We start from the raw sequence: 144,179 nt of genomic DNA, 5'->3' as shown, positions 1-144,179 counted from the left end.
GCTTATTTTTGTTATACAGGCAAAGTGTATTTCTTTTATGCCCAACTGGATCATATCAGCTCTACTTAAAAATTAGCTTTGTATCCACCACTGCTAGGCTCATAACTAGAGCTAGGAATGGGAGGACTGAGACATGGCTCACAGAGCTGAGTGTGCTCGGGAGAGCCAGATGCATCGGCATGTGGAATAAGAAAAAACAGTCTTTAGGGATGATCAATTCATTCACTCACCTTTCTCAGCTTTAGTCAAATATAGGACAGAAAGGGAGAATATTTTGGCTTGAGTAATTTATTTTTTGTCATATATTCTGGAGTTTCACACTGTTTAAAATACATTTAAATTTTATAATAGAATCTGATACTGACATGCATGGAATTAGCTAACACTCCATGGAGTTATAATTTACATATTTTTGGTGGAGTTCTAGTTCATGGAAATTACTGGTGACCTTAATTATCAATGATTTTTATCTCTAAATTCATAGATTAAGTCAAAATATTAATAACCAAATAAGCAATATTTTGTTAATATTTTGATTAAGCTGTCTTTGGTGAGCATAAAAGAATACCTTATGGCACATTTCTAAATATTGGTTAAGATTTTATTTTCATTAGAAAAATAAGAAAAGGACACATTTCAGAATCACTACATGTTTGAATTATGACCCTTCCAAATAGACAAAGACACAGAGCAAAGCTTTGGATTTGACTGAATAATGAAACACCAACCCTCTTGTAGATAAAGAATAATTAAATGTGCTGATGGGAAATTTTTCATTGAAGGCCATTCCTTGTTCTTTAAAAATGAGACTCGGGGATCGCCGTTTGGGGTTGTCAGTATTTGAACTCATCTGAGATTGACAGAGATTTTCCCCTTGACCAAATTTTACTCAGGCTCCTCTGAACTCTCTTCTCAACTGTTTTGGGCCTCTCTGTTTATGCATTGTCCAATTTTAGAAAGAATCCTGTTAATTTAGTATACCAAGAATCTCCAACCTTGACACGTGATCCCCCTCGATATATGATCAGGGGCTTCATCTTGGTTCTTCACCTTCCCCTGGGTGATGTGTGATCACCAGGCCTCCTTTCACCAAAAATTCCTGTTAGGTCAGTTTGGCCAGAATCCCCCTGTGTTCCTGACTTTTCTTATTAGTAATTTTCCACCCACTGGCTTCCACTCTGCTTCTTGACTGTAAATTCCCAATTCTTACTGTAGTCAGAGTTTAGCCTCAGCTCTCTCCCCTACTGCGAAGCCCCACTGCAGTGGTCCTGACTCCCACCCGGATAGTCTCCCTGAGTAACCCCTACCTCACTTTACTTTAAGAAGTGTCATGAATATTTTTTCCTTTAACAATTAAAATACTTGATCTTTAATCAGAGGACAAACAGCTACTTTTATTATTTGGTATATTGGTAGCAAACCTTAAATCCTTAAGTTCAGTCAGAAGAGAGACTGAGTGAGGAAGGCACGGGCTTTTTTGTGAGGCTGGTGAAAAGTGGGGGATCAGTTAACAGCGAGCATAAAGTGTCAGAGTAAATATTTAGACCATGGGAGAGGAAGATACTCCTTTCTACCCTTTAAGCTTCTTTAGGCTACTCCAATAATTAAATCTACATGAGACAGATTAACAAGAAAAAATAACTAAATTTAATTACATATGTATGTGTGTCAGAGACCCAACATGTATGTGAGGCTCAGAGACAGAAAATCAAAATGAGGAATCTTTGACATTTTGCACTAAGGATGAGGTAAGGCACCTTGGGGCTTCAGAGGGTCATTGCAGGAGAATAAGAACAGATGTTTGGAGTTAGCAGTTCGTCCTGCCCCATACGTAGGTCATAAAAGGTTATTTCCAGTGATAAGTCTTATTATAGGCAAGGGCCCTCGTTTAAATTATTTAAGGGAGAGATAAAAGTTCTAGTGAGAATGCAGGGTCTTGATTACCTTCAGCTCAAAACATTTCACTTGCCAAAGTGGCACATATTGGGGAGGGCTGCTCTGAACCCCTACAGACTTTAGTTTGCAATAAGGAGTTATTGAAGTCTTGCTCAGAATGTTTGCAAAGATCAGGCACTGTGTGTAAAATAGAAGGTGAAGGGGAAAACAGAGAGGGAAGGAGATAATGTGGAGACTACATCAGTGGTGCACATGAGAAATCACAAGGACTTTACGTGCGGCCGTGAGGGTGAGAAAAAAGACAAAACGGTTGTTGTAGCTCTTATGGAGGCAGGATGGATATCGACTACCGGTCGGCAATGAAAGAAAAGTGAAGTGTTAATGGTGTGAAAACGTTTTCAGCCTAGAGACTCAAGGGACTGGTGTCAGTAGAAGGAGGAAGTATACTGAGTTAAGTTAAAAATGTGGGATTGCAGTTTAAAATGTAGGGCTGACCTTGGCATACAAATAAGAGCTATAAATAAATATGTATAAATTATAAACATCCAGGCAGTGTTTGAAGTCATGAATAATGTACCTGGATAAAACTGACAAGGGAGAAAACATTGAAAGAAGAAAATAGATTTATGCATTAATCCTTGGGAGACATTTATATTAGGTTGATGCCAGGAGACAGGGAAGCCACAGAAAGAGAAGAGAGAGAAGGTACTGGAGCAGAAGAGTCCTTAGTGAAGCAGATGGAGACTTTCTATACAAGAAGGCTGTTGACACGATTGAGTGCTGCAGAGAACGATGAAAGTGGGAAAAAGCCAGTAATTTGATGGCTAGGAGGTTTTTGACCACCTTGGGAAAGCAGATGAAGTAGAACAGATGAGAATGTACACTGCATTTCAGTAACTGGGGGGAAATCTTGGGAAGTCATTGGTGTGTTTGTAAAGTTTGGCAGAGAAGGAAAGGAAACAGATAGATATCGTAGTTGGTGAGGAATGGCAAAGAACAGTTGTTATTTAAGAAGAGGACATGCATGTGTACATGTGTATGTATTTACAAGCTGAGGGGAAGAATTTTATGAGGACATACGATTTCAGAAGAAGTGAGACATGGGGAGCAAATTCACAGGCAAGTTCTCAGAGAAGGTGGGGTCAGGTTGCATTCAGGGAACATTTGAAGGTAATTGAGAAGACCACTTAGGTGAAGAAAGGTGGGATTGTTCTAATGATCTCAATGATCTGAAACTTCACAGTGAAGTGTAGGATAAATTGAAAATGGATTTCATGAATTCTGATTTTATCCTTTATAAATATTACTTCATCTACTAAGTAAAGTACTATTACTAGAATGAATTAATAGTTCATTTAATTGCACAGATTAATCTTAGTTATTAGTTAGAGAGTAAAAGATATTCTTAAAATCAACAAGTATATATGTTCTTTAAAATGTATACATCAGGAAAAATGAGTAGTATAATATGAAATGAATGAATGTAGATCACCTTTATTCTCAGTTGTTTTGTTATTTCAAGATAATGAATTTGAGTCATAAGCTATGATTATAATTGAAGCACAATTAGATTTGGATGTTTTCTTGGTTCCCTTGACCTGTCGTCATTTGCTAGAACTATTCCCACCACTGTCTCCTTGACATTTCCCTTTAAATATCTCAAAGGCCCCTCAGAGTTATCCTGTCCTTCGCTGAGCTCAGAGTTTGCCCCCTGCGTGGGCCAGCCTTCCACCTAGCCTCTGACGATCTCTACTTCCTGGCATATACCCACTTTTGTAGTCTCCTCCCACATTGTCCCAGGGTTGGTCCATGTGACCAATGCCATATGGCAGAAATAAGATATGTGACTTCAGATATTGGCTTTAAAAACCCTGCAGCTTCCATCTTGGAGACTCTCTCCTGCTGGCACTATATCCCTTTTTGATATCTCACTGAGGGAAGGGTGGGAGGGATGAGGCAGCAAGCCACCATGTTGTTGTGAGCCAGCCTGTGGAAAGGGTTAATAACTAAGGAGGAATTGAGACCTGCTAACAACCACATGAGTAAGATTCAAAGGGGATTCTTCAATAGAATCTTGAGATGACTGCAGCCCTGGCTTGTAGCTTGTTTGCAACTTCATGGAGAGGAGAACCCGTGTCAGAACCATCTAACTAATCTGCTTCCATAGTTCCAAATTTCAGAAACTCCGAACTTGCTGTTTTATGTGGCTATCTTTTGGGGTAATTTGCTATGCAGAGGACTAATACACCCCTGACTAGGCCCTCTGCTTGGATTCCCAGTAGTAGTGGATGGCAAATCACCACTGGCTCACTTTCACAGGCTAATATCCTGAGGGTCAACCAGGATACTGCTTTCTCCCTCACTCTGCCAATCAATTATAAAGTTCTGTTAAACACCCACTTTTCACTGGGGATTAATTTAGTTACTGGAGTACAACAACAAAAACATTTTTAAAAGTTTTCTCCTTGCCTGAAATTTACATTTTAGTGGAGGGACCAGACAATACACAGTGAATAACAGACTTGTCTGATGGTGGTGACAGGTGTAGGGTGAAGAATAAGAAGTGTTGCAGGGGGCGAAGGCTAGTTTCTATAGGAGGGTCACAGAAGGCATCTCCAGTAAAGTATCATTTAAAATGAAATCTGGCCCTGGCTCGCGTAGCTCAGTGGATTGAGCGCAGGCCTACAAACCAAAGGATCATGGTTCGATTCCCAGTCAGGGCACATGCCTGGGTTGCAGGCCAGTTCCCAGCAGGGGACCCACAAGAGGCAACCATACGCTGACATTTCTCTCCCTCTCTCTTTCCCTTCCCCTTTAAAGATAAATAAATAAATCTTAAAAAAATAAGAATAAAATAAAATCTGAAGGAAATGTCTGTGTGGGTGCCATGCAGAAGACTGGTCCAGGTAGCACGTAGCAGAAGTGCAAACGCGTTGAGACCGGGGTGTGCTTGATGTGCTGGAGGAAGAGCAAGGAAACGTGTGGCTGCCTCAGAGAGAGTGAGGAGAAGTGTCATAGGGAATGGTATCTGAGAGCTAGCGGGTGACCTTGTAGGCCACAGCAAAGATTTTGGATTTTACTCTTAGTAAAATTACTTGGGAAGCCACTGGAATGTTTTGAGTACAGGAGTAACAAGATCAGGCTTAGTTTTCAACAGAATCACTATGGCTGAGTGTTGGGAACAGATATTGTAGGAGGGCTGGGAGAAGGGAGAACAACAATGAGTGATGGTGATGTAGATATGAGTGGTGGAGTTAGAGGTGGTCTGACATGTTCAGGGATATTTTGAAAATAACATTGACAATTAGGTGATAGATAGGATGTGACTGAGCAAGAAAGCTAGGAATCAAAGATGTCTCCAGATAATGTTCAGATGCTCTGGTGAACCTGAAAAAAGGGTGAGTCAGTCTACTGTGGTCCTCCCAATTCTTGGTCTCCACTCCATTATCCTTTCCTGCAATCCACCATTTCACTCCTTCCTTGCCCCACTTAGTTCCTCAGAGCTCCTGGACAAATTAAAAAACTACTGTTTTGGTCATAGTGACTGGAAATTCCTCCAATATTGGTCTTTGAGGTTATGTTTAACTTACTTGTATTCCAAGTTATATTGGACACTATATTCTTTATAACATACTATTGAATGTATTTAATGTTTAAATAATAAGAGTTATGGCAGCTCATGTATATTGAGCACTTTTCATATATTATTCCTTGACTCCTTGAAACAACCCTACTGAGTAGGTACTGTTTTTATGACAATTTTATGGTCAAGAAGATTGAGGGTTTGAAAAGTTATTGGAACTTTTCCACCCTCACTCAGATAGGAAGTGGTGGGCACAGAAATTGTATGCAATTCTGTATGATTCCAAAGCCCCTGTCTGGGAGAACTACATTCCAATGAACTGCCTCTGTAACGTGAGTCAATTCTTTTAGCATGCTCTGATATACTGATAGTGAAATTATATCTGCCTCATTTTTAAACGGCTCCACTAAAGTGTTACACCTGAGGATCACATACCTATTAGCTGACAAGGATTAGTGATAATGTGCTAAGGAAGCCTCAGACAGGTGACATCATTTCTATACATACACTAAAATGACTACAACGTGTATAGTGATGGACCATCAGCAGACTAATAAGAACTAATAAATATTCCTCTACAGTTTAAGCGTTTATTCCCAAATAACCTAATTTGTATGGAGAACTGCTATTAGACTTGTCATAAATGCCAATATTAAAAAGGCTGTTCCACTTGTGAGTCATGAACATTGGGTAACTTGAAGGGCAGGTTAATGCAACATTTTCTTTTTGACTGCTCATTTTCTAAATTGTTACATTGTCTTAGGCTCATGCTGGTGCAATTTATATTATAAACTATCAGAACTCAATTACCCAGGTATTTTTAGAGAGAAAATAAAGTTCAGATGTCAAAATTAGAGAAATGCCTATGCATTCTTGTTTTTCTTAGGTGTTTGATTTTCTCAGCCATTTTAAAATTCACTACAGGTGCTATTACGTTATCCAAATAATGATAGTAGTGCCAGTAGTCCAATAGTCCATTTGCTTTATCTTACTATAAAATGATATTTAACAAGTACTTTAAACTCTTTGGAAGAAAATCACTGTTATTATGATGATGAAGATTGCTATTATTTGGGGTCATTTTTTATGATACAAAGAATATGTCTGGGAAAGTGGAAATGTCCATACTATTTCTCATATAAAATCAGTGAGAACTGCTGTTACTTTTTAAAGATCCATTGACAGAATATTTGAAATTATTTTCTGCTTCTAAAGGAATTAGGGACTTTCAGCAATAAGACTCTAGTCACCTTCTTACTTTAGCAAACTGGTTTGCTAAATGTAATCCTGACATTTTTCTAATGCAGTTAAGTATAATTAAATCCACACAGAAGCTATATTTTAACAATCAACTTGGACATGGAATTATAATAGTCTCATTCTGGGTGTGAGTCCTTATTCCTTCACTAAGAAAAGAGGGCAGAGTAGGCACAGTAATGGCCTTAGGGGCCCTATCTCAGTATTGGAGATTTTCCTTCCTCTGATTCCTCTCCACTTTTGCAGAGATGGTAAGATTTCATTTAGTTGTGTCCAGGTGCTTTCTATTACTCTCTTCTCAGGGGTCTTTTTTTCTTGTTTCCTGAACCTCTTTCTAAGAATGAGTTTTACCAGTGAATTTTAGGCACTTTATCCTCTCCACAAGTTCCTGAAGAAACTGGTATATAGACCTACCTTTCTCTTCCCTTGAATTACCCAAAGAGGGAATGACTTAGGAAGGGATGGGTGCTGAGTTGTACTAGAAGAAGATTTCAATGGAACGAGGGTAAAGAAAAAAAGGATGCAAAATATGGGGACTTTTATTATATTTCTTTTTGTTATACTTATGTTATAAAATTAATATTTGGGAGATAAGACTTTTTCAAACTCAAAAATGACTCTGGAGTCCCACGTTATTGTATACATCTCTATAGCTCACACATAACATTTACTATGTGCCAGGTATTATTCTAGTTGTTCTACATGTACTGTCTTATTTAATTTTAATACCAATCCCATGAATAGAGACCAATTTTATCTCCAGGGCAGGAAGCTGAGCCAGGACTTGCTTAATGGTCCTGTAATCTGCGTGATTGCATAGGGCCTCAGAGGGGTCCTGCATTTGGTTTAATGCTATATTGTCACCATCTTGAAATTCTTAATAATTTTTGGGCAAGAAACACTGAATTTTTATTTCACACTAGACTCTGCAAATATGTAGCTGAGTGAGGCTGGGAGAAGTTAAGTAATTTTCCCATGGTCACACAGCAAGTGGTCTGACCTCCAGATTGTGTGACCTTAACCCTAACCTACTGTGATAAGACTGATAATTCATATTCTACAACCATCTACTGAATGTAAACTGAATGTGTTCTCATTGAATCCACACAATTATTCTTTTAAGCAGAATTATTAGCTCCATTAAACAAAAGAGAAAACTGAGCAGCTAAGAGGTTAAAGAACTCCTTGAAGGCCAGCCACCAGTCCAAGACTAATAACTCTAAGGAAACTTCCTTTCTTATTGAGCTCTTGTTTTCTTGGAAAACCCTGTTAAACCTGAATGTTGTTACATGAGATTAACAGAAAAAGTTAAGATAAAAAATTGTCTTTTGCTTTGGGCAATTAAGTTTTTTATAGGAGGACTGTTTTTTAATCATTTATTTTTGTAGTTGTGTTTTGAGCTGATGAGGTCAGAATGATTTTGCAAGGCACAGTTTTAAGCCGAGAAAGCCTTGTTGTAGTGGGCTGTACCAGAATTCCAGATGGAAGCACTGGACACTTTAAAACATGCCTACTGATTTTTGGCCCATCTTCTGAGTTCTTTAAATGGTACCATGAACAGCAGCTTCGAAAGACTAGAAATTATTTGGGTCTCATTGAGTGATTGGACCTACAGATTGGACTCATCCTGGATAGTTGATAATTTGTCTTTTGTAAGCCAAAAAGCACTTTCTAAAAAAAGTGAACAGTGTTTTTAAAAGTGTCAACGTAGCTGCATTTCCAGGTGCACAGTAATGATTTTTGTTTTTTGTTTTTTGTGATTCCAGAAGAATGCAGTAGCTTTTCTATCCTTAACAAAATAACCATTTCTACTTTAGGTTTGGTCATTTTAATCCAATTGAACAGATTTATATTACTCTCCTGTGGCTTTATGCCAGGAGTTACAGAGCCAGAGATTGGTTAGACACAGGCTCTGATTTTAAGGAGTTTGTAGGAAGACTGCCAAGTAAACAAAGAGGAGGGAGTGACCTGATTGGGGGGTCGCGGAGACTCTCAGGAATTGAAAAGAACTATTCTGAATGTGGATGTTTGGTTTTCGGGGGAATGTGAAGGATGGGTAGGCAAGGCACAGGAAAAGCCTGTACAGACCAGGCAGTGGGAAGCAGTGCAAGCACTTCCTGCTAAAATACCATGTTGTGAGGGTTTGACAAGAGAAGAGAGAGAGAGAGAGAGGCTGCAAATAAATGCAGCCTAGAGTTAAAATTTCCCTTTGTAGGTGATGGTGGGGCCATCAGTTGAATTGTGGCAACAGACATATGCAAATAGGCTTTCAATGCTTTCCATACTGACAGACTGTAAGCTACAGATTCACAGTGAACTTCCAACAAAGCAGGTAGTGGCCATTTTACTGAATCCAGAAATTATACAAGAAGCACACGAATAAAAAACCCAACAGTTGCTATATCCTTGGTTGGAATCATTCGTCTGAATGTGAAGTACATAGAGGGAGACCACCAAGGCTCTATATTATTTTGCTGTGCACTCAGTCTATTAGAATCCAGACCAGAGAAAAACAAGTTAACAAATGAAATATAACAAAAAAGTGTTAGAAATAAAATCATTTTCCCATGAAGTCATATTTATTTGATCTCAGAGGATTAATTTAATAGTGTGTTCTCATGGACCGAGACAACCGGCTTCACCTAGGTGATCTTGTGCAACACCAGGTCTTTCTCATTCCATATCTGCACAAAGAACTTCCAGATGCCCTGAGTCGGAGATCTGAACATCAAATATCTCTCTTCTGATTGCTGTCAGTGGCTGATGGAAGCAAATCCAAAACTGAGTCCTTGATCATCTCCTGAAATTCTTCTTCCTCTGATCTGTCCATTTTAGAACATGGCAGCCTCGGTCATCTTTGTATTTCCTCACGTGAATGATGTATCTTTGTCACTCACTTCTCTGGAACTCCTTGCATCCATTACCATTTCTTTGACTCTGTGCTTCAGATCCGTCCATATTTTCACACTTCTATTGCCATTATTCCCAATCATGCCTCCGTCATTTCTCACTTGAACTATTGCACTAGTTTCCTTAATGGTTTCTCTGCCCCTTTTCTTGCCCCCTCTTCAATTCTTCTCAATGTTGTAGCCAGAGAATCTTATGAAGACCAAAACTGGCCCATGCCTGATTAAAGCCCTCCAGGGGTTTCCCAGTTTTCTTAGAGTAAAACCCAAATTCCTGTAGCAGGCTGAAGGAGTCTGTCCCCAGCCTGTTATTGTCCTTGTCTTACATCTCCTGTCAGCTCCCCAAGAAAAGAGACACATTTTCCTTGTTACAGTTCTAGGAATGTTCTAGATTCTGCCCTGCCTTGGGCCTGGGTACAGGCTGAGCTCTCTCCCTGGATACAGTTCTTTATAGATCAACTAACTCCTATACATTGTTCAGAGCCCTGAAAGATATCACTTCTTCATCTTTGATCTAAAATGGATTTCCTTGCTATCCTATATGCACAGGCTTTGTGAATTTCAGTTATTGTTTATTTGTTTAAAGTCTGCCTCTTATGATAGACTGGAAATTTCATGAGGACCAGGCCACATTTCCCCTTCACCTCCACCCCCAAGGCCTAGCACAATGCCTGCTGCTAAGTGTTTAATAAATATTTACTAAGTGAATAAACAGGGATTTAATGTTTTTTACCTCGTGTGCTTTGTGTATTTTGTACTCTGAAGCTTGTCTTTGGTGGACTCACCTGAACATCTGCATCTTCCTTTAGATTTTTTTCTTTTTTGCTCTCTCCTCTCCTGGTGCTACCCCCGCAGTGTTCCATACTTAGTACTGCTATTCTTCCCTGATGAACTATTCACTGCTCAGGGCCTGAGGCAGTGTTTCCACTGAAGTACCACCCACTGAGGTGTGGGGGTGGAAGGGGAAGGGTGTGTGGGTAGGAGCTCTGGGGACATGCCCCCCGATGCTTACCACCAACATGAGGTTTCTTTGAATCTCTTATCTTACTGTGAAGTAAACTTGCATCCTACTTTATAATTATGTCATAGTTGTTTTTCTATAAAATGTAGATGTTTGGTGTCACTTCTGTGGCATGTACCTATATACCAGGAGCTCTGATTTAGATATGTTTAGGCCAGCTCAGTTTCCTAAACAGCCATTCCCACTTGTAGCAGAAACCTGCTGAGCAGTGTAAAAGGTGCCCAAGTCCTGCCCCCACTTCTCTGATTTGCTTGTATTTGTTTCTTTTATCCTTTTCACAGCAATTCTGCTTTCAGTAATTTTGATGAATTACTATTTTTATTTTGGGTGGAACAATTCTTTATTGTGCTAGATTGTCCTATAATTGTCTCCACTTGTCTCCATATTGCAGCGCTTAGCATAACTGGGCCCCACCCACCGGCTGTCTGTCTATAGCCCTCAAAGCCATTTTGACAAGCCAACCCCCTACCCACATGTTTCCAAACACCCATAAGTAGGTTGTCCTTCCAGCTACAAACCACTTATTCAAAATCCAGAACCTTCTGCTTGATAAAGTAAACAATTCTTTTATTCATTTAAAACTCAGACAACTATTTATTAAATGCGTATTGTGAGTCAAGCACTGTTCTAGGCCCATGGTACTATTGACCTCCCTCCCCACTGGGTTTTATTGTGTGATTCTTTCTATTTTCCAACTCACTTATTTTTTATGCTTGTTTCCAAACTAGGTTGTTCTCTAATGTATCATTGAATAATTTTCAATTTATGTTCTTTTTTCTTAAAAGATTTTATTTATTTATCTTTAGAGGGGAAGGAGAGAGGGAGAGAAACATCAATGTATGGTTGCCTTTTGTGCATCCCCTGCTGGGAGCTGGACTGCAGGGAACCGGCCTGCAACCCAGGCATGTGCCCTGACTGGGAATTGAATCGCGATCTCAATTTATGTTCTAATGATTTTTTTGCTTAGAAGTTATAAGGACATTGATATTAAGGATTGATGAAAACATTGACCAAAATAATAAAAAAATTTTAAAAATCCACAAAATATGAGTGTCCAGAGCCTCATTGGTAAAGCATTAACAGAATATTAATATTTTAAACATACTGAATTAAAAAATATTTTAGCATTAAATAATGTAATTTTTATAAGAATTCCTGCTTCCATTTTCCTGCTTTTTTTCTTAACGTAAGTGGTTTATTGTGGCAGTAAAAACTTTATTTGCTATATGCAATTATTTAACTTCTCTGGGTTTACTTGCATTGCTGTGTCATTCTAATATTTATGTATTCATTCATGCATGGCTATATAATATTTCAAAAAGCTGCTGACTGTTATCAGAAGAAACCTGTCAAAGGCAGCAGCCTGGCAGGATGAGGAGAGGAGGGGTGCTGGGCTGGTGTGAGGCATGGGTATGGAAGGAAAAAGATGGGCATCCTCCCAAGTAAAGCAACGTGACACAGGAAAAGTAAGTATCCTCAGGAGGTGACAAAACAGGTACCATTTATTCTCCTACCTGCTAACATTACTTGCAGATTTTCAGAACATGCTGTGACTTGATGATACAATGATAACTCTTTTACCAGTACATCACTTTTTTCTATGTGTCAGGCATCATTATAAATACTGTATATGTGTTACCGTGTTTAATCTTCACAGCTGTCTTGTGAGGTAGGTTAATCATCCCCACTGTTGCCACCACCACCATCATTGTTGTTGTTATCATCTTATTTCCAAATTAAGACATTGAAGCACCTGGAGATTGAGTGACAGTTGATGAGTATGGCTCTAAGGTTTTGGTGCTCAACTCCTAAACTGTACCACCTCTGGAAGGATAAACAATCTTGAGAGTTAAGTAATATGATGCCCTCTTAATGTCAGCCTTGGTAAAGCTGTGTGGGGAGCCATTTTTTTACACTGGAATTTAATCTTTTTTAAAATTTAATTTTAATTAACTTAATTTTAATTTTAACTTCTTTTTTGCACATAAATGAGATGAGTCTTCAGTTTTGTTACAATTAAACATTTTACTCCTTTTTAAAAAACATTGTTTTATAGAAAAAATTTTATGGCATGATATAATAATAATTAATTACATTTTATTTGTCTTAATTTTACTTTCTCGGAAAAGAAAGTAAAATTTTTTTATTTGTATGTGTAGAATTGTACATGTAGTTGGAAAAAAGCACTATTAATTTCAAAAGGAAGTTATTAAATAAGATAGATTAAATATCATTTATTAGCTATTATCTATATAAAGACTACCAAAATGTGTATACCTGTATGTTTCTTTTTTCTTCTCTACTTGTTTCATTTTGTTTTTTACTTTCAAATTTTAAAGGATAATATTTTTCAGGTCTTTTTCTTTTTGTAGTTTCACAAACTCTTAGCCAAACTGACAATCATCTCTAGGGATAAAATGGGATAATACCGCAGAAGCCATGATAAAGATATTGCCCAAGGGCCCCAATTGACTTGCCTAATGCAATAAAGTGTTTTTCTAGTGATACAGTTAGACAGTCAGGATGGAATGAATACTCTGGAATTGAATACCTATGGAGCTGCTCTTAATTAGTTTATATACTTATTATTTGCCAAATACAAAACATCAATTGTTAGACATTAAGTACATTGTTCTTTCTGTTAATCAGAAGCAGAAGCTTCATCCTTCCTTCATTCATTTCTTCCCTTTAATGTCTAAGTCTATTCTGGCCACCCCCACTGCTCTGTGCCCAGACCCCCACCCGCACCTCTATGGACACCCTTGTCTGCTACTCATCTCTCGTGAGATCCCTATACCTTCACAGCTTAACTTTGATCTTTGCTAAAATCGTGTTTTCAATAAATGATAATCATTAATGATCAGATCCAGTGATCTTTCCCCTGTTCTTTGCCTTTTTTTCGCTACATGATATAAAATTTACCATTGTAACCATTTTTTGGTGTAAAGTTTAGTGGCATTAAGTACATTCTCATTGTTGTGCAACTGTTACCGCCATCCATCTCCAGGACATTTTCATCTTTCCAAACTGAAACTCTGTCCCCATTAACAATAACTCCCAACTCCCCCTCCTCCTAGACCACAGGTGGCAAACACAGACTCACGGGCTGAATCCGACCCTCCACCTTGTTTTATCCAGCCCGTTTCCTTGTTTCTACCTGGCAACAGTGCTGAGCTCTCACTTAACTGTTAAGGAGTAGTTACAGTTATGCAGTCCTAAAATTACATTTGGCCCTTCGAGGGCAACCTGGAGGCTGATGTGGCCCCCAGTGAAAATGACTTTGAAAGCTCTGTCTAGACCTGGGGAGCCATATCATTCTTTCTGTTTCCATGAATTTGACTATTCTAACTATTACATATTGGTAGGGAAACTCAAGGGTGAAAGATTTTAGCTTTAGTCATAGTTGATAGCCTTAAGTGATTAATGCATGTGGAAATCTGTTGTTCCAGGAACTGGAATGCATGCCTTAAATCTCTCCAGGAGGTCAACCAGCAGTTCATCCTTGTGCCCCAGGGGGTCTGCAAGTGATCAAAATGGTGTCTGAGCTGTTGATCAACAGATAATGAAATATAAGAAAAATCAGCCCTGGACTGCAACTCTTACCTGATCGACCTTTTCCCCAAACTGCTTACCTACCCTTCCTTCTCTTTATAAAAAGGTCTGCTTGAGATGAGATGCGAAGACAGTTTTCAGGCTACATAACTTACCGTCTTCTCAGATCACTTGCATCTGAATAGTGCTCCGATGAAGAGTCAATCCTTGTCTCTATTTGTGGGTTCTGGGGGTGACAGCAGCATAGATGCCAACTTTTTCGGTTTCAATATTAGTGGGGTCATACACTATTTAACCTTTTGTTACTAGCTTACTTCACTCAACATAAGGGTTGAGAAAAATAAACTGTCATTTTATCCTTGTAAATTTCTCTGACTGGACTAATGATCAGATTAACACGAGCCAGATTAGTAGGAGACAATAACCAACTTTATTATGTGCATATGGGGGTTTTATAAGAATATGGACCTGAGGATGGATTGGGCAGTTAAGACTTATTTATTACATGCCATCTTGAGCTAAGGGGGAGTCAGGGTTGTGGTTTGGGACTTCACAGGGCAGGAGAGCAATTCACAAGAAGATGGAAAAGCAAATGTTTGGTAAGTAAATGTTTGCTGGCCATCTTAATGATGGGACGCATAGGAACCTAGACCCGCTAGGTTCCTCCCAATGACAAACTAATTCATATTGAACCATGGTTATCTATGGTGATAGCTCCCCTCATGGAGCAAGCCCTCTATTTAAGTTATTTTAGGCAGGTAGGGGGAAGGTCAAATGTTCTTCCCAAGTCTTTTGTTTTTAAAAATAATCAGCTTTAAAATAATCAGTATCTTCAAAGGTATATTTTGGGGTGACAAACTCTGCTACAGCTTAATGTCTTGAAGGTTCATCTATGTGTCAATTGATGTAGGAAACATCCAAATCTGTGGAGAATTTTTATGAATCATTTCACCTAAACTGGTGATAATTGTTGGGAAGCAAAATCTTAATGGATTGAGAAGTGCAGCTTTACAGCTTATTTTATACATTAGGGTCCAAAGAGGAGATGTAAGGATGGGATTACATGAAATTTGTTGGTGGTAGATTAGGGAGAGGGGAGAAAGCAAATTGGGGAAATCTCTGAGAATGGATGAAGAGTAAAACAGAGAGCCACATCCTTCTTTGACATTGGCTAGAGCAGGAGAGTTATAGCACATAGATGGTATTTGGGGAACTAGATAACAATGAAGAGCTCTGTGGTCTGGTGCTCTAGTTCAAGGTTGTACCAGAGGGCTCCAGAAAAAGGCAGTTACTCTGATGTTCCGAGGGTAGGTTATCCCAGATGCAAAAAGACAATAGATACTTAAGAGAAAGATTGACCTTTGCCGAGGAAACTAAAGGCCCAGGACATGACTACCCATCATGAACCAGTTTTAATCAGGATTTTTATGTTCAGATCGTCCTGTGTGGTTTACTTTCAGTCTCTGAGTTTGTAGAGCCTGCTGTGTAGGCCTCCTCTGAGTTTGTTAGGTGTGATATGTGGTCCCTTTTTCATCCACAAATGTTATGGCATTTGTCAAAATTTTCTTCTTTTTTAAGGCCAAATAATATATCAGGGTGTGTGTATGTGCACACACACACACACACACACACGCAGTTTGTTTACCCATTCATCTGTCTGTGGACATTTGGGTTGCCTCTACCTTTTGACTGTTTTGAATGATACTACTATGGAATGTGTTCCTACTTTCAATTCTTTAGTGTATATTTCCAGAAAAGCAAATAAGTGGGTCCTAGAGCAAATTAAGACTGAAATGTCACTGGAGACAAAAACGACAAAACTAAGGTTGTCTTTTTTGGGGCATGTCATGAGAAGGCAGGGTTCTTTGGTAAAGACAATAATATGCCTTCCATAACAGAGTCCTTAAAAGAAGCCATAGGCATGATTGTACAGGAGATGAACAGGGCTGTTGAGGACAGGACATTGTGGACATCACTGGTTTATATGACTGTCAGGAGTTTGAACAACTCAAGGTCACATAACACTAATGTGCGACGTCCTAAGGTGGAATTGCTAGATCCTATGGTGATTCTTGAGGAACTGACATATTGTGTTACACAGTTGCACCATTTTGTGTTTCCACTAGCACTGCACAGATGTTCTCATTTCCCCTCCACCTTGTTCTTTCTTTTATTAAATATTAACCATCATCCTAAAGGGTGTGAAGTGGTATCTCTTTGTGGTTTTGATTGACATTTCCCTAATGATTAGTGACCTCAAACATCTTTTCATGTGCTTATTGCCCATTACGTGCTGATTTTTTAGGGAACTCCAGAAATCAGAACTTTTATCATTCTGGCCTTTCCAAATTCAGTGTGTTCAACTTGTTCTTGTATTTCTTGAGCATCTTTAGCATCTCCCCACTCGCCCTTTTTAAAACTAGCTCATCGTGATTAGTTACTGTTATTGTCAGTAACCAACATTTCTGATTCTCCTTTCCTCGGGAACTCTGTGCCCCTCCTTTCCTCCACTGATGCTGCAATGAACTGTGGTGTTTGATTCACACTGCTACCTTTGTCAATCTTTTCTGTTACAAACTTATCATTCTTTGCTTATTTTTAATAGAGAAAACTTGTTAGCTATAGCAAAGAACAATCCTAAGTATATTTTTTACTTGAGTGTAATAAATATAGGAGCAGTACATTTAAGAGTGTACTTTCCTCTCCACGGGAGTCTCTAAACTATATGCTAACTATTGCCCCTTAAACTCCTGCTTTTTCTTATGCTGGGGTGTCAGGGAAGTAGTAGTTTGTGCTACAACAGCTGGTCAAGAAAATCTCTTAAGGTAAAAAAACAGCAAGCTCTGTGTGTGTCTCTGTGTATATCGATGAGTGGGAAATTGGGGGATGGCATGGGGGTAGACTTGCCTTTAGTCTCCTCAGCTGCACTAATGTCAATCCCAGCATTCCTGTTTCAGGATCTCATAGGCAGAGTGAGATGTAAATGACATAATCTATGTATAGTACTTTACCAGTGCTTGGCATTTAATAGGAGATTGGTAAAGGTTAGCTATCTCCCTCCAACAAAGGATATGTTAATATCAAAATTTTAAAATTCTCTTCATTCTAGGATGACTTACTCCTAGCTGGTATTTAGAGAACATGAAATATAGACATTTTATTTCTTTTTAAGTTAATGTCTGGCATTTAATGTTACGAGATGGCTTTCTAATTGTACAGTGATTAAACTTAAGCAAATGTTAAAATGGGAAAGAGGCATTGACCGTGCCATCATTTAAATGGGGAATGAGGATAAGATCAATGCCTTGGTTTTTCAGTATCATTATAAGGGTCACGCAAAATGCCATTTTCTCTAATGGGGGCTCCATTTTCATTCCACCATTAAGACTTCTGAAGTAATGAAGAGGAAAAGAAAAATAAAGTTATAATGTATTTCACCGACAGCTTAGAAGATTTGAATTAATATTTTTTTAAGGATCTATAGAGTTTTACCAAATAATGGCTCAGCTCAAATTAAAATGGAAATTGCAGTAATATTTTTTCTCTGAGAAAGAACTCCTTTGTCTGATCTGTCACAGTATCATCATCTATTCTTCTGTTATTAGAATGATCATTCAATCATATTTTCTTATTTTAGGGTTAATTACAAGCTTAAAGACTTACCATCAGCTCTCTCCCCAGTGTCATGACTATATCCTAGAACGTATCATCAGGATTCTGACAAAGCAGGATCTTGGACCTGCATTTATCTTTTCTGTTTTTTGGAAAGGAAGTGACTTAAAGTAACTGTAATTTGTCACTGGTAAGAAATCATCATACTTGGTCTTTTTAAGATTTGTAGGTTTTTTTTGGTAAGGAATTTTACTTTATATTTTTCCAGAACCACCAGCATGGATCTGGAAAAACTGTGGGTTTACCCTCAGTCAACGGAAGTGACAGGGTTCAACCCTAGTATTGTGTGGTACTTAGAAACTCTTCCAGATATGATTACAGTTTCTGTTTATAGCCATGCAGTTTCTTGAACCGTAGCTAGTTTCTGCCATCTTTCTGAAAAAAGTTTGCGTTCCTTATTCCTTTAACTCAAGGGTCAGACTTCCATGAGAAGATAGTGATTCTTTAAGGCTTCGATGTCCTTGTTTCTCCTGACCCCTGGCACATCAAAGTGTTCTGTGGGGTGGGGTGGGGGGGTGCCCCGGACTGACCCCAGGCAACTGCATCTGCACTGTGACACAATTCCAGTTCATGCTTTGAGACTTTGATGTGGTGTTTTCATTTGCCTCACTAGCAAATGGATTTTTTTTTCTGGTGTGCAATGTGTAGTCTTCTCAGCTGTAAGAAAGTCTCTGTAGGTATCTTTGATCATGGAAATGATATTTTAAAGTCAGCAATGTGGCTTCACATAGAGCATAGGATAGACTTTGTCTTCACTTCAAAGAAATGACTCTTGAATATCAACAGAAAAACAACAGAAGCTTAATGATACAGGATGCTACAAGGTGTTAGGCTAGTATTGTATCATACGGAAACCAGCCATGAAATAAAAAAGAAACAATACCATTCTTGAAACTGCACCAGTTTGCCTCAGGGTTCGTTTCTGTCACGGGCTATCAGCTTCATCATTTCCTAACAGTTTCACTTTACGTCACAAAAAACTGTGCCTATGAGTAAATGCTCTCAGAACAGACTGATGCCTTATTCCTGTCAGCCTCTCCAGCATGCTCTGCAGTACCTGACCCTTAGTGGAACTCACTAAATAACAGCTAAACGAAAGAAGCAGGATTTGTTCCTTTGTTATGCTTTTCTACAGCTTGAAGTTGTGACATCTATGCTTGATCTAGAGGAACAAGATGGCTCCTTTTCTGGAGTAAAAATTGCTATTTAAGAAGATTTGTGGGGTCTGTTTTTAAACTCTTTATGATCTTTGAAGATCTCTCAGGCTGTAGAAGCATCTGTTCTCACACAGTTTTAACTGGTTGGCTACTCCACCTGCATGTCCCATGAACCTAAAACTCATTATGTCCCATGTTGAGCTCATCTTTTTTTCTTTTAACTGATTCCCTCTGGCTGTTTCTGCTACAATCACCACACTTACTCCAATTACTTCTTCCAGCAATTTGGCATTGTGCGTGACTTCTGCCCTCTCCTACACGTAACTTCTGATCTGCTGCCAGATACTTACAATTCTACCTCCCATTGTCATGTGTGTCTATCTCCCTTTCTGCACACCCAGCTGTCACTTGCTTCATTACATCTTGCATGCTTTTCTTTCTTCTTCCTTCTGCTCTTGTTCCCCGCTTTTAAGTCAAGATTAATCACCTTGAAGCACGTATCTAATTATGTCGCCTAGTCATTCACTCTTTGTCCTAAGGCCTCAACTACTGAGTGAAGTACAAACATTCCAGCTATTACTCTGCAGCAGCATTTGCCAATAGAATACAATTTGCACCATCTCTATAATTTAAAGTTTTATCATAGTCATATGAAAAAGTAAAAATAGAAGGATATATTGTTAACCCAATATATTAAAGTATCATTTTAATATGTCATCATATAAGAATTATCATTTTATAATATTTTGCCTAATTACTTAAAATATTAAGTAAGTGCAGCTGTAAAATGGCCACTGCCTTTTGCAAGCCTGTTTCTTCAGTTTTCTTTCCTCTATGTATTCCATGCTCCAGCCAAATTGAACACTGTGCTCATAGCTATAAATCATCCAAGTCATTTTGCCACCATGTCTTTGTGCTGTTTTGGACTCATGGAATACTCTTGTCCCTCCATGATTCCAAATTCGCTCTACGCTCTAAGACTTTGTGCAAACACTACCTGACCCATAAGCACTTACTTCCCTCTCATGAAATAACCTTTTTCCTCTCTGACTTTCCCTAGCTTATTTTTTGTCATGATACTTATCAATCTTATTTTTTCTACACACCCATCATACCTCTTTTTTTAGATCACACATTTCTTGAGAGCAAAGACTGCTTCTTCGTGTGACACATGGTGCTTAGCTCTGTGCTTTGTTCATAAAAGTTTTTCCCGAATGTTTAATGAGTCATAAGTTAAACTTCATCCAAAGGTGATTTTACTAACTGAACTTAGAGAAGATTGCATGTTCACTTTGCCCGCAAAGTCCCCCCATCTGCCATGGATGAAAGTGAAACTACCATGACATGATCTGCTTGGGGAGGAAAGGTGGCCGATCCCTCAAAGGAGAAGGGCCAAGAGCCCCTTCCTCAAGGGGCTTTTATTGGGTTCATTTGCACAAAAATACAGGTAAGGATCAAACAATAGACAGCATTCAGAGAACTACGAGGGCTTATTCTCAGTCAGGATCAGATAGCTAAAGAGCCATAAAACTTTGAGGAACAAACTTTTTGCTTGGACCCTTATCATTTAGATGAGAGCATTCTAAACAAAGCAGGCTTCACAGGATTGTTAGGAATTCTTTCTTAGGCCCGATCACTCTGGATCCCCCTCTAGCCGGCAAAGAGCTGCATTACCTTCCTCTTCATAGGTTTTCAGGCTTAAGTGAACTAGAGCCAGGAAGTGCTTCTTCCAGATGGAAATGGGGACTCCAGCTATGTCAGAATAGCTGAGGAACAAGGGTCCATCACTCCCTCTTTGTTGCAGCCCCCTCCCCGAGGAGTCCTTCCATGATGGCCTTTCAAGTGATTGTGTCTGGCTTAGGTTGCCCCCCTCTGAGGGGTCGTACTCGTCATAGACTAACTGACCATCCATTGGGGACAGGATATGAAGCAGAGACCAGCTTTGTCTCCTTAGCAACTTGCATTCCAGTGGTCATTTACTCATCCTTAGCCATGGAGGGCAGTTACAACTCCTGAAACCAGGCAGAGTGGTTCCTAACAATTGCAAATAGTCAGAAATGAAAAAAAAAATGTACTTGTATACAGTTGTCATTATTTTTGGATTTATGTGACACTTAAAACAGTGCTCTTAAGTTCGCAGAAAATGTATAGCCTTACCAACAACATGGTTATAAAGCTCATGTAAAGAGTTTACAAGGACGTATTTTCCCATAGTAAGTGCCAAGAGAATATTTTCATAGATTTCTTTACAATCACCTTGATTAGCCCTTATTTAAAAGAGGATTCAGCCAGAGGTTGCATTTATTTTACTTATCAGTTCCTTGCTAACAACCACATCTGGGAGAATCTCTGCCTCTCCAAACCTCTCCCAGACACATATAACTATACTTTCCTTTTGTCAGGTTTGTATGCTCATTGCCCTCAGAGTGACTGAGTCAGGTAACTGACTGTCTCCTGGAAGCTTGATATTGGTCAGGCTTAGGTGCAGTTTTTAAATGATGGTATATCTCCTTAAATTTGCCTTGTACTGATTCTTACTGTTGTAAGATAGATTCTTCTAATATGAAAGCCTAAAATTGGTTAATTTATGCACCAGAATACATATATATATATACATACAAAGTTTCCATAGTTTAGCCCAATTTCTTTCTTTTTTCTTGGACATAATGAAATTTCTCTTTAGTTTTTTAGTGCAATAGAGGCTGTCAATTCTTCACTCATATGCACTGGGATTCTTTTCCTCTCATGGCAGCCTACTTCCAACATCCGGCTGAAAATGCCTGAGAACTTGAGTACCTCTGGGAGCAGCCCCTAACAATTACTGAGGGGTGTGGGGGTAAATCACTCCAGCTCCCTCTGCCCTCAGCTTAAACTCACTGTTGCCAAGGGCTTCCTTTCACTCACATCGTTCCAACACCCTCAGTGCTTGCTGCCTTAATGACATAAACATTTGAATTAAGAACCCTTATTATTTCATGCCTGGGCTGTTGCAATAGTTTTTAATGGTATTTGCCTCTAAAATTACTCAACTTTACTCCATCACAATCACAGGTAGTTCCCAGATCACTCTTCCTAAAATGACTCATACTGTGTCTGTGCTTTGCTAGAAAACATCAGTGATTTCCAAGTGTCTATAGGTAAGGTGAGACTGCTTCATTTGGCCATGGTCTCCCACAATGAGTCCAAACATTTATCTTTTTTTCTAGAGCTTTACCGATGTAGATTTATTTAATCCTTTTTATTATCTGTATAGTATTTCACTATAAAACTATATTCATATACATTTATTTTATCTCAATTTTTATTTGCTAGGCAAAAAAAGTTTGAGAAATTGTCCTGGTACATGTATGTATCCTTTGGTGTAGCTTCTGAAAGTCTTTCTTTTTTTCTTCTTTCTTCATTTTAATGTTATTGCTTGGCAGACAAAGCTTCTAAATTTTCTTTTAAAAATTGTGATATAATTGACATATAACTATACAGTTTCAGGTATATGACATAATGATTTGATATTTGTATATATTGCATAATAATCATAATAATAACATTCATCACCAATATAGTTAGAAAAAATTTTTATGTTGAGAACTTTTAAAGTTTGCTCTCTTACAAGTTTCAAATATACAGTGTGTGCTGTATATTACATCCCCATCAATTACTTATTTTATAACTAGAAGTTTGTACCTTTGGCTACCTTAAATCATTTTGTTAACTTCCCTACCTCTCCATTTCTGGCAAACACCAATCTGTTATCTTTATCTGTCAGGTTTGTTCCTTTATTTTATTTTGTTAGATTCCACATATAAGATCATATGGCATTTCTCTGTCTCTGTTTGACTTACTTCACTCAGCATAATACTCTCAGGGTCCATTCATATTGTAACAAGTGGCAAGATTTCCTTCTTATTTTTTCTTCTAGGAATTATATGGTTTCTGGTCTTATGTTCAAGTCTTTACTCCATTTTGACTTACTGTTTTGTTTATGGTGTAAGATAGTTGTGCAGTTTCATTCTTTTGCATTTGCCTATTCTTTTTTCCCAACACTATTTAGTGAAGAGACTATCTTTACCCTTTGTGTAGCCTTGGCTCCTTTGTTATAAATGACTTAACTATATGTGGGTGGGTTTATTTCTGGACTCTTATTTTGTTCCATTGATCTATAAGTCTATTTTTATGTTAATACCATAATGTTTTGATTAATACCACTTTGTAGTGTAGTTTGAAATCAGGAAGCAGGATGCCTCCAGCTTTGTTCTTTCTAAAGATTGCTTTGGCTATATAGGGTCTTAATTTGTGGTTCCATACAAATTTTAAGATGTTTTGTTATATTTCTATGAAATATGTCATTGGTATTTCAATTGCAAATGCATTATATCTGTAGATTGCTTTGGGTATAATGGACATTTTAACAATATTAATTTTTCCAATTCATGAGTGTAGAATATCTTTTTATTAACTTGTGTTTTCTTCAGTTTCTTTTATTAGCATCTTATAGTGTTCAGAGTACAGGTCTTTCACCTCTTTAGTTAAATTTATTCCTTATTATTTTATATTCTTTGATGCAGTTGTAAATGCAATTGCTATTGTAATTTTTCCTTTTTAGTAGTTTGTTATTCATGTATTGAATAGGAACAGATTTTTGTTGATTTTGTACCCTGTAAATTTTCTGACTTTGTTTATTAGTTCTAAGAGATTTTTGGTGGAGTCATGTCACCTGCAAGGAGTGACTATTTTTCCTTTCTATTTTGGGTGATTTTTATTTTTCTTGCTTAACCACTCTTGTTAGAAATTTCAATAGAATGTTGAATAAAAGTGGCATCTTGTCTCTTTCCTGATCTTAAAGGAAAAGCTTTTAGCTTTTCATTGTTGAATGTGATATTAGCTGTGGGCTTGTCATATATGGCCTCTTTTATTTCCCTTTCTACCCCTTTTGTTGAGACTGTTTATTATTAATTTATGTTGAATTTTGTCAAATGGTTTGAAGTAACATTTTCAGTAAAATAAATTTTGATTGCTGTTTCCTAAGATTATAGTGCTAATACTGTAGTATTTTCTCATTTTCATGAATGTAGAAGACAATATTTCTCACTTTTATCATGTCTTTCGGTGGTAATTTACATTTGCCTAGGCTAAATTTTGTTGTTGTTAAATTGTATAAATGCTTGGAACTAAATGGATGCATTGCACTATTCTGCTTTTAGAACTATTAGTAGGCTTTTAAAATAGGTGAATTAGGAAAATTCCAGTCTATGGTATTCTTTCACTTCCAGATCAGGCACAATAATGTTTAATGAATTAGGAATTTATTAGCACCAGTGCTTCCTTGTTAAACCTCAGGAGAGCTACCTTGACGGATATGGCTACCCTGTGAATTGCTAACTCGTATTCCATTGTTTATGTGGTTAGAATGTGTGAATAATCTTGACCATTATTTTCTTACATACATCTACAACGTGTAAGATATCTTCTTTGTTTCTTTATTCATCATTGTTATAACTTTACTGAAAAGCTATCAACTTGCTTCCATTTTTGCCCTCAAAGCTCTTGCTGCTTTTGCTAATGATTCATGTGCTTTCTATTTAATTTGTAAATGCTTATTTCATTATTTTTACTTAAATTGAAAAGGGGCTCTTAAAATATAATTTTCAGTCTCATTCTAAGTATTTGGAAGATCTGTGCCAATTTCCCTTTTAACCTTCCAGTTTCTGAAACAGTAGCGAATGATTCATATGCATGTGTGTGCTCTGTGAGCTCCATTACAAGTTAGTCTTCAGGGGTGCACGAGACTTCCAATTTTTCTTTTGAGCCAAATGAAATATAGAGTAGAAGTAAGATGTCTGAAGTGAACTTAATGGTGTTAGGGGTAGATGTATGTTAAGTGAACATTTTTTGTCATTACTGACTTACTGAGCAGAACATTAGGACCTCTCAATTCTATGTATTTGTTACTAGACCTTGGTGCTCAGTGACACTTGCCATTGTTTGCTCTAAGTTTCTCTGATGGTTTTAAAGAAAAAAGAAAGACTATCTAAAACATATAATACTCTTTTCCCTTCAATGCAACACGACTGACTTAAAAATGAGTAAGAGACATATTGTGAATTATGCACTGTTACTCAGATGGAGAATGTCATGTAACACCTAGGAGTTGCCCATACCACATGACAGGCACTCGTGATGTATATTTGACAAGGTGGTTTTCTAAGGATGGCATGTAATGTAAAGTAATATGATGGAAAGCCTAAACCACAGATGGCACTGGAATCAATTAGATGTTGGTTCTTGAATTAGAATTTCTGTCCAAAATTATTTAAGAGGAAAAAACGAGACTTCTAAGCATCCAGAGGCAGACACCAGGCTTTTCAGTGTCCTCACAGCATTAATTTAATTTGACTGAACAGGATGCAGTGCATTTGTATGTTTGTTAATTTAGTCGAGATTCCAGAAGTCTGTGACAGAAGTATTTAAGTCACTGACAGGGTAAAAATAGTTTGTAAAAGAAACAAAATTTTGTATTTGAAAAGACACAATGACTTGAATTATTTGCTAGAGCCATTGCTTTTCATTGAGGAAATTCTTGAAAAACTAATTACTTGGCTTTGGGCCAGGTAACAAGTTAGCTTTTGGGAGTCTTTAGGAGGCATCCTATAGGTTGATGATAGCCCAAGCTGAACTATCAGATCATATCTTAGGGCAGCCACATACTTCATCATTTCCCGTGTCTACATTACAGCTGGTGTTTACTGTTAAATCAAGAACCTGCATGTAAAGCCAATTATGTGAAAACCACTGTGAAGTGCTCTCTGCAAGTGCACTTTGCAGTCACTGATCAATGGTTAAGCAGTCTGCAGAAATGCTTTGGAGCTGTGGTGTACGTGCTGCAGTAAGGCCTTTAGTAGAAACTCTGCTTCAGAGGACAAGTGGAATTGTTGGAATGTATACTGCTATACTTAGTCACAACGTATAAAAAGTCAAATGGCAGTGTAGCGCTCATTGGACTTAACTGATGTTGGAGGACGGAGTCAGTAGTTATCTGGCATGGGGCAATAGTGCATCAACCTACCCAGTAGTTCTAAAGCCAGACTACTCCATGTGCCCATTTTCTTATTTAATGTAGCGACAGCAAGCCCAGCTTCTGTCTTATAGTCATATGAATCAAATATAAAAGTGATGGTGTACATTCAACATCAGATATTTACTGCCATTACTAGTCTGTGAAGAAAAAGGTTTTGTCTCAATTGTTCTATAAAACAATTGTAAAATTCAAAGAATATTTTACATTTTTTATATACTTTAAAATTTTTTCTGGTATGATTGATATTTTAGAAATATTTAGAATTAGCCTTTTTGCCATACCTAGTATTTAAAATGGAAACTAGGGAAGAAATTTTCTGTTAGTCCTGACCATGAAGGGTTTTGGATTTATACGTTTGCATGGGGCATTGCAATCCAAGAAGCTGGAGCCTACTGTCTCTCAAGCATTGCTTCTTTATCAAACAGTGATAACACATTATTTTAGAGAGCTTGAGTCCTTTTGCAACATAGCTTCATGCTTTTTTTCTAACAATTTATTATTTTAGGGGTGATAATACATTCGTTCTATAGCATGTGTGTAATGGTGAAGTATAATTTGTGCCTCTATTAAGGAACATGCTTGACTTTTCTCTAATTGGTAGGCAGTTTACACAAATAGAATGCATCATCCTTAAATCCAAATGTTAATATTCAAGAGTTTTAGAAGCAAACATTTAAATCTAAATATATAATTTTATTATTTTAATATCACAAAATATTTGTTTAAATGAAAATAAAGAAAATTAGATCAACTTCAGATGTGCTTAATTTCTGTTGAATGTTTTCTACTTGGTATAATGTTTGGCTTCATCTGAACTGCAATGGTAGCAGAGATAATGGGAAATATGAAGAGGTTCAGTCCAGAAGTACTTAGGAGATAGAAAGGCTAGGGGTCAGTGATGGATTGGAAATAACAGGATGGGGAGAGGGAAGATTTAAGAAGGATGCCTTGTTTCTGACTTGAGTAAGTGAAAGGGAGAAAGCAGATTTGAGGGTAAAATGAGTTTGGTTTTAGATGAGTAGAATTTGAGCTAAGGATACAGAGCACCAAAGTCTTTACTAGATTATACACTTTGTGTGTAGATTTGGGCTACAAATTTGGAAGTTGTTGTCATAGTAGTAATAATGGAATAAGACGAGATAGACTGCTTCTCTCCTTTCTCTACATACTCTTCCCTGGCAAAAAGTAGAACTCTGAGGGGCATCAACATAGGGGTTGGATTGAGAAGAGGAAACCACAAAGATGATGCAGAAAAACCAGCCAGAGGAGGAAGAAGATCAAGAAGTCATGGTGTCAGAGAAGCCTGGGGACTAAAGTGTTTCAAGAAAGTAGAGGTTAGCAGTGATACTGAATGCTATAGTGAGGACAAATAAGACATAAGCTGAAACGTATCCACTGAATATATCATTAAAGGAATTGGTCCTGGAAAGGACAACTCAGAGAGGTAAGGATGGAATTGAAGCAATTTCCAGTGTTGGGGTGTGGTCATGGTCAAGGTGACTGCAGTATGGGAATGAAGGAGAATAAATAATTTAAAGTTAGATTGTTGTATGGGTTATTGCATTAGTTTGTGTTTTCCAGAGGAACGGAATCAATAGGGGATGTGTGTGTGTGTGTGTGTGTGTGTGTGTGTGTGTGTGAATAGAGAGATTTATTATGGAAATTGGTTCACATGATTATGGAGCTGAGCAGTCCCAGTGCAAGCTGGGTAACCAGGAAAGCTGGTTATATAATTCATTCTGAGTATAAAGGCTGGAGGATAGGAGGGGAAAGTGAGAGTGGAGGTGAGTGCTGGCATAATTCCCAGAGTTCTAAGGTCCAAGAATCAGGAACTCTTATGGTTGACATCAGAAGAAGATGGATCTCCCAGTGCAAGTACAGAAAGGGGGTGGGAGGAGAGGGAGCAGAGAGAGAGAGATATAGATAGATAGATATAGAGAGAGAGAGAGAGAGAGAGAGAGAGAGAGAGCACGCAGCTATCCTTCCTTTGCTGCTGCCCTCAGTGGATTGGATGATGCCCACCCACATTGATGAAGGTGGATCTTCAAATACTAATCTCTCCTGGAAGCACCCTCTCAGATACATGGAGAAATAATGTTTTGTCAGCTATCTGGGCAACCTTTAACTCAGTCAAGTTGACATACAAAATTTACTATCACAGTTATCAGCATAGATATTGAAGTTTCCTAGATGGTGGCAGGTGACATCTAGCTGGTATGTCCGTCTCTGTGCACAAGCAGAGTGATCAGGATTTTAGAAGAAATCAGTGTTGCGGACAGATAGTGACTAGTGAAGCTCAAAATAGGCAGGATTTTTATGAATATAGGAGGTAATGGTCTGTACTACCGTTAGGTCTCATCTAAACAAACAAACAAACAAACAAACAAATGAAACAGTTTAAAATAGTTTGATAAAATCAAGATAATAGAAAAAATTAGCCATGGGGGAATATAAATAGATTCTCGGGAGCTGAATTTGTGTCAATCTTTCCAAGAATGTATTAAAGCTCCCTCACATTTTTTGTGTATCCTTTCTCTCTTTTCTCTCTGGTTTTCCTCATTTAATCATTAGTTGCACATAACATACAGTGTCAACCCCACCCTTGAATTTTAGGACTTCTCATGTCAAGTTCCCACCGCTAACTCAAGAGCCTCAAGTGTATTTCAGTTCAAATGGATGCTGGGTGAGGAAGACACTGAAATCTGCCTTGTATAGTTAAATATTCAAATGAAAGTCCATGTCCTCCTCAGTTCCTAGCTTTGAAGGACCTGGAAGAATAATGAGCCACCAGTTCGGAGGTTTAAGATTAGCTTGAAGTACATGAGTGCAGAATGTGATGAGAGAGAAAGTGTGCTAACCATGGAAAGGGTGTTTCATAATGGATTGATAGGGTGGGGAGCAGGGCAAGGTTGTGTGGGGATGAAGGAAGCGCATAACCAAATATCTTTGGTTGTTTTACTGTTTCTCTTTAATTATATGTTCCCTTAAAACATTTCACATCCTTAATTATATTGTGATGTCTTAGAGAACTTAGTACTATATTGTACATTTCTTTTGTACCTGGCATTCTCTTCCCCAAACATCCAGCAAAGTGCCCAATAAATTTTAGAACTTCTTTGAATTGTATTTAATAATGTATATGTCCTATCAGTTAAACAAGTTTCATAGGGCACTCATCTTTGTGTCTGCCACATCTTAGAATAAAACTTCTTCATCACTTTGAAAGGTGTCACTTTCATGTGATATTTAAAAACCCCTTTCCATTAATGGTATGTAGCTGTCCTGTTTTCTCTACATTGTTTGACTTATTTTTAGCAGACTATCTGTGTTTAGAAACCCACCATACAGAAATAAGGGTGGAAATGGTAACAAAACAAGTAACTTTGAAGCTGAAGTAACTTTGTCTCAAAATGTAAAGACAGGAGGAGAAATATTATGGCTGGTGGGAATATTTCAAAATAAAAATGAAAGAATATTTTATGCAGATGATGTGATATTAAGCAACCATCAACTAAATGGATCTGGTGGTGTTGCTCTGGATGTCTTCTGGGTAGGGTGTCAAGGCCACCTCTCAACAGTGCTGGGCACCTCTTCCCAGTGAGGGGACAATTTCTCTTCAGGGCTATTAGTTAACCTTCCCTTACCTGAACGGTGAGGGGCTGGAGTGTCAGAGGGCGTGGAGTGTAAAGAGTCGGAGATGGAATCAGGCGATATCTCTAGGGTAATTCTAGAAAGAGACCTATTATTTCTTTCGGTATCAAATGGATTAACACCCAAAGTTTAGAAATGTGATTGAGGTTTACTTCTTAAAATTGCCAGTATTTAAAGCTTTCTACTTTCTCCCTCCCGATATGAGTCATTGTATATGGCATAGGTTTTAGGAGATTTATTTCATAATATGTAACTCATGTCATTTTCTTCTTTATTTGCTATATTCCTCATTCTTAGAGTCAAAGCTACAGGCTGCATTATCACCTTGTATAATTTCAACATGGTATTAAATAATTACTCCAAATAATGAGTACTTTGAAGCTCAGCTATGATCTGTGACTTGTCAGTTTTGGTAGTTACACTCTTTCCTATGTGGCCTGAGAGTTCATTATCAGGTGGGACAGTCAACAGTCCACAGGCTGTATCAACACCCAGCACTTCCTTACAGCTCTCCGGCCACAAGTAGGACCAATGTTCATATTCTGCTGGTGGTGATGTGTCAACAGCATAATCCTTGAAGATGAGTTATTCCTTCAATTGGTTTCGTCATTAAATATTGATTTAATCAGCATTTCAATCTCACCTTAGAATTTTTTATTTCTGCTTCAAAGGCATAGGAACTCCACAGATTTTCTTATAACAGAAATACCTAGATTCCATCATCAAACATAGTATCCTCTCATACTGCAATGATAGTAAGTATTGGATGAAAATTATGTGGTGTGTTCCTACAAATACAGAATTTGCTACTCAGCTAACTTAGTTATTTGATGTGTTCCCTAACATGTTACTAGAAGGGTTTCTAAAGTCAAGAAAATGAAGAGAAGAGAAATTTTTAAACCTTCTTTCCAGGATTTATTTAAGAGTGAAACAAATATAATTGTTTATTCAAATGGACATAACAGAATTGTAGGAAGAATTCCAAAAATAAAAGCACAGCAAAGTTTAATTATAATATTTTCTGAGCTTTTTTTATACTTTGCATCTAAATATTTTAATTCCTAGACCAGTGAATTTTAAAAAGTAAATTCTCCAGGTAATTTCTTTGTGTGAATCATTGCAAATAAACAGTTTCTAGAATGCATTGGAAAATTTATAACATCGAATCTGTAGTTTTTCTTACCATGAATGCACTTTTGAGAGAGTTAGTGTCATATAAATCACATAAAACTTTCAATAAAAAGAATAGGCCTTGACAACCCTTGGGTAACTTCCACTTTTGAAAGCCCATTCTTACCCACCTGGGACTTTGAAAAGGATGTGCTTCCTAGTATTTCAGACCCAGCCCTTTGCCAGCTGGCAGAATTCACCCACCAATGTGCTGACTTCAGTTCTTCTAAGGGACATGCTGGAGACAGCTTTATCAAAATGGGGCAGCTGCAATGTTACAGTGAATCCTTTCAAAGAGCAGTTCTCAAATCTTGATGCCTGACAGAAAGCCCTATTATGTCCAAGGGGAGCCACAGCATCTTATTGCTCTTCTCACCAGCCTTCTGTAAGCTTGCACGGTGATCCACTGTAATCACTATGGTACCTGGTCTCCCCAAGGATCCTTACTGCCTGCTTCCTTAATTGTATCAGGCTGCTTACTTTGCCAGAGTGGGTAATCAATTACTTGTATATTTTTCTGTTTCTGCCCATTCCTAGATGTCTCCATATATCTTCTTATATTTTTTATCATCAGAGATCCATCACCTTTCCCCTAAAAGCTTTATCTTCTTCATTGCCTTCCAAGTTTTTTTTTAAATCACATATACTATATGAGGTCTATTTGGAAAAAGCCTAACCATTGTTAACACAACAAGAATGGTTTGTGAAATGTTTATGTAAATTGAGAACCAGGTAGAGTGGACTGGAATGTGCATGAATGAATAATGACAACTTCACTATACTAGTTAGTAGGGATGAAAGACTCTGTTAAGTGAACATGTGTACTGAGTGTTTGTCGCATTCAGAATAACTGAGCAGAGCGATGAGTCTGCATCAAATTTTGTGTTAAGTTTGAAAATTCCTCCATGGAAACTATTCGGGTGTTTCAGAAGGCTTCAACTGTGGGTAACTGGTGATTAGCTGCTTCATTACAACAGTACCTGCTTGTGCATCATGCTTCGTGCAGAGTTTTTTGGTGAAACATCAAATCACCCAGGTGACTCAGACCCCCTGCAGCTCAGATTTGGTGCCCTGAGACTTCTGGCTTTTCCTAAACTAAAGTTACCTTTGAAAGGGAAGAGAAAGGGAAGACTGTTAATGAGATTCAGGAAAATCTGACAGGGCAGCTGATGGCAACTGGGAGAACTGTGTGAGGTCCTAAGGGGTCTACTTTGAATAATATGTGAATGATGAGACTAATACAATCTTACATGAAAAAAATTTTAAAACTGCAATTGAACTTTCTCCAATACATGTTCATTTTCTGTAAACAAAAAAAAAAAAACAAAAAAACCCTGAGGCATCATTGTCCTATATACAATGATTCTTGTATCTTCTTCAATAAGTGTCTGTATTTTTCATATTACATGGATAGATACTTTCTGGACATACCTTGTAGTTCAATAAATAATATTAAGTTAAAAGAGATTATAGCTAGTATTGTGAGCTACAAATCACCTTTTAAAAGTAGCGTTATCATTTTTTTCTACCAACTTAAAGAAATATTCCACACATGCCTGTAGCAGAATGATAGACCCATTATTTAAGAGAGATGGGAGAGCTTATATATAATACAAAAGGCAGATAATAATTTAATGATGGCCTTTTGATTGATTATCCAAATATACATCTCTTGCCACCAAGGAGAATGATAAATTCCTCTGTACTTAGAGTTGGCAGGGACAAGGACACAAATGATCTTACTGTATGAAAAAAGTAGTAATTTTTCAGCATTATCAACTATCTGTTGCACAGGTTGTTTTACATACATTATTACATTCAGTCCTGATGATGAATCTTGAATTTTTGTTTCAGAAAGCGAGAGTCCAGAGAAGTTCAGGACCTTGTTCTAAGTGATGCTTCCAAGGTTGTTGCTGGCAATGATTTGACTCAAAATCAAGTCTATTTTCCTCTAAAGTTTACAGTTTTCATTATATCAGTTTTTCCCAGAGAGTGCTATAAGGAATACAGTGCCAGTAAGAGATTTGCCCCATATAAAGGGTTCTCTGTTTAATTAATATTGAGAACTTCTACAGTAAAAAAATGGTTTAATTTTTAAAAATGCAAATGGCCCAAACATTTTACTATGGTGACTTTTTTGTGATAAATATTCTGTGGAGTTAAGGTTTTTCTTCATGAACCTTCTTGGTTCATCAGAGCCTCGTTGTGTTACATTTTCTCTGAGTTCACTGGGGCACTGCTTTTGTATCATTACTCCAGTCAATAAATCCCAAGCAACTAGGAGTCGTGTTGTAGTAGATTAATAATATGGTCACAAAGTCTTTGAAGCTCCTTTATCATGAGGACAAAACTATTTTCTCATCCTTTGAATCTGGGCTGACTTTGTGCTTTGACTAACAACATGGCTAAAGTGACCCGGTGTGAGGCCTTCCTCCCTCTCAGCCCGCTTCTGCTTATGGAAACCTATCTGGCCTCTTTGTGAGTAAGTGGTCATGTGAGGGAAAACTGAGATACTCAATTGCTTGAAACTTCCAGCAGAATCAGACCTCCAGAAAATGCAGCCCGGTGAGTGAACCAAGTAAAACCTGCAGAAGAATCATTTAGCCATCCTAGGGACTTGTGAGGAATAATAAACTATTACGTTTAACCACTAAGTTTGGGGCTGAATTTTTACTTAGAAAGAGTTAACTGATATGCATGTGAAAATTATAACTGGTAATTCATGAATGCTGACACTCTAGCACAGAGTATTGCCTAGTTATAAGAACTATGTGCATTTCCGATAGTAGACTTAATCTTGTTATAATTAATATTTTATGTATTGCATGTGCTCTCTGCTAGGAGAGAATTTGTCATAAGTCTCTTATGTTTCTACATGTCTTATGAGCAGAAACATTGACAACTTTTGTTTTCTGCTAACTTTTCAAAGATTTTTGTATTATAGCATACAGCCTTGGAAGATAGAGATAGTATCTACCTGTGGGCAGAAGACAGATTTGTTTTTGTCCAACACAGTAAGTATAATGTCTACCTCTGAAGCAAAAACTCTGAGCTTGGTTTGCCCAAGCTCAGAGTTTTTCAGCTGTGACTCAATCCCCTGGTAGCATCCACTTGGATCCTTCCATGTTGCTGTGTCGGGAGGTAGAGGTTGAAGAAAACCAATGCAAACTCGGAGCTCATACAGCCTGATGTACCATGAGCAACAAAGTCTTTTATCTGTGACCTGGGCATCGCATATCTCCCACCATAACTAAAGTCCCAACAGGCTAACTTTTTAGCGTACAACCTGGGAAACCCTGATACTCTTCATGGTTCTTGACATTCTAGTTTGAACTTAATGCAGAACCTAAGATATTTTATGAATGTTGTATGAGTTTCTGACTTTTTTTCAGAGACAAAATTATGAGGGAATGTGCTTATTTCTTCTGAAATGCTTAATTATTCATAAGCAGCTATATGTTGGTCTCCCATGACTTTAATTATTAGATTCATTAGGAATTGTATCTAAGAAGAATAAATTTTTAAATTACCATCATAATTATACATTTGAATATAACAATATTTCATTAATGACTATTAAGTTCTGCCCAAATAGCATACATTATACTAGATATAGTTTGTTTTTTAATAAGTATTTATTTTCCTGTCTGTACTTTTTTCTTATTATATTTTGTACCTTCCATTTTGTGGCTTATTTTAGTTTATTATTTTATTTGAAAAAGCCAACAATTGTATTTATTTATTAGTTTTACTTATTTTCTAATTTATAATTCATAAACCTCTGACTTTTAAAAATCAATTTCTTCTGCTTTCTAATCTTTTTTGTTCTTTTTTCTAGCTTCTTGAGATGAAATGCTTAATTCACTTATTTTTACTCTTATTTGATACATAGCATTACACATTTTGCTGTGTTCTATAGACTAATGTGGCATTTTTATTATTTTTATTTTTTAGTTCTGGTTATAATTTTTCTTAAAGAGTTAAGAAGGTAGACCTTTCACTTTATTTGATAGTATTTTTTTTCTTCTCTATTTCTGGAATTAAGTTAGTGCATTGTGACCAGGGAATAGAATTTGTTTGGTTATGATATTTGGAATTTTTTAGGGTATTTTTGGTGTATAACATATGATTAATTTTTGGCACTATTCTTTTAAGTGGGTATTTTCTCTGTTTCTGATGTGAAGTTTCTCAAGACAGGGTTTCATGTAGACTAGGACTTGATTATAGGGAGAAAAGATAAAAAAATATGAAGAATGCCCACTAGGGTTTTTGTTTTCAAATAAGTGATTTTAGAGAGAGAGGAAGGGAGAGAGAGACATCAGTTTGTTCCTCCACTTATTTATTATGTGTTCATTAGTTGGTTCTTGTATGTGCTCTGACCAGGGATTGAACCCTCAGCCTTGTTGTACTGCGTTGGTGCTCCCACCACCTGAGCAACCCGGCCAGGGCAAGGATGCCACATAGGATTTTGACTTGTGCAAAATGTTGAGATGTACAAAGTGGCAAGGATGATCTGTGAAGTTTTCCATTAGTAATTCAGATGTTGGACAACTTTAACATCATTTGCTGAAAAATCTTAATCCATAAAAGTCTTAGGTTGGTGGTAACGTGTCCATTTGGAATACAAAGTTAGGTGAGAAAAATGTTTAAAATGTGTAGTTTCTTCTAGGGGCATAAGAAGACTTTGCCATTTTTTACCTCACTTAGTTGCCAGCATCTAATTGTTTTCTGTGGTCATAACTACATATTACCAACATATGATAAAACATCATATTATCATCATCAGTTCATCATCAGGACCTGTAATCCATCAACATTTTCTACCATTTGGGCTATTATAGGACTGGGAGCTGGGGTAAATCTCAGAAAAAGAATCATTCTGATTTTTATGATTTGTACTGCTTCTAACTGGCCCAATACCAACCTGCACTGATTGAATAGAATGCTCTTTGGAGCTGGAGAGATCTAGGTTTGAATTTCAGCTTTATCCTCTATTACCTGTGCATCCTTGGATAAACAGCATAACTTAACAGAGCCTTTTTTCTCTTATAAAAATTTAGATAACAAAATTCACCCTACATGTCACTTTGAAGATTAAATGATACGCATGTATAAAAGCTGGGGCATTCCTTACACAATTTTATTCCTTCTTTGAATTTAGGCCTTTGGAATATATGTTCTAGGGAATGGGAACTCAATCTTGGCAATGTCACTTAATAAAGAATCAAATTTCATCCTAAATTCTTAGCTTTGGGTTTACCATTTTCATCACTGCATGGGAACCCTGGTGTCCTCAATCAGTGGGAGCACACTGTATCGCGGTTCCATGTAGGGATGTGGAGATGGACTCCCAGGCCCAGGGCCCAAATCCCTGCTTCATCTTTCTAGCTGTGTGACATTGACCTGAGTAATTAATCTCCTTAAGCCTCAGTTCTCTCCTCCTTTAAAGCTGGAGTAACAGTGGTACCTGCAAAGGTAGTGGTGCAGGATAAGTTCAATGGAACACGGGGAGCAGTTAGCACCAGGAGCACGTGCAGCGTCACCGCCTCGCAGACGTGCCACATGCAACCTTCTCCGGGGACACTTATTACTGAAAGTTAAAAATGGTCCAAGTTAGACTTTAGTAAGGGTACAGGAGGATTTGGCAACTGTTTTTCCTTTTATTTTCAAATTTTGATGATTAATATTTAAGGTAAAGGATATTGAAATATAGAAATAAAAGAGTTGATTAAATCATCACCTCAGGTTTACCAAGGAGTGTGACACCGAGGTGTTCACATAGGAATGGTGGTTGCCCCAGAATTAAAAAAATACAATTCTACAAGAATCTATGTATTTATAGGACAGGGTAAAAATAGGGCAGGAAAATATTAGGAGACTGCAGAGAAAAATTGGCAACTCAGCTGTAGTTGGTTTGTGACAATAACTGACATAGCAGGACATTATTTCTAGCGTTGCAGGGCCATGCCGGGTCATTTTTCAGCAAACCCCCAGGAACTTCAGCCTTGAACTCGAGTGTGTAAACGCAGCAGTGGAGCTTTCCCTCAAAGGGCCCAGCTGTCGTAAACTCTGGATACCTCAGGCTATCTGAATGACACATCACAGGGGCCATTTCTCTTCCTAAAGATTATATTTAAAAACTTATTTCTTTAAATAAAAGTAGCAGGTGTGTGTGAAGCCATTTATCAAAGCCTTGGTGAGCCAATGAACACCAGAGCGGCCCAGTGTCACCACTGTGAAACAGACTTGTGAATACTGGAGGATGGAATTCCCTTTCTGGATGAAACTCCCCCTTCCCAGTGAGACTTCTCAGCAAGACCCAAATTCTGGTGTTCTGTTCTTCCTTATGGATTAGATGAGAAAAACACAACTAAAGGAAGAGGTGATGCAAGACGTCACACCAGCATACAGAACGCCCCACATTTTATCACTCCAAAGGAGACAGTTGTTTCTTGAAAATGAAATTCCTAAGCTCGAGGGAGGCAGCTGGGAACGTAGCACCCCATTTTGGAGGGGTGGAAGGTGGGGATTTTGGTGTCAGTCTTGTAATTGGATTCGTTTTTTAAAATTTTGAGTGTTGACAGAAAACAGGGCAGAAGTTAATCATTATAAAAACAAATCTACTTTCATAGCCTGTATTTTTTGGTTAATTGCAAATATGAAACCTTTCCTAATACAACTTTATTCTCATTGAACCTATCACTAAATTCCCAGGCTGCAAACTTTCTTGATTTAGGCTATATTTGTTGATGTCCTGCAAGAGGGCTATTATTACACTGATGTATCAGGAACTTAATTTCCAAAGATGTGCTTTTTATCTAGCCTGGCAGGTAGTAGGGGAGAAGCAAGCACACAAACCCTGGACCATGGCTGCAGGGACTTGCTGTGTAACTTCACTGGCAGTAAGTAATTTTGGCTCCTTCGGGAATGTGACGAAAGTTATCACCTCTAGTTCAAAATGAGTATCTAGTTCAACCTTTGCAACAGTGTACCTATGTGTACTTCCTGCTTCTCTCTCATAACGTTAGTTCTTTTCTCCCATTATAATCCTCAGCAGAATATAAAGGCCCTACAGTGGAGGGTTCTGGTCCTGGAACATAGATGTGGCCCCTCAAGAAACTTAGAAAACAGTTTTGTTGAGGAAGAAGCCCCGAAGAGATTAAAATGGGTAAGTGCTCACAACCACAAACTCTGTGTCTTGAAGGAAACAGGACTCAGGAGCAGCGGGGTTGCTGGGGAGGTCACATACTGTGCGGGTCTGGCCTGCGGACACATGGGCAGTTATGTCTGCGGGCCAGAATCTCACCTGAGCAATAAAGTTAATTTTCTGTAACTGATATTTATATTTTGAGTGTGTGTTCTTCTGATTAGTGGATGTTTAATCTCAATCAAATGAGGTTTGCTTCCCTTCTCCACCAGTTGGTGCCTACAGAGTGGGAAGGATGTGGGTGGGTATGAGAGGAGTACCTTTTCTGAGGTGTTAGTCCCTGCATGGGAATGGGGGGAATGGGTGGGGAGGAGCCAATGAACAGAGTGAAGCTTTTCCAATAGAAATTGCCAAGAATGCAAACATGTATATTAATTTTCAAAGTATTATCTTACTATATATAAAACATTTAAAATCATTTACGCATGAAGAGTTTTCATGTAAAAATCCAGATTTCTGACTTACTTTGAAAATCAAAGGGCAGTACTCATCCCAAATTCCTGCAATACTCATTTATTTCTGAATCTACCCGTCTAAGTTAACAACTAGGCTGTGAGATTTGATTTTTGCAGTCCCTGATGTAAAAAAGGCTTGGATTGAGTCTTGAGGGAAAGGTAGGTTATTTAGACGATAGTGAAAAAGCATAAAAACATCAAGCAAGGCCAGGGAGAGCCTCCAAGGCCCAGCACAGCTCACTTCTGTTTCTGTGACTTCCTTGCCTGCATCTGGGCTGCTCAGCCTAGTTCACTCCTGTTGCTGTGATCTTGCCTCTTCTAACTCAAACCCTTCCTTTGTTTCACTCTCCCCAGCATTAACAAGCATACTCTCAACATCACTTACACTTGTGCCAGAAACTCTTTCCTGCGTGAAGTGAAGACCCCACACATTCCAGACAATGTTGGAGCAGACCCACTTTGGTTATGGCCCCTTTCTGGTGACACTATGAACTATGAAAAATCATTAATGAATTTACATCTTTAAAATTTGATTTTAGAGAAAGAGAAGAAGGGGGAGAGATAAAGGGAGAGAGAGAGAAACATTATTTTTTGTTACACTTTTTATGCATTCATTGGTTGTTTCTTGTATGTGTCTTGACTGGGGATCAAACCTGCAACCTTGGTGAATTGGGAAAATGCTTTAACTAACTTGGCTGCCCACCTGGGACACACTGATGAATTTTAATGCTTATGTTAACTAATGTTTTGATGAGCTTGTCATAGAGATGGTGTGCAGAATAGGTCACAATAGAGAGATAAAATGTTGAAAAAAGGGGAGTCAAAATTGATTTAGACAAATCTGCTCTTTTGAATATTTAGCAGCTTTTGTGAGCAGCTAGTGAGGTGTCTCAGTGTCTAAATTTTTGATTGCTAGAGAATTTTAAATTAGGTGTCATACTTTTTCATCTGTATTCATTAGGCAGCTGGTCAATATTTGCCACCAACCCTTGAATACATTATTTGGTTCTGATTTTTTTAAATGTTGCATTTCATGTTGTTAAATGCACAAGGCTTGAGTTAGTAACTGTTTAATAAAAAGAGCAGAGTAGACTGTAAGAGGCGGTGAAGCCCTGCAATTGCTGTCAAGGTCAGCTCTCAAATAGCATGACCCACAGAACAGAGTGGAGGTCCACTGAGCACAAATGGTCTTGAACCCATCTCTGAATTGATCCATTATATTCTGTTGATGTGAAATTGACTACTGTGGAGTTGCCACTTGAGCAACTCAGAAACAGCATGTTTTTTAGATTTTTTTTTTTACTACTTGCTGCGCATGCAGGTATAGACCTGAGTTAACTCCAAATAGTTTTTTCCCCATCAGAACTGCATGAAGTGTCATTTAACAATGGTACTATTTTTGTTAAGCCAACATTTTATTCACTTTACTCACTTACCAATTGTTTGGTGCACCTAATCACTGTTAGACAAGATCTTAAGGGTTTATTATTAAGTCAATATAAATTATAAAGCACTGAAATTAATGACAATGGCTATGATTTACTGAGCAATGTAATAGGTGCCAGAGAGTGAGCTATAAATTTGATCTTGATATGTAAAAAACGTAAAAGCAACACTATAAGAAATGTATTCTTATTCTAAATTTACAAATGAGAAAACTAAAGTCTAGAGAGATTGAGAAACTTGTTCAAGACAACACAGTAGAGAGTAGACATGCTTAACATCATTTTATATTCTAAGTAGAGTCGCAGACACGAAGGCAATCTGAGATTACGTGTATGTGATAAAATGAAAACTACAGTGACAATGACCTGTCCTTAAGTTAATGGCAAATGAAGCTCAAGTGTTCCATAGACAGTATGCAATCTTACTCTGGCCAAGTATCTTACAAGGTTAAGATTAGCAGTATTTGATGTTTTATGGGATGATGATGCTACCAACAGAGTATTATAGGGAAGGCACAAATAGAGTTACTTTTCTCAAGTAGCGGTAGATTTGTGCTGATTCAACCACGCTCTCTCTTCTCATTCACTTTGCAACAGATGGATGCGCATGTGCAAGGCGGCTGCCCTCATGGAGGACTGTGCATTGCAGAGAACTGCCATTACTGTATTAGCTGGAAAAAAATCATCATTCTAGTTACTGAGCCTTAAAATCTACAGAATTTTCCTTTACTCATTTATTTTAAACTCTTGCAAACTTTGCTAAGACAAATGCTATGGTTTTATATTATTAACCATTAGTGATTAGGAGGAAGATTGTTCTCCTCAGGAGTTCAGAAAATATTTTTGTCTGATAGTTTGTGAGCTCTCATAAGTGTCTGGAGGTTAGAAGGGATTTTATCATTCAGGAACTTGATGGTAAGTTTTAACCAATATTTATAAAATCAATAGTGTCTTAATGTAACCATGCAGCATGGGGTTCAGCAACTTGTCACACTTAATACACATGACCCAAAGATTTATGTTGAAGGAAACAGTTTTTTATTAGCAGGGTTCCAATTTTGGAGAGGCTGAGAGCATGCCTGCTCTGAGCCTTTTTCTCCCAGGAGACCCGGAACTTCTCTTGCTTCTCAAAAGACTACAAGCCAAACAATGCCCAGAAATTCCCCATTTCTTATCTGTCCTTTGGAGCTTAGGCTGGCCATGCAAACAGATTTCCATCCTCTCTGGAAAGTACACCTGTGGGTTTCAGAATTGCCCATCCTCTTGCAGCAGCTCTCTCTCCGAATCTGAGGTGCTCTGCTCTCAGTCTCCATGTATCAGTCCGGGACCCATGTGCCGTGCTGCACTGGACCATAGTGTCCCAGAGGCTGGAGCCCGGCAAGGCATGTGTCCCAGCGTGGGACCCTACATCCAGCCTCGGGCTTCCAACTGTGTGTAGCCTAAGCATCTCCTGGTCCCGTGAGTGCTCCCATCCANTCCTTTGGAGCTTAGGCTGGCCATGCAAACAGATTTCCATCCTCTCTGGAAAGTACACCTGTGTGTTTCAGAATTGCCCATCCTCTTGCAGCAGCTCTCTCTCCGAATCTGAGGTGCTCTACTCTCAGTCTCCATGTATCAGTCCGGGACCCATGTGCCGTGCTGCACTGGACCATAGTGTCCCAGAGGCTGGAGCCCGGCAAGGCATGTGTCCCAGCGTGGGACCCTACATCCAGCCTCGGGCTTCCAACTGTGTGTAGCCTAAGCATCTCCTGGTCCCGTGAGTGCTCCCATCCACGTGGGGAGAAAGGGTCAGAGACCCAGAGCATCCTAGTCCACCTTCAACCAAAAGTCCTAAGCCAAAGCTCCATAAGCCAAGAGGGCCAAGACTCTGTACCTAGTGCTAACATAAAAGAGCAAGCTTCTCTTCACCTCCTGTTTAAAAGCTCTTTCCCCCAGAATCCCAAGTGCTCTGGGAGCTGAGGGTGTGTCCAGCTTTCCAACCAGTGAGGGCTATTGTTCGCAATATTTGCCTTTGCCCTACCTTTGGCCCAGGAAGAGGTAACATTTTCTCCCACAGCCCCTCCCTGCTGAGAAGGCTCCGGGCTACCTGGTTGTGTGGGTTACCCATGAGTTAATAGCTGCCCTTGCTATGCAATGTACCTTCAGCAACGTGTCTTCTGCCCCATGCTCCTCAGTGCTGGATTTGGGCATCCCCTGCTTCTCAGGGATCTTCGTCCAACCTGCCCTGTCACATTAATTTGGGACACTTTGAATAATTTCGGTAGACTACTTAAGATTTCCTTTTTAAAGTTTTATGAAAAGGCCTGGCTGGTGTAGCTCAGTGGATTGAGTGCAGGCCTGCGAACCACACGATCGTGATTCGATTCCCAGTCAGGCCACATGCCCGGGCTGCAGGCCAGTTCCCGGCAGGGGATGCATAAGAAGCAACCGTACATTGATGTTTCTCTCCTCTCCTTCCCTTCCTACCTAAAGATAAATAAATAAAATCTTTAAAAAAATGTTTTATGAAAAAAACTGATAAAAGATAAGAAAACATTTTCTTTACAGTGTAAGCTTTCCATGTGACAGAGACCCAATAAATGATACTAGAAATGTGAGGAATTGAATGCAATTATTTTATTTTATGAAATGAGAGAGTACAGCTTCTGTGTAATGAGACATTTAAGACTTTGCTAGGCTGTTGGTTTTATACATTTAACAAAAAAGTGTTAAATAACTATCCTGCGATATGTGAATATGTTAGAAGCAATGCAATGTCTTAAATTATTGAATTATAATGTGTTACTCTGAAAATGTGAGGTGATTTGTCTCTAATATCAGCAACATTATCAGACATGTTTGTTACCTTCTTGAGTCTTGGTCTATTATATGCTCAAACATTTGTTCTTACAAAAATGTTAGCAATAAACTTTTCAAGTAATGTGATTAGAATATACTTCATTACTTCATAAAATTTCTAGTTTGACACTTTGGATGCTGTGATGTGATTTGAAAACCTTCCTCTAACACACTTTATATCCAAACTCAATTTGGTAGCAGTAATAGTACACAAAGATTTGAATGAAGGAAGCACATCATTTATTGCATGTATTAAATTATAACAACTGCACCCTCAGTTATACAGTGGCTTTTGTAAAAACCTGGCTCATACACTTCTATTTGTTCTTATATTAATGAGGGTTTTTTTTGGTAGACAAACTGGAAAAACAGTGAGTTGTTTGTAGGTGTATAATTTGGTGCTAATTTCTGAAAATTTTTTTGCACATGTAATAAAAATCCAAAAAGCTGTTGTAGTCTTTGACACAGTAATTTCATTACTATGTATTTAGGCTAAGGAAATAGAGAATATGTGAACTGATGGTCATCTGAGGATTTTTATCAACCTTTATACTACTAAAAAATGTGGAAATAAATATTCAATAATTAGAGATGAGTTAATTATGTCGTCTAAATAATACAATTCTATGGAGTCATTAAAATTATGTGTAGTACTAATATTAATGAGTATTTATTGAATATTCAGTATGTTCCACTAAATACACTTATATACATTTCAACTGTTAATCCTCATACCCACCTAATGTCTTGGAGATTTTATACAACACCTGAAAACCACACATCTATTTAATGACTGAAATTGGACTTAGACGCAGGTGATTGTTTTAAGGCTCAAGCCTATCAGACTTTACAGACATTTCATTACACAGAGAAATGCACATGATTTATTGCTGAGGGCAGGGATAGAAAGTGCTATATGTAATATTGTCACATTTAAGTAATTGTTTAGTGCATAAAGAAAAAACCTGGCAGTCCTAAACACAATTTTCTTGTTTTATTATTTGGTTTTACACATTTTGTGCAGTGGGTATGTGCTGATTTTGTAATTGGAAAAACAAGTAGTTTTTTCTCTTCTAAATTTCCCTGACCCAAGATGTTAATTGCAGCACTATTTATAATATAATTTGGAACAATTTAAATGTCCAGCAATAGAAGAATTGTTTAATGAAATATTGTTCACCAACTCAATGGAGTAATATAAAATAAAATGCTTTCTACTAGAATAGGCAACAAGATGGGGTAATGTTTATTCGGTAATGTTCTGTGAAACCAGGGTGAACAGAAAATATTACTTATTCTAAAATTACTATTATTTACACTATGATATGATATAAATTCTTTATGCACATGGCAAAAGATGAGAATGTATAGAATGATAAAAATTATTGTAATATCAGAGAAGCTAGGAAATAGTACAAGTGTTTTCTCTAATGTTCCAATTATGAATAATAATGTAAAAATAAGAGAATCTTTGCAACTTGGTTAACAGGGAGTATAAAAGAAAAGACTTCTGAACAAAATGCTTGGTCTATTTTGCTACCGTACAAAATAAATTTACTTTTCAGGAGGTAATACAATTAGACACATACAGTTTGACTTCAAAATGTTAATTCTTTTAATATAATTCAGCATCACTAGAAGTAATATGGCTACAAAGGGAGACCAGCCCTTGGCTTCTTCTCCACTCTTGCCGGCGGGGCTATTTCTGCAGATTGTTGCCATCCCAAAATAGAAAGCAACCTGAATAAAAAAAGTCCCCCAGACGGGCTGTCTCTGCTGCTTTGACAAATGCTGATATTTTATCCCTGAGGTCATGGCAAATGACAGGATGCAAAAAGTGAATAGAAAATGCCCCTCCAGCACTCTCTCATCTCCGGTTTGCTGAGTAAGATGGGCAGTGCAAAAAGCTAGCAGCTTCAAACTCCACACTTCTGGAGAGGGCATCCACAAAGACGGAAATTTCTCTCCCACCTGGAAGTGGATGTGTGATCTTAGCGTGTATCTTGTCTCTGGAGTATTGAAACGGAAGCTGGCAGGTTGTCCTGTTTTCTTTTCAAACCCAGGCACAGAAGTAGCCAAATATCAAGCTACCTGTTTATGCACCAAGTGATTTACCTGTGTCCCTTTCCTCTTCTAGACTGACTGTTAGACAAAGGTTGTCACGGGTAGGTAAAAATGCATTATTCCAGTTACTACGTTGATTGCCAGAGACAGTGGGCTTAGCTGTAATGAGTCAATGTCAGCCAGCACTGCAAAATTTAGTTACTTAAAAAAGCAATTTAGTATACTATTGATTTTCCATGAATTGTAATAGTGTCATAGGAGTACAGACTTTTTAAGCTGCTGTGACAGGTCAGGGATTGATTTTTGATAATTCATGGGATCTCCTGGAGAAAGAAAGAAACTGACGTGCTGCAGAAGCCGGTGTTGCTTATTAGAACATGAAAATCCATAAATTCAAGACATTTTTAGAGATAGAAGTTGCCCAAATGATCATGATTTTCAACGTGCTCAACTTAGGATATTTGAACTGGAAATATGATTTTCACAATAATTTCAAACTCCATCCTTAGCACTGGAAACATCTTGAGGAATTCTGATCTAAAGAATAATCAAAGGGTGGGTTACCTAGGGAAGAGGTACGGTTGATGAATTTGTGTGTGACACTCTCGGTATGCCTACCAGCAATTTTTAATGTCATCAATCCAGAGTCAGATGGAAACATTAGTGTTTGGGTTTTTTTGCTGATATGTAATGGTAAGCAGATGAAAATTTGAGAAGGATAATAAATTAGGAATTATGAATGGATTTCCATCACTAAGAAATCACTTAATCCTCTTTAAATGGTGTGTTAGTAATAGTCTTTAATGGACTGCATAACCACTGAAAAAAGAGGGTTGCTGCAATTACCAGAAAATCCAAACCAATCCATAATGGGCTTTTATTGTGCGCCTCCTTATACCTACATCCTTGCTTTCTACCAACAGTGTCCTGCCTTCCTAAGGTGTTTCTTTCTGTGGGACTACTTTCTTTCATTCTCAGTCATGTTTATTTAAGGGGTGGGATTTACTTATTCTAGCTTCAAGGTTGAGTTCTGATCATCTTAAATCAAGCCATCCTATTTTTTAAGTTATAGTGCCTGGTTGAGAGATGCATACATAAACCAACCAAATGCATTAAGATATGAAGAGATATTTGCTAAGGTTTCTGGAAAAAAGAAACTTTCACTTTCATCTGCAACAGCTACTGGAAGATGCATGTGAGTCTCTTGGATTTATATTGGTTCATAACTATGGCACCCATTTGGCTAAGACTACAGATTCAGTCTGGTGTAGTGTGCATGCATGTGTGCGTGTGTGTGTGCATCGGTGGGAAGGGTGGCTGGCACTGTGTAGAGACTGTAGAGGAAACTGACCCTGTATGTAGAAGGCATCGTAGGGAAACAAAGATAAATTGGGCTCTGAGCACTGTTTCTTTCTTTTTTTAACTGCCTGAACTAAGGACTAGACTACTTCCAGTCACAAATTATTAAGCTTCTTTGATTTGTGATCTTTTGCAAAATATACTGTCCTAACTGTTACAGAATTCCAAGATTTGTGTAACAGGAAGTTCAGCCATATGTTCACAGAGGTCATAATTAATATCCTTATCAAGGACAATCTGATATATAATGGTAAGCACATGAAAATTGTTTGTTAGAGAATGGCACACAATTAAATCATATATTCATCTTAACTCACTATATTCAGGAGAGCAGTATTGCAAGGCACAAATTCAGGGTCAAATTCCCAGGTTTCCCTGTGCTGTGGTACCAGCTGTTCAACATTGGCTCATACTTCCTCATTTATCATGATGTGAAAGTAGAGGATTGGGGTCATTTAACTCAGATCTACAAATATCTATTAAGTGCCTCATGAAGTGGACTTTTTGTGTTCATTTTGATAGTCCAGAATTCAAATTTCCTTCCCATGTTTAGAAATGTCTGAAAATGTGTTAGGTTTTTGCTTTCTCAGTTTCCTTTCCAGCTAGAGCATGAGCATACGATGTAGGCTCTGCCAATCATCACACCTGCCCTGGAACTTCAAGTAACAATCTAGCGATGTTATGAAAGAGAGCCTGTGCAGAAAGTATCTTGGTTGTAGTGAAAGAGGCACCAATGCTAATCAAATCTATCACTTGGGTATCAAAGGGGCTGTCGCTTTCTGGGTAGTCCCCTCTGTCAGTCTTGTCAGAAGTATAAGATGTTGAGTTTATTGTCTAGAACAGTTATTTTCTAGACAGTAATAACTGTTGTACCAGTTATTATTATTTCTAGACAATAAAGAACAGTTTTAAATAACTGTTCTTTATTGTCTAGAACAGTTATTTAAAAGGCACATGAATGGTTGACTTACACACAATATGCCTGCTTCTGTTAACCTACAGCTTTGGCTGCGCAGTCAGGTGGACTGAGGCTGACCCAGCCCAGGAGCACTGGCAAATCATTGCAGTCCTCTTGGCTGTGGTCTGCAGGACAGTACAAAATAGAAATATTCCTAACATGTAAAATCTCAAACTGTGTTTATATTTTCTAGAAAGAGACATACTTGAAGGCATGAGTCTAGTCTATCTCAGTTCATAGGGTGTGGCAATTAGTTTGGCTAGATGGTCAGAAACTTAAAAGACAAAATTGAAGAGAGAAATAGGGTGGTTTAGAGAAGAATTATGTGATGAACCTGTCAAAATGGGCCCAGAGCATGAGAATATTATATCCCTTATGAGTGCTAACCCAAAGGCTGTCCCTTCAACAAACTCACTTGGCTGGCCAAATGAAACAAAAGATGATGTCCAAGTGGAGAATAAACATAAGAAAATGTGCCCAACCTCATTAGTTAGCAGGAAAATGCAAATGGTCGCTCCAGTAAAGTCCCACTGTATACCTAACAGAATGGCTAAAATTTAAAAGATTTAAAATACTGTCAAAGTACCAAGTGTCACTCACATACTGGCACATACCTGAGGTAACCAGGACTCTCTGACCCTGCTACGAGAGTGCACATTNTAATCAAATCTATCACCTGGGTATCAAAGGGGCTGTCGCTTTCTGGGTAGTGCCCTCTGTCAGTCTTGTCAGAAGTATAAGATGTTGAGTTTATTGTCTAGAACAGTTATTTAAAAGGCACACGAATGGTTGACTTATACACAATATGCCTGCTTCTGTTAACCTACAGCTTTGGCTGCGCAATCAGGTGGACTGAGGCTGACCCAGCCCAGGAGCACTGGCAAATCATTGCAGTCCTCTTGGCTGTGGTCTGCAGGACAGTACAAAAGAGAAATATTCCTAACATGTAAAATCTCAAACTGTGTTTATATTTTCTAGAAAGAGACATACTTGAAGGCATGAGTCTAGTCTATCTCAGTTCATAGAATGTGGCAATTAGTTTGGCTAGATGGTCAGAAACTTAAAAGACAAAATTGAAGAGAGAAATAGGGTGGTTTAGAGAAGAATTATGTGATGAACCTGTCAAAATGGGCCCAGAGCATGAGAATATTATATCCCTTATGAGTGCTAACTCAAAGGCTGTCCCTTCAACAAACTCACTTGGCTGGCCAAATGGAACAAAAGATGATGTCCAAGTGGAGAATAAACATAAGAAAATGTGCCCAACCTCATTAGTTAGCAGGAAAATGCAAATGGTCGCTCCAGTAAAGTCCCACTGTATACCTAACAGAATGGCTAAAATTTAAAAGATTTAAAATACTGTCAAAGTACCAAGTGTCACTCACATACTGGCACATACCTGAGGTAACCAGGACTCTCTGACCCTGCTACGAGAGTGCACATTATAAATTTACATTTTGGAAAACTGTTTGATAATATCTACTAAAATTTAACATTCTTTGACTAAGTAATTTCATTCCTGGTTACATACCCACTATAACTGAAAAGATACCTAAAAGACTACTTGTAGATGCTAAAAAAAATTTCATGAGAGCTAAAGTCTGGAAACAACAAAAATATCCTCTAATTAGAATGGATAATTAAGTTGTTGTATGTTCAGACGACTGAATATTATATAGCAATAAGAATGAACAGACTACTGTTACATTTAACAACAGGGAAAGACCTTACAAACATAATGCTGAATGAATAAAGCCAGATCATATATAGTGAATATATTCAAAAACAGGAAAAACTAACATGGTGATAGGATTTAAGATGAAGCGACTTAGTAACTGGAGGGTAACTTCTGGGGTTGCTGGTAGCATTGTACTTCCTGATCTGGTTGAGTTTATTTGGAGTGTTGTAATCAAACTGCATTCTTTGGTGCACTTTTCTGTGTGATGTTATATTCCAATAAAAATAGTACACGATGTAGGCTGGATATAATCACAGACTACGTGATAGCATTTTAAATTGAAAAAAGCATGAATGACTGCAATAGACTGAAAAATATCAAATATATAAAATTCTTGAGTTCAAATGATAAAACAAAGCCAACAATTATTACTAGAGCATCAGCGTAATTTAATGGTTTGGGTTAAATGAGCCAAGCTTTCCATCACTTGAGACTGTGATACCAGTGACAGGATCAGGTTAGGTTCAGGAGGTTCTCAAAAAAGAAAGTCTGCAACCTTCTTAAGTCAGCTGAGCTGAGCAGCCTACACGGCACCTCACTTTGGTGTCTAGATTTCTTGAGGGCTATGCCTTTTGGCTGGCTACTTTACCTCTTTATCTCTTCATATAGGATTTCTGGACAATTACCCTTTTCTAATCTAATTGCAGCCAGAAAAGTTGGCCATTCACTGGACACATGAAATTTCTTATCACCTTTGAACATCCAACCACAGATGTTCAATTTTGGGTATTCCAGAAACTCCTAATCACCACTAGAGATGAAAGGCTTCCAGGGCAGCAAGACAGTTAGCAATAGGGTTGTCCATGGCAGGCAGAGTGGGTGCCCCTTTCACCCATTGTTCTAACTCCCAGTAAGGGATATAAAGAAAGCAATAGAAGAACAAGGTTTGAAGAAGTGTGAAAATTCTTCAAATGATTCATTTTTAGGAGCTTTCCCAGGAGGTTGATACCTACCAATCTGTATTCCACTTGTTTTTCAAAGGTAGAAGCTTATTGGATTTCATTAGTCTTTTCAAATGCCCTCCCCACAACAGTTTAAAATTCTACAGTTTATATAGTGGCCCAAAGTCCTGTCAAGTGATAGGACCATGGGTTCAAAAATCGTTGACTAACTTCTGTGACATTGGATAAGTTTATGCTATCTCTGCTTTTTTCACACATAGATTGGTATAGTAATACCCTAACTGTGTTTTAAATAACATACAAAATTATCTTGCTTGAAAAAAATCTTTTTAAACTCCTTGGGGGAGTAACTGTGAACAAAGAGACGTTTCAAATGTCTTCACACCCTTAGAATTTTTCAGACGAAAGACTCTCCAACTCCAAACACAATAGTTAGTGTTATTCTCACATGAAGAGTACCTGATGCTTCTACTTTTTGTGCAGTGACATTCATCTTAAGCCCACACAGAATTAAAGCTATTTTAATTAAGCATATAACTTGGTGCTTTCTAACCTTAAATTTGAAGAAAATAATGCATTTTACAATAGTCAATGAAATAAGCACTCCTGGGATTTTTATAGATATGATTAGGGAGGGTAAGTCTCCAATTTTTCCAGACACAGAGCTGAAAAACCTACAGAAGCCAACCGAAAAGTCCAGCCTTTATAAGGGTTTCTTTCTAGAAATGAGTGTTTGGAAAGTTGCTGAGCCAAGGAGAATAACTTATAACATTGTAGTGGAAGTATGTATTTAATCATTCACTCACCAAACATTTATTGTGCACCTACTCTGTGCATTTTTTTCTAGGCATGGAAATATAGCAGTGACACAGTCGTTGTTCTTACTGATCACACGTTCCAGGGCAGGAGAGAGAACAAGTAGGCAGTGTTTGAAGAAAGACGAATATTTCAAATAAAATATTCCATTGAGTTTAGCTAAAAAGATCTGGACACAGAAGAACCTGCTTGGAGGTATCAGGGTGCTAACAACAGAGTAAAGAATTGTGCAGCTAGCTGAAGGAGATGGGCTCTGGGCAGTGAGCCAGATGTTCGACTTTGGTCCCCTCAGCCATTCCCCCTAGGGGTGAGGACATTTATCAACTGGATGGTGGCAGACAGTGCAACTTTGAAGTCTCACAAGCTAGGGGCATGGTGATTGGATAGAGGAGACTTGAACACCATTAACTAATTTGACCTAATAAACATATTTATAGCAATGTGCCTCTCAAATGCAGAATATACATTCTTTTCAAGTACATGTGGAACATTTACAAAAGTTGGTAATATGTTGGGCCATAAAGCAACAATACATTTCGAGAGTATTGAAACACTACAGAGTATGTTTTTCCATAATGCAATTATGTTAAAAATCAATAGCAAAAAGATATCTAAAATATCAATTTATGCTTTGAAATAAAGAGGTATCTGTACAAATAAGTCATGGATCAAAGAAAAAACACAGCAGGAATTCGAAGATACTTTGCATTGAATGATAATGCAAATACTATCATTATCAAAAAGTGTGGCTATTGTAAATAACACTGCAATAAGGCAGTTCCATTGTTAATTTTTTGAGGAACTTCCTTACTCTTTTCCCCAGTGGCTGCACCAGTCTGCCTTCCCACCAACAGTGCACAAGGGTTCCCTTTCCTCTGACAGCATGGAGAGACCCAGAGGGTATTATGCTGAGTGAAATTAGTCAGACAGAGAAAGACAAACACCACATGATTTCACTTAAGTTTGAACTCTAAGGAACAGAATAAATGAACAAAAAAACCCAGAAACAGACTTGTAGATACAGAAAACAGGCTGACAGTTGCCAGAAGGGAGGGTGTTTGGAGGGGTACATGAAAAAAATGAACGGATTAAGAACTAAAAATTGGTGGTTTCAAAAAATCATAGAGATGTAAAGTACAGCATAGGGAATATAGTCAATAATCCTTTAATAACCATGTATGGTGCCAGGTGGGTACTTGAAATATTGGGGGACCACTTTGTAAAGTATATGATTGTCTAACTACTATGCTGTACACCTGAAACTAATACAAAAGAATGTTAAATGTAAACTGTAATTGAAAAAAAGTGTAGGATGCCAGTAAAACTATACTTAGAAAGAAATTTATAGCCTTAAGTGCATATATTGAAATGAAAAAGAATCCTGAAAAAAATCAATGAGCACAACATCTATGCCGGGTAATTGGGAAAGAATATCCAATGAAACTCAAAGAAGATAGGAAGAAGGAAATCACATTAAGAACACTAATTATGGAAATAAAAAACATGTACATAATATAGACAGCAACAATAATCAATTAGCTCTTGGTGAGACTGATCATAAAAAAATAAAGAATGCACAAACAACCGATTTTAGGAACCTGAAAGAACTCACCACTAAAGGTCCTACAGACGAGATAGGAGGATGCTCCGAACAGCCTCATGCCAATGCAGCTGAACGTTTTGATGAAATGAATAACCTAGAAAAATACAGTTTACCAAAACTGATTATGAGAAATAGAAAAGCTGCATATTCCATATTTATTAAAATAATCAAATTTGTAATTTTATAGCTGTCTCCTCAACATGAAAAACAGAACAGAATGAAACAAAACCAAACCCTAGGCCACCAACAAGATGTTCTTCTACTTGAGCAAGCTTTAGTCAGGCCCCTCTTCTCATCTAGGACCTTTACACTTCTTTGCTCTGTGTCTTTGCCTTTGCATCACTCAGTGTTTGCAAAAATCTTTCAGTCACTTAGGTGAGAATCCCCACCCTTGATGTCTGGTTGATTTCTCATCCCTCACCCTCGGTGTCTGATCACCCTGACTTGCCTTCAACATGAATCCTGTTAAGTCTTTCTAGTGAAAATTCCCCTGATCTTTGATGCTTCCTCTTAGTAATTTTGTATCCATTGACCCCCTCCCCACCACCCCTGTCCTTGTGTATAAATCCTCAATTGTCATGTTGTATTTGGCATTGAGTCAAATTACATGAGTACACTGTGCTCTCTTTTCCCCTATTGCCATAGTTCCTGAGCTACATCTGCTTTCACCATTTTAATGTCTGGCTGGCTCTGGTGTTCTTTAACACCAGCATCAGCTGGCTTTTATGAGACCCTCCTTCTTTTGCTTTTGTTCTGCTGCACCTCAAATCTTTATAAATGCCAATAATAACCTATATAAAACAGTTTCAAGAAAATGGGATGACATCCTTTTAGTGGTGATTAGAAAAGTAAAAATCTCACTGCTGATTTTCCTGGTCTTGATAGAAGCTCCCAAGCACAAAAAATACCTTTTTCATTTTCTATCATTTTTGTTAATTTACCCATAACTGTTTGATCTAATCCTCACCCCAACCTCATAAAATAAGTATTGCTATCTCTTAAAATTTAAATATTTTATTGTTTGTGCTATTAGAATTGCTCCAATTTTCCCCCTTTGCCTGCTCCACCCAGCCTGCCCCCCACTCCCACAGTTAATCCCCACATTGTTGCCGATATCCATGGGTCGTGCATGTATGTTCTTTGTTTAATGCCTTCACCTTCTTTCAATCAGTCCCCACCTCCTTTCTCCCCTCTTACAGCTGTCATCCTGTTCCATATTTCTATGCTTTTGGTTCTATTTTGTTTGTTAGTTTATTCTGTTTATTAGATTCCACTTATAAGTGAGGTAATGTGGTATTTGTCTTTAAAAGACTGGCTTATTTCACTTAGCATAATAGTCTTCAGTTCCATCCATGCTGTTGCAAAATGTAAGAATTCCCTCTTTTCACTATTGTGTAGTATTCCATTATGTAAATGTACGGAAGTTTTTTTATCCACTCATCTACTGAGGGGCATCTATGATGTTTCCAAATCTTGCCTATTGTACATAGCTCTTTTCTATGAACATAGGGGTGCATATATTCTTCTGAATTGGTATATGTGCTGCCGAAGCGAGCACTATTCTTTTGAATTGGCATTTTAGGATTCTTAGGGTATATTTCCAGCAGGGGAATTGCTGGGTCAAAAGGTGGTTCCATTTTTAATTTTTTCAGAAACTTCCATATTGTTTTCCACAGTGCCTGCATCAGTCTGCATTCCCAGCAACAGTGCACTAGGGTTCCCTTTTCTCCACACCCTCACCAGCATTTGTTTTTTGATTTGTTAATGACAGCCATTTGTGAGGTGATATCTAACAATCCAATTAAAAATGGACAAAGGACCCTAATAGGCACTTCCCTAAGCGGGATATACAGATGGCCCATAAACATGAAAAAAATACTCAACATCATTAGCCATTAGAGTGATATACATTAACTTAACAATAACCCACAACCTTCTGATCAACTAGAGTGATATATATTAAAACCCCAGTGAGATACCACCTCACACCTGCTAAAAATGGTATCTATCTTTTAAAGCGTATTTTTTAATAAAGTGTAACTCTCTTTTTTTTACCCCAGCCATCCCTACCTCCCACCTCCCACGTTACTATCTTTTTAAAATTAAATAAGGAAACAATGGCTAAGAAAGACTAAATAATTGTTTTAACACAGAATTATTTAAGCCATCTGGAAAAATATAGGTCTGTTTGAAAAAATTCAACTTTTCCGCACTGTGTCATGTTGCTTCTTTAGCATTTTGTAAGTTAAGTTTGAATGATACCAACAGGAAAATCAAAAGGAAAGTCATAAAGACCCTGGAGTCTTGTGCTTCACTGGGAGAGAGGTAGGGAGGAAGGGGAGGAAAAAGGGGAAGAGAGAGAGAGAGGGAGAGAGAGAGAGAGAGATGGATAGACAGACGTGGATGGACTTAGAGTTGGAAAACCTTGAGTTCTTCCACTCGTCAGATAAGACCTTGATAAACTCAGTTAACTTCTTTGTGCCTTATGTTTTTAAATCTGTTGAAATGCTTATTATAAACTTACCACATAAGTTTTTGGTAAGGATTAAATTAAATTATGTATGTGAAGAGTTTTTGATTATCACCTGGCACTTAATAGAGGAATAAAATGACTATACATAGTATGTAGATCTCGGCTTTAAACATCTATGATTTTATCTACTTTAAAAAAAGGTCTGAGTGGTATTTCAGAAAGTATTGGTGTTTCCTGATCTTTTAAAATGATCTTTTAAATCCGATATGACTCCCAAGAGAGAAAAGCTCATCTTCTTTTTAATCCTGACATTTTTATGTGCACCCAGATGCTAATGTGATAGGTGCCTCTGAAATGAATACTTAAAATAGAATTTTACTGTTTAAATAAACTGTTTTCTTGCTTCTCTGCTTCCTCATTTTCATGAGCAAGGCAAGAAAACAACTAGAAGGGGTTGTCAAGTTTCATCTATCAAAAAAAATGAAGTTAGATATCTGAATAAAAATTTCTAGGCACTTCCAATAAGTCAGTTTTTTCAAAAATATTACCTTTGTGTTATTTCTGTTTTTTCAAAAATATTACCTTTGTGTCAGCTTTTTCAAAAATATTACCTTTGTGTTATTCCCTTTTCTAAGATCTCCCAAATTTGATGCAGACATACTCCAAAAAATGAAAATAGTTAAGTTTATTAAGTTCAGGATTTGACCTCTCAGATTGTTATGTTCTTGCTCAATTGTATTCAAAGCATTAATGAATACAAAGAAGACGGTAGCAATGAAATAGCTCTGCAGAAGGCAATTAAATGAGTGAGGAAGTCTTCAGCGAAGTTTTAAGTGTAAAATAATGAAAATCTAGTTTTCAAACAGTTTTTGTGTCCTCATAAAACCTTTTTCTGAATATGATGGTACTTTCTTAGTCTTGAATAATAGTTTAAAGTCAGCAATAATTCAGGTTTATTGCTTTTCCTGTATGTACATGAGAGAGGTAGCTGTAAGTTGGCTAAGACAATATGAAGTATTGGTTAAAGAAATTGTGTCGAGCCATCCCTCCTCTATGTGCCTACAATTTAAGCACACTAAACTTCATTTTCTCATCTGTTCTACTGTTGGAAAACTAGATTAATCTATAGTGCTAAAGTAATTGATCTGAAGAATCAATGCAATTGTAACAAAAATCCCAACAGGTACTATGGCGGAATTTGGTTAGCTAGACCACAATATAGGAATCCAAATTCCCCAAGGAGCCAAAACACCCTCTAAGAAGTACAGCATGGAAATACTTGCCTCACCAGATAAAAGAAAATGCATAGTAAGTTGGATAATGTGGTATAGTGGTAGATGGAAAGAGCAATGAAATTTATTGCAATGTCTTCAAAAAGATACACACACATATAGAAACTTAATTTTGGTCAAAGCCAGCACAATACCTAAGTGGGGAGAAAGGGAGGATTAAAAAAAAACTGAAAAAACCCAGAATATTATTCAGCATTTATCTTATTTTTAAAACGATTTTGTTTATTTATTTTTAGAGAGGGGGAAGGGAGGAAGAAAGAGAAGTAGAGAGACAGTGATGTGCGACTGGTCACCTCTCACACGCCCCTGGCCAGGGACCTGGCCTGCAACCCAGGCATGTGCACTGACTGGGAATTGAAGCAGTGACCTTTCGATTCACAGGTCGGAGCTCAATTTGCTGAGCCACACCAGCCAGGGCCTAGGATTTTTAAAATGTCGAAACAAATCCCTGGCTGGTATAGCTCAGTAGATTGAGCATGGGCCTATGAACCAGAGGATTGCAGTTCAATTCCCAGTCAGGACACATGCTTGGGTTGCAGGCCAGTTCCTGGTAAGGGATACATGATACATTGTGTGTCCTCGGCAGAGGCAACCATACATTGATATTTCTCTCCCTCTCTCCTTCCCTTCCCCTCTAAAGATAAATAAATAAAATACTAAAAAAAATAAAATGTTGAAACAACTGGAAACATATGAAAGTTTAAAGATTTATATGTGACGGGCAAAACTATAAAACTTTTACAAGGAAACATAAGAGGATATATTTCTAACTCCTCCTGTGGTGAAAATTTCTTAAACAAGTTACAACAGGATAAATTATAAAGGAAATGATAGAGGAATTTCACTAAATTAGAAATAATAACCTCTGTTCATCAAAAGATGCTTTAAAACAAAGAGAAATATAATCCATGAAAAGAAGAAAATATCTGCAACAGACAAAGCCAATGAAGGATTACAATTCAACCGAACATTCTAAATAATGAAAAGGCAACCCAATAGAAAAATGGGTCAACGGCGTGCATAAACACTTCACAAATGAAGATTCATGAATGGCTCAGAAGTATATTGAAATGTGCTCAGCCCCATCAGTAATCATGGAAATGCAGGTTAAGTCATAGGGAGATACCATTTTACATGCGCTTATAACTTTAAGGCGAGCATGTGGAGTGGTGTAGATTCCCAGGGACACTTCGTGAGAGAGTGTTTGGGAGAGACTCGAGTGGCTTTTGCAAGAGATGTGGCCACAAATACTCCAGGCAGAAAATGGAGGCAGCGTCGAAGTCTACCACCAGTAGAACAAGTGATTAAATGGTGGTACACTCACACACTGGAATATTAGAGAATCATACATAGTGACTTAGAGCTTTAAGTTGTGAAATTGATGATTCTCAGCAGGGACATAATGTTGTGAGGAAAAGCAAGTCAATAGAAAATACATTCAAAGTGACTATACAATGTTCAAAACCATGTAAAGCAAATGATATTCTTTTAGGGATATAGAACACACATAGCAAAACTTTGGAGAAGAGCAGTAAATAATGCACTTGGAAGGTTGCGGTTACCTCTGAGCAGAGAGAAACTTGGATTGGGGTGGGACATGTGGGGCCCTCCAATGTGACAGTGTTATCCTTTCACTGAAACCAGGTAGAGGGTGCACACGTATTTGCATCACTTTTCTTCATAATTCCCATGTTTCTTATAAATACTCTTTTGTATCTAGTCAATATTTAATAAAAACATTGGGAGCAAATCAAAACTGAAGCAGAAGCACAGTGTTTCAATGATTGAACAAGTGTTAATTGTCACTTAGGATGGATGTCCACAGATGCAGTCTTCCCAGAGCCTGGCTCACGGACCCGCGGCGGCGTTCTGAGTGGCTGCTGACTGCCAGGCCCCTGATCAGCCGGCCAGCCTTCAGCAGGTGGTGGTGCTTCAGACTCCTGGCTGAAGTGTCTCTGAGGGTTCTTAATTTCAAATTCTGTTATGAGATGGTGTTTGGCACACTAGTTAGCAAGAAGGTGACACTACACTGTCCTTTCTATATGGGCCCTGAGGAAGAGCCACTTTGCACAGGATCTGTGTCCAAGTGTGTTGCTTTGAAATCTTCATGTCTTCCAGGTGTGGGACATTCACTCTGTCCTGGAGCTGCCCGCCACTGACCCTGTGTCTTTCTGTCTTTGGGGTGGCCAGGACTCTCATCTTTCTAGTCAAGCATCTACAGTAACTTCAAGGGAAGGTTCTCTCTTTCTTTTCTGATTTCATTTGTCTTTTAGTCTAGAAATAGTAAAACAACAAACAAATAGTGAAAACATCAACAAAAAGCTAGAGAACAAGGATTAAATAAAACAAACAAGTGTTAAGCATCAAAAGGGCAAAGTCAGCCTCTAATAATTTCACATGAGGTATATTAAGAGGATTTGTCTCTGTGGCAGTGTTGTGTTCTGGTTTCACCTTTGACGCTAATTTTCAAGTATTAGTTGTCTAATAGTGTCTGAACTTCAGACTCTCCAACTTAAAATTTTGTGGTCTTTTTGAGCATTTATTATCAAGCAGGCATTTGAAAATAATGAATTTCTAATCCTTAAAACAACCCTGTAATGCAGGAATTAGTACTGCTGCCTTACAGATGAGGCAGCTGAGGCTCAGGTTAATTGCGTTTCAAGGTCAAGTAGCTTTAAATAGTAAAGACAGAACTTGAGTCCATTCCCCCAGCTCCAAAATCAGGTTCTTTCTATTTTATTCTCCTTCCTGAGAGCAACAAAAGCGAGGACTTTGGGATAAATCATCACCCCCCATGGTTCCGTGCAGCTCTAAGTATTTACATTGCTTCCTACCACCCTCAGCTGACACTGTCTAATTAACACCAATGTAGTAAGTTGTCTCCGCCACGTGGTACAGGGAGGAGGGACTCAGAGAGGCCCAGAGGAGCTCATCCACTCGCTGTGCAGCTCGGCTTCCACGCTGAGCTCTCAACAAGACGCTTTGCAGTTTTCAGCTGCCACTTAAAGAAGGTTAGAACATATTTTTCACCTTTCTAATTATTTCGAATTTAAGGAACCCAGAAGAAAGTCTTGTATTTCCAAGTTAAAGAGGATTTTACGCTGTGTTTTGGGGTGAAAGATACTATTTTTTGATCACAAAAGAGTTGATATCCCTGGGACATTTCAATGTTTAATTGAGAAAAGTCGAAACAACATCTGAAATTAACATTTTATTGTTGCAAATTTTATTTGGGCATCTTTTGCTTTTGAAAGTTAAGGTTTGCAAGGGAGTGGGGAGAATTTTTGACTGCTAATGGAAGGTAGAGAAGCCCCCTTTCAGAGTTTCTTTTTTTTTGTATTGTCTTAGAACAGCAACTTGGTGATGTGAAATGCACTACAGTAAAATTCTATGCATTCTCTCTGTTTAAATTTTAGGAGGCAGTGTATGCTCAGAAATGCTCTAATTTAGATTCTGCTGGATGGAAAATAGGGAAACTCTTCATCTATCTCAAAGGCTTAAGGAAAGAATAATTTTAAAAATATCATTCTTAAAAATGTATCCATTTCCATTGAAACACAGATGTTTATACTTCTATCAGAGGAAGTAACAATTTGAATGAATAGCGTGGTTTGGCATCAAAGAGTCTAGACTCATACTCCGGATCTGTGACTGCGTGGGTCACCCCAACTCTCTGAGGCTGTTTGCATTCGTACCATGAATATGCATATGTATACCTGTTAGGGCTTTTTCCAATGTTAGATATAGAAAATTTCGCAATGTGCTTGGCATGTGAAACTATTATTGTTGCATTGTTATTTTTGAAATGCATCCCTTCTCTCAGGGATGGTTTGTATGTTTCAGTATGAACCCTAGGGAAGCATTGATCATATGGCTTGCAAAAAATGCCTCCGGTTTAATTTTTGAGAACTGGTTTAGACATTTTTGAGAAAGGGGTCTAGGCTATTTTTGAGCTGGTCTTATACAGAAAATGTCAAGACTATCAGAAATCCATGATTCAACCCCTCCTCCATGCTCCCACTGTGTGCTTTAATATTGGCTTTTGCATTAATTCAAAAGAGGCGTCTGCAAGGTGTTTTCTGCTGACTTCATTATAGTAGTTGGGTGAAGCCCCTTTTTCTAGTCTGTGTGATCTAAAGTCATTATTTCTTTTGAATTAGACTAAAGCAGTAAAAGATCATTATTATATGAACTTCAGATTATGTCTGTAACTTACTCTGTCATTGTACTTTCTCCAAATAATTTTTTTCTGTGACAAGATGGACTGATTTTTAATAATGTTCTCCATAAAAATAGAAAGTGGACATATTTAAAGGAGAAGTAGAGAAAATTTTGATGAACTATATATATTTATACCATAAGTACATGAAATATTTTTCATTTAATTTTTAACTTTAAAAAAAATTTCAATTATAGTTTACATACAAAGATTCAGTATTGTTTTGTGTTAATTTCAGGTATATGGTATAGTGGTTAGACAATCACCTACTGGGTGTTTTCCAAAGTGTTCCTCCTGATAGTCCGAGCACTCGACTGGAATCATACATACTTGTAACAATATTATTGAGTATAATTCCTATGATGTGTAAAATACTTTTTGATGTCTTAAATATCATGAAGAACAATCATTTAAAAAAGAATGCTCACTTTTTAAATGACATGTACTATAAAAGAAGGAAAAATATTTACCAACAACTGCCTTTCAGGAGTAAGCAAATCATGGTGGTAGAAATGGGTGCAACTGTAAGAGGAAAAAACAAAATAAAATCTCATTTTATTCAACAAATATTTTCTTTTCTTTTTTTAAAAAAAACAGTAGAAGGAACAATATTCACTCAGTGCCTGTTTTCAGCCATCACCTGGCTGGGTGCCTGGATGCAACGATGATGATAAAACAGATGTGGCCACTGTCTCCCTAGAGCTCAGCATCTAGTACAGGGGTCGGACATCAAACAAACAAACCACAAATGTGAAAGTATCATGTTCAATGACAACATATAACCTTATCTACACTAAAGGCAAAAGACAGTGCCTCTGAAGAAGAGATTTTTTTTAAATTTAAATTATTTTTCAATTTTTCAATTACAGTTGACATACAATATTATATTAGTTTCAGATGTACACCCCAGTGATTAGACATTGTATAACTAAGTGATCATTTCGATAAATCTAGTAACCATCTGACACTATATATAATTATTAGCTTATTATTCACTTCATTAACTATTCTGTACTTCACATCCCCATGACTAGTCTGGAACTACCAGTTTGTACTTCTTAATCCCTTCACCTTTTGCCCTTGGCCCCCAACCCCCTTGCCCTTTGACAACCATCAAAATGTTCTGTATCTATGAGTCCGTTCCTGTTCTGCTTCTTTGTTTATTTTGTTTTCTTTGTAAGATTCATTTGTTGATAGATATGTATTTACTGCCATTTCATTATCCACATTTTTATCTTTTTTCTTCTTCTTCTTAAAGAAGACCCTTTAACATGTTATGTGATACTGGTTTAGTGGTGATACACTCCTTTAACTTTTTCTTGTCTGAGGATCTCTTTATACATATATGCTAGAATCGAAGGGCGTACAAGACAAGAAGCATTTTCTAAGTGGCTACAGGGGATATGTCTATTCAATACTTGCTTTTCAGGTGATTCTAGCCCAAAAGAGGGAACAAGATTGTAAACCAGTAAGTTAAAATATGGTAATGTCAATAAAGAAAGACTTCTAATGTTGCCCTCATCACAAGATAAGAAGAAATTAGAGCACAGGAAGGAAGTGGTATACTCTACAGTGTGATGGGGGAAAGAAGAGGCTGGACTTTGTAGAAGTCGGGTATTGACTGGAATAGTACAGGGAACACTGACACATCTTAAGAAAAACTTTCTAGGTTTCAACTCAGTCATCTACAAAATAGAGTTTGAGTGATATCTAAGGTCACTTACAGCTTTAAAATATTGTTCTGTGAACAATAGCCAAGAGTTGGAAGCAACCTAGGTGCCCGTCAGTAAATGAATGGATCAAAAGCTATGGTACATATACATAATTCTATGCAGTAGAAAGAAAGAAGGAGCTCCTGCCCTTTGCAACAGCATGGGTGGAACTGGAAAGCATTATGCTGAGTGAAATAAGCCAGGTGTTGAAGGACAAATACAATATGATCTCACCTTTACCAGGAAGCTAAACAACAAAACAAACAAGCAAGCAAAATATAACCAAAGACACTGAAATAGAGAACAGGCTGACGGTGACCAGAGAGGAGAGGGGAGGGAATTTCAGGGGAAATAGGGGAGGGATTTAGAGGAACAAATATAAAGGATACATGGACAACAACTGAGAAAGGTGGAAATGGGAGGGAGAGGGGAGCACGGGGGGTAGGATGGGATGGGAATAAGAGACAGAAAACTGTACTTGAAAAATAATTAAATAAATTAAAAAGAAAATAAAATATTGTTCTGTGAAATAGAAGAGGTAAGGTGAACAGGTGGTGGCTGATATAATTCTCTTTGAGAGTTTATTAATTCAGTTTAAGTCTCTATTTCTTAGAATTCCAATGTGAATTTCTTAGCCCTTGTCTTATTAATTTATATGTGAATATCAAAGACAAAACTAAGATTGAAAGCATTTTAATTCAAAGTCTTTATAGTGGAATTCATGTGGGATAATGAAACAGCATGATTTGAAGTCAGGCAACCCTAGGTTTAATTTCTAGCTCTCCCTTTTATGAGGGCGAAATAAGTGGGTTTTGATATTGGATCCCTGAACCTGCAACATAACCAAGAAGCTTAATCATACAACTTCTCAGGGCCTGGCAGGAACTTTGTGAATCAGAAACAGGACAGAATGCAGCAGTCTATTTTCCAACAAGCTCTTCGTATAATGTCAAGTGCTTCTTAGAGTAGGAGAACTGCAGGTGTGTGATATGGGACTGATAACATCCCTTTTTATGTAAGAATAAAAATAACACAATTTATATAGTGGTTTTCAGGCTTTAATCACATTGTATTTATCATTTGGTACATTATAGGTCCTCAGTAGATGATAACTATTCTTTTTACTATCTCACTAACATTACAATAACCAGTACTATTTTTAAGATGATTGAAGACAATACCCACGGTTAATATTCCTTTGTACTGCATACAAACTTAAATCTAAGTTTGTTAGACCCATTATATTTCTTTGAATAAAAACCTCACATTTGGTGAATGAAATGAAATTACCTGGAAGTGCTTTCTAGAAGAAGCAATATATTAGGTGATGGCTTTCATTTTACTCGTGTGGAGTATTGCACATTCATGGCACTTATAACTCCCTTTGTTCCATCACCCTTTGCTGCAGTGCAGAAAAAAAACATGTAGATAAAGTGGGCTCTGGGGACAGGATTCAGTTTCATTAATTACTAACTACGACTTCAAGCAAATCCTGAGCCTGCAGTGAATCTCAGTTTACTCTGGAGTCATGGTATTTCCCCACTCACTAGGTATTTGTGACAACTAGTGAGATACATGTTGGTTAATACTATTTGTAAAACACACGTCAGCTGGCATATCCAAATTCAATTTCAACAGAGTTGTATCATTTATTCATTGCATTTGTCAAATACTTATCGAACTTACAACATGATAAACATTGTGTCGAAAACTATTGCACAGATAGAATTTGCCTTTGGGTTGAATGATGGCATAAATGTTTGTGGCTTCTTCATTCATGAAGCTAGTGAACACTCTGCAGAAAATTGATTTGCTCCAAGAATTCTTTACCTCTTGGGAAAGCTTAATTGTAAAAGGCTCCAAATTTATTGAGGGTGACATGAAGTGACAATTCATGAATATAACTTGATGCAAGTTTACAGAAAAGCAGTTTATCAATATGTATAATGAATCATTTAGATTATATATACCCTTTGACCTATTAATTTCACATCTATAACTTTCACAAGTTGTCCTAAGAAAATAATTAGGGATATAACAAGATTTATATAAAAATACTTCTCATTCGATTTGCAATGGTGCAACACTGAAAATAATGTCTAACAACAAGGGAATGATTGAGTTAACGTGCATGGTGCAATATCACGTATGTTTAATATTTAATAGTGTTAGACCCCACAATAAAATATTATCTATAAGTAGAATTATAATAGAGGTAGTCAGAATTATTTTGATAAAAGAATATATATTCAAAGAATAAAGACTTTAAGGAACTGGATCAATGTAAGTCCTTGGAACATGGCAAAAATGGACCAAAATAGGTTCGCCGATGAGTTATTTTGTACTTTACTGAATTTTATAAATTTTCTAAAATGAATCTATTTTTCTTTTACAGTAAAAAGTTCCCTACACCTACTCCCCTCTCACTGCATGTATGAGGGGAGCACTGTCTCTGGCCTTCCCTTGCTACCNTGATAAAAGAACGTATATTCAAAGAATAAAGACTTTAAGGAACTGGATCAATGTAAGTCCTTGGAACATGGCAAAAATGGACCAAAATAGGTTCGCCGATGAGTTATTTTGTACTTTACTGAATTTTATAAATTTTCTAAAATGAATCTATTTTTCTTTTACAGTAAAAAGTTCCCTACACCTACTCCCCTCTCACTGCATGTATGAGGGGAGCACTGTCTCTGGCCTTCCCTTGCTACCTCTGAAAGCTGTGATGAGGAACTGCCTAGGAGATGCGTATCTTTTGTGTGATATGCAAACGGGTTAAGTCTTCAGCGGTAATGTAAATGAGGGATATGTCCTTTCATTTAGCAACCGAGTCAGTAACCCAGAGCAGCAGTTGCCCATGTGGATGGATGTGATCTCTACATTGCAAAGACAGCAGGCCCCCTATCAGGTGAGCTTTGGCTCTTAGCTTGGGAATGAACATAACCAGTTTCTTCCCTTTACCCTCCAAATGACTTCCTGGTGTTGCAGTGTTATTGGGCAGGAAAGTTAATTAGTAGGGGTGTGTCTACTGTTCTCGGGCAATCCCTCAGGAGGGTTATTTAGCAGAAAAGGAGAGAATAATATCACATTGCTATACAGTGACTGAATTTATGCACATTAATTTAATGATCTGAAATTAATTTAAGGCATTGGGGGTAAAAGCTCACTTGCCAAGTGGTACTAGTTTCAAACATTAAAAAAATATGTATTTATACATACCAGTGACATTAATTAAAAACAATTTTACTTAGCAAATATCAATCCAGTAAACTGAACTTATTTTATCTGATGTTAATCTTGAAATGTATATTTTTAAGCAAAGGAACATAATGGAATAAGCATAGTGTTTTAAATCCTCACCTGAGGACATGTTTGTTGCATTGAGAGAGATACACAGAGAGAGGAGAGAGAGAGAGAGAGAGCAATTGGTTGCCTTGCCCACTTGGTCCCACCAGGGATCGAACCCGGAAACTTTTGGTGTATGAGACAATGATCCAACAAATGGAGCCACCTGGCCAGGGCAGTAACCATAGTTTCTGACTGAGGAAAGATAGTTTTGAATCCTTTCTCTTTCACTTAACATCTTTGACAAGTTACTTATTCTTCATCATGAATAAATGGGAATACTAATACCTATACCACAGGGTAAAACTGTCAAGAATATACGTGCCAAGTGCCTAACGCAGTATAGGACATACTAGTGACTGAACATGTTGTGGCCATTATTACTTTATTTTTATTGTAAGAAAAGTTCCCAGATGTGTTGCTTTTGTATTTTCCGGAGGTTGCTAAATACTTACCTCTTTATAATAACAGCCAAAACACCAACTCAGGCACAACTACTAAATAGAAAGGACTTCCTTTCTGCGTGCCATGTCTGGTCTGTGTCATTCTGAATAATTCATGTTGCTCTGTAAATTAGAAATGGCCACTTAATTTGTTCTCTACCCTGAAAAGCCTCTCTGTATATTCTTCAGTGAAGTTCAGGATTTTTATTGTCTTGTATCCTGTGGAAACTATTTACCAGAGGAAGGGAAAAAAATAAGACCATTAATAAACCTTTGGTACCTGGGACATGGGTTTTGAAAATGTCTCAGCAGCCTCTGCCTTTTCTGGCATCTCGCTATTCTTCCCCAGTACATCATTTATGAACACACACACACAGTATTTTCTGCCATCACTTAGGGGAGCATGAAGCTGGAAATGAGTTCCAGGCTGAATTTCAGTAAACAACTTGGCCACAGACTGTTCCAGGAACCAACTTGTCTCTTATTTGTAAACTCAAGAAATCTACATACAGCATCCTGGATGCATTTGAGAAGATGCATTTAAAGCACATACCCCTTGAAATAAAAAAAAGGCAGACAAATATATTAGTTTTTCAAATCCATTTTTATAGTTCTCTGACAAAGACCTGATGCAATCTTTTCCCTTGTACTTACAAACAGCCCTGCTCAGCTCGGAACTCTGCAGCGCGGAACTCCGGGTCTGCGGTGATGAGCACAGGAGCCACCTCTACGCAGACAGCGAGCACGTGGTTTGCACTGGCAGCCTTTGTTTTGGATCCCAGCTGTCTGTGAAAGTGACTCACGTGTTCACTCTGAAACAAAGCCTTGGCTAAAAACAGAAGCACCGGCCCTTTTGAACATGCACAGATGATAACCATTTCATATTTTATTCCTGTTTCTCAAAGGCCACAGTCATTCTGTGAGGGTGGCTGCTGGTTTTCTTTTTCTGCCTTCTTGGCCAGAAGTCAGAATACTTTATCACCAAATGGTTAGGACAGTAATGATGGTGGTAATATTCATAGAAAATTTTACATGTTCCAAAAATGCTTTTGCTGATGGCGTGTCATAGTCATTGCAATCATTTCCCTACAGTGCCCACTCAAGTGCATGGTGTGATTTGCATTTCAAATTTAATGAACTGTGAGGCCCCTAAAACAACAGAAAGGGGAGTTACTAGTCCAGAGAAGAACTGGCTTTTGTGATGGTGTTTTTTGTTGGTGTCGTTCAGAGGTAATTTGAATAAAGCTGCTTGGTACCTACCAACTTTCAGCTCTCAGGATTTAGGCTTGTGTGTAGACTTTCATAATTAAATCAGAAGTTGATCATTTTGCAGACTTCTTGTTGATGTGAAGTGCTATGCAGACTCCAAGCTGTGTCTTCATAGACTCATTCCTTTCCTGTGCTCCCTTTCTCCAGCAGGCTGTATCCCCTTCTCCTTTCATATGCCTGTTGAATCCTTCCCCTCTCCTTTGTTTTACTGCCATCTGCATAGCCCAAGCTGCTTCCTGTTGTGATTGCCCAGATGGCCTGAACTGGTGCATCAGACACACTTGCCCTTGGCTCTAGGAGGTAAGCTCTCCCTCGAAGCCAGGAAAATTTCTATTGTCCAGAATGAAAGGCCTAAACCTGCTATTAACTACAAAGTGGCCCATCTTTGAGCTATATTGAAACCTCTTAACATTTTTTAAATATGTCATCTTGCCTCCCCTCTCCCACTTGTCCTCCACTGCAGCACTGTTCTTAGCCAGCTGCCTGCTTCCTTGCCTGTTTGAGACCTGCTGCAGCTGATAGGGCCCCGGGCTGTTGCCTACATCCATCCCTATGGGCTTTGGACCTTTCTTCATTTCCAAGGTGTTGTCCAAATTTACAGAGGCGCTCCTTGGATCGTGCTGGTGAAAGATTTTACAACCTGCTCACTGCTTTCCACTGTTGTAGCTATCAGGGGTGTTTTGAGGAGGGGGCCTGTGAAATGAACAATAAGAATCAAGCTATTATTACAAAATATATTTTTTGAAGGTTTTTTCAGTGGTTTTGTTCAAACTGACACCTAATAACGAGAAAACAACATGTTGTGTGGGGTTTTTTTCCCTGTCTGGGCCAAATTTGCAGAGAGTCATACTGGAACTGTATAAAGAACCTTTGGAAACATGACTTTAGTTCTATTTCATTTAATTGCAATGAATCTATTTTGTCTCATAAAGCAGACTATTCATTTCTTTAGTTTCAACAGTCAAATTTGAGCAGTTAACATAATCTGGAAAGAGAATGAAATCATATCCCTTTGCTCGAACATCATGTTATAGTGTCCTGAAGCTGAGAGAAGTCCTGTGTTTAACAGGACTGAAACATTTGCATTGCAAGCAGAAGGCAACACCAGAATTTACCTTCTCAGCAGTTGTATTTAGAAGGCAGCCTATGGTATAGTTGTTTAGAAAGCTGGAGTTCAAAAGACAACACATGAGTCCCTGGCCAGAATATTACTCCTGCTTTGGGGCCTTTTTGATACTAAGCACAATAATAGATCACATTTGTGATATCTATTTTCCCTCAAAGAACAAATAAACTGCATCTGCTTTGGGTGAGGGGAATACTGGCTTCACTATTAACTCCAGTTCTGCAAGCCTTGTTAAGTAAAGGAACCTCTGAGTTTTATTTCCCTCACCGTGGAGGAGGCAGTGGTGGTATATAAACAAAGCCTGCCACAGATATTACTGTAGAATCTAATGAGAGTGTCAGAAAAACAAAACTCTATCCACGTTCTACATGTGATGTTATATATTAATGTAAACTCTCTAAATATATTCAGTTTTATTTTATAGTATTTCTCTTAATTTTAGTGTTTAGTTAGAAAGTAAAAACCATTTTATGGGCTTATAAGCTTTAGTGGATCTTTAGCTCTGCCCTTCACTGAATTTTTTTTTTTAAACCTGTAATTTATCTTGTGCAAGGTGCTGTGAACTGGCTGAGTGAGGCCAGGTGTACCAATAAGGCCATTCTTCATTGGAACTCTGTCTGCTGTAAGTAGTTGATTATTCTTTGTTCCTTGAGTCCTAGGCAGTGCACATGCTTTTCATTACTTGAAAATCATAAGAACCAGAGTTCAAAAGGAAAATGTATGCAGTCGGTATAATATAAGGTTATTCATGCATCGACTTCAACTCGCCTGTACAAACACAACCTGAGTATTTATTGTTCTCACACAGTATGACACCTTGTTGAATTAATTTTCAGACAGACTCAAGTCCATATGTTTTCTTGAGCTACATTACATATTTTCCTTCATTACCCACATTTCAAAATTATTTAGAATTATTCTACTTCTGGCTCTCAAAGGCACTGTTACAAGGAAAGAAAGGCAGGATTGTCGTAATACATATTTTCAGGAATCCCTTATGCTGGTAGTTGATAGTATGTATTATCCCTGCTGATGTTCATCTGGTAAGAATTTAGATAGCTGTGACTTAGATAAAGTATCATATCTTTATCACAAAAGTGCTTGAAATTCAAACATTGCGTACGTGCTCCTGGTAGCTCTGTAGTCATGAAGCGTCACTAGGGGTTCCCGTTTCTAAGCCAAGTAAGGAAATGATTGGGTATGTTTGGATCCCATGAAGTTTACAATGTGGCAAGCTACGACCAGAATAGCTAATATGACTGAGTCCACTCTACTATAGTAGAAGGGAAGCAGCCCCTTGTCATGTCTACTGTTTTTTAAGTGGTTCACAGTGGTCTCAAGTACCCTTATACATCCAGTGCCACAGGGGGAACAGAGCAGAGGCCTTGGACAGAGACAGACCTGGGCTGGAATTCCTGTACTGTCATACTGGGGTCCAGTTTCCTCATCTTTATAATGTAGCATTGTCCACTTTGAGTGAAATTTGTCTATGAAGTACCAATGCATATTGTCTGTTGAAAAAGGTGACACTAACAAATTGTAGAGTTTTCTTTCCTGAAAATTCTCCCCAAATTGTTATTGTTAGCTTTAGGGTGAAGATGAAAAAGCCATGTATATATGTGAAGGCACAGAATTTGTGAGCAGGAAGGAGAGTGAGTCTTAAATGGTGTTTGCTGACCTGGGTGACTGGCTGTTCTAGAAGATGCCATTCTCTCCCTTCCTCCAACCAGGTGTGAAAGTTACCTGTCTCTGCCCAGAGTACTACTGATGACAGTTATTAATAAATTCTATCTGGGTAACATGATAGTAGTCAACCTTCCCTTTTGTCAACTGGTAAAACCATTTGAGAATTGTTATTTCATGTCCATTTATGTTCAAACTACAGATGAAAGTAATGGAGAATAACAGCTCAGTTTGTGGAATTCACTGGGGTATGACTAGGATTTACGCACGTTAGTGGGAAATTGACCTGTCTCTCATTAGAACTAGTCTATCTGGACAGCTCTGCAAGTCGAAGTGTCATTAATGATCTTAGTGTTGAAAAGGAGTCCTGTAACTTTCAAAGAAAAAGAAAAACTTTTTGAAAGTTCTGAGTTTTATTTTCGGCCTGTAGAATCCTGGTTGAGCTCTTACCCTGATAGTTCTGAACTACAATTCTGAACTGAAGTAATGAAAAGTTCTTACTGTTTATTATTATGGAAAAGTGCATCCATAAAAGCAGGGTGATATGTTGTGGTGGGATGGCCCACATTGGGGTGGGTAAACCTTTATAGAAAGAGTTACGAAAGCACATTTTTAAAGTGTATTCATTGTATGAATCCAAGAGTTAGTTTTTTGAAAAGATAAACAAAATAGACAAGCCTTTAAGTAGGCTCATTAAGAAAAGAAGAGAGAGGAGCCAAATAAACACAATCAGAAATGAAAGAGGAGAGATTACAACTGATACCACAGAAATAGAAGGGATTGTAAGAAATTGCTATGAAGAACTGTATGCCAAGAAATTTGAAAACATAGGTGAAATGGACAAATTTCTAGAAAAATATAATCTTCCAAAACTCAATAAAAAAGAAGCAGAAAACCTGAACAGGCCAATAAGAGCAGATGAAATTGAAGAAGTAATCAAAAAACTCCCATCACACAAAAGCCCTGGACCAGATGGTTTCACAAGAGAATTCCACAAAGCTTTTAAGGAAGAGCTAACCCCTATTCTTCACAGACTATTCAAAAAAATCCAAAAGGAGGGAAAACTCCCAAACTCTTTTTATGAAATAAGCATCATCCTAATTCCAAAACCAGATAGAGACACAACAAAGAAAGAAAACTTCAGGCCAATATCGCTGATGAACATAGACACTAAAATCCTCAATAAAATATTGGCAAATCGCATCCAACAATACATCAAAAAGATCATACACCACGACCAAGTGGGATTCATCCCAGGGATGCAAAGATGGTTCAATATCCCTAAATCAGTAAATGTAATACATCACATAAACAAAAGCAAAGACAAAAACCACACAATCATATCAATAGATGCGGGAAAAGCTTTTGATAAGGTACAACACCCATTTATGATAAAGGTACTCAGAAAAATGGGAATAGAGGGAGCATTCCTCAATATAATAAAGGCCATATATGAAAGACCTGCAGCCAACATCATACTCAATGGGCAAAAACTAAAAGCTTCTCCACTAAGATCAGGAAAAAGACAAGGTTGCCCACTTTCACTTCTATTCAATATAGTATTGGAAGTNAACTCAGAAATAAACCTAACTCTCTATAGTCAATCAATATATGAAAAAGGGGGCAGTAACATAAAATGGGGTAAAGATAGCCTCTTCAACAAATGATGTTGGGAGAACTGGACAGCTACATGCAGAAAAATGAAACTCGAGCACCAACTTACACCATACACTAAAATTAATTCAAGGTGGATAAAAGACTTAAATATAAGCCATGACACCATTAAAGTCCTAGAGGAGAACATTGGCAGGAAAATCTCAGATATTTCATGCAGCAACATTTTTACTGATATGTCCCCTAAAGCAAGGAATATAAAGGAAAGAATAAACAAATGGGATCTCATCAACATTAAAAGCTTCTGCACGGCTAAAGAAAACAGCATTAAAATAAAAAGACAACCAACTGTATGGGAAAACATATTTGCCAATGATACCTCAGACAAAGGTTTAATCTCCAAAATATACAAAGAACTCATAGGACTTCACTCTGAGAAGACAACTAACCCAATTAAAAAATGGGGAAAGGACTTGAACAGACACTTCACCAAGGAGGACATACAGAGGATCCAGAGACACACGAAGAGATGCTCAATATTGCTTGCTATCAGAGAGATGCAAATTAAAACCACAATGAGATACCACTTTACACTGGTGAGAATGGCTATCATAAACAAAGCAATAAACAACAAATGTTGGAGAGGGTATGGGGAAAAGGGGACTCTGGTCCACTGTTGGTGGGACTGTAGACTGGTATAACCATTATGGAAAACAGTATGGAATTTTCTCAGAAAACTAAAATTGGACCTGCCCTTTGACCCAGCAATTCCACTGCTAGGATTGTATCCTAAGAACCCTAAAACACCAATCCCAAAGAACGTATGTACCCCAATGTTCATAGCACAATTTACAATAGCCAAGAGTTGGAAGCAACCTAGGTGCCCGTCAGTAAATGAATGGATCAAGAAACTATGGTACATATACACAGTGGAATTCTATGCAGCAGAAAGAAAGAAGGAGCTCCTACCTTTTGCAACAGCATGGATGGAACTGGAAAGCATTATGCTGAGTGAAATAAGCCAGGTGTTGAAGGACAAATACCATATGATCTCACCTTCAACAGGAAGGTAAACAACAAAACAAACAAGCAAGCAAAATATAACCAAGGACACTGAAATAGAGAACAGGCTGACAGTGACCAGAAGGGAGGGAATTTCAGGGGAAATAGGGGAGGGATTTAGAGGAACATGTATAAAGGATACATGAACAACAACTGAGAAGGGTGGAAATGGGAGGGAGGGGGGAGCAGAAGGGGGTAGGATGGGATGGGAGTAATAGACAAAATACTGTACTTAAAAAATAATTAAATTAAAAAAAATAAAGTGTATTCATTGTAAAAGGATACATACTTCCTATTTTAAATTAAAAGCACATTTTAGAATTTGTTCTGATGTAATGTAAAAGAGAATTTTATTTACTCTTTTTATGACCACTGATATTATATGTGATTTTAAAATTGAGTATTTTGGAATGATACGCTAAAATGATGAATTTTCTTCCATCATAGCATAAGACTTCTTTATATGCTCTCTTCAGTTTCAAAAACCAAGTGTTTTAAGACAACTATACACAGGATGACAATTCTGGACCTTTGTTTAACATGTGAAGACCCTAATAGTAAGGATGCTTGTATTAGATAACAGTTCTGTCAAATATGCCTTCAAATGGTCTCTAATTGTTGTACATTCATCTCTGTCCCCTAGTAGACTGCGCAACAATTACACGTTACATAAAGTTGTATATTCTCAGCCATTAATTCAATATTTGGTATTTAACAGGGATTTAATGAATATTTGATTTAATTAATTGTGATATATCAGTACAAATATATAAAAGTTGGTAAAGGGCACCATATATTGATTAAAATAGCATCATTTTATTTTATTTTAATTGTTGTTCAAGTACAGTTTTCTGTCTTTTACTCCCATCACAGCTTACCCACCCAACCCTACCCACCTCCCTGCCATTTCCACCCCTCGCCCCCTCCAGTATTTGTCCCTGTGTCCTTTATACTTGTTCCTGTAAACCCTTCCCCTTTTCCCCTGAAATTCCCTTGATTAAAATAATATCTTTTAATAAGTAGGCAAGATCAGAAATTTCTTTAAACTATGCACTGAGAGGTGAATTAAAATGAAAATTTGATTGAACCTTTAAAAAGTAATNTTGTTCAAGTACAGTTTCCTGTCTTTTACTCCCATCACAGCTTACCCACCCAACCCTACCCAACTCCCTGCCATTTCCACCCCTCGCCCCCTCCAGTATTTGTCCCTGTGTCCTTTATACTTGTTCCTGTAAACCCTTCCCCTTTTCCCCTGAAATTCCCTTGATTAAAATAATATCTTTTAATAAGTAGGCAAGATCAGAAATTTCTTTAAACTATGCACTGAGAGGTGAATTAAAATGAAAATTTGATCGAACCTTTAAAAAGTAATAATCATACAAGGAGTTTTTATTTAGATAACTTTAAGTATATTTAGATTTGTATATTTTTGGCTCAGTGTATTAGAAATTAGATAAAGAATGGTCAATATGAACTATATCTAGTGTTCTGATAATACTATCAGAGAAGAATTAAAAACGTAGTTAGAAAAACACCACCCTGAAAACAAATGTTTGTGCATAATGATTATGAATCGTGCTGAGTTCCTGGTTTATCTCTTCATCTAGATGTTTAGAGATTAAACAGAAACTGTAAAAGATATCCAGAATCTTTTTTTATTCCAGGGGAACCTATGGAAGTGAAAACTGAGAATACTAATTTCAGTTGGAAGCTGGCCCTCCAAAATTGAGAGCATTCTTTGAGGCTTGAAACTTTTCTTCTAGTTTATGCTGTAATGAATGGAAAGAGCTGTAAATTTTGTTGAAGCTTCTGCTACTTTTTGGAGCAAACTTACACAGATGGACTATTAGGCAGACGGGATTTATCTGGAATTTTCAGTTCTCGCTTGATCCAGTTCTAATAAATACAATTGAAGGTTATTCATGAAGAGTTGATTCTTATAGACTTTTAAGGTTTACTTCTTCATTCTTAAAGCATAAATTTATAAAACCAAGTAAAAATGGTGGGCGAGATTGTATTCTAGGGAACACAACATCTTAATATTTTGTGCATTTTGTTTTACTTTAAGTCCTTGACTAGGTGTTTTTAATATTTTGGAAAAAGTGGATTTCAAAATTTATATAAAGTACATGATACTTTGAATATACTATATGAGTTTTAAATAGTTGCCAAAATATTAATAAACGTAATTAAGAATTCAAAAATATTTTTGTATCTTTGGTTGATTGATGAAAACAGACATTCAGCATTAGGCTTGTGATATGTTCCTAATAAAACAGAAAATAAGACGTGTAAAAGATCTGGGGCAAACAACCTGTTGAACATTTGAGCACTACCAGTGCTTCTAGTTCCTGTGGCATCAGTGTTTACCAGTAGGTTTTAGACTTTTAGCTGCCTGTCAATAGGCATTTTTATCTTTTAAAAATAATAACAGATTCCTGACTTTTCCAGGCAGGAATGTGCTAGCAAAAACACTATGTTTCTCAATCTTCCTTGCAGCTAAAGACGGCCTATTACATGTTAGTAGAAATTATGGGGTGGCTCTGAGGCTCCTTTATAGAAAACCAGATAACTGGCATGTTTTCTTTTCCTCTTTAAATTGTCTCCTTCCTGTTGCCTGGCAACTGGTCCTAATGGTTGTTCTCCAGTAGCCATTCTGGGCCAAAAAAATGACCTTGAAAACCGAGGCCATGTGTGTTATGTCAAGGAAGAGTACAAGGTGAGTCATTCTGGTCAGCTTCACTAAATTTTAACTAGGTTTTTTTCCTGTCTATAGGTCTCTTACCTCTCTTTTCTTAGAACATTTACTTTAGAAAACTTTCAACTGTGGATTTGTTCTCTACCCCATGAGATGTAAATCTTCTCCCAGCCTCTTGTCAGTTTTACCTGAGAATGTTACTCTCAAATCTGGAAGTCATTCCTTTGAAATATAATAATCCAGAAAGATAGTTATCCTATCTCCAAGTCTGTATGGGAGGGTAGGAGACCTAACTAGCTAACTAAAATTAACATACATAGATGATCTGATTATAGTGACCACACCCCCCACACACATACAGCTATGTCCTCTGGTACCTTTTCGCTGATTCACTGCAGCTCCTAAAAATCCTCCTGTCTTTTGTTTCAGCAGATTTTGAGTTCAAGTTCCCCTATTGGAATAATCTTGAATAAAGTCTTCCTTGTCTGTTTGACTGTGTCCAGTGAAATTTTTGTTTGACAGCTTATAACCCCTAATTGTGTCATAGGAGCTAATCTCACAAGTGAATGCTAGTTAATAAATGAAGAAGGAATGATAAATTATGCAACTGCCTTGTTGTGACCCTCAGTTAATAACTATTTAGCCAAAGACCATAAATGGATGACATAGTTATTAAGTGAAAAGTTGTAGGAGAGCAAGAGTATCAGTATGGTGCCAAACTAACATTAGCCAGTCCACTTGAAAACTGTGAAGGAACATGGACAATCACATGTATCATCACATGTATCATCACATAGAAAGACCTAGAAACTGCCAATTTAACTGTATGTTCTCAGTTAGCATTACTAATAATGAACAACCTGACAGTAAATGCCTCCTGATGTGATAAAATATGAAATATGAACCACCGCCTATGAAATTTCCTTGACAAATATGTTTTCCTGAGTCTAACCAGGTCTCTGGACCTAAGTGTAAGCTAAAAGGAAGCCATTATTTAAAAAAAAAAGAAAATACTTCTCTTTCAGGAGGTGGAAAGTCTAATTAAAAGAGCAAACATCTTCCCTGATCGTCACAGTGAGAGTATTGTGGAGCCCCAAAACAGGAAGAGCCTAAATTCTCTGTGTTACTTAAAATTGCAATGTCTGGTCTGCAAAACTGTGGGCTTATTTTTATGTGATATAGAAATGAACTTATATCTTACAAAAGGAGCTATATTTTGATGTTTCTGAAGTTGAAACTGATGTAAACAGAAATTTGGGGGGTCTGATCATAGCTTGTCTAAGCAAAAATCAATAATGCGCTCTGCTACATTGAACAAACCCCACTCCTGTGTTAATTAGGCAAAGTCGCTGAAAGGATGGAGTGAGCAGATAGACTCTGCTTATCCATATTTAAAACAGAACAGTCCAAAAATAGTGCAGGTTTGTATATTAATCATATAATCAAAAAACCTAATTAGCACCACACAAAAATAAAATATAATGAATAATAAATAGCTTCATGTTCTTGAAAACACAAAATTTTAGGAATGTAAAGGAACAAAAAGATCTTTAGTTCAACCTTGTGTTCCCATAAATGTGAAATGTCTATTTCCAGAAAGTGGAGTGACTTTCCCAAGGTTAGATGGTTCATTAGTAGCATAGTTGGGACTAAAGCTCAAGCCTTCATGTGCTTCACAGTGTTCTCTTGCCCTGACCAGGTATAAACAAATAAAGAAGTAAAAAATGTCTGAATGAGTTGAATCCACTCTAGAAGTTCTTTTTGATCTAATAAAAAGGGACCATAATTCAGAAGAATTTCCCTATGGTTTAGATGGCATTTAAAAAAAGAAGATAAAAATAAATTCTTACGTTTCATCATTTCACCAGAATGATACAAGTGTAAGGTTTCCACCCCTTATGGGGAAAGGGTGAGTGCATTAATTGAAGGGGTAGCATCATGAAAAATGTGTCTTCCAAATACTTGGATAAAGAGCTACTCTATTTTGACCAAAAAGAAAATTGGCAATAAATTAACTTTATCAGTTTTTTTAAGAGGAAGTGAATATTTGATGATACATTTTCTACCCCAATCCTCACCTTCTCTGATATTTATTATCTGGGAACAAAATTCTCTGTCAAGCCTTACAGCCTACTATCCAAATCCCTTTAAGGCTCTTCCTTGCCTGTCTTTCCCTCCCCCTAACTCTGTTTTCAATATATGCATTAATAAAAGATTGCTTACATGTTATACTTGTTGTTTTGGAATTGTGAGGAATTTACCATTTGCAATAGTTTATATGGGAATAGATGTTGCAGTAAAAATCAATCATATGTACTGTGGCTTTAGAACTTTCACTGTTTTCCAGACATTTGTATAGCGCCTGGACAGGTCTCTCTGATCATTTGCACTAGCCTTTCCTCACAATAACTTTGTCAATAGTCTTCTATAGATGTCATTATTAATATTAATAAATTAAAATTTCCCATGAGCAAAATATAAAGGTTTCAAGACTTAATCAATGTAGCACAATAAGCTCCTTATTGAAATAAGGAGTGAAAATGCAGGATAAAAGGAAGAAGAAGAAAAAAAGTGAGCATAAACCCATGAGATAGAAACATTCGGGCCCTTCAAAGAAAGAGGAAACAGTCTCAGAAGTGAGCAGCCCTGAGGATGAACCGCTTACAGGAGAATCACCGCCATCCTACAGAGACGGCTCCACAGCCTGGGGTCCAGGGAGCCCCTGGGGAAAACAGCTCTCACTGAAGGCGAGCTCAGTGTCTGACATATGAACAGAATGAGGCTGGGTGCATAATGAAAATATGAGAGGCTTTAAATTAATTATGTTATAAATGTTTAATTTTGGAGCAAGAATAGAAATGAATAAAAATATAGAAATTCTAGAAATTAAAAAATGTAGTCAATAAAATTGAGTGATTGGTTTGAAATATATTAAATATATATCTGGAAGGAATTATTAAACTAGAAAATAAGTCTACGGGTCAACTTTACCCATGTTAAGTGCGGTCTGTGGATCAGTGTGGTTCCGCCAATTGTTACCAAACTTAGAAAAAATTAGTACAGAAATTGATAGTAAGCATTTGGAATATTCTATAGCAGGTTGACAGAATAACCATGTTGTTGATTCTAGTAACAAAAAAATTGGAGCTTGCTTTTTCTCCTAATAATGCATTTTGTTGTATTTTACAAAAGTACCTACACCGATTAAAAAAAACAAAGGTCCTTTACCTCAAATAATTTGAGGAGAACTAGACCACAGCAGACAGAAATAAGGGGTAGAAATTATAAAAGGAAAATTTAGAGGCACAAGGAATTTATAATCTCTGGACCTTAAACTGGTGATATCCAGGGGACCTATGTAATTTATCTTCCAACTTAGATGGAGGGAGGTATTTCTAAATTTTTACGCCACAATTAATGTAAATGAGAACAATTCAAAAGAAAACAGAACCTATGGGCACTTTCCTGATGCCCTGGATGACAGCGGTATAGTCTAAAAGCACTGACATCACCTTAAGAAATAAGGCGAGTGGGAGAAAACGGTCACAGGGAGGCTGAGAGCAGCGGCTCCTTCTCCTTCCCGTTCCATTGTCGTGTAATCCTTGTGTCATTAGCCCAACACCTCCTTTGAAGAACCACACCTAGTATCACTTAAAACTGAGGTTTAAAGAAATAATGTACTATTACAAACAATCTACCACACAGATGCTGCTTTAAATGCGCATAGCTGTGCAATTTACTTTGTAATGGTTTTAACGTACATTCAGTCCGTGATATTAAATAACTATGTACGATTCTGTAGCATTTCCCTTGAATTATTAGGAGCTCTATGGGCAGATCAACTTGGCCAATCCTAGAGTAATAGAGATTTTATTATTTTTATTTTAATTAAATTTATTTGGGTGACTTTGGTTAATAAAATTATTTAGGTTTCAAGTGTGTAGTTCTATGATACAGCATCTGTATGTTGTGCTGTGTGCCCACCCAAAGTCAAGTCTCCTTCTGGCACATTTGTTTCCTCTTTACCCCTTACTACTGCCCTCATCCCCTTCACTCTGGTAACCACTATACTGTTATCCATGTCCATGAGTTTATGTTTATTATAAATAGTTTTAAAAGTTTTGTTGTTATTCTAATACAGTTGTCCCAATTTTTCCCCATGCCCTCCTCCTCCCAGCACACCACCACCTCCTACAGTCAATCCCCACACCGTCGTCCATGTCTGTGGGACACTCATATGTGTTCTTTGACTAGTCCCTTCCCCTTCTTTCACCATTATCACCCTCCCCCCTCTCCACTGATTGCTGTCAGACTGTTCCATGTTTTCATGTCTCTGGTTCTATTTTGCTCATTAGTTCATTTGGTTCATTAGATTTTTCTTATAAGTGAGATCATTTGGTATTTGCCTTTTATCACCTGGATTATTTCATTTAGCATAATATTCTCCAGTTCCATTCATGCTGTTACAAGGGTAGAAGTTCCTTCTTTCTGCTGCGTAGTATCCCATTGTGCAAATGTACCACAGCGTTTTGATCCACTTATCTACTGATAGACACTTAGGCTGTTTCCAGCACTTGGCTACGGTAAATAGCACTGCTATGAACATTGAGGTGCATAAGTTCTTTTGAATTGGTGTTTCATGATTCTTAGGGTGTATTCCCAACAGTAGAACCACTGGGTCAAAAGGTAGTTCCATGTTTAGATTTTTGAGGAAATTCCCTACTGTTTTCTACAGTGGCTGCACCAGTTTTCATTGCCACAAACAGTGCACTAGGGTTCCCTTTTCTCCACATCCTCACCAGCACTTGTTTTTTTGTTGTTTACTAATGATAGCCATTCTGGCAGGTGTGAGATAGTATCTCATTGTGGTTTTAATTTGCATCCCTCTGATGGCTAGTGATGTTGCACATCTTTTCATATGTGTATGGGTCCTCTCTATGTCCTCCTTGGAGAAGTGTCTATTCAGGTCCTTTTGCCCATTTTTTTAATTGGGTTGTTTGTTTGTCTAGTGTTGAGTCATATGAATTCTTTATATATTTTGAAAATCAAACTCTTGTCTGATGCTTCATTGGCAAATATGTTCTCCCATACAGTCAATTCTCTTTTCATTTTGATGATGGTTTCTTTAGCTGTGCAGAAGCTTTTTAGTTTGATATAGTTCCATTTGTTTATTTTTTCTTTATTTCCTTTGCCCAATATTGGCAACAATATTGCTATGCGGATATTTTAATTTTAATTTTAATTTTCCTGCTGCTCGTAAGAGGGATAGAATGTATCTGTTTTGTGATGTATTTTGAGCTATATTCAAACATTCTCACTCTGTTATATTGAGAAAAACACATGGTATTCTAACAGAGGTGAGAAATAGAGATTCATAAAAGACAATGACTTTGAATTTATTGAAGGTATTCCTCTGCATTCGATGTCCAAGCTGCTGGTCACAAAGCGGTTGAGGCTAAAGCTGTGAAACATTGCCAGCAGGAAAGGTTAGACACGGTTTCTTAAGATTAGTCCTTGTTCACTTTGCTTTCCATATTCTATGCTTTCTTTTGCCTGTAATAACATCAGGATGTATCTTCAGAACTTTGAGATATGCAATATTATATTTATCATATGCTTTTATATGTTTTGTGCCATAGGCAGACATTAAGGATTATACTCTTACTACATTAAGTATTATCATTTAAAAAAATCTCAGACTCTAACCACTTTTATGGAAAACTTTTAATCTAGCAAAGTAGAATTTTTTCTGACTGAAAAAGAGTGGTATTACTTGGTAAAATAAACATAATATACAGAAGATTAAAGCAAAAGAGAGATAAGAAGTATTATGTATACATTTTGAGAAAATATGAATTTTTGTTAAGGGTGTTTGCAAAGAGTTTTACAAGCTTTAAGTACAATATTTTAGAATTTAGTTAATTTAAAATTATTGTAATTTACATAAAAGATGTTCTAAATGATTATTCCTTAATATTTTAAGTAGAATATGTAATATATAGGAGCTCAATATTTAGAATTGGAGAGGTCTGGATTTGAATTTATGCAAGTTCTCTCTAAAGCTCAACCTCATCTATCAGATCCCAAAATAACAGAACCAGACTGTGGAGTTGTGTTTAGGATTTTTTTTTTTTTGTAATTAATGTTGTACTAAATGCTTAACATAAGGCCTGGAGCATAGGCAGAACTCAAGAACACATTGTTGTAATTATTACCATTATTATTACTATTATTGTTACACGTATATCATCAAGTCATGCATTCCAAGAGGTTGTTGCTTGTGTAGAAGTCATGGTACAAGGATGTTCTCAGACTTACAGATTGTGAAAAACTATGTCTGCAGTCTTGTTGCTATTTTTCTAAACATTTATGACTTCTAATAATGTCCTCAGTGTTGTAGGGGCTACTGTCCTGGCCAAGAGCTTCATTTTTAGCTTAGTTGCTTTCTTTAACTGTGTAGTGAATATCACGGTCTACTTTCTTCTCTGATCAAGAAATATATGGGTTCTTCCATCTTTCATTTCTGTGTATTCCGTTTAGTACATTTGGAAATGTCAGAGTCAAGAAACTCGGGTAGTTAAATGGCATCAATATAAAGGGAATCAACTCGTCAAAATAAAATGATTTGGTTTTGCTTTGCTTTTGTCTCAGGTGTGAGAAGTTTTCAAAAACTTCAGAAAAAATCTTCAGGTGAAACATATCACAAAAATGCTGAATTTCAGACATGTGACACTGGAGTTAAATGTGAATGTTACCTCTGTGGACAGGGATTAAGACTTTATGCAAAGGGTGAGTTTTGACTGTGGGAATATTTAATGTTAATTTATTAATATTAATATTTTATATTTAATAAGGTAATGTAAATATTATAGTTTAATAGTTTTTTGTGGTAGGGCCAGTTGCTGTCTTATATCTTTTCTATTAGTAGCTGAAATGTGGCAAGGACTTTTTAAATGTTTATATTACTCAATCATAAATTGTTCTTGAGTCAGAATGATCAATTATGATAAATTATAGTCAGTTACATGACTACTTGCCACTAGAGACTGAGGTAAATTGGATTTGTTATTGGAAACTAGAGCCAGAGACTTGGTAAGCCAAACTGCTTTTCACATATTTAAAAAGATGCAATAAGTTTATTTGTTTACTGTATTTTATGGAATGAGTTCTCCACAACTCTCTCTTTCTCCATATACGTGTTTGTTTGCTCATAGAAGGATAAAAATAATCTCAATCTCATGTCCTCATATAAGGATGTCATTAATTTCAATGTGAGTTTGGATGACCTGGAATTTGTTTATTAGTTCAAATCAATGAAGCAGCGCCCCAGAAAACTTGTCATAAAACTAGTACAAACAAGTAAACCTGATACCCCAAACCACTTCCCTTGGAGGACTGGTTCTGAGCTTTACATTTGATTAAAATTTAAAGTAATCCTTCTCTACAATAAAAATTAAATGTGTGTCCAAGTCATCGGAATATTTGTATGTTTGACAAGTTTGTACTTGAGGCTAACTTCCAGTCTCAAATAGTCACAGTGTTTTGTTTTGAGCTGATGGTATTTTAAGTACCTGCAGAAGGATGCTTAAAAAAATTCCTCTCTGCAAAAAATAAATAAATAAATAAGTAAAGATAAATAAAGCCCTGAAAAAAAGAAATATATAACATGAATAAAAAGTAAAAAAAAATTCCTTTCTGCTAAAGGACAAAAGATCTGGTAATGAATTAGCAGATTATCTTTACTGAAATATTAAGATTGGAAAACTGAGTTGGGAGAGCAGAGAGTAGGAAAGTTGTAAATACAGATGGGTCATTTTCAAATACAGACAGTGTGATATACTGCTCTTCAAGGGCATACCCTTTTATCTGAAGGAGAAATGCTTGTTTATTTTTGTCTGCGTTTGTTTTAACAAATGATCTTTGAAAAGGGGTTTTCGTGAAACACCATCAGAAAGTTTTTAGCATCTAAGCAAGATTACATCACTTATTTTGAGACCTTATCATTTGGTCTAGAATTTCTAGAGTTATTCCTGTTGAGGAAGTCAAAATTGTGTAGCCTATGATTTCAAGTGTAAAATGGTTGGTTTTGCAATTTATTGCTTTTTCCCTTAATAGGTTGTTTTCTTGGGAGTGATGTTGGCAGCTATACAATCCATTTAGCATCCTGAGCCAAATAAACTGCCACCTGGATTCTAGAGGATGGGAGGGGTGTGGGGTGAGGACATGCAGTACTCTCTATTTCTGGAAGTTCTTCAGGATGAATATTTTCCCAATATCCTAGAACCAAAAGACTAGTTTTAAGTGAGTTGAGTGAACTTTTCATTTATTACCTTCATCCCTGCCAGAAAATTTTGTCATCCATGTGGGTGACAAAACCTGGATGAGGTAGACTTGGAGCTAAGTTTCAATTTAATTGAAAATTCATTCAAGTCTTGTTAGCTCTAAGAGTGAAGCCATTGACTGACTCTTTTCCTCTGGGTTTACACAAATTTGTAATCCAGATTCTGTGATCCTTCTCTTTCCTAGGTCTAAGCTTTGAGTTTTGTGGATTTCAATGCCATTGCTTTTTATATAATCCTTTGTTATTTCTCAATACTTTTTATAGCAATTATGTTTAATTATTAATTGCTAGATTTCATATCCTATAATTAGGTCTATGTTATTTAACTCACTTTAAATTATTTTTCACTTAAAATAATTTTGAGCCATTTAAAAAGTATTATTAATACAATGTGTTTTTATAGAAAATTTTATGAATCATAATTCTAAAGAAGAAAAAATATCAAAAATATAATACCCAGAGATAAATAATGGTTCAATGTAGTTTAGTAATTTTTCTTTTTTATTGCATACATATACACACCCACATGTGTTTCAGACTAACTAGGGATTGTACTGCATAAACAAGTGCCTTGTATCTGTTACTTCATTTTGTATCATAAATATTTCCCATTTGTTATTATAAATAACATTTATGCATCCCAAAGGCATTAAACATTTTATTATTTCTTGAACACACAATTTTAGGTGCTGCACATAGGCTTTAATTTATGTTTTTTCCTGGAATCTCAGGTGGCATTGAACTAAATCACAGAGCCACAGTGAATTTTCTACAACTTTTCAACTAGTTACCACAGAAACTTGCTGGCTATTTTAAGTTTCTATTCAGGTGCTTTGTAAACCAATTCATACATATTAAAATGTCAAAGATATGCTAAATATGTCAGGGGCATAATTTCGAAGAGAAATTTTATGATTTATAAACTAATACATGCATTATAACTGAATTTATAAATTTGTATATTTTCCATAACTGACTCCTTTTTGATGAAACTCATTCTTTCTAAGACAAATGTTAATTGAGTGCCTGTGCTGTGCCAGGCACTATTCTATGCACTAGAAATAAGTCAGTGAGCAAGTTAAATTCCCTGCCCTCTGGGAACATGTATTCTAGTGAGAAACAGAAAGTAAATAAGTAAAAAACAGGCATAATTATATCAGGCAGACAGACAAAAGGAAAAAAGACTCATGGACATGGACAACAGTGTAGTGATTGCAGGGGGTGAAGGGTATAAGAGGACTAAATGGTAATGGAAAAATACAATAAAAATGTATAAAAGATAAGTTAAGCAAATAGAGAAGACTGACAATGATTAGAGTACCTCATGGGATGGGCCTCTTTCAGGTTGTGTGGTGGCTGAAGACCTTTCTGAGGAGGGGATATCTGAGCAGGTAAACTAGTGTGTTCTTTGTTAGTAAATACAGATTGCTTTCTCTCCCTTTATCATAACTATTTATGGAGTAGTTTCCTCAAGGCAGGAGTTGGCATATCTTGGTCTTTTAAAAATCAATTAAACAAATACATTTCAAAATGCAACAAACCAACAAAGCACAGACCTGCAGCGTTTCTTTAGCATGTGAAGTAGAAACTCTGACCACCTGGTCTACACGGCTCTCTGTACTCTGGCGCCCTGCTTCCTTGCCAACCTCGGCTCTCACCTGCTCTCAATATGTAGCTTCCATGTTGCCAAAGGACACGCGACACGTCTTTCTCTGGCATTGGTTCCTTCTTTCTGTTGAGAATGTCTTTCTTTCTACTTTCCCAGATTAGTTTGTTTTTAAAGACTCAACTCAAAACACTTCCTTCAGTAATTATTTATTTAATTTGAATATATAAGTAATGATTTTTAATGATTATTCAGGAGACATTTAAGAATTTATTCCTTTAGCATTAAATATATACAAACTTTTCTAAAATGTCCATAACTTGTTTTCTTGCATTCTTAAAAACTTTATAGTAAACATCATTTAATCATCTTCAAGGATACTATACTGATTTGTACACTGGTAACACTCCTATCCTTATTCTTCATCGGTAGTCATTTTGTCTATCTAAATGTATTTATTCACTTTCACTCTCTCCATCTATTCACCCATCTTTGATCAGCCCATCCACTCTCATCCATCCATTCATCTTTCCATGCATCCTCTGTTTCATCCACCCATTTACCCATCCTTTCTTCAGCTCTTCACCTGTTCATCCATGAACACACCAACTTACTCTTACTAACACACACACAGAACCCTACTTTGAATATAAAATATATCAAAAATGGAATTCATATTCTTTCTCTTCAACTACATTTTAACCTCAATATTAGCCCTTCTCTGTGGTCAGCTTCTAATTTGGTGACAGGTTCATATAATAATCGTTCAAAAAGTTATTGTAAAAAATAAAAATCCCAAGTGGAAATGTTTGTGAAAAGACCTTCTCTAGAGTGTTTTTCTCCAAACAAATGATTTAGGCCTTATCGGTATTCAGAGGGAAGAATAGAACTTTTCTAGTTCTATGATTCGATGAGTATCACAGCAGTTGCTAAAAATATTGCTAGTCACTTTACTTCTTTTTTTGCTTTTATAAGCTCATTTATGAATTACAAATACCTTTCTTTGAACTCATTTCATTCCCTGTATCTGAAGGAAAAAAAAATAAAGGATATGTTTAAAGTACCCAATAACTCTTTAGAATAGAGTGGGTGCTATACTATCTATTCATCCCCATATGAAATAAGCTTTCCTAAGTCATTGCTTTTCAAATTACTTTCTGCAAAGTCTAGGAGTCCCTCTCCTTGAAGAATCTCCAAGGGCAACTCTGAGTGGGAGGTAGGGGGTTGGGTGTCAGCAAGATACTTACTGCTGCTTCAACTGGAACCACTTATACATTTGAATGTTGAATGTACGCTTCTGCAAAAATTAGCCTCTGGAGGAATACTTCGATTTCTTTCTGTAAAATGGAAACAAAAAGTAGCTCACATCTCACAGGTTGTTGTGTGGATTAAGTTAATTTTCATAGGGGAAATGCCTGGAACAGGGTTGGGTATGTGGTGTTAGAAAAGGATTAGCTGCTATTATTATTATTATATCTTTATTTATGCACCTTTACCTGATATTAAATCTCCTCAGCTTCATGTGCTTTGTAATAATTGTTTACTTGTCACTAGAAAGTAAGCCCCAAGAGAACCAGGCAAGAGTTTTGGTTTTTTGTTCAGTGATGGTCTCCAGTTCTTAGAGCAGTGCTGACATTTAAGAGATACTCAGTAAGTGTATTATTTGTTGAATGAATGAATCCTAATAAGTTTTCTCTTTCTTCCTTGGCTAATTCTTCCTCTCTTTCAGCTCTCATTATACCTTCTGGTAGCTCTTTTCCCTGTGACTTGATATTTATATTGTGATATGGAAATGGGACCTGGATATATTGGGCTGTTAGAATTGTATGTAAAATAAAAATAGGGTGAGAGGAAAAGCCTATACTCTTGCCTATAAACATGACAATGGAGACCCTTTTTGCCAAGTATTTTATGTTCAGGGCCTGACAGAATGCCTGGCCTATAGTAGGGAACACAATTATTTTTGATGAGTGGAACAATGAGTGTGTCAATAAATAAAATAGAGTGATACACTTCTTGGCTACTCAGAAGCTGTGTTTTTCAGCTGTGTTCCACAGAGGTACAGATTTTAGAAAGTTTCAGGTAAAGAAAATATTGTAAGAAAATATTATCAACAAGATGATATTGTTGATATTTTACATACTCTGTTACACATTGTGACAAAGCACTACAGAGAAAAGTTATAGAATTTAGACCTTGTTTATTTCATTTCAGCATTTGTTTTAAAGTTAGTAGTTATTTTAATCTCTAGCTTAGATAAAAGTAGAGAAATTAAAAATAGTTTATAAGATATGTTAATGTTTACTTTTGGATCATCCCTAAAAGGAGAGAGTTATAAAATGTATGTGTGAATCCATCTGTTTTTACAAATTAAGTTGATTTGCCATCTTAAAAGGAGAGTAATTATTTTAATTTATGATGCCCAAGGCCAGAAGTCAGTCTCGGGAAAGTTCTTCCCTTAAAATGTAGAGCCCCCCCAAATCTGCTGATTAGATACTCAACTCGTGAAGGCACATGTGATTTCTAAGTGTGTGAGGCTGTGAGGCCCCCAAAGTATTCTTAATTCCCTGACTTCTTCAAGGCATCTTCTAAAAAGCTGATTGGCTTTAGATTCTGCAGAGACCGATGACTGCGGTAACTGGCTCCTTAGGGAGAAAGGCCCATGCCTTACATGACAAAGCACAAAAAGCCACCCTGCTGAAGGGCTCAGTTTACTCCAGGTCGTTTCAGTTTCCTCCAACATTTATCACTTAGAAAGGTGTTTCTTATGTTCCTTCTCAGAGCAGTATTTCCTGAGTTGTTTCTGAATATCTGGTCTGAAGGAGTCACAAATAATTAAGCCTAAAAAATTTTGGCCCGACTTGTATGTGATTAACAGCATTTGACCCAGATTTCTGAAGAGATAAAGTGAAATGACTATTCTTAAAATGTTGAGACCATGAGTGAATTTCAGTTCTCTGACTGTATTTTTCATATACATAATAGAGATTCTATCCACATATGTATATTCACTGTGAAATGAAAAGTTGATTTGTGTGAAAGAATGTACAGAATATTTTAAGGAAGTTTTTATCTTTTTCCACTTTGTCCAGGAACTTTGTCTTTTGTCAAAATAGAGTTACCTGACAAAAAGAGGGATGCCAAGAACACATTGTCAGTGACAGGAGCCCTGGGAACCTGTAGTAACAGAGGGTCTTCTGGGAACATGGGGTCAGCAGGAGGGATGCTGGGAACACAAGTCAGTGCTGGAAGTGCCCCAGAGAGTGCGGCTTCCCTTCAGAGGCCTGCCTGGCACTGTTTGTCCCTGGAGTCATTATTCTGAAGTTTAAGTGTGAGAAGGAAGATCCTGAGATGTTTACAACATGAAATGCTACAGACAGAAAGTTTCATTCATTCCTTGAGAAGTTTAGGTGTGGTGATCTTTTAATGTTTTGTTTATTTGAAGTTTATATTGTATTTGGATAACCAGCTTAAAAAAAAGAATAGTTATCTAGAGGGGTCAAGGACACAATGGAAAGAATCAGGAATCCTAGATTGATGTTTTTCTTCCACTGATCAACTTTTAATTTTTCTTAGCCCTGGTTTCAAATAAAAATTGTGCAATCTTATTCTTGCCATAGGCTGTTGAGGAGGAGCAAATGAGAAAAATATTTTCAATAATGATTCTAAAGTGCTGTACAAATACAGTAATTATTATATTGGGGTAAGGCGGTAGAATATCCTCACTCTACTGACTATCCATGAAACTTCCATAAAGAGTAACAACAATCCTTATACAAATGTCTAAGTTGTTTGCTTCTCTTCTTGAAGCCACACAGATACCTGTCAGATAAAATTGTGCAGTGAAGTCCTGGCTGGGTAGCTNAGAAGTTTAGATGTGGTGATCTTTTAATGTTTTGTTTATTTGAAGTTTATATTGTATTTGGATAACCAGGTTAAAAAAAAGAATAGTTATCTAGAGGGGTCAAGGACACAATGGAAAGAATCAGGAATCCTAGATTGATGTTTTTCTTCCACTGATCAACTTTTAATTTTTCTTAGCCCTGGTTTCAAATAAAAATTGTGCAATCTTATTCTTGCCATAGGCTGTTGAGGAGGAGCAAATGAGAAAAATATTTTCAATAATGATTCTAAAGTGCTGTACAAATACAGTAATTATTATATTGGGGTAAGGCGGTAGAATATCCTCACTCTACTGACTATCCATGAAACTTCCATAAAGAGTAACAACAATCCTTATACAAATGTCTAAGTTGTTTGCTTCTCTTCTTGAAGCCACACAGATACCTGTCAGATAAAATTGTGCAGTGAAGTCCTGGCTGGGTAGCTAAATTGGCTAGAGTGTCATACCCATGGTCAAGGTTGTGGGTTTGATCCCTGCTCAGGGCACCTGAAAGAATCAACCAGTGAATGCATAAATAAGTGGAAAATGGATCTGTTTCTCTCTCTCTCTCATCTTTCATGTCTACTGGTGAGTGCATATATAATTGGAACAACAAATTGGTGTTTCTCTCAATAAGTTAAAAAAATAATTAAAATGTGGCAGGACACACACAGTTGTGGTCAGAATGAAGAGTAATGGTTCAGTACAGTAGCTTTCAAATTTGGGGGACATGGAATTTTCTATTCAAACAATCTCTTGTGAGGAAGTTAAATATATGACAATAAGTGCAGCCCCTTCTGCTGGAGGAACAAGGTGGGAGTTCAGGTGCCCCACTGAGTCGCCGGCTGCGGTCAGAGCACTGAATTCAGTCTGAGTGGTGCCTGGCCCTAGAAAAGGGCCTATGGTTACAAAGCTACTGTGAGAGGCAGGTGGCAGCCCTGTGCTCAGGACAGGGCTCTACCTCCCTTGTCCCATAATCATAGTTGCTGACCCAACCTCAGGGTTTCAATTGTGTTCCCAGATATCACATCTCAAAGTGCAAAGTAAAGTAACTCAGGACCACCATTAAGTATGGCCACCTTAGAACCGAACATTCCATTCAAGAGTAACTGGCTAATCGTGTAAACTGGTGGTCTGCAGACTGTCCTGGGGAACCCCCTTTGGGGGTCATGTGAGGGCTGAGAAGAATTGGGGAGGTGACAGCAATGACCTAGATCAGGTCTGTTTTATAGTTAGCATTTTTAGTAATACAGTACATGAAAAAAGGTGTTTTTTGTTGTTGTTGTTTTTGTTTTTTTATTTGCAAAGTTCGAAAAACCACTGAACAGCTGGCTTTCTCTTATATGAGGCTGTGGAGGCCCAGCAGATTTTTGACTGGTTGAGATGATGGAGCTTTTCAGAGGCAGAGCTGCAGAGGGAGCCATCCAGCCTGCTGGATTCTCACTTCGGTACCCTTTCAACGATGATGGTTTGCTCACGCTAGAAATAAGAAATTTGGTCACTTTTAAAACCATTTTCCTTTTTACCACTAGTCTCTGAGGGCTGACTAGGGACACCAAATTTAAAAGACTTGATTTTCTGGTTAACAGGTACAGTGTTCCTAAAGGAGAGGGGAATGTAAAAACAGAAAGAGATGAAAGACGCTGGATGTGAGAAAGATGCTAGGTATGAGCTGTAGCGAGAAACCTAAAGATTTCTGGTTTAGCACTGGCTCAACTACCTGTTCCATTTTCTAGCAGCTGCTTTCTGAGGATGGATCTCTTTCTGATCACATCTATAAAGGTGTTCGTCCCTTGGTGCTACTCTTCCTGAATATTAACAAACAACAGTAATAGCTATCATTTGGTGCGAGTTTCGAAAATAGCTTAGGGCTGTATGTGTATTTTCTCAAGTCCTATCCTATGAAACATCCTCAGGTAAATACTGTTACCTAAGTTTTAGAGATGTGGAACCTGAGACTCTACCAGCTTCACAAGCTTATCCAAGTTCTGGTATTAAGCAAGTTGCAGAGTTTGTAAAACTCAGGTGTCTGCCCTCAACACCTAGGGCCTTAGTCACAGTGTTGTGTTGCCTATTTTTTTTTTTTTGTCCTACCAGGGAAGAGCATCCTCAGCAGACAACTAAACCAAAATCCTCTTACATTTCTGTTAAGTCAAATATTACCATGTTAGATTCTTACAATGTTTATTTCATTGTGGCTCAGTAAAGTCGGAAAGAGAAGCAGAATGAGTGGAGGCAGTACTGAGCAGGTCCGTAGGTATGTGCAGAGATCATTGAGGGCTGGCAGTTGTGTGAACCAAGTCCCCCATCCAGTGCAAAGTGGCACACAGAATTCTTGTTTTGCCTGACTTGTTATAGAAGCATGAATTTTATTACAAGAGTGAAAATATGATAAATATTCAATAGCAGTGGAAATTCCAGCATTTCCCTGATACTGAGTATAACTTTGCCCATAGTGTTGGCAAACTAAACTTTTCCTCCCAGAAAATCAGTTATGATATTTGAGCCTCATCACATTTTACATGAATTAGGCTAACCACTACCACTACTACAATAACAAGCCCTAGGAAGTGGTCAAGACAGTAAACAGACTGTGAGTCTTGCATTTGTGAAAGTGTCCAAATGACATACCAGAATCTTATGAGGTTCTGGTACTTCTAAAAATGTTTTATTTATTTATTTACTCATTTGTTTGTTTTAAAAATTATTTTTATTAAACATTTTATTGTTTGTGCTATTACAGTTATTCCAATTTTTCTTCCTTTGTCCTCCTTTGCCCAGGCCACACCCGCCATTTTCATAGTCAATCCCCACACTGTTGTCTGTATCCCTGGCCATTCATATACATTTTTTAACTAATTCCTTTACTTTCTTTCTTTCAGTCTCCCCCTTCCCTCTCCCTTCTTAGAGCTGGCAGTATACCATAGAAGCATATGCCATGTTTCTATGCCTTTGGTTCTATTTTGCTCATTAGTTTATTTTGTTCATTAGATTCTACTTATAAGTGAGACCATATGGTATTTGTCTTTCACCAGCTGGCTTATTTCACTTAGCAAAATGCTCTCTAGTTTCATACATGATGTCATGAAGGGTAGGAGCTCCTTGTTCCTTACTGCTGTGTAGTATTCCATTATGTAAATGTACCACAATTTTTTTATCCACCCATCTACTGATGGATACTTAGGCTGTTTCTAGCACTTGGCTACTGTAAATAGTACTGCTGTGAACATTGGGATGCATACGTTCTTTTGAATTGGTGTTTCATGATTCTTAGGGTGTATTCCCAACAGTAGAACCACTGAGTCAAAAGGTAGTCCCATGTTTAGATTTTTGAGAAAATTCCATATGGTTTTCTACAGTAGCTGCACCAGTTTGCATTCCCACAAATAGTGCACTAGGGTTCCCTTTTCTCCACATCCTCACCAGCACTTGTTGATTTATTAATGACAGCTATTCTGACAGATGTGAGGTGATACCTCATTGTAGTTTTAATTTGCATCTCTCTGATGCCTAGTGATGTTGAACATTTTTTCATATGTCTGTTGGCCATCTGTATGTCCTCTTTGGAGAGGTGTGTATTCAGGTCCTTTGCCCATTTTTGAAAAATTTATTTATTTTAATTGTTGTTAAAGTACAGTTTTCTGTCTTTTACTCCCATCCCAGCTCACCCCCCTAGTGCTCCCCAACTCCCTTGTATTTCCACCCCCCTTAGTTTTTGTCCATGTGTCCTTTATACTTGTTTCTGTAAACCCTTCTTCCCCTTTTCCCCTGAAATTGCCTCCCCTCTCCCTTCTCCCCTCTGGTCCCTAGTTCAGTGTATTTGGTTATATTTTACTTGCTTGTTTGTTTTGTTGTTTAGGTTCCTGTTAAAGGTGAGATCATATGGTACTTGTCTTTCACTGCCTGGCTTATTTCACTCAGCATAATGCTTTCCAGTTCCATCCATGCTGTTGCAAAGGGCAAAGGGTAGGAGCTCCTGCTTTCTTTCCACTGCATAGAATTCCATTGTGTAAACGTACCATAGTTTTTGGATCCATTCATTTACTGGTGGGCACCTATCAGTAAAACATGTTTACCTAGAAAACATGTTTACTTAGAAAACACGTTTACCTAGAAATTAAGAAGTTAAAAGTGATTAAGTGGCAGAAGATACTTATAATTCCCTTACTTGGACATGATTAGATGTAACGTTAATTGACTTTATTCCATTGAATATTCTACCTTTCCTTGAATAATATACCATATTGATCACTGGTTCAGTTGATCAAGACAGAAGAGCCAGTTGCTGCCCACATATCATGACTTTCAGTGTCACTCACAGGCTTTGGGGAAGGACTGGTATTACACCTAACTTAGTGTCTGACCGTTCCACCGTATGTGGCACAGCACTTCAGAATAACACATACAGCAACTACTAGTTTAAGAAGCCTTCTCAGAAAGCTATTCCTTATACTCATTGAGTACACTTATTTCATGAAGTGTTGTTAAAGTTGCCTTCTCAGTAGAAGGTTACTCAGTTTATAGCCTTCTCAGAAAGCTATTCCTTATACTCATTGAGCACACTTATTTCATGAAGTGTTGTTAAAGTTGCCTTCTCAGTAGAAGGTTACTCAGTTTATAGCCTTCTCAGAAAGCTATTCCTTATATTCATTGAGTACACTTGTATCATGAAGTGTTGTTAAAGTTGCATTTGTTTCTAAAACTGTAGGACAGAATTTTTAAATAGAAAAGATGATTTCAGACAAAATGTCCCTCCAACTGTTATTTTGTGGGGTGTGTGTATCCTGACTGAGTGAAACAGGGTTCCTTTGAGCTGTCAGGAGATGGTCCTTAAACAAAATCAGGCTTGGCTTCAATGTAATAGTTGACCCAATTCAGCATTAAGTTAATATAAGAAGTATGTTCAAAAACTTAATACTCTGGAAGAGATTTTGTTGTTTACCAGAGAATCACATCATTAGGAACTTAGGTATACAGCCACCATACCACTTCCCTTACAACCTGGGCTATTCAGGTAAAGCACAGTGACTTACTCTGGGTAGGTGCCCCAAAGACTGGTGATAATGGTGGCATAATGCCAGCTTCATACAATTACCTGATGCTTTTCTCATTTCTCTGTCATGTGTGGCTGAAGATACAATTGATTTCCATAAGCAATATACCTCTTGTGTGAGAGGTGAAGTACAGCTTTCTGCACATTCCTAGAACATGCCATAATCTCTAAAGCAGTACTGGATATAAAAGCAAAACTAGGTCCTAACAGGATGTGAAACAACAAAAATACTCATAGCTGCTGGTGTAAATTTGTATCATCACTTTGGCAAACTGTTTGGCAGTGTCCTTTAAAGCTTAAATTATAATCTGTGCTCCAGCACTTTCACTCCTAGATATACACTCAACTGAAGTGTGTGTGTACATGAGCATATATGTGTAAATGTATTTTTTCATTTATTTTTATAGAATGACACCTACTAGCATAGCTTCAAACTAGAAACTACCCAAATATCCATTAATAGTAAGATGGATGAATACACTGATGAACATTCTCACGATGCAGAGCAAGAAGCATGACTGGAACAATTATACAACAATATAGGTAAATCTCAAACATAATATTGGATAAAAGAAGCCAGGCACATAATAAAGTGTACTGTATGGTCTCACTTACATAAAGTTCAAAAGGAGGCATAACTTATGCTGTTAGAAGTCAGGATAATGGGTACCCCAGGGCAAGTAGTGACTAGAAGTAGTAACTACGAGGAGAAGCTCACTGCTTCTTAACTAGAGTACGTATTTCAGAACTGTTTTTAGTTATTACATTTCAAGTTTACATCTATGTGATCTCTTATATATACACACACATATATGTGTATATATATATGTGTATATATGTATATATATAAATATTCTGGTGTTAAAATGTTAAAAACAACAACAATTTAAATGGGATGTTATTGTGAACAAATAGAAAAGTTTTTTCCTGTTTTCCATAAATATTACTGGGTAAAAACCATGCATATGACTTTGAAGTCTCTCAAACATACTGTATTGAAAAATTTAGCTTTACTAATCAGAAAACGATTGATATTAAAATTACTGAAACTAAAATTTAAAAATATGGGTCAGATCTCAGGTTTGACCTGTATATTTTTCTGCCACTCTCTTTGTTGGTTGTTATAACTCATTTATATCTTGAGATAACTTAGAATGAAAAAACACTGGTCAGTCTGTGGAGCTAGTGATTTTACTTGCCTTCCATGGGAAGCACACAGTGTTCTAGCCTAAGTCTGAGTCAGGGCAGAAAAGGTGAACAGGATTCCACAGATGACATCTGTTTCACATCACGCTGCCATGTTCATCTATTCTCAGTCCCACTCGTCTCCCACACTAACACCAGCCCACTTGGGCAATTACTAGTAAAACCTTCATAAAACACAAATTGGATTATTACTCTGTCCTGTTCAATATCATCCAGCAGTTGCCTGTGTTCAGTTCTCTGCTCATTGACTATGTTTTTTTCCTTTACTCCTTGTTCACTCTCTGTTGTCATGGTGGTACTTATTATCATTCTCTAAAACCAGCCATGCTGATTCCTGCCTGTAGGCCAATACACCAAGTGTTTTGTCTACTGGGAGTGGTCTTTCTTAAGCTCTCCCTGGGCCCTCTCCTCATTCAAACCTTTGTGCATAGTTCACCTCCCCAGAGAGATCTTTCCTGATTTAGTGTCTCAAGTAGCAGTCTCCCTCTCCGTGGCCTCTCATCTATTACATACTTTAAAAAATATTAGATAAAATTATCTTGGTTTTTCAACTGTTTTTTTTTTGTTACTTCAACTCTGTACTTCTCCAATAGAGCAGTGGTCAAAAATTTCCAGCCAATATGGAGGTGTAGGTAGACACACTGTGCCTCCTCACACAAACAAAATAAAGACAATAATTTAGAAACAAAAAACAACCAATACTGACAGAAAACTGAACTGTAAGGAAGTCCAACAACCAAGGAGTTAAAGAAGAAACATTCATCTAGACCAGCAGGAGGGGAGGAGTCAGGCGGCTGGGCTGAGAGGGGTCACGGTAAAAAAATGGTGGCTGGCGGACCCCAGGCATGCAAGGTGGCAGCGGGTGGACCCAGCAAGGTGGCGGATTGTGGAGGGGCACAGTGCACAAGGCAGCTGGCTGATTGGGTGGTACCACATTCACATGCAGATAAAGTGGGAATCAAGACAGACTGTACAACCCAGGGTCCCAGCACAGGGAAATAAAGCCTCAAAACACCACTGGAAACAAACACCTGTGGGGGTTGAGGTGCTGGGAGAAACTCCCAGCCTCACAGGAGAGTGTGTTGGAGAGACCCACAGGATCCTAGAACATACACAAACCCACCCAACATGGGAATCAGCACCAGAAGATCCCAATTTGCTTGGGGGAAGCAGGAGAAGTGACTGAAATCTCGCAGAGAGCAGGGCAAGCATCATTGTTTCCTCTTGGACCATTTACCCACATACAGCATCACAACCCAGCCACTGGGTTGCTCCGCCCTCATGAAAACCTAAGCCTCTGCACCTCACTACCTAACAGGTGCACCAAGACAAAAAAAATGGCCCAAATAAAAACAACAGATCAAAGCTCCAGAAAAAATACAACTAAGCCACGAAGAGATAGCCAACCTATCAAATGCACAGTTCAAAACACTGGTAATCAGGATGCTCATAGAAATAGTTGAATTTGGTCACAAATTAGATGAAAAAATGAAGACGATGCTAAGAGAAATAAAGGAAAATGTATAGGGAACCAATAGTGATGGGAAGGAAACTGGGACTCAAATTAATGGAGTGGACCAGAAGGCAGAAAGAAACATACAATCAAAAAAGAATGAAGAAATAAGAATTTAAAAAAATGAGAAGAGGCTTAGGAACCTCCAGGACATCTTTTAATGTTCCAACATCTGAATTACAGGGGTACCAGAAGGGGAATAGGAAGAGCAACAAGTGGAAGAATAATTTGAACAAATAATAAAGGAGAACTTCCCCAGTCTGGCAAAGGAAAGAGACTTCCAGGAATTTCAAGAAGCTCAGAGAGTCCCAAAGAAGGTGGACCCAAGGAGGAACACACCAAGGCAACCATAATTACATTACCCAAGATTAAAATAAAGGAGAGATTCCTAGAAGCAGCAAGAGATAAGGAGACAGTTACCTACAAAGGAGTTCCCATCAGACTGTCAGCTGATTTCTCAAAAGAGACCTTCCAGGCAAGAAGGGGCTGGAAAAAATATTTCAAGTCATGAAATGCAAGGACCTACATCCAAGATTGCTTTATCCAGCAAAGCTTTCATTTAAAATGGAAGGACAGATAAAGTGCTTCTCAGATAAGGTCAAGTCAAAGACGTTCATCCTCACCAAGCTTCTATTATATGAAATGTTACAGGGACTTATCTAAGAAAAACAAGATAAAAAACATGTACAGTAAAATGACAGCAAACTCACAATTATTAACAACCACACCTAAAACAAAAACAAAATTAAACTAAGCAAACAACTAGAACAGGAACAGAACCACAGAAATGGAGATCACATGGAGGGTTAGCAACAGGGGAGTGGGAGGAGGAGAAGGGAGGAGAAGGTACAGAGAATAAGTAGCATAGATGGTGGGTAGAAAATAGACAGGGGGGAGGGCAAGAATAGTATGGGAAATGTAGAAGCTAAATAACTTATGACACGTGGACATGAACTAAAGGGGGGGATGTGGGTGGGAGGGGGTGTGCAGGGTGGAGAGGAGTGAGGGGGAAATGGGACAGTTGTAATAGCATAATCAATAAAATATATTAAAACAAAACAAAACAAAAAAGAACAGTGGTCAAGGAAACTGTCTTTTGTTGCATCCCAAGGCCTGGAATAGTTAGCACACAGTAAATACTTAATAAAAAATTGTTAAATGTATGGATATGATATAATTAAAGTGGTCAGAGGAACATTTTTCTGCTGTTTGTCCTTTGGGGATTCTTCTAACAAAACTATTTGAATCTGATGTTAAATTTTTATGCACTTTATTGTCTATTATCCATATATCAAATATATTAGATCTTTCCCTTAATTATATCCTTGCTCATGGGAGACAATGAGTCCTCAAACAAAGGTACTCCCAGGCAGAAGAATGTGTATGTCATTAGCTGAGAGCTAATGGAAGTAGAAAAGCCACAAGCCATTACTGAAACCCAGCCAGAGTTAGACTCTGAGGGAGAATGTTAGACCTCCATAAAAACTGGGAAAGTGTACTTGATTGAATAGACTTTTATTTTCCACACAAGGAATTCTATAAAATTTACTTCATCTCTTACTCATATGTTCGAAGTGCCTCAAACATTTAAAAAATGGAGAGAATATAAAATACAATTGTCTTGCTGTCTTGGCTTTGTATTGAATAGCATGCTTTGTTCCTATTGGCTATGCAGCATAGATGGTTGAAATAACCAATTGCATTCCTTGATTTGGGTTTGCAAGTATTGATAGCAGAAGTCATTAAGTGATTGGTCTACAGAAAGAGATGGAGTAAGCCTATGATGAATAGCTAGGGTCAGGTGTCCTGCCTCCATCTTTGGTTAATTTAAGTGCCTTCAAGTTACAGTCTCAGAACTCTTTGAGGCTTTTCTCTGCTTCTAATACCTTTAACACAAATTTTTCATTTGTGTCTGGGTACAGCCAAATGCAGCAGCATATTAGTGGATAATGCACAGTGAGGAAGAATCTGAGCTACCGCTCTCTGTTGATGTCATAAAATGAATTTTTAAAACAAGAACCGTCACTGTTTGGAAATGGGTTTTGATGCATGTAAAGCATATTTGGATGGAAAATCTTAATGTGAAAGTACCAAAAATTGTTGGAGTTGAAAAACCTTCAGGTGTTTTCAAACAGGGCAGTAGGAAATGAACACGGCACCTGGCACATAGCAGGCACTTAAATTGATAACTTTGGGACAAATATGTAAGCAATGTATAGGGCCTTCTCACTTTTTTTCTTAGTTTTTGGTAGATTGAGAGGAGTTATGTTTATCAATGTGAAGGTTGTTTTCCTTAATGCCCCAAATCTGATGATTTGTAAAATTTTGTGCTAAAATTAACTGGACTTAATGGGGAAAATGGAGTGAGGGGAAACCACACACACCTGAGCAACTTAGTGACTAATGAACTAACAAAAGAGTAATTGGTGCCTTGGGAGGTAACAGACCACTGAGGCAGCCTGCTCAGTATGGCCAGAAGCAGGCCCAGAGGATGTTAAAATGTACAGAAAAAAATACAGTGGAAATGCTGGCAACTCCTTAATTAGCAAAGGGCTGGCGAGTAGATGAAAGTAGAAATATAAACCAGCAGGGCTGCTTTGAAGGTGCGTGCAGTGGGGAGAGCAACCTGTCATAATGAGAAGCCACAGGAGGCGGGGTGCCCCTCTCTGGGGATGGTCCCCCACCTCCCCTGCAGGACCTAATTTAAATTTATGGAAATGAAGCTTAAAGAGCTCCTGCTACCTGAGCAGCCATGGGTTCAGGCTCAACCCTCTACTGCTGAAAGTTCTGTTTCTATTCTTGCTTTTCTGGTTCCCCTTCCTTAAGAAATTACACACCAGTTTACTTCCATTTGTTAATTTTCCTATTTTCCACTTGGATATGAGCTCATTGATATTGTAGAACACATTCTATAGTTAGAACAGATCACTTAGTGATTTGGAATTTTGTAAAGAATGAATCAGTTCCTAGACTTTTAGATCAATGGGGATCTTAGTAACCATTTAGCAAGTTCCATTTTACAAATAAGGAAACAGAATCTGAGAGATTACATTGTTTGTGTAAGGCCCTATAGTAAAATTAATATTTCCCAAGTTAAAAAATTTAAAAGCCATAATATTGGGGGTACTTTGTAAATTTATGTTAAGTGAAAGAAATAAAATAGAAGTTTAAGAAACCCAATTAAATTAGTGTATTTCAATAGAAAATAATAATAATTATTAGTACTATATCACATGCAAATATTCTGCTTTTCCAGTGGTTTTATGGAGTGTCGAAGCAAAAATTGTACTGGATAAAGTTAAACAGGCAAGGAAGACTTTAAGATTATTGTAGCAGAGGAGAGGGGTTAAAACTCAGTCAGAGCTCCACTCTGTGGGAGCAAATGGCTGCAGGGTTCTCAAGAGCTGGAATGAAGGAGAGTGGTAGACCACCTGTATTTGGTAATTGGACTCAAACAGAGGAAAAGGTAAGTTTCTCTTATTTTCATGACAGGAATAACACACAGTCCATGAATACAAGACAGCTAAAAAGAAGCAAGGAAGCGAACAAATAAAAGCAAAACTGCAATTAAAATCACTTACATATTATTATGGAATTCCTTGCAGCTATTAAAAATGGAAGAAAGTAGAGCACTTAAAAACATGTTGATATACTTTAAGTGAAAAAGAGCAGCATTTTCCATACATTTGTATATAAACATAGACTATATGCTGTGATAGTGTCATAAAGTAATTTAAGTTCATATTCTCATGGTTATTTCCTTTTCAAATGTGAGTTCTACAGAACCCTAATGTCTTGCCCTTGCCTCCTCTAGTTCTTTGTTTTATTTCAACAAAACATGGAGCATACTTTTTTTTGATTTCCCCTAACCATCATCAACAGAAGGCAGGTGTGTAGACCACTTGCCTTGAATGTCTGAGGGCAATGGAAAAGGGTCCTTGCACTAGGCTCTCCACTTCAAATTGCATAACATTCCTCTTCTCAAAGTTTCTTAAGCCATTTCTTCCACCAGGCATTTCTCACAGACTGTTACTTCACCATGGGCCGTTCCTTCCTGTCAATCTCTTTCCTCTTCTCTCTAGACCTCTACATTAATATCTTTTTCTGGACACCCTGATTCTTTTTCTACAGATATGTTCAGACTCTTTGTAATGCGAAGCAATTTAGCTTTCTCTTGGTTTTATTTCTCTGTCTTAAGGCTCATGCCCTGCGGCTATCTCTCTATTACCAAAATGGCTCATTACTTTTCTTTCTAAGACAATAGAAGTCCATTTTTTTCTTACTGTATATCAATAGATGTTATGTACTTTGGCAGTCTGCACAAGCATGTGAGTATAAATGAACTCACAGTGGTAGTACTGATTTCTATTTCTCCTGGGATTTCCTCCTTTCTCAAATAGGGTCCTACTGCTATACCAAAGTTCCCTTTTCCTTTTCTGAAGTCCCCTGTGGTGCTGATATATTACAGTTTTTTTGTGGTACCGATTTTGCTCAGTGGTCTGGAATCCTATCTCCCATGGTTATATGCCAAAGCCAGGCCTGATTTTGCTTAAGTGAGGAGAATGTGCCTCATTTTTACTCTGTTGCCGTCAGCTTGAAAGGGATCAAAGTAGAATAGATTCGTATCTCCAATACCTTCAAAGATCTTGGAGAAGGTAGTCTTCAGTAATTCATTTTCAGCATCCTGCTCCCTGGGATAGCAATGGAGCTGGACCTTGGGGACACAGCTGACAACCCCCACGCCAGATCTGATCTGGCTGCTAATTTTGTTGGTAAGTCTAGTTGGTTGTGGTTCCCTTCTCCCTGAGGACGCACCCCCCCTTAGGATATGTTATTCCTAGAAAGCTCATCAATGCTCTTGGTAAAAGTCCTGACTATTCTACCCTGCTGTGTTCTTACAGTTCATTAGAAAACCTGAAAGTGTCTGTGCTTTAGTGCTAGTTAACCTTAGAGACAAGAAATACATAAGAAGCTTCTGAGTTTAACCTTTAAGTAGTAAGATCATGGATAATTTTGAAGTTTTATGCTATTCTTCATTTTTCATATTTTTATGTTGACGATGTATTACTTTTATAATCAGAATAGTTAAAACCTGTAACGGTAAATGTGAAAAATTAAGGTACTTGAAATACGTTAGAGTCTGAAAATTCTGCAATAGTTTTAGAGAGATAGAAGATATTCCCTGACGTGTGACAACTAGTCTGAACACAGTTATCCCGATTGCTCAAACATAGGCTCCGTGGGCAAATATTCATGATTCCCTTTATCCAAGGTTTTTTTTTCTTTTTGCTATTCTTGGAGAAAAAAATATCCAGGGGAAATTATATATTGTGGCAAAACTGGGAGACAATTACCAAAACCCTTGGAGTTTTATGCAATGTTAAATCTATTGAACTAAAATTTTTAAAAATGAGACAAAACTGGAATTTCAGCAATTAAAAATGAAAAAAAAAATGCTCTTTTTTAACTTCAGCCATTCCTACATTCCTCATTCTCTTACACAACTGTTGCTCCTCAGCTGCATGGGGTGCTCATTGCTGAATTTCATGCTGAGGGGAAATGGCTGTCCCTTTGCCTCCACTGAATCATAGTGGAATTGTTGCGGATGTAAAAGAGGGAAACAGCATCTGATGAGTGAGATAGAGGAACCTACTTTTCACCTGTTCCGGGGCATTTGGATAATTCATTGGCTATGACTGATGTCTTGGTGCTCTCAACACTGATGCTCTGGCCATCAGCTCTACAGAGCTTTGACAGCTGTGGCAGGTGTGCTTTGAGAGTCCCTCAGAAACCTGCCATGCATCGACTGAGAATCTGTAGGAGTCATGCAGTGGCCTGTGTTAAAGACACGGATGGACCTAATGATATATATACAAAGGCACATTTCTCTGGGAAGTTACACCTCAGGAATTCAAGAAGCATTTTCTCAGAGTGGCAAAATGCGGGCTTGAATTCTTATTCATTTTATTGCTTAAAGTCACGTAACCTTATTTTATATATTCAAACCAAATGTGTGAGAGATTTTGGTCATATTGAGAGCATTCGTGCCGATGTTATGGCCTATTTCATCATATTTGATCATTGGTTAGAAAATGTGAAAAGACCAGTACTGATGTATTGAATACATCCTTAGAAAGGGTTTCATGGTGTATTGGTTAGCACTCTGGACTCTGAATACATCCTTACACCAAGCATGGTTAGATTTTGGTGATAAACATATATGGACAAGCATTATTTCTGTCTTTCAGAAATCCACAAATGTGCCCTGGCTGGTGTGGCTCAGTGGATTGAGCACCAGCCTGAAAAGCCAAAGGGCTGCTCTTTCAATTCTTAGTCAGGGCACATGCCAGGGTTGTGGGCCAGGTCCCCAGGTGCGGGTGTGTGAGAGGCAACCAATGGATGTTTCTAAAATAAATAAATAAAATCTTAAAAAAAAGAAATCCACAAATGTATTAATACTAAATATAATAGTTATTGGAATAGAGATATGTCACAAGTTCTGTAGATAGGCTAAAAATAAACACCCGCCTAACTGTGAGCCCAGTGAGTGTAAAAGTCATTCTGATCTTGCCTACATCGTATGCCCATGCCCAGCACAGAGTCCAGCCCATAGTAAATAAATAATTAACAAACATCCGTTTTGTGTGTGAAACCTCAGGCTTCTTCTACTTGTTAGTGTAACTCAGGAAGGAATATGGATTAGTGACATCTGTATAGTGGTGAATATTTTTACAGATAATATTCATTTTACGAATTACTTTTTTTGCTCAATACAATTACTATATATGATATTTCAGTCACATTACTACAAACACATAGGGGAGTATAAATAAAGAAAGCTGTTTTGAGGGAATAGACTGATTTAAGGAAAAGGGAAAAATTACCACTGTAGGGGTTAAACGATGGGTGCAGTTTGGTATCAAAGAAACCTTGACTCGAATTTAGTCTCTCTTCTTAAATCTACAGTTCCTTAATGTCTTTGCCTCAGTTCAGTCATTTACATACAAATGAGGGTACTAATAATAGTACCTATCAAGTGAGTAGCTGTAATAAATAAATGAGTTTATTATTTAAAACAAGTGGTTTCATTATTGGAATGTAGCAAAGGTTTGATAAACAATAGCTATATTATAGAATTACAAGATTTCTTAGATATATTGCAGGCAGTTTTAAAAGTGCAGGTTCAATTAACATAGTACTCTGGATACAGAGAAATAACATTTGAGTGAAATAATTATGACATGAGACCACTGTGGGATGCAGAAGAGGATCCACGTATTAAAGACATATTAAAAACAACTAGGCTAATGGAGGGATGACAGCACTGCTGACATTTTGGTGCATACCTCCTGAGACGTTTTGATGTCATCTGTTTAACCAGTCAGCCATTCCCTCTACCTATGTCCGGAAGGTATCCAACCATGTAATATGAAAAATAAAGGCATTTACTGAAGAAGATATAAGATACAAGAAATATTGCACATAGGACAATGACACCTCAGTCCCTTTCAAAGTAGGCATCTTGGGACCTCGCATAGTTCTCCCAATTGCCATCAGCTACCCTGTTGTACAAGGTCTGTCTGGAAAAGTTCAGCCACTATGAATATAATGAGGATGGTTATTGTGACACTGATCTAGTTTGGCAGTCAAGGAGAGTGGCCTGGAATGCACATGCATGAACAATTGACAATTTCACTGTACTAGTCAATGCGGTGGTAGATGCTTTTGAGTGAGCATGTGTGTTGTGTGACTACTGAATTCAAAATGACTGCGTGAGTAGAGCAACAAATCTGCATCCAACTTTGTGTTAAGTTTGAACATTCCTCTGAAGAAACTATTTGGATGATTCAGAAGACTGCAGCTGCAGGCAACTGGTGATTGGCAGCTTCATCCTGACAATGCATCCTCTTATGCATCGCATCTCGTGCAGAGTTTTTCGGCAAAACGTCATATCACCCAGGCGACTCAGCCCAGATTTGGTGCCCTGTGACTTCTGCCATTTCCCCAAACTACAATCACCTTTGAAAAGGAAGAGATTTCAGACCATCAGTGAAATTCAGGAAAATGTAACAGAGCAGCTGATGGCGATTAGCAGAGCTGTGTGGGGTCCCAAGGTGCCTACTTTGAAGGGGACTGACGTGTCATTATCCTATGTATAATGTTACTTCAAGAAATGTCTATTTTTCATAGTATATAGCTGGACACTTTCTGGACAGATCATGCAGTTTTTATTTTAGGAAAAGCATGTGAGTTGTGCACTGAGTGGGGCATAAATGTCCAGAATATCCTTTTTTTGGTCATTGAACATCACTATTAGTTTGGTTGGTAGCAGAATTTAAGTTCACAGCTTTTTGTCTTCAAATCAGTGTGAATCTAGCCTCAATACCTGCTGTTTTCTGTTACCAGGGTATTATTGGTGAGCCTGAGTTTGTTCTATAATTAATATCATTCATACAACACTTAGATAATCACCTGTGATTATCTTCAACAGCAACCTTCAGAATATTTGGCTTTGTCTCATTAATTGGCCCTTGAGATCTTTAGAAGTAAAGAGGGAAGAAAGCTGACATGGCATGCCAATTTATCTCCTTATGACTTGTCTGCTTGTGTTATGGTTAAATTGTGTAGAGAACTCTGATAAAATAATGATGATAATCAACTACTTATTCAGGCTTCATTATATTATTTGACCCTTAAGTTCTTTAAAATGATTATCTCTTATTTTGCTTCTGATATTGAGTTATTCTGATATTGAGTTATCATGATACTACATGGCTACTGTATACAAATATAATAGGTTTTTCCCTGATTTTTAATGAAGTTTTTAATGAGTTTAAGAAGTAAGAAGTATTTGAGCTTTTCTGATTGGGTCTAGGACCTTCAGGCAATCCCACATTTACTGACCAAGGTGTTGGTGACTACTTTGCTGGCTACATTCTGAAGGATGGGCATCAGCCCTGGCTGGTTGTGCCTTGGTTGGAGTATCATCGCCTACATTGAAAGGTCACAGGTTTGATTTTCAGTTAGGACACTTTCCTCAGTTTTGCATTTGGTCCCAGTAGGGGTGTGTGCAAGAGGCAACTGATTGATGTTTCTATCTTACTTTGATATTTCTATCTGCTCTCTCCCTCCCTTCCCCTCTATAAAATGAATAAGCATTTCTTTGGGTGAGGGTAAAAAAAATTCCCTGGCTGCTGTGGCTCAGTGGACTGAGTGCTGACCTGTGAACTGAATGGTTACTGCTTCAATTCCTACTCAGGGCACATGCCTGAGTTGCGGGCCAGGTCCCCAGTTGGGGGCGTGTGAGAGGAAACCAACTAACTGATGTATCTCTCATGCATCTCTCTTATTTCTCCCCACTTCCTCTCTCTCTAAAAATAAATAAATAAATATTTTTTTAAAAAAGAATAGGCACCATGTGGAGTAATTTCTGAATACATTTCTCAGACCTTACTATCTGGAATATTACCATAAAAATGCCCAATAAGCCCTTTCTGCTGTAGCTCAGTGGATTGAACACAGGCCTGAGAACCAAAGGATCAAGGTTCTATTCCCAGTCAAGGCACATGGCTGGGTTGCAGGCCAGTTCCTACAGTGGATGCACAAGAGGCAACCATACATTGATATTTCTCTCCCTCTCTCCTTCCCTTCTCCTCCAAAGGTAAATGAAAATTTAAAAAATTCCCAATAAATGGGAACATTTTACTACTTTATTTTTCAAACAATATATAATACATTGTTAGTAAATAATATAAAACATTATTTTAGGGGATGATGTGGCTGGCAGGTTGGCTGAGGAAAGCATTCACTTATTCACTTGAAAAACATGTATTGAGCACCTGCTCTATGCCAGGATATGGGATACATGCTGAGGACATTGCAAAGAATAAGATGGAAATGTCCTCATGGGGATTAGAAAAAAATGTAATTAAGTAAGTAAATAAAATAATTATAGTTCTGTTAAGTACTGTGGATGAAAATAATGTATTGATGTGGAAATACAGGGGTTGTTCACTTTAAGTCAGAATGGGCTTCTCTGAGAAGATATTTTTCATTCTACCAGAGGCTTAGAATGATCTAGACATTTTAAGAGCATCAGCAACAACGAAATACAAATACCTTACTTGGGAAAGAACTTGCTCCTATGTTCTCAAAAGAGAAAGAAGGCTACTATGGCTGACATGTACTGACAGAGGAGGAAAATGGTGTAAGATACAATTAGACAACTGAGGTATTGTAACGGGGTGGGTCAGACCAGATCGCTGGGGAGCAGAGGAGAAATTCTGAAAGCCAGCAGCCCACCCTTTTTCCCCCCTTTATTGATTGATTGATTGATTGATTATACCATTAGAGTTGTTCTATTCCCCCCCTTCATTCCCCTCCACCCGCAAACTCCTTCCCCCACCATTCTCCCCCACCTTAGTTTATAACCACGTGTCTCAAGTTCTTTAGATTCTATATTTCCCCTACTATTCTTGCCCTCCCCCTATCTATTTTCTACCTACCATCTATGCTATTTTCTGTGCCTTCTCCCCCCTTCGCCCCCTCCCACTGCCCTGTTGCTAACCCTCCATGTGTTCTTCATTTCTATGGTTCCACTCCTGATCTAGCAGCCCACCCTTAAAAGGAGGCATTTCAGGAAATGCCAGAGGCTGCCTGGATTGAAATCGTAATCAAAACTGCATGACAGCCTTCCCACAGTGTGGTGCTAGTGTAAACAAAGGCAGCATGACTGTGTGAACATGCCTTACTCTGATAACCAAGCTGCTCAGGATACAGCTGGAGGAAGCTTGTACAGAGCCTGTGTGAGCTGTGGAGGCTGGATGCTCCACCCAGGCCAAAATGCATGTGCAACCTTTGCTGTGGCTGGGGAACTTCTGTCCCCTTCCCAAAATGGCAGCCAGAAAAAGGTCAAAGACACTGGGCAGCTGATAAAAATGGCAGACATTGGCACACATGGACAAAAACTCCAGACAGTGTGTCGCACATGGATTCCCCGGGCCAAATCTTTAAAATTCAACATGCCAGGAAACACATGACTTTTCCCTCTTCCCTGGCAAGCCTGGTCAGCTGCAGCAGGTCTGAGTTCCTGAGACCAGTGGACCCCGGAATTGCGTGGTCATGATTCCAGTGCCCCTCCCACACAGAAAGTGGTGTCAGCCCTGGCTGGTGCCGCACAGCCCCAGCTCTCCAGGTGCACACAGACTTTTGAGAGATGCCTGGGGCCAAACTGTCACTGGGAACCAGCTAAGCCGCTTGAATGATTGTGCTGTAGATATCTACATTTCTTAAAGGACAATACTTTGAAATAGGAAAAGGGAACTCTGGGGCAGAAATCTGCCAGTATTCCAAAACTGTACAGCCTTTAAATAAACAACCCCTTTCCATTTCCACCAAATTTCTAGCCTTTAGGTGGCTAGTGCTAGAACCCCACTGGCTGTTCTGAAACAGCGCTGGCTGCTCTGCAACAACATGGCCAAGAACCTGGTCGTGTAGCACTTGCAACCAGAAATAAGAAGCTTTCAGTTTAATAGCAGCAGAAAGGTGTTTAAGAAATGTAGATAGTTTTATATTTCTACAACTGCATTTAATTTTGGAGACCCCTTCAACCAGGTATAAATTATGTAATAATCTTTGTTGTCCTTGGTGGCTTTCTTATATCGTGCAAAGTATTTGGAGGTGAGAGAAGCTTGAGTGTGACCCAAGTGTCATTTACCCATGCCGACATCTTGCTGAAGCATGTTTTTTTTTTTCATCTAGACTCATGCAGACTGCTTCTTTTTGTCCATCACCTTAACTTCTGGGACCCTATAGATACTATCTCTCTTTTCTCTATCCGTGTCCTTCTTGGGGACACAGGACATATTTGGTTACTCATCTGTGGTAGTCTAGGGATGAGGGGAACTTCTGGAGGCCTTTCCTGTTCCCTTCTGTTTAGATGTGGCGTGCAGCCTCTTCTCCTTCCTTACTCTCTAGACCATGCTGGGCTCAGAAAACTGGAGTTTTGCAACTGTCTCACACCCTATTCAGAGATAGGCCAGAGGATCCTTATTGTTCTCATATTTCCCAAATATATCCAGAATTGTTTTTCCCTCCCCGACTTAGCCAAGCAGATAGGGACAAGGCATGAGGCCACCTCTCATTGTCCTTTCTGACTCTCCTGACAGACTCTTTATCTGGTCTAGGACAGGGCCGTGTAGTTTTCCACCCGTTCTTTCCAAACCATCTCTTTACAGTGCAAACTTTATGCCTTGAAACCTTTTAGGCCCAAAATATCCTCTTATATTTCAAAAGAAGCACCTCTGCCAAGAGTTTCAGAAGCCTCATTTCCTTGATGTCATTCTTTCCCTGAGGCAAAAAACATAAAATATGCCAGCAGAGCTGCCTGAGTTGGCATATTACAGGGAAGGGAAAAGAAGTTACTTTGGTGAATCTAAAATAAGGGCTAGCTTAATGTTAGGAATCAATCTAAATATTTTGCTTGTATTCATTCACTTCATGTTTGAAATAAATCTGTGTGAGAAGTATCATGAATATCCTTACCTTATAGAAGGGGGAATGGAGGCCCAGAAAGGTAAAGGAACTTGCTGATGGTCACACAGCTAGAAAATGACAGATCTGCAATTCAGAGAGTGACATGATCTGATTTATATTTTTAAGTGATTATTACTGCTGAGTGAGGAGTGTATTGTAGAGGAATGAGAGAAGAAGCAGCTAAGTTAGCAAAGAGACCGCTTTTAAGAGAACAGTAGAAAGTCTAAGAGAACGGTGTATGCCTGTGCATGGCAGAGCATGGCATGCCTGAAAGCAATTCTTTCATAGCTGGTTCGTTGGAGATGGAGATGGAGATGAGGAAGACAGACTTCCTGGTTCTCAGTTCAATGTGGACCAACTAATTTCTAACAACAACAAGTACATGTACATTTGACAGTTTAGGAGACCCTAATAAAGAAAAAGAAGTCTTAGAGTGATGAAATTATTGGCAAATACAGAATTTTTTTATTGTTGTTAATTAAATTCAGGATACCTAGAATGTTAAAGTCGTTCTGTGAAATGTTTGTCTTTTTCCTATTGCATTACTCTGGTACCAGATTAGATTTTTGTTTGATATTAATGGAAATAATTATGTTGTCAGTGGTCAGAGAATCCTATGTGGTATTCCCAAAGAACTTGGAATGAAGGATATAGTGTATTTTTAAAATATTTTATTTATTTATCTTTAGAGGGGAAGGGAAGGAGATAGGGAGAGAAATATCAATGTATGGTTGCCTCTTGTTTATCCCCTGCTGGGAACTGGCCTGCAACCCAGGCATGTGCCCTGACTGGGAATTGAACTGCAGTTGTTTGGTTCACAGGCCTGTGCTCAATCCACTGAGCTATACCAGCCACGGTGGATATAGTGTATTTTTGACAGTTAAAATAGGAAACCAATACGTAATGGGTAAAAGGATAAATTTATTCTTCAGGGTATATTCCCAAACCCAGCATCTGTCAGATGTATTGCAAGACTCTCAGCATATATTTATAGAAAGCATGAATGGATAAAAATGATTTCATAGAGATATAATTGCTCTTAGTCCTATAAGATTTAACTACATAAATAAAAAATCTAAGGAAGAAATGTACTGATTGGAACTGTGTATGTGTGAGGAGGTTGGGCTGGGTGGGGGACACATTTTTTGCCATGAGAACTCAATAAATTTACTGTGAAAACTCAGTAAAAGAATCAGGGAGATAAATTTCAGCAGTGGAGACTGAATACTTTTTAGGGAATAGGCTCTGAGGGCCTATTTTTCTGTTAGGAGAAGTCATAAAGGCAATGGCCCAAGACTATATTAATCTGAGGTCATAAAATCTTTGAATAATGTAATTAACTCACCTCAGTCTGAATCTAGACTTAACAAGTTCAGTTTTTAATATTTTGACTCTAAATTGCTTTCTCATGCAAGTGTTACCATGAAATGGCAACTGGCAAGAAGACTCAGCCTTCCAGTCCTCCTGACAACAGTATTATTGTATTTTAATAAATTAGCATTCTGATCCCATCATGCCTTCCTGAACTTTGCATCCACAAGTCTTTTTCTCAAGTATGGATCCAGGATGCTAACAAGATAGGTTGCTGAATGAAAAGATGAAAATAAGACCCTGGTTTATCTTAAATGCATCATTTAATCTCATCCTCTAAGCTGTTAGGGTTGTGGCAGAAAAAAGAATATGTACCTGGTGATTCAAGTGAATAGGCTCAATTAAGGACTACTTGCCTGGGTGTGGGTCAGGCTGAAGAGAATGGTCATGGAATGGTTATGGAGACACAGAGGGGGAAAAAAAAAAGCCTGCCTCACCCTTAGGACCAAAGAGACAAGCAGACAAAGTGGATTTATTAGAGTTCAGCAAAAGCTGAAGCCATGAAAGAAAGGTTACCTAGTGAGAGCTGTAGTCATGGAGGAAAGTGGTTATTTTAAGAGGTTGACTTTAAGAACAGAGAAGAACAGGACAGGAATACCATAGCCTCTCTCTCCTGTAGCCTTCTGATCTCTTGCTCCTGAATTCCATTGCCCTGAAAGAAGCTGGCCAGCAAGAGAACCCAGGGGATGACACCTAAAAGTTGGTCCCTCAAGACACAGAGTAGGTAGTGGAGGGGGCAGACAAATGAGGTGCTGGGTGGAGCGTGGTGAGGAAGACAAGCATAGAAGCAGCAGCACCTCTGAGAGAGAGCCACCTCTGTCTTTTTACAATCAGAATTTATTTTATTAGTTTGCTTTCATATAATTTTGATAGGACAAATAAAACTTATTGTTTGTATACAATTATGATAAATCAGAATCCCTAATTCTAACCCTTTCAGCAAGGTTCTTATTCTGAGAGCAGCAGCTGGGCTCGTTTGAAGTTCCAGGGTTCTACTGAATTCAAAACACGCTTTTTTTTTTTAATATTGTTGTTCTTTGAGGTGCTTTAGGCAGAAGGTCAAAAGTTAAAGACTTCCTCATTATGCATTTGGTTCAAAAACAAACTCTGCACAGAAAGATATATGTAGAATATTTAGAACAGCCCGCTGCTGGGTTTGCCCAGTGGGGCCTGCACAGTCCCACTGCTCACTCCTTTGCTGGTTTATCTGCACGAGAATGTGTGACCGCAGCCAGCCTGCCGCACTTTCATTTAGAATGGAAGGGCAGATACAGTGCTTCTCAGATAAGATCAAATTCAAGGAGTTCATCATCACCAAGCCCTTATTATATGAAATGTTAAAGGGACTTATATAAGAAAAAGAAGATAAAAAATATGAACAGTAAAATGACAGCAAACTCACAACTATTAACAACCACACCTAAAACAAAAGCAAACCAAGAGGACAGCTAGATCAGGAGCGGAAACATAGAAATGAAGATCACATGCAGGGTTAGCAACGGGGGAGTGGGAGGAGGAGAAGTGGGGAGAAGGTACAGAAAATAAGTAGCATAGATGGTAGGTAGAAAATAGATAGGCGGGAGAGCAAGAATAGTGGGGGAAATATAGAATCTAAAGAACTTGAAACACGTGGACATAAACTAAAGGGGGGTGAATGGTGGGAGAGGGAGTGTGCAGGGTGGAGGGGAATGAAGGGCGGAAATTAGAACAACTGTAATGGTATAATCAATAAAATGTATTAAAAAAGAATATTTAGAACAAAATAATGTGTCTTGCCCATTATTGAGATTTATAAGTATTTAGTAAATGCAATGTCATGCTTGTTTAAAAGCAGGCCAACTGAAAAATCAGTTGGCCTTTCAAGCACAGAAAGCATCTTTACCTATTTGGTTTCTATGGATTGTCTAAAACTCAGTGACAATTATGCTGTATCTTTCACATATACAGAACTGCACCAAGAGTTCTGTACCCATTTCTTAATTTCAGACTTAAAGGGATGTAGAAAAATTTTACACAAAGTTCACCATCCAAACTTTTTCCCCTAGCCTTATAAATAAGGAAATAAAAAGAAATGACCAAAATGAAAATAGACACTAATCTTTTGAATTTCCAAGTACAAATGAAATAATAATTTTAATGTATATTCAGACTTAGGTATATTTGCCTTTTCAGTATTATGTAAGATAGTGATTATAGTTCTTATCCACAAGTTATTGAGTCTGGTCTGTAAGAGAAGTGTGAATGGATATTGGGAAGGCCACAGAATTTCTGGAGAAATCACTGGAGAAACAGGCTCTGGAAACAAGCAGTAAAGAAGAAAAGGTCAGGCCATCAGGGCCAGTCTTTCAAGGATGCTGTTGCTGATACTTCTGAACACTGGAAATCATAGCTTATGAGTGCTCCCATGGACACTGGTCACAGTGGTGAACCCACTGCCATGGTTACCATTCAGGAATGGACTGTACACCCTATCACTGGTGGCTGAATCACAGGTTCAGCCTATGTCACTTGTCTATCCATAACCTATCTGGAAGTGGTTTAAGATCATGAGGATCTGGCTTTTTTGTTTCTATAGGGAAAAATACACTCTGCTTCCTGTTCAGATTTTTTTTTGAGAATTCCACAAACAAACAAGAATGTTTTAGATGCTAGGGAACAAACCTAGAACAAAAAAACAAACAAACAAACTAATTTAATCATGATTAATATAGAGACAAAGAGTCTAGTATTACCTCTATTATACAAAGAATAAGTTTGAAAGAGGTTCGAGATGTAGTACAGCCCTGGCCAGTGTGGCTCAGTTGGTTGGAATGTTGCTTGATAGCCAGAAAGTTTGTGGGTTCAATTCCCACTCAGGGCACATACCCAGGATGCTGAAAGCAACCAAATTTTTTTTCTCTCTCTCTCCTCCTCCCTCCCTTTCTTCCTTCTTTTCTAAAAAGCAGTAAAAAATGTTCTTGTGTGAGGATAAAATTTTTTTAAAAAGATGTAGTACAAAAGATTGAGACTAGATCAGAGGAGAAGTTACCTGATTAACAAATGTTCAAGATGACTTACCAAGGTGATTATGATGTTTCCTTCCCAGAGATATTTTAAAATAAGTTTTTGATTTGATTGGAGGGATTTGAAATTTTGGCTTTTTATCTCTGCAATTTTTGACTTAACTGATACTTATTTTGAAAGTTGTATTATTAAATAAGGGGAAGAAGAAGAAGATAGAACTTAGTAAGACTTGATAAGTGGAAAAAGACAGAGTTAGAACAGGATCTAATGAGTTATATAAGATCACTCTTCATGTTTCTCAGCAAAATCATTCCAAATATTCACATGAATCCATTAAGCATTTAAAAATGTAAAAGTATCTCACTAAAAATAGACAGCCAGAAGATGCCATTAAATGTTAACAGTCTAGTTTGAATTTACTCCAAAATTAGTTTCAATATGACCTATGTCCTTGCCCATTCTTAAGAGAAATTGAGAATGACAGAGTCAGGGTTTTGGTGTGAAATTTTACTGAGTGTTCCAACAAAGTGAATTTTTAGGTGAACTCTAAAGGTGTTAAAGCATGTAAAAGATGAGTATGACATCATATGTGTTTTGAAGAGGCTTTTACTCCAGTGGAGTGACAGACACGACTGATACAAAGCAGAAAGATCTCCACGCCAAATACTGACGTTCCAAACTGTGGAGGAATACAGAAAGGGGGAGTGAATCCTGCTGTGTGGGAATCCANCCATTAAGCATTTAAAAATGTAAAAGTATCTCACTAAAAATAGACAGACAGAAGATGCCATTAAATGTTAACAGTCTAGTTTGAATTTACCTCAAAATTAGTTTCAAGATGACCTATGTCCTTCCCCATTCTTAAAAGAAATTGAGAATGACAGAGTCAGGGTTTTGGCGTGAAATTTTACTGAGTGTTCCAACAAAGTGAATTTTTAGGTGAACTCTAAAGGTGTTAAAGCATGTAAAAGATGAGTATGACATCATATGTGTTTTGAAGAGGCTTTTACTCCAGTGGAGTGACAGACACGACTGATACAAAGCAGAAAGGCCTCCACGCCAAATACGGACATTCCAAACTGTGGAAGGCTAGAGAAAGGAGGAGTGAATCCTGCTGTGTGGGAATCCAGTGAGGTTGCTTTTGATCAGGCTTTGTATGGTAAAAGTGATTATGATTGGAAGAACATTGGGAAAATGCCATATAGGATGATGGGACCATATTTTCAGAGATAAGATGAAATTTAAGTGCTTGGCCTATTCAGGAAACAGCAGATAAAGTTGCAGAAAAATAGTATAGGATTTGTGGAGGAAAGGAGTTGAAGAGCTGAAGAGATGGGTCAGGGCTCCTATATGATGGTAAAGAATTTGGCTTTTAGCTTACACTATCTGGAACGCTTTCTTGTTCCTCGCTTCTTCTTTGTCAGCAGAATTTCCATTTTTCTCCTTATTGGTCACCCAGAAATTGAATGTCTGTTAGTCTAAGCCAATTACAACAAACTCTTTCCCCATTTTCAGGCATTGGATTAGGGAGTGGGATACAGCCTCCCTCAGTGAGTATACTGGGGGCCTTTTGGGAAAGAAACCCAACACAGTGAGTTGATCCAGCCTTTGGACATTGTCCAGGGATCTCTTTCTTGGAAAAGTGGCAATTAATGTGGATCCAAGAGTAGAGCAGAGAAGTTCTTTTAGAGTCCTTGTTTTAAAAAAAATTCCAACATTTTATTTTTTTGCCAAGATTCCCCCAAACCATTCTATAATTTCCACAGTACTAATACAGATTTAAATAAATTTTTGTCCTATAAACATTATCAATTAAATCTTTTTTTAGCTTGCCTTGCAGTTCAAGTTCTAGTTTATTTATACAGAACATCGAGTTTCAGGGAAAACTTTGCTTTACCTGTTTCCACCTGCGGATGAAATACTCCCTTGCCTGAGTTTCGGAACTAGCCAAATTCAGAACCATCTACTTGGGCACTTACTGTTACGAGAGAAAAGAAATTTTACTTCTTTTTTGCAGCATTTTTCACTTGGTATTTTATTTTTTTGTAGGAAAAGCATCTATGGTAACATATTTCTCCTGCTATGAACCAATACTGCATTCTGTTTGGGGCATTTGGAATTAAATATTACTTTTTCATTTATCACTGTATGTAGGCAGTCCTTTTTGTTTGTTAGAGTTACCTTTGTAATTAATACTTTTTTTTCTTAAAGAACAATTTTACTCTGAAATCCTGTTAAATATGTATTCACGTGTTATATTCAAGAGCAGAGCAGTGAGTATGGAAAAGTGTCCAATAGTTAAAAGTGTTCAAATATATTTATATGTTACAGTGTGCTTTTTTTGTTTATCAAAGAATATAAATTTTTCTGCAAAAACCTGAATGTTGGTCCTTTCTGTATTACTTGGGAGAATAACAATCATCTTTTTTAGCTTTCTCATTTAAGAAAAATAAACAAACTTTCAGTATTGTTTTCATAAAAGACATTATTCTCCTCTCTTCAGGGAGCCTTTGAGATCTGTGCTGTGGATCAGAAAACCGAAGGAAGCAACAGAGAATCCTTTGAAACTTGAATTTGGTCATCGATGTTCTGCTAACTCAAGTCTGCTTTCTTTTCCTTCACCCCTGATGATTCTTTAATCTCCTTTGGTTTTGATCGGTCATTATTAAAAGTTCATTTGTTCTGATCTTTCCATTCAGCACCATGTCTTTTCCTCTGATCAGTGTGTTCATTTATAGAGTTGCCCCGTGTAACTCGACATGTCTTCATCTGATCAAATGAAGCCTGGCAGTTGAATTATAAGACACAGTCTTCTTCACATCTCTCATTATTTAAGGCTGAGGGTGTGGTAACCTTTCTGAAGTCCAAACTGAGTTGGAACACAAAACTTCAAGCTCAGTAAGGTATTTATTTAGTGTTTAACTTCATGAGTTTCTGAAGGCCCAATTTTCCGTCTTACTCAAATAATTACATTATTTGAAATGCCTTATATGATTTTTTAAATTAATGTAAAGATAGAGACTGAGTTGTATTTTGAAGCTATTTAGAAATTTGAAAAATACTGAGATAATGCTAAAAAAATCCCAAATCACATCATCAAGTACAATTGCTCATGATCAATGAGGTATTCCATATACTTTTCCTATGTGTGTGTTTACAAATATGCATATGATGTCTGTGTGTTTATATATACACATATATGCACATGCATTAGAGATAAATTTAGATTGGTGTTTATTTTATTCACTGTTTTCCAGATAAACTTTTATGTTGATTTAATTATAAACTTAGAATTTGCAAGATTAGTGCAAAGAACTCTCCTGTATGCTGTCTACTCAGGTTCAACAATTGTTAACTTTCCCCATTTGTGCTCAGAATTTTGTAAGTTGCTGTTTTATTTAGAAACTTTGAGAAATTTTACAGTTATATGATTATGGATATATGTAATATGATTATATCACATCATTCTAATTGTGATAAAGCAGGTGTTGGTAATAATGATAATGATTACTAAATACTTTGGGGGCATTATTATGTGCCAGGCTCTGTTCTCAGTGCCTTACCTCACTTAATCCTCACTTAATACCTCACTTACTCCTCAAATATCATAGAAGGTATGTATTATTAGTACCCTACATTTAAAGAGCATAATGGAGAACACAAAAAAGTGAGGTGACAAGAAACCAACAGATGTAGAAGTTGGAGCATCTGCATGATAATGGAGTTTTCCTGACCGGAAGTCTCACGGGGGTATGGGATGGCCGCGATGACGGCCATGCACAGAGTAATTGGCACCTGTGTCTCAGAACCCAGAGCTAAGAGCTCAGCACTTCTTGTAGCAGGGAATGAGCATCCCTCTTTTGAGCAGTCTCATGGTGGTCGTGCCATAGTCGCCTAGGCTGACTTAGTTTCCTATGTGTCTGGCTACCAAAACAGCGTTACCAGGTCAGAGGAAGTTGGATCTTGTAACTGGGCAAACCGGGCTTGAGGAGGACTGTGGCCAGTGGCTTTTCCCAGCAGATTTTTTATCAGTTATACTGAGTCCACATAATTCATAGTATCATGATATCTTCTACCTCATTTTATAAGTTTATTATAAATTGATTCCATAGTCAGCCATAAAGGGTGTTGCTATTTTTTTTTAAGTAGAGAAATAAGGCTGGGATGAACATCCTTAACACAAATATTTACTCACATCTCTGGTTATTTATGGACCGTAAATTTCTTGAACTAGAATGATTGTGTCAATGATGATGAATATTTTAAGGTTTTTTCCATGTTGCCAAATTATACCTCTGAAATGTTACATTAGTCAGTTCTTTTAGCAGCATTTTCTACAACTAATAACATTGTCTCCTTTTCCAGTATTTATACTTCAATAGATCAGGTAAGATTTTTTGTTTTACTAATGTCTAGAAAATCCAGAGCAATGTTGTTGGGCATATTTATCTAAGCAAAAATCCATTTTTAATGAAAATTTTATGCTTTCAAATGATTTATTGCCTATCCAGACAACAAGGCTTGTTAAAAGCCAAATTTTTTGCTCATATGTTTGTCTCTTCTAAGGGTCAGAATGTTGATATACATATGAGGGGGTTGTTAAAGTCAGCATTTTATGAAACAGTAAAAAGACTGTCTTCTATTTCATGCAGCAAGAGCTACATATAGCGGTACTGGATTGTCAACTTGTTTAATCCATATACTGTACTGATTAATTTTCTTCACTGGGTGCTGTCATAATACTTCTTTTTGTGTCTCATCATCAGAGACTGTGGACAAAGAAGTGGTTTGTTCACATTTAATTTTCACGTTTCTTCTTCAAGTTCTATTGACCATTTTCTGTGACCCATCCTGTTCTGTTCACTGCTGCAGGATGTTGTGTTATGACTGCAATTTGCATAAAATTTCTAGTTTTTTCTGTGTCTTTGCTCAGCATTCATTTGAATTTGAGTCTTTATCACTGCCTTACCAAAGAGGTTTTATTTCTCTCCAGAATACTTTGCAAAATTCTTATTCTTGATTACTTACATCCTGGAAACAGCTTTGCTTTCTCTTTATCCTTTGCTGCCTCTGGCCTTTTGTGTTTTAAACCTCTTGTGGCCAGTGACTGCCAGGAGAAGGTCACAGCTGCAGTGTGACTGAAATGATCAGTGGAGTGCCACCCGGAGAGGGTATTGATCAGTCCCTGAGCAAAATGACACTCAATGTTTCTCTGTTTTTAGCATGTATTGACAAAAATCTAAAATTTCAACATCATCAGAGATAAAATAGAATTGAGTAAATAGGGTAGTTTATTTAATGTACTTTGTGTTGTATCTCATCACATTGTGATATCAAAGTTTCTTTTCCCTGGAATACCTTGGGGAACCAAGAGAAGGCATGCTATAATCCACAGGGGGCAGACACAAGGTCCGCAGGCCAAATCCGGCCCTCCTTGTTTTAGTGGCCTAGCACCTGGTTCCTACCTGGCAGCAGTGCTGAGTTCTCACTTAACTGTTAAGGAGTAGTTACATTTATACAGTCCTAAAATTACATTCGGCGCTTTGAAGGCAACTGGGAAGCTGATGTGGCCTCTGATGAAAATGAGTGTGACACCCCTGTTTGTAATTGGAGGGAGAGAAGCCTACCAGTTAATCTCATGGGCTGTTGAATCTGTAGATTCATTTCCTTTTCTGCAGAGTGAGTTCCCTAGTTAATAATTCTAGCTGCCCCGGGCTCTGCTCACTGGTGCAGATGTCCTTGACAGGATGGGCTGGGGTCTCTGCAGGGGCTATCCAGAAGCTGTAGGAATCAAGACTGGCTCTCCCAGCATTCTCATAGTGATGTGGTTATGTCATTCATGTTCCATTGATCAGGTTGAGAGTTATTTCCCCTTTTCTTTGTACTCTTTTCTAGAGTTAACATTATTACAGACGTTGGTGAAACCCTTGCTGATATTATTTGGTTAAGGGGAGCTCTGTTAGCAGTGAATCAAGCCAGACAACTGGTTGCATTTCCATATCCTATGGGTTTCCCTGGCTGAAGTGTCAGAGATGGATGTATCATTATTACCAACATCCCTTCCTCGGATTTTGAGACTCCAATTTATCTGCTTAAGGCCTAGAAACAAGAAACAAAGGCCAGCAGGGCACATTTCTTGAACGTACTCATGTGTGTGGGTTCTTTCCATGTCTTGAAATCCAGTTTCAATTTTAAGGTACTTGCTTACTTATTTGTTAGTTGGTGCTAGAGTATGGCACACAGTAGGGGGATTTTTTTAAAGGGACCTATGTATAATGATTCCCTTCTAAGCATCTGTCTAATTGTACTTATCACCAATCTCTGTGTTGGGATACTTCTCGCCTCCCAACACTCCCCACCCACCCCCAGCCAACCAGAAGGTCAAATAGCCTAAGCTGTAGATTTACAATCATTCAAATAATCTGAATGCTGCATTTTGCAAGACAGATATTTCTTGATCTGGAACACAGCATCTTAAGGTACTTGTCTCTGCTTTTCTTTTTGCCTCCAGATATGGAATTCATTCTTCAAATCTGCCTCTGTTGCTTTCTTTGTGGCTATGTGTAAAAAAAAAAAAAAGAGTTTTAATCTACATACTCTGATACCTTTAAATTGGCTGTGACATCCTTTTAAGTCTCATTTTGTGTGAAAATATGGCCTGACTTTTCAGGGATAACAGATGATGACTGAACCATTTTGTTATTGCCAAATATAAATTGCTGATTTCCTATTCTTTGATAGAGTAATCATCATTGCCCTCAACCTGTACTTTACTTCAGTTCATCCAGTTTTGTGAGTGTCTTAGTGTGGATTTGTTCATGGTAACTTCATTTCCTGCACTAATTTTTGTTGCTTTTAAAGCTGTTGGCTGCAAATGGCTGAAACCCATTCAAAGCAGTTCAAGTTAAAGAGGAGACATTATTAAAATGTGCATACACATTTTATGGAAACCTAAGGCAGAAAGTATATTAGGCTTTAGTAAAGAATAAAACATGAACCTAACGACCACTTCCTTCATTTTAACTAAGCTGATCTCCCTTCTCTGTATCTGTTTCATTTATTTCTCTCTATAGATGAGAATTCTGTTTGGCCACAGTGCCAGTTCTGGCACTACATAGCCTCAGCTGCAGTATCTGTGTCCCAATCCCAGCCCACAGATGAGAAGACCTGATTGGTTGAATGGAGATAATTATGCATTCATGTTCACTCAGCTATGGCTGTGAGATAGGGCCAGATGGGACACAGAGAGGTATACAGCTATACGAGCCTTAGGATGTGGGATGGGGAGCTGACAGAATTTGGAATATGGGATCATAGTCTGGTAGACTTCAAAAGGTAATCTTCCATTGGGTAGAAACATGGATAGAAAAGCATTAAATATTATCTTAGCTGAAGAAGGTCAAAAAGTTTGATCATTTCGCCCTGGCTGGTGTAGCTCAGTGGATTGAGCGTGGGCCTGCGAACCACACGATTGCGGTTCGATTCCCAGTCAGGGCACATGCCTGGGTTGCAGGCCAGTTCCCGGCAGGGGACTCACAAGAGGCAACCATACATTGACACTTCTCTCCTTCCCTTCCCCTCTAAAGATAAATAAATAAAATTTTAAAAAAAGTTTGATCATTTCATCGGTATTGTCATGTAGCCTATACTTGGTTTCAAGGATTATTTCAAGCATTGAACTCAAAATAGCATTATTATTTTAGTCTCTAATGTCTGTATTATCTCCACGCATGCGTAGCTTTCACTTAATGTTTAAATTTAGTTTCTTTTTCTTGGTTTCTTCATTTTACCTTGTTCTTTCTTAGCTGTATTTTATTAGCCAGTAGTATTAGGAAAGAAGTCACGGGTGCTAGGATGTCTGCAGCCCTACTTGAAAATGTCTGTTTTCTTTATAGTTGAAGGACAGTGTGGCCAGACACAGAATCTTGGGGTTTGATGCTCTTTTTCTCAGAACTTTGGAGGTTGCACTCTACTCTCCACCTACCTAGAGTGTTGCTGTGGAGAGGTAAGAGACAGTCTGTTTATTTCCTTCATGTTAAGGGTGTGGTTTATCTACCTGAAGATCATTTGATTCTTTTCTTATAATTAAAGTTCAGTAAATTCACCAGGGTGTGTCTTGGGATTGACCAGTTTGTGTCAGTTTTTTCCTAGTATGCTGGGGAATCATATTCCAGGGAGATTCTCTTACAAAATACCTACCACAATTTTCATTTAAAGTGTCCTTTTTTAGGAGTAACAAACATGAATATTTTGGGTTTCATTTGAGGTCCTTTTCTAAAAAAAAAAGCTATTTCAACCGAATCTTTGTTCTTTTCTGTTATATTTAATTAATCTTATTTTCTCTAGCCAACCCATGACACCTCTTCTTAGATTTTGGTTATGATATTTTGTATTTTAAGTTGATTAAAACCTGGCTTTGTTCTCAGCGATGCTTCTGCATTGTGCTTACAGAGCTCGGCCTGTTTCTTCTTCACCCTTGTCTTCTCTGTGTCTTCTCATCTTTGAAACCTCATTATCTCTTTCTTGAACCTTACCCTTTGTGTAGGTATCGGTTTGTTGTCGTTTAGGAGAGACTGGAAAACATGGAGAAATTTTGTTATTTTTTAAATATACTTTTTAAAAGTTATCTCTTTTTAGATCTCATTTGATTGTTTTATTTTAATATTACTCATGTTGGAATGGTACCAGACTTTTATTTTTCTATATGAATTATGTGAGACAAGTATGATGACTCAGCTGATTCAGTCCAAAGCTCTAATTTAGGGTTCATTGTCTTAAATGTACTCTTACTAAATCTGCTGTTTTCTTTGTGCTAGATACATATCTTCATTCAATATGTGTTTTCTTTCCACGTGAGTGTGTGTGTGCACGTTAGAGAAGTTGATGGTTTGTTCGCAATACTCACTGGTCTCTTGCTTTCTGACTTGAAATCTGGATGTTTCTTCCTACTTGTATCTTCCTGCTGTTTTTCACAGCAAACTACACTTCAGTACTGAACTTTACACCAAACTGCTTTTTGTTGTCACCTCTAATGTCCCTAGATATTGTCACCTGGTTGATGATTGAATTGGCCCTAGAAACTGGTAACACTGACTTTTCTATTTTAAAAATTTTTTAATCAACTCCACTGAGGCATAATTTGCCTATAATAAAATGCACATATTTTAAGTAATCATCAAATGGGAGCAAAAATCTTCAATAATGACGAAGGGTGACAAGGGGGTATATAGATTATAATGACAAAAGGAAGTAGGGGTGGCTGTTGCTATAAGATATGAGCCTCAAAGGAGCTGGAATTTAGAAAGAGGAGAGTTGAGAAATGACTTGAAAGTAACAATGAAGAACAGGGGGAACAGGTAACTCACTCCCAGGCATTGAGGTATATGGGGCATTAGACATGAAATGGAGACTGAGATTCCCAAGAAAGGGCCACATTTCAACTAAAATAAGGCTATGAACATTGGCATGGGTCCCCACAGCTTACACAACAGTACCTTTGCACATTTAGAATTTTAAGCGTTTGAATTTTTATCAAAGTAAAACTTGTAGGTTTGTTAAAATTTTATTTTAAAATTACAGCTGACATTCAATACTATTTTATATTAGTTTCAGGTATAAGCATAGTGGTTAGACAACTACATAATTAACAAAGTGATCCCCCTGCTAATTTTAATACACCTGGCACCATACATAATTATTATAATATTATTGACTGTATTTCCTATGTTGTATTTTACCTATCGATGACTATTTTGTAACTACCAATTTGTAGTTTTTAATTCCTTCAACTTTTTCCTCTTTTTTTATCATTGTTCAGGTACAGTTGTCTCCATTTTTCCCTCACCAGTGCCCTCCACCCCAGCCATCCCCACCTCCCACCCATGCTCCAACCCCTGTTGTCTTTGTCCATTTGTCCTTTATACACGTTCCTTGTGGCTGTTCCCCCTTTTCTCTGTTATCCCTTCCTCCTCCCCTCTGGTTACTGTCAGTTTGTTCTTTATTTCAATGTCTTTGGATATATTTTCCTTGCTTGTTTGTTTTGTTGGTTAGGTTCCACTTACAGGTGAGATCATATGGTGCTTGTCTTTCACTGCCTGGCTTATTTCACTTAGCATACTGCTCTTCAAATTTCACCCAGCACTCAACACCTCTCCCATCTGGCAGCCCTTAGTTTGTTCTTTCTGTTTTGTTTTGTTTTTTCTTTAGATTCCATATGTAGAATGTTCATCATTCTCTGTCTGACTTATTTCACTTAGCATAATACCCTTTAGGTCTGTCTGTGCTGTCACTGATGGAAAGATTTATTCCCTTTTATGATCAAGTATTATTCTGTTGTATATATGTACCACATCTTCTTTATTCACTTGTCTATAATAGGCACTTGGCTTGCTTCCATATCATGGCTATTTTAGACAATGCTGCAATGAACATAGGAGTGCGTACATATTTTTGAGTTAGTATCACAGATTTGGGGGGTATATACTCAGGAGTAGAATTGGTGGCTCATGAGGTAGTGCCAGTTTTAATTTTTTGAGGAACCTCCATATTGTTCTCCACAGTGGCTACACCAATACGCAATCTTACCTGCAGTGCATGAGGGTTCCCTTTTCTTCATATCCTAGCCCAAACTTATTATTTGTTAATTTAATAATGATAGCCATTTTGACAGGTATGAGGCAATATTTCATTGTGTTTTTCATTTTCGTTTCTCTGATGATTAGTGATGTTGAGTATCTTTTTCATATATCTTTTGGACATCTGTATTTCTTCTTTGGAGAAATTTCTTTTCAAGGACTCTGCCCATTTTTAATTAGATTTTTTTTGTGTGTGTGTGTGTTGAGTTATATGAGTTCTTTAGAAAGTTTGGGCATTAACTCCTTATTGGATATATTATTGGCAAATATCTTCTCCCCACCCCCATAGGCTGTCTTTTTGTTTTGTTGGTGCTTTTCTTTGCTGTGCAAAAACTTCTTAGTTGGAGGTATCCCTTTTGTTTATTTTTTGTTTGCTTATTTCCCTTGACCAAGGTGATGTATCAGAAAAAATATTACTAATAGAAATGATAGAGAGTTTACTACCAGTGTTTTTCTCTAGGAGTTGTATGGTTTTGAGCGTTACATTTAAGTCTTTAATCTATTTTGAGTTTATTCTTGTATATGGTGTAAGTAGGTGAACTAGTTTCATTTTTTGTATATATCTGTCTAATTTTCCTAATACCATTTATTGAATAGACTGTCTTTACCCATTGTATATTCTTGCTTCTTTTGACATATGTTAATTGACCATATATGCATGGGTTTATTTCTGGGCTCTTTGTTCTTTTCTGTTAATCTATGTGTCTGTTTTTATGCTAGTACCATGCTGTTTTGATTACTATAGCCTTGTAGTATATATAATTTGATATCAGGTAGCATTATACCCCCAGCTTTGTTCCTCCTCAAGATTTCTGTGGGCTATTTAGAGCCTTTTGTGGTACCATACACATCTTATGATAATTTATTGTTGTTCTGTAGAAAATGCTATTGGTATTTTGATAATGCATTGAATCTGTAGATTGCTTTAGTAGTATGAACATTTTAACAATTTTACTTCTTTTTATTGATGAGTGTGGTCTATGCTTCCATTTGTTTGTATCTTCTTCATTTTTTTTCTCCAATGCCATAATTTTTTTTAAAATGATGAAAAAAAATTTTAGGGTAGAATCTTTAGAGTTCTCTATGTATAGTATCATGTCATCTGCCAATAGTGACAAAAGTGTTTTTAAAAGTCGAAAAGCACTGTAAGATTTATCTTATGGCAGGAACAGTCATCTATTCTCCTACTTTGTTTTTGTCTTGAGATTCTGTTTCCAGAAAGCAATAATAATAAAATAATAATAATAAAAGTCTCTTTTATTATTTATTTCTATATTTTAGAATAATATGGTTCTAATGCTGTATCATACTTGTTTTTCACTTTTGTATTATTTTTTAATTTATGTACCAACTCCCTCTCACACCTGCTTCTCCTCCTCATTTTCCTGATATATTTACATCCAATTTTTGGGTAAACATGCAGTGCATATATTATAACAGCTGTACAAGCATATTCAGCTAGTTATATAGTACACTAAAATATCTTTTGCTTTTTTGTACAATTCTCTGATTTTTTGCATAACTTTAAATTTTGTTTATTTTTAATATATCTATTAATAATTGACTCATAAATACTCTACCCCAAAACCTGCCAACATAACTGTAAATCTTCCAATATATTCATATCCATGTATAGTAGTGTATTCTTCTCCTGAAGGTGTCCATCCTTTAGCTCTCTATCTCTGTATTCCACTCAAAACAGGGTGTCACACATCTATCCTCCCAGAATTTTCCCTTTTACCTCTTCTCTTTTGGATTCCCTGTTTGCCTCATTCTCCATTTTCTATCTTCTTGACTTACTCCCTATTTTTGGTGGTCACATCATCTAGTAGTCTGTTAAAAGAGGTGTATTGGGGTAAAATTTTCAGAGCATGTATATTTGAAAATATCTTCGTCCTTCCCTAGAACTTAATCGATAATCTGACTAGGTATAGAATACTAGGGTGGAAATCACTTAGCCTCAGAATTTTGAAGGCTTTATTATATTCAACCTTCCAAAGATGCCATTAAGAGGTTAGGATTCTCAGTCTTTGCATCTACATTTTTTTCCTTTATTGCTCTTAAACCTTGTAATGATCTCTGGAGTTCTCAAAAATTCCATGCTGTTACTTAGTGGGGACAGTGTCCATCTATTTTGTTTGGTCTCTTTTAACTTGAATGTTCATGTATTTTAGTTCTAGAAATTTTTTCTGTTATTTATTTGAGAATGCTCCCCTATATATTCTCTTTTCTCAGAGTGAAATTTCTTTTAATTTGATGAAAAATAGTGTAGACTGACACAAATGTTCTTATTTCTTCTTGTTTAATTTTCATCTCATGTCTTAAAACTACTTTATGAAAGATTGTAACAACTTTTTTTAATTGAAATTGTGTTTGAAATCACCCTTTTAATCACCTAAGAATTCTTGTTCCTGGAATCTTTCTTTTTAAAAGCATCACTTTTAAATAGATGTAGTGTATATTAATTACAGTATATTTGAAATAAAATGGTTACTAGAGTATATATATGTATAAGTAAATATGTGTAATTTATAAATTATTTATATTAAATATATACCTAATATCTGAACTTACAGTATAATTGAAGTTTTCTTTTGATCTCATCATAGTCCCTGTTGGCTCTGGTTACTCTGATGTTTTGGTATCTGCATATAATAATAATATAGTCTTTCCTCAGTTTTGAGGTGATTCTTAGATTTTTTTCATATTTTAAAGTGAAACTCTAAACTTCTGACCACAAACTCTGTGGCAAGGGCACTTGTTGACTGCTAGATTTTACTGATCCATCTGGAACTGGTCATTTTACTAAGGGATCCACCATTATTAGTATCTCTTGACTTTTCCGTCTATCATAGTCACTTCCTCTAGGAGAACACCCTCAGTCTCATCCCAAGGTTCTGGGATCCCCAGTGGTCTTACTTCTCATACATAATCTTTTGCTCAATTTCTCAGTTTTGTTTTCCAGCACCTTTATTTTAGCTTTTCCTAGTGTCTTGAATCAAGAGGCATTCAGTTCAGTCTCACTAGACAGTAAATGGTGGTTTCCCCTGATGAGGAAGAATTGCTCGACTCTTCCCAAGTGACTTAGAGGCTAGCTGTACTCTATAAAGATCGATAGGCAATTCTTCTGTCTGAACCTATGCAGTATTTCTACTTCCAGTGATAGAGCTGACAATTCTTATATTCTTTGTACCTCCAGATTTTGAGATTTTCCAGGTTCCTGAGATGTGCATTTTCTAATTTCTTGGCTTTCACACTCTTGATTCCTAAGTAACATCCATTTCTGCTCTGTGTAGTAAGTTACTGATGGGCTATTATTTCTTTTGTTAAATCTTTTGTTTTCTGAGATTTACTCTCTTTCTCATTATCTTTGTATATTAGCATATTATAAGTTCCTTTGTTATAACTGTAGTAGGGTTTCAGAGGTGTTGATGATAAAGGCATATATTCAATCTGCAGTGTTTTAACCAGAAACTCCCAGTAGCCACATTTAAGACCTCAGTCTTATTTAAAAAAANGTTCTAGAAATTTTTTCTGTTATTTATTTGAGAATGTTCCCCTATATATTCTCTTTTCTCAGAGTGAAATTTCTTTTAATTTGATGGCAAATAGTGTAGACTGACACAAATGTTCTTATTTCTTCTTGTTTAATTTTCATCTCGTCTTAAAACTACTTTATGAAAGATTTTAACAACTTTTTTAAATTGAAATTGTGTTTGAAATCACCCTTTTAATCACCTAAGAATTCTTGTTTCTGGAATCTTTCTTTTTAAAAGCATCACTTTTAAAAGATGTAGTATATATTAATTACAGTATATTTGAAATAAAATGGTTACTAGAGTATATATATGTATAAGTAAATATGTGTAATTTATAAATTATTTATATTAAATATATACCTAATATCTGAACTTATAGTATAATTGAAGTTTTCTTTTGATCTCATCATAGTCCCTGTTGGCTCTGGTTACTCTGATGTTTTGGTATCTGCGTATAATAATAATATAGTCTTTCCTCAGTTTTGAGGTGATTCTTAGATTTTTTTCATATTTCAGAGTGAAACTCTAAACTTGACCACAAACTCTGTGGCAAGGGCACTTGTTGACTGCTAGATTTTACTGATCCATCTGGAACTGGTCATTTTACTAAGGGATCCACCATTATTAGTATCTCTTGACTTTTCCATCTATCATAGTCACTTCCCCTAGGAGAACACCCTCAGTCTCATCCCAAGGTTCTGGGATCCCCAGTGGTCTTACTTCTCATACATAATCTTTTGCTCAATTTCTCAGTTTTGTTTTCCAGCACCTTTATTTTAGCTTTTCCTAGTGTCTTGAATCAAGAGGCATTCAGTTCAGTCTCACTAGACAGTAAATGGTGGTTTCCCCTGATGAGGAAGAATTGCTCGACTCTTCCCAAGTGACTTAGAGGCTAGCTGTACTCTATAAAGATCTATAGGCAATTCTTCCATCTGAACCTATGCAGTATTTCTACTTCCAGTGATAGAGCCGACAATTCTTATATTCTTTGTACCTCCAGATTTTGAGATTTTCCAGGTTCCTGAGATGTGCGTTTTTTAATTTCTTGGCTTTCACACTCTTGATTCCTAAGTAACATCCATTTCTGCTCTGTGTAGTAAGTTACTGATGGGCTATTATTTCTTTTGTTAAATCTTTTGTTTTCTGAGATTACTCTCTTTCTCATTATCTTTGTATATTAGCATATTATAAGTTCCTTTGTTATAACTGTAGTAGGGTTTCAGAGGTGTTGATGATAAAGGCATATATTCAATCTGCAGTGTTTTAACCAGAAACTCCCAGTAGCCACATTTAAGACTTCAGTCTTATTTAAAAAAAATAAAAAGAGCCCTGGCTAGTGTAGCTCAGTGGATTGAGCACGGGCCTGTGAACCACACACTCATGGTTCGATTCCCAGTCAGGGCACATGCCTGGGTTGCAGGCGAGTTCCCAGCAGGGGACTCATGAGAGGCAACCATACATTGATGTTTCTCTCCTTCTCTCCTTCCTTTCCCCTCTAAAAATAAATAAATAAATAAACAAATAAAATAAAATAAATAAAAAGAGAGAACTTTTCAGGGTCTATGTGAAATGGATTACAGATAGTATTAAAGAATGTATTTCATGTATGAGATGATAGGTATGGTTCATCCTGCTGAGAATCAAGTATGCTTTTACTAATTCTTATCATTTCAAGGATGAACCTTAAAAGCAAAGGCTTTCTTTGGCAATGGAAAAGTATATATTGTTGTTAACTAAAATACTGAGACTTTTTTTGAGAATATTGATTAAATTTTATTAGTGCTCTTGACTTGAAATGCTGCAGGAGGAAAAGGAATGTAGTTCGAGAACAGAATTGCTTTCACAACGCTAAAGAAAATAAACATAGAGAGTCTCCATGACTCTTGGAGATTTATGTCTCTCTTTGAGATATCTTTTAATCTCCTCCCCCACCCCACCATTGGCAGAACAGATAAAGAATCTTAATATTATTCAGTTGAGATCATCCAATGGGACAAGGTAGAGAAACCTAGGGTGCAGAATTTTGTGCCACGAATGTCCTCTTTGATCAAAGTGAAATAATGGTAACTTCCACACGTGATTGTTAGAAGGATGAAAATGAGAAAATATGGAAAGTGCTTACTTAGAGTTCTCACATAGTAACACTATATATACATATATATACACATATTCTTTTGTATATATAGTTTAATATATATAGTTTTATATGGTATTATTATTATTACAAAGTCTAGCCAACCCTGTATAAGTATTATATACACACACACATATATATGTAATATAAAAGCATTATTAATAGTGCTTTTAAATATTATATATTAAATATATTTATTTATATTTATATTTAGTATATTTGTATGCATATATATTAGAGCTATGAGATCAGAAAGAGTATGGGACCTGGAGTCAGACAGATCTGGTTGGGAATTCAAGCTTTGTCTCTGAAAGCTCTGTGTTCTTGTTCAAATTATTGTGATTCTCCGTGATTCAATTTTTAGTCTATAAAATAATTATTATAGTAATTACCAAACAAAGTTTCTGACTGTTAAGTGATCTTTACGGGATGTTAGTGCAGGTGGAGAACACGCAGGAACTCAGCAATGCCGCCTTCCTGTCTTCTGTCACTCCCTCATTCTGTCTCTCTCTTCACTTCTTGCTTTACTTTTCATGACTAAACCGTCTTTCTTTTCTCACTATTTTTTAGCAATAGGAGTCTGTGTTCTCTGTGAGCATTTTATTTGTATGATAACTACTTCCCAAAGACATACTAAACACAGTTATATTATAATATTATAGTGCTGATAGTTATATTTGTAATTAAATTTTATTATACAACTTCGGCTTTATCTAGAGAAAATAAACATTACTAGCTATCTCAGCTGTGCTTTCCTGATCTTCACAGATGTAGAATTGGAGTACAGCTTTAATTATTTATTTCTACTTTGATAGTTCCATTTATTTTTTATGATTTTGGGAATCACGCAGGATAGCTACCTCACCTGTCTCTAAATGGGATTTCTTTTGTTATTACACCGCTGATGACCTTCAAGGGAGTCAGGTGCCTTAGGGCCCTTTTTACCTTCTGAAAGTGACTATAATTCTAGGGAATATCCAAATAAATTGTTTTGCACCTTCCCTTTTATTTAAAAAATTTCTTCAAAAAAGGTAATTGGGATGGTAATTGAGTTGAAGAAAATTAGGTGCAGTCAATTGAACTTTATTTTGGTACAATTGGTCAATATATTTAAACTGAATGTTCCTATATCTTTTTTCATTTCCTGGAAATGAAAGAGCCTTTTCCATATACACAACATGTAAGATCATAGTATTATGTGTATAGAGTAGCTTCGTTCTTTATAGAAGATGCTGAAAGATAATTTATCTACTTTCCTACCATGGCTGATTATTTTTTATTATTATCATTAACTAAGATGCAGTCTATAGAAATTTTACAACGGGCTACACTATTTGTAGTACTGCTCTTGGTCTGTGTTAGTACTACAAACACAGGAATTCTAATAAATTTTATTTTGAGAGATGTCTGTAAAACACTAGGTTGTGTTGATAATTGTATATGCCACATTATTGAGAATATTCCAGAGGAATAGAACTTCCATTCTGATGAGTGTCAATGAGAACTGACTTTTCTTCTTATAATTTACATGTCTGACAATTAGAAAACTTTTCCTGCATACGTGCTTCTTGCTCCATACATTTTGAATGTTATTTCCTCTCTATACTTACGAATGTCCTATTCTGAGACTTGCAAGGCATGTTCAAACCACGTTATGATCTCTAAATATACACACAGTTATTGAAGTGATGCCTGCCTAGTGAGTCAGCAACAATTTAATTATACATGGAATAAACTGAAACATAAATATTTGTAGCAGACCCAAGAAAATATGTCTACCACTCAGCTTTGCCTTAGCCAGATTCTAAAATGTCCATGGTCACTCCATTGCTACCTAGCAGGGATTATGTGATGAAGAGGGAGTCAAAGTGGAAAGAGACAACAGCCTAACCAATTGCTGTTAAAATGTCTCATTTTTTGAAAAATTTAGCCCTGGCTGGTGTAGCTCAGTGGATTGAATGAGGGCCTGCAAACCAAAACATCGTGGTTCTATTCCCAGTCAGGGCACATGCCTGGGTTGCAGGCCAGTTCCCAGCAGGGGACTCATGAGAGGCAACCATACATTGATGTTTCTGTCCTTCTCTCCTTCCCTTCCTCTCTAAAGATAAATAAATAAAATATTTTAAAAAATTTAGAAAAACCAGTATTATCTGAATGCATTGCAAGGGAACCCCCTGGTGCCTTCTAAAGGCCTCATCTGAGTGAGGTGCTCTAAAGTTAAGCTTCATTAACCTCACAGTAAATCTGCCTCTGATTACAGGAACTTCTAAGTGAGAGGTTTGCCTCTGAGGGAAATATCTCCTGCTTCAGATATTTCACATTTAATTTTGTGTCTGGTTAGGTTTTTGTATGCAGCCTTTTCTCAAGAGTTATGAGCATACCTAAAGGCACTGATATTGTTACCTCAAGAACTGCTCCTTGCATCTTAGGCCACCAATTCTGTATGGACTATTAAAAAAATGAATGCCTTCCAGTATCTAGACAAGGAAGTTGGAGAGAAGCAACAAATATGTACTGATCTAAAGAATGAGAGGTCTAGTTCAAACTGTTGAAGGTAGAAAAATGAGTGATGTAAAGCCCATAGATTCTCAGAAGACACCAAATGGCTGTTTTGTAACAAAAGTCTCTGATAAGTTCAGAAGTTTTCAAAATCTTGTTCTCAATCTCCCAGACCAAGGGACTTGGCTTTTGTTAGTATCACAGAGTTGAAAGATTAAAAGATGTTAACAGAGTAATTAGATTTTCCAGAGACTGAAGTATAATTCTAAATATCATACTAATTTATAGGAAAATAAACTCTACACAGACTTGAATGCTTGTTTTAATGTGACATGGTCTCTCTCCCTACAGAACAGTTTGAATTACCAGTCTGATTAGAAACAAAATCTTGTTTCTCTGATCTTATAAATGTAGACAAATAATAATAACACATGTTAGAATGATTATGCAGTTATATTTTGCTAAGAAGCATCTCCTTTGCATTTCTGGTTCACTGTTTTGTTTTCCAGTCGTCCTCTGTTTTTCATCACTCTTTGTCTTCATTACATATTCTTTTATTCCTCCTGTCCCACTTCCTATAGTATAGCCACTTTTAATAAGAGAGAAAAATATAAGAATAAAAATTCTCTGCTACATGAATCACAGGAACCCTAAATTTAAAACAGTAAAAACTTGACTCATCATCTTTCACCCAGTGTGTCGCCTTCTGTGTTGTCCATCTAAGGACACCCAGTTCCGAAGTGCAGAAAGCACCCAAGTTCCTTTTTCGTACTGTGCCCCACTGTGTGTTGCGGTCTATCTGTTATGCTTCATAAAGAACAGTTGGACCAGGACAGTTTTCTTTATCCTCACTTCTGTTATCTTGCTTTATTCGGAACTGGATTAGAATCCTGTCCCTGGGTAATTCCTTCAATAGCCCCTTAGCTGCTCTCCTTGCCCTCCAGTGTTACCCACCTTTAAGATGCTTCATACCCAATCAGAGTAATCTTTCTTATACTCCTAAGTGATCAGATTTATTTTCTGTGTAAAAGCTTTATTGCTTTCTCATTCCTTGTATGATAATGTCCAAATCCCCAATGTGATATTCAAGGCCTTTCATTATTTAGATTCTGCTTATCCCACCAACTGGTATGTTAACACCCCGCCCCCACCCCATAGCCACACTGAGCTATCCCTGAACCCCTGCTGTGCCGCTTCCTCTTTTGTCTCTAGGATTTTGTGTACTTGTTCTCGTCCCACTGTCACGACCCTCGGTTGCATTCTTACCTAGCAAACTGATGTGTTAGGTCTCAGTTTAAGATGGTAAACTTACTTCAATATTCTTTTCTAGAATGTTCAAACTACCAATAGAAAAACTACCAATCTCATAGTTCCAAAGATATGTCTTAACTCCTCAGAATATTATAAAAGTAACTCATTATTTGTTTACCTTACTAGACTATACATCCTCTATGAAGTTTATATTATATTAACTGGGTCTCCCTAATGCCAGGATAGATGTTGGCATCACCTGGGATCTGTTTGCTGAATGGAACCATTTAAGTTCTTAGCTATGGACACCTTTATTTTTTCTGTGTAAAACTTCTTTACTGCTATTCTATTGCAGTTGTCCCAATTTTCCCCCTTTGCCCTCCTTCAACCAGCCCACCCCCCTGCTCCCACAGTCAGTCTCCACCCTATTGTCCATGTCCATGGGTCATTCATACATATTCTTTGATTTGTCCTTTACCCTTCTTTCCACCATTATCTCCCTACCCACTCCCCGCTGGTTACTGTCAGTCTGTTTCATGTTTCCACATCTCTGGTTCTGTTTTGCTCATTATTTTGTTAATTAGATTCCTCTTGTAAGTGAGATCATATGGTGTTTGTCTTTTGCTGACTGGCTTATATTATTTAACACAATAGTCTCCAAGTCTATGCATGCTGTTGCAAAAGGTAGGAATTCCTTTTTTTTTCTGCTGTGCAGTATTCCATTGCATAAATGTATGACAGTTTTTTTATCCACTCATCTGATGATGGGCACTTAAGCACTTGGCTATTGTAAATAATGCTGTTATGAACATAGGAGTATATAAGTTCTTTTGAATTGGTGTTTCAGGACTCTTAGGGTATATGCCCAGCAGTGGAACTGCATAGTAACATTTTTGCTAATATATCTTCTAGGGCAAGGCAGAGAAAGAAAATGATAAACAAATGGGACTATATCAAATTAAAAACTTCTGCATGGCTAAAGAAACTATCATCAAAATGAAAAGAGGACAGACTCTATGAGAGAACATATTTGTGAATGATACATCAGACAAGGGTTTAAGCTCCAAAATATATAAAAAACTCATATGACTCCACCAGAAAGACAAACAATCCAATGAAGAAATGGGAAAAGGACCTGAATAGACATTTCTCCAAGGAGGACATAGAGAGGGCCCATAGATATGTGAAAAGATACTCAACATCACTAGCCATCACAGAGATGCAAATTAAAACCACAATGAGATACCATCTCACACTTGTCAGAATGGCTACCATCAATGAATCAATAAACAACAAGTTCTGGAGAGGACATGAAGAGGGAACTCTCTGTGCACTTTTGGTGGGAATGCAAATTGGTGCAGCCACTGTGGAAAACAATATGGAATTTCCTCAAAAAAATTAAAAATGAAACTGTCATAGATTCTTTGATTTAAAGCATTTCCAGTGGAATAAATGAGAATTTCATGGGATGATATAATTTTGCTTTAAAAGGAGTGGATGGATTAGATGACACCTCCAAGTTGCTATAAGGTTATGAGAATATTGTTTACTTCCTTTGTGTATTTTGAAGAAGACACCATTATAACAGCTTTTCTAAAGCTCTCTTCAAGTTACAAGGCTTTACCTGTGGTTTGTAGGAATTATCACTGGGTATATACTTTAATTCTAGAACTGCATAATGAGAAAGGGAATTGATACTTATATTTTTAGGAGTATAAAAAATGATCTCTGATTATTCTGGGACATATTGCATTATGATAAATTTGCTCCCTCTGTTTACTTTAAATTCAACAACGTATTTTGTTTTATTTCTCTACCAGAAAGCTATTTGAAATCTTATTCCTCAATCAGTTCACTTAATTGTTTTCCAAATCTTTGATTAACCTTCTTAAACTTTTTGNGCTATAAGGTTATGAGAATATTGTTTACTTCCTTTGTGTATTTTGAAGAAGACACCATTATAACAGCTTTTCTAAAGCTCTCTTCAAGTTACAAGGCTTTAACCTGTGGTTTGTAGGAATTATCACTGGGTATATACTTTAATTCTAGAACTGCATAATGAGAAAGGGAATTGATACTTATATTTTAGGAGTATAAAAAATGATCTCTGATTATTCTGGGACATATTGCATTATAATAAATTTGCTCCCTCTGTTTACTTTAAATTCAACAACTTATTTTGTTTTATTTCTCTACCAGAAAGCTATTTGAAATCTTATTCCTCAATCAGTTCACTTAATTGTTTTCCAAATCTTTGATTAACCTTCTTAAACTTTTTGTTTGCATTCTCTCCACAGAGATTTCAAAATCTCTTTAGGCCCTGAATTTGGATGTGATACTGGGACAGCTGTGATGCTCTGGAGGACTGGATTTAGCATCTAAGGTTTGGCGCATTCAAGCCTTCTATCGTATCATATCCACTGTTAGCAACAGCAATGTTCCTCTCCAGATTCCCTGTGCTTTGTTCCGAAGTTTCCCTATGGATTTTCTCTTCTGCTTGATTTGTAATGATATGATTAGCATTTGAGAGAATTTTGGCTCAATTGTCCATCTTTAAAAATTCTTCTTAAAACCATATCATCAGACTAGATAGAAGTTGCTATAAGGCAGGGCAACCATTTCAGTACCTGTAAGTCCTGCTTCTTCCTTTGCTATGAGACTGATTCTGTCCCCTGGAACAGTGGATTCCGGTTGTCTTCCTCGAAGCTCCACCTCCTTGCACAGGCCTCAGGGCTGGTGGGAGAAGGAAGCTGGGCTAGAAAGTGCTTCCTTCCCTACCACACTCAAATACCTTCACTTTTACTTATATATGTTGAGCTTCTGAGTAAAATTTTATTTGAAAAAAAATGAACAGAGCATATTGCTACAAAATATTTTAAAAACAGCAGCCATAGATAGCACTTGGGTAAGGTTTTGGAGCAGATGAAATATAAATTTACTCATGACCATAGTATTTTGTTGTTGTTGTGCTGGCTGTCTCTGACAAGGGCTGAGTGTCCTATGCTTAGTATCCATGTGCAGACTGCTAACTAACCAGCAACTTATTTATTCAACTATGGCCCGTGACACTCATTCTTCAAGGGCAATGAACACTCATAATAGATCTAGTGTTCAGTGAGTACCTTCAAAACTTCCTTCCCACTTAGGGCTGAGTGAGGCTGGGTTCTTCATCTCTAAGAAGCTAACTTAAGCAGAAACAATATTCGTTTTATTCTGCTTATTTTTAGAATTTAAATAATCATTAAAATAATTAGATATTTAAAATCTGTATGGGAGAAGTGAGTTAGATTCTGTTTATTTCTGTTTCCTTCCACACTAAGTCTCCCACATCACTTGTCTCCCACATGACTTGTGGAGAATATCACTTGATTCTTGTTTCATCAGAAGTCCTTCCCCATCTCTTGGAGATGGCAGCGTTCTCTGTTTTTGGAAGTGCTCTTCTACTCTATGGGCTCTAGAGAGGAGAGTGTCAACACAGCCCTCCCAAACCTCCTGGGGGTGAGTTCCATGACCTAATTGGGCAACCAAAATTCTATGGGACTTACACTTTCCTTAGCAGAGAAGGAAGTTCTCTTTTCCCTGGACGTCACCAACATGAGATGAGGTGAGCCTCAGTGACTGCAGACTGTTTGTTCTTGGTTACCTCAAATCTGCTCTGCTTTTGTCTGTGTGGTAAACAAATGCTTCCCGTTCTCTGTGATAATGTTCTTGGGGTGGCAAAGAATCCTTCTTGGCAAGTGTTTCTATCATGACTCTACCCAGGAGAGGTTTCTGTAAAATAAAGAATTTCCATTTCTGAGGTTTTCAAAATTTTAGTTTTCCCATTTCAGAATACTGCCACTTCTTTTTGCTTCAGAAAAAAAGTTTGGAAACTAAAGTTAAATTCTCATGACAGATTGATGCTCTCAAAGCTTCTGTTGTTGAGCCAAACAAACAAGCACTTAATACTGTTTAATGTTTAAGTCTTTCTTGTTTGTGATGTCCTGGTTGAGTGCACACAAATTATTTCTATATGTAAAATGTCCACTGTGAAATATACATTTTTCCTAGAGCCTGCTTGCTCATATTTGATTCTAGAGGTCAATTTTTATAAATATCTGCACCGAAGATAATTAAAACAATGATTGGCTTGAATCATATGTGATACTCTCATATTTCTTACCCATGAAAATATAAGCATAGTTACCTTTAAACTCAAATTCATGCTGTTTCATGTGTTAGTTTCTACCATTCAGACCAATGTCCAATGAACAGATTTTGTTTCACTCCCTGGAAGTACAGTGGGAAGGACCAATTGGAATTGAGGATCATACTGAAGTTGTCTGCTATCTGTCTGAGGCAAGAGCTAGGTCATCACTTTGGTCCTGTGTTCTTTAATTTATCCTTAAAAGACTATAGTGCTTGAGAATAAGCATTATTTTTAGCAGAGTGCATTTCACAAACAACAAAAAATGAAACAAAGCTTAGGCAATTTCTACAGACAGAATGTAAGTATATGTAATTTTATTGTATTACCCAACCACTGATTACTTCTCTGCTGCCACAAGGGTAGGTGGCTACTCCAACACTGACGACACACCCCAGGATTGGTCTTCACTTCCGATATTGCTTCTCCTTTGCCTAGGATGTTCCTTTGCCATCCACCAGCCAACGGGTTTCCAAAAGCTAGACATAAAATGCATATTTAAGTCATGCTTTATGCCTAAACATTTCAGATTTCAGTGTGGTTTTCGAATCTAAATCTGGAATGCCTTGAAATAACACATGATTTAGACATAGAAAGTTGTAACATTTCTGTTCTATGGTAAAGATTCCCCGGGAAAATGTTTATGGTTTGAATTAGGTATATTGCCTCCAAACAGTTATGCTTACAGTGCAGCAAATGCTTTAACTTCCAGAAAGTAAAAGAAGTAACAGCTTATCTAAACCATATGTTTTGAAAAAATTACAGTATTTAAAAGTCCTTAACATATTTTTTGGTGAGTTTTCCTATGCAGATCTTTACTAAAACTCTCTTATGTAAGAGAAAAGAAATATTCAGATAGAAGAGCAAATGTGAACTATAGGTAAAAAGAGAGCTATCTGTCTATGATGACTTAGGGATCCTCACAAATTATATAATTAGAAGACTAAGTAATAAATCTTAACTTTTGCAGCTCAAATGCTGGAATGAGATTGTTATTAAAAATGTGTATATTCTGCAAGAATTAGCATGCACTTCAGTGAAAGTTCCTGAAAAGCCATTAAGTGCTTCAAGTATAAATGCTATGTCTGCAAATTCTTCCCCCTCAAAAAAAGTTATGCCTGGCATGAAACTTCACAAACTACCTTTGACACATTTGGTTGGTCACAGTACCTTCTCCATGCACTGCACAAATCTTTTTTCTGTGTTTCAGTTGCCTTTTTACCATTCTTGAAAGAACAAAGCATAATATGCCAAAAATGTTACCTATTTTTTCCATCTGCAATATAAAAATGGCTACAAAAAATTCACCAATTTTGATAATTTTTTAAATGCATGCTGATATGACAGCTGTCACAATACAATCTAAGAAAATTGTTTGGAATGAAGTTAAAGAAAACTAAGTGCTGCTGGAGCCATCATACAGAAAAAAACAAATGAAATTTTTGGCCAACCCAATACAATTAGCTTTTAATTGTTTTCTAATCAGAAAAGGCAATCCCAATTACAAATGTATAAAATGTTTTAAAACCTGTGAAAAGAATAAATCTGGCCTTCTTATGAGATATTAAGGGTACATGACTAATTGGAATTTTGAAACAAAGTATTTGATATTACTGATACGCTTTAGTTGGAGAACAGTGTTCTGAGTCAGCACCTTCTGGGTTACTGTAAGTGAGTTGTGCGGATGGACACTTACCTGAAGAAAGGTAAGGGCCTAATAAGTTGAGAAAAATTGGAAGTAGAAATAGCAAATATGTCTCAGGGCCTTAGATATTTATTTTGCTTGTGTTTTCAATGTATCTATGGAAAGAGATGCTTCATAGATGGTCTGTAATGTTTCCTCAAACCTTTGAAACACCTGAGAATTTGATGCTGAATTGAATGCATCTGTGACTCAAACTCAAGAAATCATAGAAGTATACCTAATCCATAAAAATAGCACATAACTACCAAATGCCTGCACCGCATCCTAGAGATAGCTAATTGAGTAAGCTATAATTGCCAAAGTACTGCAATTGGTTGCCACACTACTGCTCTGCCAGAGAATGAGAGCAAGTTCTGAGGTGGCAATGTGACTAGCCATGGATAAATGCCGAAGGGAACTTACTGCTGCTGCCTCCTGAGAAGGACGTGGTCCGTATATGCACAGACTTGCTCCTCCTGACCATACATGTTTGGTCTGTAGTCGTGGGGCCTCTGCCATGCTGTGGATCTCTATGACATACTGCCTGTGCTAACCTTTTTTATCATTAAATAACCTGGCTCTGGGTGAAGCTTGTGTCTCATGACAATTTAGATTGTTAATGAAAACCACTGATTTAAAATGAACAGTGAGTGTTGCAATGTATGACAGCAAATTTACTAAGATTCTTCCAGCTTATAAATGCTGAAAATTATTTGAAAAAATAATCGAGTAATGGTTAGGTAAGCTCTTCAGTAACTTTTGGTTTAAAAAAAAGTGGCTTCTTTCACCCTTTTGCAAGGAAATCTGATGGCTTCATTGTTATAGCTTACACATAATAAGTCCTCCGTGTGATAAAGATTATTTCTCTCTCTGAAATTAGAACAAGAGAAGCATGACATAGGTACTGACCTTCATCAAATTGGGTGGAGATATTTTCAAACATTACTTTTTACCATGACTGAAGCTTGCAAAATGAAGGATCTTTTTAAAAGGGAAAATTCTTTTCAATTTTATTTAATCACTCAGAATGAATCGTGATGTACATTTTAAAAAGTAGGATTTTCATTGAACTTTGCACTTGCCTTTTCATCTATTCTTTACAGATACAGGGTACAAACCACTTCAGTTGAAACTTTGAGTATAAATTAAGTAGGTCAAAGTTGCTGACATAGTGTTTTGAGAAATCTGGGGTTGTATAAAAAATTATAGAGTAGTGGCTACAAACTGATAAAATCTATGTCTTAGACCTTTTCTAGAAGCTCAAAGCACCGTGCATGTGTTGCCATTTGTCCTCGTAAATGTGGAGAAGCTGAAAGACACAGCAGTGCCTTGGCAGTGTACGTCCCCTGGGCTGAGGACAGCACTTACAGTGGAAAAATGTTTCTCCATGATCTAAATGTTCAGGGCATGCACTTTTTTATACACAATAATGTTTCTGTATTTTTATAAACTTAATTTTTACTTAAAATTTATTTTGTAGAAATTTTGCCCTTTGGAAATTATTAGAGCAAATAAATTTTCTAAAGAGAGTCACAAATTCTTATTTCTATTACTTTATATGGAGTATTTCTGAGTAAGTAATAATACATACACAAATGCCTCCTTAATGCCTCCTTATATTAAATTCAAATATTTTGTGGGAGAACTCCTTTTCCCACTGAGAGGCATGAAATTGGGTGTGTAGGTAAGAGCTCTCAGTTGCCCACTTTATGAACACTGCTTTGCAGTGTAATCCCTGGAATCAACAAAAGGTCACACACAAGCCAAAATGCCATAAATAAGCTCTTGTTGTAATGAAAAATTGATATATTTTAATTGTGACACTAAGAAAATATCATCTCCAATTTTCTTGGTTTCGGGGGGGAGTCTCAGTTTGTACTTAGCTGTCACTGTTTAAATCTCCTGCTATTTTGGCAGTGAATCATTGCCAGAGCCTAGAGAAAATTTCTTTTTGAAAAGAACTAAAGTCATATCCATCATATGTAAATATATATATAGTTATTTTATTTGTGAAGCTACTCTTTGATAAAAATTTGGAAAACCCAGAGGAAGTCCTGTATTGACATTGGCTCTATGATCAAATTGCCATTGGAGAGACACTAATGAGAGGTCAGTTCCTTTTCTGCGTTGCTCTCTTACTGTCTTAGTCCCAGTTTCTCCTCTTTCTTCAATATTCTTTTTATTAGTTTTTTTCTCTTTGACTTTCTTTACTTCGAGCATAAACCTATTTTATTTCCCAACTTGTCTTGAAGTTTTAGTGATTCACTGGGATTTAAGGTGGTTAGAAGGAACTTGCAAGTTCAAATAAAGGGCTGCTTATTAACAATAACAAAAATACATTCATGCTGAGTTCAGCTCTCGCCGTATTATTAGATATAATTGCAGTATATATAGGTCTATTATGAGTATTAGTCTCCTTTCCTCACTGGAGGGTTTTTGAATGTATCCAGTGCATTAGTCTTGGTGTTCATCTAATTAACTATTACCGAATTCTGGTGCTGGAGAGAACTTCCATTGCATAGACAAGGAGACTGAAAGGAAGATTGATTATCTACCTAGGATGACCATAGGTGGTGGTGGGAGAAATCTTTCTATTGCCCTCCCTCACCATCTGGTGCACAAGTCTCTGGGCTGTGGCCTGAGCAAGGCCTATTTATGCGTGTAGTCACCAATGCTCAAGTTGGTAGAAACAGCTGGGAATATGCAAAATTATAGGCTAGAGGTAATTGAAATATATTTTGGTACAAAATATTATTAAGGACTGAGACGTTCTTCTCTAGAACAAATAGAGAACAACCTGAATATAAGTTCATAGTAGCACTTAAAACCATAAGTGCTACTATGGTTTTTTCATTTATCATAAGGTGCAAATATACACATATATATTTTATTGTTTGATAAATATTTTATTTTTCAGTATAAACTTTTGACAGCAATAAATTTAAGAATGAAAGAATATATTTAATTAGCCCTGGCTGGTGTAGCTCAGTGGATTGATCACGGGCCTGTGAACCACACGATCGCGGTTCGATTCCCAGACAGGGCACATGCCTGGGTTGCAGGCCAGTTCCCAGCAGGGGACCCATGAGAGGCAACTGTACATTGATGTTTCTCTCCCTCTCTCCTTCCTTTCCCCTCTGAATACAAATAAATAAAATTTTAAAAAGAATATATTTAATTAAGTATTATGAGCTGAATTTGGTTATTGTACAATTTATACACGATATCTTAAAGGCTTACATTCACTGTTATGATTGCTGTGGTGATATTTATGATCACATAAAAATCAGAAGACAGGTACACTAAAAATGCATCAGCACTTACTCAAAATACTAGAATTTATTTTTTAAGAGGACAGTGTATAAAGACAGTATATTAACACATACAGTCGCAGAAGGTATATTTAATGTCGATGTGTGAAACATGAATTTTCATTTAGATTGAATGACAGTTGTACCATTTTGCTTTGCTCTTCTTGATTCTAATTTTTTGAGCATGTGTACAGCTATTGGTATATTTGGTGTCACCAGCAGAAGAATAGCTTCATAATGTTTAAAAGTTGTTAGTTTTATATCATTTTCATTGGAATCATAGAAGTCAATAGAATTTGGGTAGAAATCAAATAGAAAATCATGTAATTCTAAAAATGGTTCATGTTTTTCTTCTGAGACATGGAATCAAATATATCTGGAAGTTCACTCTGTGAAGACGAAACATTTGACAATATTGTGATTGCTATGTTATATTTTGTGAAAGAATTTAACATTAAAGATAAATTTATTTGTTTTTGTGGTGATAACCAGATGTACATTTTGGTAGGCTAAAACATAAAAGTTATGTTCTTAATAAATTAAGAAATCTATGGACCAAAAGGAACTTGGACTTGGCTTTTCTGAACAAATAATTCATTTTAAAAAATTATTTTATTGTTATTCAAGTACAGTTGTCTGCACTTACCCCCCACTTCTCCCCACCCCATCTATCCCTTTCTACCTCCCTCCCCAGCTTCCACCCCTCCCTTGGTTTTGTCCACGTGTCCTTTTAGTTGTTTCTGAAAACCCTTCCCCTATTCTCATCTTTATCCCCTCCCCCCTCGCCTGTGGTTACTGTCAGATTTTTCTTAATTTCAGTGTCTCTGGTTATATTTCGCTCACTTGTTTGTTTTGTTGATTAGGTGTTCACTACTTAAAGGTGAACACATAATTCTTGATTACATTCAAATAAGCTACACTCATCTAGTGGTTAAATTAGCTGTTATGACTGATTAAACTAAAATAGTTTTACATATAAATGTAGTGACTGAACTATAAAAGTACTGCAACATAGCAGAACATGCTTTCTCTCATTGTTGTTCATGTAGTATTAGGCTTACAAAAATATTTTGTACAAAACACATTGTTACTCAGCATAAATGTCTAAGTGTACCAAACATTTTTATAAATGAGTCTTATAAGAATTTATTTCATTTTGTTCACAATCCTTTA

Source organism: Sturnira hondurensis, unplaced genomic scaffold (genome assembly GCF_014824575.4).
Source record: "Sturnira hondurensis isolate 20B ecotype Veracruz unplaced genomic scaffold, ASM1482457v3 Scaffold0022136, whole genome shotgun sequence".
NCBI classification, from domain to species: Eukaryota; Metazoa; Chordata; class Mammalia; order Chiroptera; family Phyllostomidae; genus Sturnira; species Sturnira hondurensis.
This window is presented reverse-complemented; position numbering follows the sequence as displayed.